This window comes from Calypte anna, chromosome 1 (genome assembly GCF_003957555.1).
Source record: "Calypte anna isolate BGI_N300 chromosome 1, bCalAnn1_v1.p, whole genome shotgun sequence".
NCBI classification, from domain to species: Eukaryota; Metazoa; Chordata; class Aves; order Apodiformes; family Trochilidae; genus Calypte; species Calypte anna.
This window is the reverse complement of record NC_044244.1, coordinates 93,951,431-94,095,609: the sequence shown is the minus strand read 5'-3', so window position 1 is coordinate 94,095,609 and position 144,179 is coordinate 93,951,431. Positions and strand designations below refer to the sequence as shown.

General features: G+C 45.2%; 3 protein-coding genes across 16 annotated transcripts; 2 read left to right on the top strand and 1 right to left on the bottom strand.

The window, feature by feature from the left end:
* The first annotated feature begins 24,711 nt into the window (after positions 1-24,711).
* On the top strand, positions 24,712-44,101 carry GJA5 (gap junction protein alpha 5). Of its 2 annotated transcripts, none has more exons than XM_030469293.1 (2): positions 24,712-24,975; positions 41,303-44,101. In XM_030469293.1, the coding sequence occupies exon 2, from the start codon at positions 41,356-41,358 to the stop codon at positions 42,463-42,465; it is 1,110 nt and encodes a 369-aa protein (XP_030325153.1). In that variant the 5' UTR covers positions 24,712-24,975; positions 41,303-41,355; the 3' UTR covers positions 42,466-44,101. The 2 variants fall into 2 exon arrangements, with proteins under 2 accessions (XP_030325153.1, XP_030325155.1); XM_030469295.1 differs by having other exon boundaries at positions 24,712-24,981.
* Positions 44,102-61,949: 17,848 nt separating this feature from the next.
* On the top strand, positions 61,950-69,730 carry ACP6 (acid phosphatase 6, lysophosphatidic). 5 transcript variants are annotated; one of them, XM_030451655.1, is made up of 10 exons: positions 61,951-62,178; positions 62,954-63,082; positions 63,167-63,297; positions 63,967-64,046; positions 64,847-64,934; positions 66,506-66,638; positions 67,359-67,459; positions 68,761-68,856; positions 69,075-69,240; positions 69,559-69,730. In XM_030451655.1, exons 1-10 carry the CDS (start codon positions 61,981-61,983, stop codon positions 69,667-69,669), a joined length of 1,233 nt encoding a protein of 410 aa, XP_030307515.1. In that variant the 5' UTR covers positions 61,951-61,980; the 3' UTR covers positions 69,670-69,730. The 5 variants fall into 5 exon arrangements, with proteins under 5 accessions (XP_030307524.1, XP_030307515.1, XP_030307539.1 ...); XM_030451679.1 differs by lacking the exon at positions 63,167-63,297 and having other exon boundaries at positions 62,092-62,178; XM_030451673.1 differs by lacking the exon at positions 61,951-62,178 and having other exon boundaries at positions 63,013-63,082; positions 63,183-63,297.
* Positions 69,731-75,299: 5,569 nt separating this feature from the next.
* BCL9 (BCL9 transcription coactivator) lies at positions 75,300-136,483 on the bottom strand. Of its 9 annotated transcripts, none has more exons than XM_030460375.1 (11): positions 136,196-136,359; positions 103,938-104,019; positions 90,619-90,714; positions 90,439-90,522; positions 87,166-87,472; positions 85,268-85,584; positions 84,168-84,357; positions 83,347-83,446; positions 80,707-82,936; positions 78,878-79,138; positions 75,300-77,517 (listed from the first exon to the last, which is right to left on the bottom strand). In XM_030460375.1, exons 5-11 carry the CDS (start codon positions 87,216-87,218, stop codon positions 76,400-76,402), a joined length of 4,269 nt encoding a protein of 1,422 aa, XP_030316235.1. In that variant the 5' UTR covers positions 87,219-87,472; positions 90,439-90,522; positions 90,619-90,714; positions 103,938-104,019; positions 136,196-136,359; the 3' UTR covers positions 75,300-76,399. The 9 variants fall into 9 exon arrangements, with proteins under 9 accessions (XP_030316235.1, XP_030316242.1, XP_030316219.1 ...); XM_030460382.1 differs by lacking the exon at positions 136,196-136,359 and adding an exon at positions 104,928-105,025; XM_030460359.1 differs by lacking the exon at positions 103,938-104,019.
* Positions 136,484-144,179: the final 7,696 nt, after the last annotated feature.

Here is a 144,179-nt window from a genome sequence, read left to right as displayed (position 1 = left end):
AGCTAAGAACAAAATGAGTCTCAATCATGTTATCGATCTGTTATCAGATGGAAATGTTAGACTATTCAATAATAATGCAGACAAGAAAACTTAAATCAATAAATACTTCTATCCTGCTGCTGGGAAAAAGCAAGCAGATGATGAAGACATTGCTGATGACATGTCTGTTCTTGTAGTATTCTCAGAGGAATTTAATACCACCTACTAAAATCAGGCATTTTAAATCAGCAAGACAGGATACTTTGGACTGAAACTTTTTTTTTTAAAAAAAGCTGCACAGAATGTCTCTGCACTATTTAGGTTGATTTTCTGTGGTTCTGGGTGCAATGAGTAAGTCCTGGAGCAGAAGAAGAAAACCCAGCCTGGTGTTTTATAAAGGCTATGTAAAAGAGCATAATTATTTTATCATTATCATATAATTTTAATAATTCACATGTAACAACAGAGCTGTGATCTGAGACCTGAACTAAATAATGAAGTGGCTAACACGTAAAGAATAAAAGAAGAGAAATACAGATAGGGGTAATCAACATGGTTTTATAGAAAATGCACCTAATTGAACTGTGCTAATACTTTTTTCTGAGGAAATCGCAGGTACAGTTGTTAAATATAACAAAGCTGGTACAATATACTTAAGATCCTGGAAGGCTTATATCACATGGCATTTTGATTAAAGAACTTACTTGACATAAAAATAAGATAGCAGTCATTAAACAGACTATAAATGACCTATCAGACTGGTCCCAAAATACAACTGAGAACTGGAAGTGACTGCTTTGTTTATAACCTATTTGTACCAAAATGGGTGGAGGAGGGTGTTTGGCATTACCATGCTTTTAGTCAATAACCTGGAAGAAAACATCAAACATTTTGCAAAATGTTACTTAGTCCAAGAGAGAGATGAATCATGAAAAAGGGAACTGCTGATCTAGAGAAGCCTTCATGGCATGGTGAGTTGTGCAAACACAGAAAGCGTTTGCTTTAGCACAAGGAAGGTCATGGCTTGCACATCCACAAGGAGACCAGCGGTAGCTCTGCTACAGGGAACTTTGCCCAGGGAAGCAGTGACTTTGTGGAGAGCTCTGAGATCAGGGCAGCTGAGGACCTGCATACAAGCTCACAGTGAAACACTGTGCTTCGTAGGGCTAACGTGATCCTTGGATGTACACACAGGGTCAAGGTACGTACCAGTATCATCTCAGTTCTGCTTGCTATATTCTCCATTTTCATCACAGTCCTCTGTCAAAATCTCCCCATTACATCTTCTACATGATTCCTAACTCAGCAAATTAATAAAATAGTGCTTATTTTCTGGTTCAGAAGTCAGTTTGTTTTAATGACTATCTGTCAGATTGAGGAAGGTACCTGCCAAAACTGTCTTCTTGTCTTGTACTCATCATATGGGATCTTAGATCTACATGTGGGCTGCTAGTATGTAATTTTAAAGTCTTAAATCTGCTCCCCTCTAGTCCAGCTCCAAAAAATAATTTATGATTTGTGAGGTAGCTGAGAAAGCAGTGTCATGGGTGGTAATGTACAGAATCATCCTGGGGATTCTTGCTCATGCATTTCAGAAGCTGGTCCCATCCATGAGCAATGTCTCCTCTCTTAGTCATAGAAAGGTAGCACCTATTTTTGCTATCCATAAAGGAAACAGTTTGAAGGACACAAGCAAGACTGTCTGAGGCACAAATGGGAAGTGAGAAGACCAGAATTAGCAAAGCAGCATGAGAATAACAAAAAACACTCATCAAAAAACAAAGCAATAAATACATTTCCAGACCATAATCCATGTGTGACAAAGAACAGCTCAGAGATGACTTGACTCCTTCAAGCTTAAAACAGATGATGCCCCACAAAGTACATAAATGTGTTTGTATCAAAGGGTGTCACACATCAGCAATTGAGCTGCATGTAGGAGACTTGTAGCTGTCCAGAATGAATCTACCAGCATCCTCCTGCTTGTTACTGTGCTGTTCCTACTCTATTTATCAGACTACAAACACCAATCCTTGCAGGTGGTCAGTATACCTACAAAGACTTATAAACAACAATTCATCAATCATGTACCCAGATAGATCCCCCCAAAATACAAATTCTCTCAAATGTTTATTTGCCACATACTTTATTATGCCTGTTAAAAGCCAAGTGACTGTCCTACAAGTGGCTTTTAATTTAGCTGGAAATTGACACTCACATTAATAGGTCTCCCTGATGCCAGACTTAAGTCACTGATGAGTCTCAGGTGTCAAATGCTGGAGCCACTTCATTTCCTGCAAACAAGTCCAGTGCTGTTACCCTATTTGAATGTATTGCCTACCCTGCCAAAGCACAGAAACCTGGAATTGTCCTAGAAAACATCTGTTCTGGGAAAGCAAAAGCTGCCAAGGAATTAAGGAAAAGATATTCATGTCTTCTTTTCAAGAAAGGATGCCTGGGCTTGACTGAATGAAATGGCAAGCAAGGGGAAATAGAAGTCTTATTTGTGGAACAAATAAATAATGAAGGCTTCTAATGCAGAGAAGAGGACAGGCTGAGACTGGGCCTTCTAGAGGCAGTATTTAATCTAGTTCGGGTCTCTAAGAGAGAAGATAAAACTTCCACTGACTGTCATGGAAGGAGACCTGTGAAAATGCTAAGTGCTTCTGATGATCCAGGTCTGACTCTCCCTCTTAGGCAAGATATTTAACAGTGACAAAAGTAAAGATGGTTATATGCAGACCATACATCCTTGACCCATCAAAACCACTGCCACAGACTGGGTCTGAGCCCCAGAAGGACTACTTTCAACAGCGGTGTGTCTATTACAGAAAGGGGAACAGGCTTCTTGGGAAGGATTTCTTTCCAAGAAGCAAAGTCTTCATGTAGCAGGGACCAAGTGTTCTTTTTAAATCATTAACTCAGCTGTTTTGCACAGCAATAAACCCTAGATAAGGAAAGAGCCAAGAACAGCACAGATTGCCAGAGAGGGGTGGGACAGAGCAGAGATCCCAAGTTCAGTTCCTGATGAAACCCTTCACTTTTACTCCCCATAACTAGATATCCACCTTGCTAGCACAGGTCATCTGTGAGCAGAAGCAGTCTGGGTACCACTGGAAACAAAGCCAAGGAATAGCTTTGGTCATGGCCATCAAAGACAAAAACTGTAAGGAGTGGAAAAAGTCTCCTGGGTTCTGACTGTGTGAGCCCAGCCATTCTGACCTGTGCTGGCTTGCAGTGATAACATTGTGCACTGAGGCTGGCATGCAATCCAGGTGAAGTCACAAGTGGAAAAGCTTCCCACCCTACGCAGCCTCAGTGGTCACATCCACAGCTCCTCACCCGCTTACCACCCCTTGCCATGCTCCACCCAGATATCCCTCCTGCCTGGCTTTCTTCCACTGTGTTAGGGTAGGCCTGGCTCACAAGTGGCCATTGTGTTTCCTAGGAATTATTTCTACGGGAAGTACCTGCTCATAGTGGCTGTGCTTGAAGGCTCAGAGCCTCTGCTGGAATGTATCAAGATTGTCCCAACCCCCATCTGCATCTGCTCATCTTTACTGCACTATCCTCAGAAGTTTCTGATGGTCCATTGTGCCACCAACTCTTCCACATGCACACTCTTGGCCTCTGCCAAAGTTTAAGCCTGGGGGCAACAACATAAGGAATTAAGCAAACTCCTGGCATCATGGGAATATGTTTTTTCCACACACACAAAAAAAAAGGAAAAAAAAAAAAAATTGTCCACAGGGGATGGAAAGACCTAATTCTTATTCAGCTGAGAAATACAGCATAACTGTTTGAGGTTTAAAGTCTGAAATATATGACAAAGCCATAGATGAAAGTATGCAAAGAAATGCCTTGTCTTAACCAGAGGAGAATTAAAGCAACACTAATAAATGACAATTAATGCCTCGTCACTGAGCACCTCGGTGGACTCTAGCAAAATCTCCTTTGATTTGGGATGTCACTGCAGCATAATCCAATAAAAAAGTGAACCAAACACTCTGAGTCTAGGTGAAAAGCCTGAATCTAGCCCAGCAAAGATGATGCCTGGTTGCTCCCACTGTGGACTCTGACTTCTCCCACCCTGTACAACCAGAGAACAAGATGTATGGGTGCCATACCAAGAGCAGAACAGTGCTCTGGGATGAAGGTTCTGGTGGCAGGGTAAAGGTGGTGGCAGCTCCTCTTTGAAATATTTGTGCTCACCATCATCCTCAGTGGTGGAGGAGCTGCTGTTGCCATGGAGTAGGAACAGGGTAGATGTTTACATGGGAAACAGGAATGAATGGAAAGCAATGCAACTTACTGGAGCAATAGCATTTGAAGTTCACAGAGTGATGTGGTTTGGCTGTTTGCACAGGGCAGGGTGAAAAGGAATAATAATGCCTTGGCTTAAGCAGGGATGCCTTTTGCTCTTGCCCTGAGGTCCCAGCTCTCAACCCCATAGCTCCCAACCTCCGACTGTAATGCCAGAAAGAACTGATTTGATCACATAGACGCACACATTCAAAAACTTGGGTCAGACTTGACAGAAACCCTCCCCCTCTCTGTAAGGATCTACTTCTTGACAAGAATGCAGCAACAACTTAAAAGCCTCCTGTCAAGGATCCACTAAAACATCAGTGAGTTCCTCTAGGAATTAAATACAATGTTAAAAAAATAGTGCTTTTTATCATATGACTTCCCCCCCCCCAAGTTTCAAATTACAGGTTTTGGATTTTATTACCCTTCAATCTGCTAGACCGTAGAAAGTTTCTTCCCCTTGCAACTATATATACAGACACTGAAAAAAAGTTAGCTCTCAGCTTTCCCTTTTCCCTTCAACTCTTCGACCTCTTGCACTGGAAGGCACACTTTCAATTATTTAACACCCTCCGGCATTGTCCCTGAAACCTCTTCCATCCAGAAACCACCGACAAAAGCACTAAATAAAGTACATGGGAAGTGACTGTGTCAGTACTAAATGACACACGTGCTCAGCCTCTCCTAGAGCTATTCATCTTGAAGTCATTTACCGAAAGCTGCACGAGTTCCCCCAGCTACAGCATCATCCTGGAATTTTGTTGTCAGCCAATGTGCTGCACCAGCCCCCACTTCTTCCCTGTCACTGCTCCCCACAGCAAACTTGCCAGCTGATAAGCATAGCCTGTATTCCTTATTCTTTGACATGTGACTTAGAGCAGCTAATGTTATGCTTGGCCCCAACTTTGAGTGATTCAGACTATTGCAGTAATGCTAGTTTACTGATTCTTTGGTCATTCTGACTGATCAAGGACTGTTCTGCTGTCCTTCCGATCATTGATAGTGGAGTTCAATAGCATATAGCCACAAATGACCAACTTTATTTAATTATATGGAGGAATAAGCACTGTAAAGACTTTAAAGTTCTAATGTCTGCATTGGAAGAAACAGCAACAACAAAAATCTCTAAAAGCACTATATAAGCACTATCTATTCCCTGCTCAGTCAGCCTTGTACAATTTGATTGTATGTGCTTTAAGGTAAAAGTTATCATTTGATACGTGTTTCTGTAGGGCCTATCACAAGTGGGCCCGTAATTAAGAAGCAGAAGTCTTACTCTCTGGCTGAGACTTATGCACATCCTTAACTTCATCCTGTGTCAGTGGACCTAGTCTCAATGCACACTAAAACACAGGCTTTCTGGTTTTGCAGACTTGGGACTAGGAAGATGCACAGCATACAACAAGGAAGGTGAAAAAAAGAGGTTAGGCAGTAAAAGCTTTTCTTTATACCACTGTAGATACAAACCTCACATCTTCTTTTCATTTGCTACTGAATACACAAACACAGGATTGCATTCCTGTGCCTGCTTGCCTCAGGGGCAATAAGCAAATTACACAAACTGCAAATAAGCAAATATGTGGATTCCCTGACTTCGAAGGGGTTTTTGAAGATTAACTACTTAACCCCTAATTATACCCACACTAGTTGGCTAATGAATGAGGTGAGGCAACACCCTTGACTGGGAGGATTTGTGATGAAAAAAAGGTGGGTTATTCCATTCCAGGGAGGAGAAAAACTCATGGGTCTGGCATCTTGCTGTGAAGATTTCCCACCTCAGACAGAGTCTCAGGGGTCTGTATCTCCAAGAATATCTGATCTTTCTCATTTTATTGTAGGATCACTGCACAAGAAGGTATGAAATCCCATGGCTGTGCTCAGTGCACAGAGTCCTAGTGCAAAGAGTGCAGAGTCCAAGTGACACAGAGCCTTTCTGGAAAGGGACTCTCCCCTACTGCCATAGCTTGCTAATGTGAGAACAACCTACCTTCTAGAAGAAGATCTCACTTCAGCCATGAGGGACGCTTCAGTTTCCTGTATCATACAAGCAGCTTGCTCATCTGCAGCAGACCACACATGGAAGAGGAAACTAACACACTCCAGGTTGCTCAGGTTTGGTGTTTCTGATTCTATGACTGGGAGCAGAGGTATGGTTGTAGGGTGAAACCATAGTCATCACAGTCATGAAACACAATGTGCTACCTGGTATTTAAATTTTCTCTATCCTTCACTTACTCTCATGACTAGGACCAGGCAATTCAGAGCAAGCATTTTACAATCACTTCCACGCATCAACACCCTGAATGCTCTGCATCCCAAGGTGTAGTTGTGGCTGTGGAAAGAGACTCCTGAAGACTTTTAACATAAAGACCCTATACAGCAAGAACAGCTTTAGAGACTGCTGCACATTGTATTCAAGCTAGTAAGAGAGGTGGGGATAAACAGAGCATCCACAACTAATGCATGCAACACTTCCCCAATGATCCACAAAGTAAAATGGCATACCCTTTCCTTTGGTTTTATCTTTCTTCATATTCTTTTTAGGAATACAGACTTACTCAGAGATCTAATTTAGAGGATCCAGACTATGCTAGAACCACAGCTCCCTGAGATAAATTCAGAATAGTTATATAGGGGACAGATCCTGTTCCTACAAAATTCAGAGAGAGCAGCAGGACTTGGAAACCCATCATTTGTGTTCTTGCCTCCACAGAAGCCCTTAGCCTAGCTAGCTGAAAAAATGCAGTATTTATGGAGTGTTTAAATGACTGGGACAATTCTATAATGTACAAAACTCTGTCAAGACTTCTGCCTTTCCCTAGTTATTTTCTTCCTGTTTCCATCTTTCTTTTTTACTCCTTCCCCTTTCTGCATCTCTCTGCTTTAGCTTGACTGGGCTTTCATTTTTTTCTTCTTTACTCCATGACTCTCCCTTCAATAGCATCTTCTTGGTTGATCCACACCCGTGGCACTGGGCACTCCTATTTGTTGGATCCTTACAGATTTATGCAGGAAGAGCCTGTTTATAGCCTGGAGCCTGCAAAGACTTCTGGAATTTGAAATGCTTTCTCCTTCCATTTTGAGGGCAAGCAGCTGAAGAGACCAAGAATCCTGCCTCTCTTCACAAATATCTTGGCCTTGCAGATATCAACCTTACCTTTAGGTCCTGCAGCTCAGCAAATGTGCTATCATATATCCCAGTGTTTACTCAGCCTATGCAATCTGATAGGCAACCTATATTAAAGGGGGTGATTAATGTCTATGAACGGATGATATATTTTTGGAAGGGCAAGGCAAATTCAGAAGGGCTTACCAAACTCTTTGATCATTTAAGCTTCTAGTTACCAAATAACCACCAGCATCCTTTCCCTAAATCCATTTATTCTTAGCTACATGAATCCCCCTCCCCACTAGCCCCCGAATTCCTAAACTACATCTTTCCTCCCAGCTACACCATCATCTCAGTAGTTCCAGTAAACCATCCCCCAAGTGCTCTCCTTCTCCTGACAGAAGACACATCATGCATTTTGCTTGCTGCACCCTTCTCTCACCTTCCACAGTATCCCAATTGCTTGATATTATCAACTAATAGGCCATGGTTTGAAAGCTGCTACTTCTAAGCCCTCACAAAAAAATGTAAGAAAATCTATTTAATTCATGGATTTCTCATAGCTTCACATACTTCCCTATCAGTTGTCAAATTAACATCTGCTACTGCTAACTATCCTAATTTTTTAGCAAAGGATAGCAGAAGCTATAAAACCAAGTCCAGTAAAGTTATAGTATCAGAAGTACTCACCCACTTTCATTATTGCCATGTCCAGCTTTTTATTTACTCTATTCCCTTTTTCTTCTCCTCCTGGATTTTTTTTTTGTTGTTGACATGGTGAACTGTTACACTACATCTGCAGCAAACATGAGCTGGTCAGTGCTGAGCATAGGGGCAGCTCAGCTATTAATTCACATCCCCTCATTGCTGCATTCAGGATAAAGAGTGGAGGCAGCTGGCACTGGGAGCCTCAGGAGAGCACCTGTAGATATCAGCATACCTGAGGGATGCCACACAAGATGTCCATGGGAAAACACTAACCAAAAGCATGACTTCAGAAGGACGTGGATAACAAACTCCTATCTGTAGCAGGTGCATATATTTCAAAATGGGACCCAACATCTTGCTGTCTTTCCTGGTCTAAGTACATAATGTAGGAGGTTTTTTTATTAAAAAGCACCCCAGGAAAAAAAAGGCTAGTAAGACAGGTGGGTGGTGGCATGACCCGTAGGCCACTAACATGGACATCTTACTAAAATGTGGAGGGGGGAAAAAAAAAATTAAAAAATCAAGCTTAACACTTTCTCCTTTTGACCTCAAATGTCTTGGGCAAATGGCTCTGTTCTTAAGCCTGGAGCACATTCTAGGATGAAATTCACTCAGATCTGACAAGGAAGCTCCTTAAAATTTCTAAGAAAATAACCAGACAACTAGATAAAGAACAAATGTAAGTCTTGGTCTTACATGGGCAGATTAGTAGAGGGATATAGAGGAAGCACAGTCACACTTTGTAGCACCATGACAGCTCAGCTTACCATTACACGCACTTACCATACATACATTTCATTTCATATGCTCTGCTGATCCACGAAGCAAACTTCAACTTCACAGCTGCCTCCATCTCTGGTAACAGTGGATTTCAGAGTTAGGGGGACTGGGTGCTGTTTCCCATCCTCCAAGGAAGTTAAATCTGATCATTTACCTCCTGGTCTCAGACACTGGCCACAAGACTTACCTTCTCCTCCAGCCCTGCATTGTGCATCAAGTCATCTGGTATCCCTTCTCTGAAAGCACACATGAGATCAGGCCCTGACAGAGAGGTAGGCAGAGTTTGCTCATGGATCCCAGTGAACTAAAGTAAGAACTAGATATAAAGTTCCTCAGGCTGTTACCAAATGCAGACTTGGAGGACATCACTGATGGATACATCAGACTTGGCATTAGCAGTGTCAGAAATCTAAGTACCAGTCTCCAGAGATAACAGTGAGTGCCAGGTGGCACACTGAACACAAATACCTTAACAATATTCAGCTGCCTGACTCCTAGTTGGGTGGAGAATCAGTATTCATTTCAAGGCAAATTAGGTGTTTACCACCTTCAAGGTGTTGTGCTCCTGATCCTGCCTAGTATGAACAGGGCCAAGAAAGAAAACTTTGAAGTGCAGAAAAAGATATTTTGAAGGCTATGAAAAGAGGCATAAAGGTGAGCAAGCAGATGCAGAGTCAGTAAGTGGCCAAACACCACGCAGAAAAATGGCAAGTGTGAGGGGATAGCAGGCAGCTGTGGAATGGGAACATACACAGTACACATAGAGAGGCTGAAACCTGATTGAGAAGCCACAAAAAGGAACTTGGAGATGAAGAATGACAGAGGTAAGGCAATAGGACCTGAGAGGCAGGAGGCACTGCAGGAACTAAGGACAACTGAGCTTTTCACTTAGATGGTATAGGCAAAAAGGCAGGTTTTAGAGGAAAAAATAGTGAGATTTGATGGGTCCACATGCAAGACAGAGCTTGGATACAATAAAATGTGTGGCAATTTAGATCTCACTGTCAAGGAGAAAGTGAAAAGCTGGGGATGATGAGGAGATGTGGCCTTGGTAAAAGGCCTGGGTTGCCCACACATCGAGTTCCAAATGTTGGTAGGGGATGATGGAAGATGAAATGGGGATGCACTGGAACAAAGAGGTGGTAGTGCAAGATGCTGGATAGAAATGGGAGAAAGAGAACAGAAATGGAGAACAGTTCAAAAGCACAGGAAAGATCAAAGCTAGTGGGGGAAAATGAGAACTAAAGGTGGCTGAGGCAACACTAGATATTCCTGTGATGATAACTTTGGGATTATGATATTGAAAGTAAATGGCAAGGTATCCAACCAAGTAATGGAGAGTAAGAAGTAGGCAAAAATAATGTGAATACAGGGAATGCAGAAGGAGTTTGTTCCATTTTTCAAGTTTGAAGCATGTGGAAGTGATTACAGGGATGATTACAAGACAGATATGGGATAGGAACATCCAATATGTAACAGCACAGAGTAGAGCTGTAGCCCAAGAAGAAAATAATATGCTGAGAGCTGCATAAGCCTATTTTCTGAACAGGATGGAAAAGTGAAACAAGTCTAAATTTGACTCTTATTTGATTTCATTGGAAGTTTCTATTGTTAATGACAATTTCTTCCTCTAAAGAAGTCCCTTGTTTCCGCTTTCATCATTTAAAATAGTTAGACCAGTGAAGCTGAAATCAAATCATCAGCCATGAAAAAAAGGAAGGACTTTGGCTCCAAGTTCTTTGATAAAAATTTCAGAAGTTTTTCTCCAGCAAGCAATTTTAGAATCATCTCCAATTCAGGAAGAAGGAGGCTAAGTTTAGGACCCCTTTAACTAAAATAAAAGAACAAAAGAATGCAAGAAAGAAAAAACCCACAATGTCCTTAAACATCCAGATTTCTCACTCAAAAGGAAAGTTCTTCTTTCTAGTCAGTTCTATGACAGGTTTTGTTGTTCTCTGCTGTCAAGATACTCTATACCAGTTTGACACCAGTTACAGGTTCCATAAATGACATACCTGCTCAGTAGCTGCTTATCATTTAATATTCAGGGGTCCTTAGTTCAAACTCATAAAGAGGACTCTCCCAAGTGTATCAAGTGGCTTGCCTGTAAAAAACAAACAAACAAAAAAATTAAATACCTTTAAAAATTGCAGTGGGCCTACATGTTGCAGTTACATGTAAAAAAAAAAAATACCCTTTTTTCGTGACAATTAAGAGTCGTATAAGAACTACCTAGGTGCTTAATACCCCTAAAGAGAGAAATACGTTATTTCTGGAAAAAGACAACGAAACTCTATTGTTTATAACTCTGGGCACTAGCATACTGCAATCGCTTCAGATGGTTTACATTTCAAACGCCACGATGCACTGAAAGGTGACAGCTACCCCAGCATCTGCAAACCCTTATTCTAACACAGAATTCATGTGCTGCCATGCCAGTCATGCCACACCTGGTGTTCCAGAGACCCAGGAGGTGATTCTACCCTCACCTTGCCTCAGGTTAGGGCCATTTCTTTGTTACCTTGCTCTGGACTGGAGTCCAACCCTGGCTGCAGGCGATTCAGTCTCTCATGCTCTGCAACTTTTTCTTCAGAGCTGCTGTGAGGGGAGATTACTGCTGGCAATGGCATTTTATCAGTGCTGCTGCGAAGTGAGGGCAGACATGATAAGGAAGTGCTAAAAGTCAACGAGGTGCCATTGACAAGGATTGGAGCTGGGCTCACGCTTCCCCACCCATCATGTGTGCCCTGATGCTGCGCAGCACGGTTTCCTTCTCACCAGCTGCTGCTTTGGCAGGCAGCACCTCTCACCCTCTCTTTTGGGTACACAGCCTCCTGTCCAGCTGGCCAGCTCATCTCCTGAGGAAGCTGTCACCAGCATCAGGCCTGTAGGGAACAAATCTTTTCTCGTGAACCCTCTCTGCGTTCCACCCTGAGCATTAAAGGGAACTTCTGGTTCTTCTAACATCAGATGGAGGAACAGCCAGGTTGCTTCAGTTCCTTCCAGTGAGGAAAGTTCTGTTCCCTGAAGTGACTGCTTTCCCAGGAAAGTGTTGGCACATGCTGCCCAGAGCAGTGCAGGTGTATGCAGACGTACAGGCCTGGCATACACCCCTGCACAGGCAAGCCTCAAGGATTGAGAAACCTGATTGTAATTAACAGATTGATTCGTACCTGTCTCTTTCCATCAAGTTTGCAGGGGCAGGTGAAGGAGCTCATAAGAAATTTATTTCTTTTGTGCAACCACAGTCCTTGAGCTGGAACCACACAAGCAGCCATCAAACTGTAGGCTTAACCACATCACATGTTGATAGAGCCAAAATGTCTTGGCTCCATCCCTGTCATGATGAACATCAACTCCACATAGAAGCAGCAGCAGAGATAGCTTAGGTGGCAACAGACTGATCTGAGTATTTCAAAACAACATGAAACTCAGGGATCTCTTCCACAACCTATGTAACAAGAATCAACACGTGTACCAAGGACACCAAGGATGGTCCCACTGCTTGAGATATCACAGAGGAGGCCCAGTGGCTCAGGGAACACTGCTCTGAAGAGCAACAAATTCACCAGAGCACCATGAACAGGCTCCAACACTCAACACACCACACAACTGTTGCAAGGAACTAAAGGAGTCCATTAGATTTCCATGGGGCAGGTGTGGTTTTCACAACTGCCCCCTTTTCCAGCTGGTGTCAATGAAGTCTTTACTAGCAGCCTCAGCACAGAAGTCTGAAAGAAATTCTCAGTTCACCACCAGAGAGGCCATACCAGTGTGAGGTCGAGATGCACTGAGAATTTATCCAGGCAAGATGCATCTTGCCAGTCCTCTGGCACCCTGGATTTACATTTAGAAAGAGAGAAAAGAGAGTTGCTACTTCTTGGGTTGTGCTTACTGCAAAACACCTTCTGAGATACCCATGCTTGCTGTTTCCGAGTCTTCATAAAGATGCCAGGAACAAAAAAATGAATGTATCTCTGCTCCTTGAGATTCAACACAAAAACATTCCTGAGATGCACCTTGCAAGCAGCAGGCAGAGCCCACTGTTCACTCCCAGGAGAGCAGGCAGGTTGGGTTTAGTACTGAGAGCGTGGCATTGGGGCCAGGCCAGCTCTCACCACAGCAAACCATGCCTGCACTGGCAGGCACTGCTTCCCGTGCTGTACAAAACAGATCTGAAGTTCCCAGGAGATCTAAAGACCCAGTAATACCATTAAAGGGAGATGTTTCTTTCCCAGAAGAAACAGATACCCAGAACAGGAACTCCATCTAAGGCCACTTAGCTGTGGATGTTGACCTGTTTGTATTTACAAAGGCTGTGAGAGTACTGTATTGTGTATCACTGTAAGGACATCTGAAATCAACAGTCACAGTCTATGTGCAGTAAAGCCCTCACTCAAATACGTAGTAGGTGCTATTTCAGCTTAGTCTGAAATGATTTCTCCAGTCTCTGTAATTTCTATTTCTCCCTCCACCCCTGTCCCTGAGGACAAAGGCTTCATCTGAAGACAGGATTGTGCTTCTGCCAAGTACCATGCTGGGAACCTCAGGAGCTTGTTCTGCTTCTGATTCTTCTTTTTTACATTATTTATTAAACACACCCCCAGTCCCAGACAGGTAAAAATGTAATCCCTGAACCAAAAGGTGCCAGAGAATGATGGGCAGGAGGCACCCACAGCGGTGAGCAGGTATATTAGTATACATGGGGAGGGACAGATGGATATCATGGGGACCTTTGTGCCAGCACCTGCAAGGCCCTCCTTGGCAGCTTGTAGGCTTGCCTACAGGCAAGGGCAGCATGGGCAGCTGCCAGGTTTCCTGGTGCCCTCTCCACAGGGGACACAAATACGGGGCCCTTCATCCTCTCTGTCTCCAGACAGAGCAGGCCTGAGGGACCGAGCAGAGCATCCCTCCCCACACTGTCCTGCCACCAGCTGGGGTCCCTCCTTTGCTTGATGGTGGCAGGACAGTGTACTAGAAATACAGAATTCTTCCAGAACTTCAGCACTGTTGGAAATGAGAAGAGAGAAAAGAAAAAAATATATATGGGGGAAAAAAAGAAAAATAAATTTAGAGAATTTCCTATACCCGGCATTCTCCGGCACAGTGGGCCCTGTGGGTGAGCTGGGTGTCTCCCCACTGGGGTTATAGGTCTTGTATGGTGTGTCCCCAGGGAGCCATGTTTGGCAGCCCCCAGCACCCACTGCCCTGGGGCTTGTCCTGGCTCCTGATTGCTCTGTGCCACCTATCCTCAAGCAGGATCTTTCAGTGCAGGACCTAGCAAGCTCCTCTGCAAGTACCTCACTGATGGATGGATGTTCAGTGCCTGCTTCCAGCCCCAGGCAAGAGCAGCCAGTTTGCCAGCCTGGCAGGCGTCCCCCAAGCCTTTTTCAGAAGCAGTCACCTTACCTTGTTTGAGCTTCAGGGAGTTTAGTTTGGGGTGAAGGGTAGGTCAGCTCTTATCTTGGTCTACATGCTCAAATGTAACCCTTAGCAGTTCCCTTTCCAGCTCAGAGAGTTCCTGCCTGGCAGCACAGTGAGGACCACGCTTTCCCCTCTGCTGAGGCCTTTTAGCAGGAGGCAAGCAGTGCCAAAGAGCCACAGAGATTTCCTAAGGAACCCCAGCATTGAGGAAAATACTGGGGGTGTCTCTGACCTTTTTGCTCTGCAGCCTTTGACATGGGGCTCATGGCTAGGAGAAGGAGCAGAGCCACAGCCCTCAAAACCCAGGATGATGTTCAAGGACAACAGGAGCAGAATGAAACCCAAACACAGGACCCTGCGGGCCCTGCAAGATTCAGAGGGTACAGAAAGCCACCCTGGCCCCCTTATCATTCTAGAAAACATTTTCAGTGCAGCTGAGGTGAATTCAAGATCTTGAGCTACAGGATCTTGAGATTTGTTTAAGCAAATACCACTTTTGTCAGTTTTCCAAATGTCTGTTCACAGACAGATTGTTCAAGCATCCTGCCAGGGCTCCAAACATTCATTTATGGAGAAATTTTCTGGGAAACTATGTCTGCATCCTTGTCTTGCTTTCTGAACGTTTTACCAATCACATAAGTATGAGCACACACGGAAATATAGATGTAGTAGATTGTGTTCTCCAGTCTTACAGATGTATATGAATTGGGGAGCCCCACTCAGACCACTGACGTCTTGTCCTAACCACAGCACATCACACTCAGCTCAGTGTTCAAACTAGCAAATCATATATGTATCCCTTACTGCTGTAAGCTCCCACAGAACAAAGACCCCAAAATTGAGTGGGGGTGGGTGGGAAGGGAGCTGTGGAGCTAACAGAGACAGTTGTCCCTGTGTGTTTTCTTTCCTTAAAGATAAAATTTACCCCAGTCGAATGAAAAATCAGGAACAATGCAGGAATTTTAAAGAGGCACAAGCTGCCACCTGACTCAGCGTCTGGGCAGGATATCGATTAGCAAGGCTATTCTTTATTCCTCTGCTATTGTTCAAGACTGGCCTCCCTCATGGCAGCAACAGGCGTGGGAACACAAGCAGCCTTGGTGTTAAAAAGTGCTTTTATCACTGCACTGAGTAGAGGGGTCTCTGGGAACCAGAGATGGTGTGTCTGATAGTTAAGAAAAGGCATTCAAACCAAAAGCCTTAATCTGAGATCTCTGGTCCCTGCTAACAACTCTGAAGCACACCAATGTGCCAGTCTGGCATTTCTTCTGAGCTGTATTTAGCCTCCAGTGAATTCAGAAAGGTGCAGAGAGAAAATACCTCTGCCTGCTCAAAAATCTTTGACTTTTCCTTGAGCCCCAGTAGCTGCTGTGATAGCTGCTTCTATAGACATGCCCACCCATTTAACAGGACACAGGGGGTTCTGTAAGCAGTGTGGCACAGCACAAAGAGTAGGCTCACCACCCATGTCTTTATCCTTATCCTTCCTCTTCAGCAGGTTTTGCTGGCCAGGTTGGGTTCTAGCCTGCAATAGCTACCACAATAATTTCAGTAGGTGAGGGCATCTCCTACTTATTCAGCAGAACCAAACAGCTGTAGTGTGGCATGCACCATTGCCACTTAACCTCACCAGGTGCCTGCAGCCTACCAACAAGCCAACAGAAGTCCCTACCAAATGAACATTATACAGCTTCCTGTTAGCTCCAGGCACGAATAAAGAAAAAAATCTTTGGTTTCCTGGCAATTCTTGATGCATTAAAAAGCAACACACTTCATTACTCTAACACCTCCAACTTGACTGAGTAGGGAGCAGTGACCACCAACCAGGTTTCCAGACAGCCAAAATAATTCTGGCTCCCCTCAGGGCTGTACAACTGGTTCCTGATTTTGTATTCTCTGTAGGTTCATTCTTCATTTGTAACAGAATCTGATATATAACCACCTTATATATACATATGGAGGTCTTTGCTTTCACCTACCCTTAAGATAAAATTTTAAAATGAAACTCCTTCAGGCACTGACTTGACAAACATCAACATATGGATTCACTTCAAAGACACCCAAAATTAAAGTATACAGTGTACTGGACAGTGGATCTCCAGATATATGTCATGCTCTAGGTATTTATTTCAGCATCTAGAAACACTCCACAACACTGCTTCATGTGCCTGTGTAAGAACATGCAGTTTGGTAATAGTGTGACTGCACCAACTTTTTCTGCAGGCTTTCATGTGTTTTTCACCTTCCTCAATTTTAAAAGCAATCAGGTCACGTCCAAGGTTCTCCTCCTCAAGTCTGTCACAAATGGACAATGAAGCTAAACTTAGACATTTTTCAGTAGCTCTCCTTCTGCAAGAACCTTATTAGCACACAAATATTTTTTTTTTCAAAGAAGATGGACATGTTGTCTCAGCATTGGTTCTTTATGCTGCCTCCATGCCAGCTTGTTCTCAGTGCTTAGCACAGAGCAAGACAGGCACCAGGCTGGGAAGCTGAAGCCCAGAGCCTGGCTCACTCTGCCCATGCAGGCACCGCAGACAAAAGAGGCTGGAGCCACTTGACTCTGCTAAAAGACTCTCCAGCACTAACCTGTGAATCAATCAGAGATAAACAAAGTAGCTACTGCATTAGATCACGATCTTAGCAAAGATGTCGATTATGTCCTTATTCACATCTTTGGGCAGTCAGGAATTGATGACTCCATCATCTTACTAATTACTGCTCAGTCCGAAAAGCAATCTAATAAATGCAGCAGGCTGCAATTTAAGGGACAACTCCTCTCTCCTTGAGCTCAGTGCAATGGACATATTTCCACTGCTTACCTTCTGACCTTCTTCCACACCTTGTGAAGGTCCATCTGTAACTCACAAACAAAAAGAACCAAGGCACAGGTTCCAATTAGATCCCACTGTCATCAGTACTGCTGAATGATCAGCATGCTCCCTGGCAATTTCCCTCTATGCCAAGGATGCTTTCCCTGGGTGGTTTGGGAGCTGGCCTAAGGAGTAACATCTCCCACAAGGCAGCAGGAACAAAAGCACCCTGTCTGGGATTTGAGGGAGGGAAAGAAAAGCCACATGGACATATACTGTGTCAGGTCATTTGCTCTCAAGACCATTAACTTTTTTCCCCATTTTGATCAAAATCCAGAACCTATACCTGCAGCTAAACCCCCATGTTTGGGTGATCATTCCTCAGTTGTCAGGGAGCTGGTCACAAGAATGGTTACTACAATTTTTTCTATGAGGTGTTAAGTTTATTGAGGAGCCTGGAGTATTTAATGATCAATATACTTCCTCTGCCATACCAGTGGCTCTCACTCCTCTCGTTAATTTCACCACACTGCTTTGTCTCCTGGCCATTTTAGATTACTCCATCACATGAGTCACACCTACAACTACCCCTGCACCCCAGGTCTCAGGGCATGGTGTCTCACAGAGCAACAGAGATGGCCTTTCAGGACTGCCTCAGAAATCCCCTGGCACACAAAAAGAAAGATGTCAATCTATGAGGCACTTCAACAGTTGTTCCCTAACTGGAATGGGAACTTAGAGGCAAAGATAGTCCGTGTGAAATCTGGGGACAAAGTATCCTCTGCCAAAGACATCACAATTACAGTACAAACTTCCAAATGGAAGCAAACAAATCCAGAATGCAGGGACACAATTTTAGGAGTCTTCCTTGTTGAGAGAAGATGACCAGGAAACCAAGCGTTGATACATTTTTCCAACCAGAAAAACCCAAGCAACCAAATAAAACTGACAAATCTGCATCTAGAAAACCAAATAACATAGATTTTTAAACACAGAAGACTTCATCAGTGAGCAATCAGAACCTCCAGGTTAGGAATATTGTTGATGCCACGTGACATATGTACCTGAGTATATTACTCACCAGGTACATACATGGGGAGACAGATACATTTGTGCTAGTTGTGAATTTGGTCATGTCTTGTCCCTATCCAGATCTCTACCACATATTTTAAACAGCATCTGTGTTACAATGTGTTTCGGGACATGCTCATTTATGGTTTTTTTTTCTGTGTTAGACTGGCAAACTACATCAGTAATCTTCTTTTTACTTATTCTATAGATCATACTTGTGATCGGTTACAAAACTTCCTCCTCAAACCAATGCTACTTGGCCTTCTAAATGGCTTAATCTAAGGAATTTTTTAAAAATAAGCTGAATCATTTTTTCTGTTACTACTTTTCTTAATATGATGAAGAAATTCTGTAGATTTACCTGTTGCACTGATCTTGAACTGCTACAGACTATCTGTTCGCAGCAACTTACAGCATAATTCAGCTGGGAAGAGACCTCAGGTTTGAATTTCCTGTTCTTCATTATCCAAAACCAGCTTGACACCGAGACCTTTTGACACCAGTTTCCCCAGCAGTTCACATTTCTTCTAGTACTAGGCAGAGTAGGAGGATGGCCTTGCTGTGGCAAAACTGAGTAGTGGTATATCTGAATCTGGAGGCCGCTCTATTTAATGCAAGAATCCCCAAAACAGTCCCAGAGCTCAGTGGGCTCTATGATGGCTTATGGGTATGCAAGTGGCGGGTTTTCTCTGCTTTGTCCCCATTCTCCCAAGTCCAGAATGAATTTTTCCATATCAGCCACATTTACTTTGTCACCACCTGTTCCAATAACTGGAAATGCTGCAGGGCATTTTTAACCATCACCAGGTAGTTTCAGCAACTTGGACAGGAGATAACACCAGAAGACTAAAAGAAAGGGAAGCCTGGAAATCTCCAGCTTTGGCCATTGCCAAGTGCACATAATATTTAATGTTGGCATCGCATTTAGTTTCTTCAGCTCCATCTTTTTTCATAGCTGAACCATCTCATGGCTTTGTTGCACTTGGAACCAAATATGAATTCCCACCAAGTTTAGCCCCAAGCAGACTGTCTGCACAAAGCAGACCAGACACCACTCCACAGATCACCAGTGACCTCTGCGTGGATTCCTGTAGTGCTGGTCTATTTGCTTACACAGCTGCAGGCTACTATTTCAAATTTCTTTGGTAGCCAAAAGATTGTGTTATTCCTATGCTGAAGTTTCCATATAGGTCAGAGTGGAACATAATTCTTTTTAACTATATGAAGCAATTCCTTAACATATCTTTTTTTATCTTTTTTTTTTTTTTTTTTTTTTTCCTTTTTTTCTATTTTTTTTTCATGCAAGGATAATTGCACAGTTCTGAGCAGAGGAGGAAAAATTGAAAAGATTACTCAAGAGGAAGGAAAGTTGTGTGAGCTGGATTGGAAAGAGCTTGACTGGGAGGCTGGTTTGAATTTTCCCAGACCTATCAGACAGGAATGGGACCTTCTCTCAAATGTTTTTAGGATAGGGCTGTAGAGAGTCCAAGAGAAAGCACCGCATGTTATCACTGTGGGCAGCCAGAGGAGTTCCAGTAGAAACATTTAAATCAGATTTAGATTTACCCTCTATTGTGGCACCTGGAGAGTTCTCCAACTCTTAGGAATCCAATGGCATTAAAGCACCAGCAATTACTCTCAAGGCAGCATTCCTCATGTTTTCCAAACAATGTGGAAACTGCAAATCAGTGCAGATTTCTCAGTTCAGTAATTGTGATGTTGCCATCGTATCTTTCTATCAACATACTTCAAAGCCCTTTAGGTTTTCTCCCCAAATGTGCCTATCCATCCTCCTCCAACAAATCTCAGCTCTCACTGATTATTACCTATAAAATTATTGATGTTAGAAATGCTGATGCAGGAGGATGAGGCTATTTAGAATGTTTCACCAGATGTTAGTTGAGTGATAATGCATCATTTAATGCAGCACGTTGCAAAACCTCTTTCTTCCCTGCTGTAACAAATTGTTACTTTCCCCTAGAGAGAAAAGCAGTTCTTCATAAAATGAGCCTGAGAAGAAAGTGGGGAAAGAGTGTGGGAACAGGAGAAAATATCAAGGCTTCCCATTTCCTTATTTTTTTCTTCTTGTGGGCACTTGTGAGTGGCTTTTAACCACTTCCATTCATATTCTGAAGTGCCCATTCAGTGGTGCCCCTGGTTTGGTGACAACACTCTTAAATACTGAGTGCATTGTCACAAAATCAGTCCTAGGCTCCTCTTGGTCTGAAAGAACCAATTTATTTTTCTCCTTTAACGGGCATAAGGATAATTATAGGAAGTTCCCACACCATATCATGTGGGTATCACATGCAAAAACCATCTATCCTACTAGCATGCATTGCACTTGGATATCTCCGGTTTCTCTCACACACAGCCAAAACCCATCATCCCCAAACAGGGAAAAAAAGTTTATTATTTTAATGGCTATTTTTGTCATATCTCAGTTGGGCAAGGGGGGTAGTTTTTAAGGAAGATAAATTTCAGTTTTCTCACCAAGAATCCAAACTCTGGATTTGAGTACTGAACTGCAAAATTCAGCTCAAAACAAATTAATGTATAGCAACTTCAACTTTTTTGTATAAAGTTTAAATATCTCTTCCTTTCCTATCATTTTAAGGAAAACAATTAACATCATCAAATAAAATCCTGTCTGATGTCATTTGTGTTCAGACACACTTGTTCAAATTTTATCACCAGGTTTCTTCATGAAACCTGCTCATGCAGAGGTGTTAGCACAGTTCAAGCCTGCTTTGAAATAATCCCTCAATCACCAGATCAGAGGGATGAAAAAACCAGCAACCCACAAATGAACCATCTTGGTACTGTCTAGCAATTTCTGTTAGCTTTGTTACATGTCCCATGATCACACCTCACCTTTGCCTCTGCTAGCATGAAAACCAAGAAGCTACAGGGTGCAAAGGACCCAGTGAGAATACAGTGCCTGAATATATACAGAGCCATTGGCTGCTGGGATCAGAGCAGAGTGCATTGAGCTATGTATGAGGAGTGAGGAGAGAATTCAAATGAAATTAAATGGGAAGCTAAGCGGGGAAAGCCATTAGGCCATCAGCAGGGCTTCAGAGCTCAGAGATTTTCCTAAGCCCCTCCCCACATCTAAACATGAGCATGGCTCTCTGCATGGCCTGGGCTAGATGCTGTGCAGAAGCCAGGGTCCTCACCTCCTTGCCTTGGTGGCTACAGGTGACTGACACCCACCTGCTTCCTCTGCCCTCCTCTGGGAGCTGATAGAAAAAGTCAAGCAGACAGCATTCTACTAGGAAACCCAGGTGTCCAGAAACACAGTTAATACTATTTGAGTTCACCAAATCCTTCATTCTTCCAGAAAATAAAACCGGATACAAAACTCCCAAGCTTTTCTCTAATAGTCAGGACACCAGGCTGACAAGTATAGACGCCTAATGCAGCCCTGTCAGCCTATTTGCCTTTATGCAGCCACACAGAACTTGCAGCATGAAGGAGCAAGGCTACCTGATTCCCTCACACTTCTCAAGTCACCTCATGGCACACTTTGTAAAGGAAAGGTCCTTGTAAGGCACCTTCCCTGCATGTTGTGCACCACAACCGTTCTGAGAGCTAGTTTAGCTTGTGAGCTCTTGCCAACAAAAGAAATAGAATTTTATTCTATGTATGTGTATGCAAACACATACCTAGCATGTCAGTATCTGAACTTCTAATATGAAATGTGCCCTTTTAATCTGCTTGGGACAGCAGTGTTCTCCTACCCCTTCCATTTGCTGTAATTTGCATTGCTAACAGAAGGCTTCAGAATCTAGCCAACACACATCACAAAATTGGTGGAAAGAAGTATAACTCATACATTTGTGTAATTAAGTTCTTAATTTTACCCAGGAGGTCATGTATTGAAATGCTAAAGCCATGAAAAAGAACAAGTTGTCTGGGAGCAATAAGCACCATCTCAGAATCCTCCCATAACTCAGGCTGTTTACTTTTCAGTTTCAGTCACCATCGTCCAAGCACATGCCTCTTTTTCTACAAATTCTTTTACTATTTCTTCCTTTGAGGCTGACTTCCAGGGAAAGCTCTAGAGAGCTTGTCCTTAAGAACAGATTTAAACCCTGATTTCTCTTTCCCCTGCAGAGAATGTACAGAGTAGGCTGAGGTCCTTCTACCCCACAGCAAAGCTAGCTTGCTTTATGATAAGACATATGCCTATCAGTCTTTCCACATTGGCAACTTTGCTTAAGCAGCCTTTTTCTAAAGCCTCAAGCTTTAGAGTGGTGAGATCTTGCAGCAGCACAGCTATCTAGACCCACCACAAGACAGCACACGCCAGGAACTGGGTGCTGACACTGGCACCACATGGCAGCACATCGCAGCCTTCTGGGTGACAGGTCCCCCCAGCACCCATGTGTCCAACTGGCCTGTAACCTCTGCCAACCCACAAGTTTCAGAGCAAACCTGTTGGCTCCCAGTAGCACAAACTCGAGCTTAAACAACCTACAACATTGCAATCTATGAGATCTGTACACAGAAGGCTCTTTACCCACAGGAATGGCCCCAAGCTGTAACTACATCATGTCAGTCAGGTGACCAAGCCTGTGCAGGATCCCAGCCCCAGGGATTAGAGACATCCAAACAATCCTTAGGGACTGACAGAAAGACTCCCACAGCATACCTTTGGGGTCAAAACACTACTTACTAGAACAAAGTGCAAATTAAGTGGTACCAGTCCAGATGACGCAGATTCCAAATAAGTGCAAATAAAGGATTTTCCATCACCAAAATGCTGTCATGTGATTTGCATGTGCCATCTCTTACAGTGGAGGCTATTGAGAAGTGTATTGACTAGCTGCTGTCTGCTCAGGATTACCCCAGCAAAGCCGGCCTGGCTGGCAACATAGGGTGCTTAACTTGCAGGCTATTAAAGCTCATTGAAATCAATGCAACTCAAGAATGTACTTAAAATTAAGTAAACGCCTACAGACTGTACTGAATTAGGATGCTACACTTCTCTGCATGCTGTTTTGGTTGATTTGTTTACCAAGGAAGTATTTCAGGGGGACAGAAATTAGGGAAACCTTGTAATACCTCTAAGTGGCAACTGAAATAAATGCAAGTTTCAGTTACATTAAAACTACCAAGTTTAACACTCAGTTTCTTAGGCCTTTCCAGAGATCATGCACTCACTTTGACCTTATTATAAGTATCTAACCTGGATAAATTAAAAGGAACATATAAACTGAGATATTCTTACCACTTGCCAATACAAGATGCATTATTGCCTTAGGCCTCAGAGAAAACCATAGCTTTGCATTCCCGCTTTTAGTTAAGCTAATGAGGAGAAGGAAGAGAATTTTTAAGGTGGGCTCTTCTTCCTTTCATCTGAAAAGTGGTTACAGAGTTGTTCAAAGCTTGTGTGCATAGCTCTGCAGACTCAGTATCTCTCAGCGTCTGACTTCCTAGAGACTACTACTGCACCATTGAAAGGAGAGGTGAGTTCTTCCTATATGCTCCCTGGAAGCAGGTTTAACACTCAGCTAGGCCTCTGAAAAAGGGATAAGGCTTTGCATTAAGCAAAACTTGTAAATGCTTCTCAGTTACTTGTTTTATTCTCTTCTCGTTTCCTTGCAAACAATGAAACCACTCAGAAAAGCTCAGGCAGCACAGACACTTTCTGCTGGTGAGTCTAATAGTTTGGCTGTCCATTCTTCTCACCAGCCACATGCCAATGAGTTTCCAATGACTTAATGGCACTGCTACTTTGGGGTAGCTGAATGGGGAAGCAGACTGCAGCTGCTTCTGAGGGATATAAATATTTTAACAGTCAGGGGCCAGCAGTCCAGAAGGATCAGGGACACCTGGGCTCTATTCCTGGCTCTTCTGCAGACCTGTTTTATTGTTTTGCTTCTTTCAGTAGATCTAAACTAAGACCTTTCCCTGCCAAATTTATAATTGTACGTGTGAGGCTTCCATTTGAAAATTTGTTCCACAATAAGGAATTTGGGGTGATGGGGCTGGCCTATGAATGCAAGCCTGGGTATTGATTTGATAACAAAATCCCATGAAAGCCATTGCACTGGTGGACACCATGAATGGCTCACAGAACAACCCTGCTTGCACCATTTAGCCACTAGCCATCTGCTCCCATCAGATATTATTTTATGGCTTTCCTTTGTTTTCACTGAGGCCTAAACAGGAATGAAATTGTGAGTCTTGTCAGTAGCCCTTTTAAATAAATAGCTCTGCCATTGCTCTAATAAGTTTGACAAGTTGGTCCCAGGCCTTGGGCAGGAAGCTAATAAACTTCAAGTTGCTTTTCTATTGTTTTCCTAAAACAATTTGACTTCCTTTCTGATAGTCTCAAATTCCTTCAATAAAAATAGAGTAGCTGGGAGCCAGAGGAAGACCTGAACTTGTGCCAAGTTGTGCTTACAATGCCGCCTGCGTAAGATCACATTTTTATCCTGATCCATGAAGACTCTTTAAAAGAATAGCAGGCAGACAGCTGCCAGTGCATGTCAGGAAGAGCTTGGGAGCTAGTCTCCCCCAGCATTGGTCCTCCAGGCTTGAAGGAATCTCCAGCCAGTGAGCCAGTGTCAGACCATCACAGGAGGCTGAGTTCCTGGGAGCTGACTGGGGTTTGCTTACCCTGTCCAGAGTGTCCTTCCCTTAGACAAAGATATCTTCTGGGAGCCGAACACTGACACAGAGGTGGGGTCCAGCAAGACCAAGGGACCGTGATAAAGGGTGATCAGCTTCACCTGTTCCTCCTTCTACCTGGGCAGGCTCAGCAAAAAAGAGGTAAAGGTCTGTTCTTTCTTTTCTTCTCACTTTGGGAAATATATGTATGTATAATTGTATGCACACATATATTCTTGTAAAGAGGCGATTCATCTCAGGATAAGATGAATGTCTGGTGGCTAGGAAGATTAGGACTCCTTGCTTGAAAATTACTTGCTGGTCCTTTACAATCTCCATGGTTTGGTTCCTCCACCTGTAGAGCAAAGAGAGTGTTTATAGAAGCTGTAATTACATTATCATTTGTCAAGCACTTCTCAACTACTCAGAGATGCTGCAGAGTTGAGAAGTGGAAGCCGTAGCTGTGAGAATGCCATGCTTTATTTCCCATAACATAAAGGTGGCAACTAAGCATTTATTTTGATGTAGATGGTCATTTCTCTGCAGTCAGTTCTCTTCCAGTTTTTCTTGCTGAAAACATTATCGGCAAATGAGACTGACAAACAGTGACATTTCAGGCCTTGCTTTTTCTTGTTCCCTATTTTGTCACTCTGTGTTGGTTTGGTACTCTGGGCTGGGAAGTGAAAAATGTCTGTCTATAATGGAATAACTTAGGATATTTTAATTAATAAGGAACTGTGATTACAATACTATTCCCCCTTCTTTAGGGGCCCACTATCAATGCTACTCTTGTTCCCTTGGGCCCAGCTCATTCTCAGGAATGTGTCTCTTGCTTGAGGATGTCTTCAAGCTGTATCCAGAGGTCTAATACACAGCAGAACCTCCTTCTCCCTCCTTCTCTTTTAATCATATCCACACGTGGGGATTTTATATTAAATGCTTCACCAGGAAGCATCCACTGCTGCTTCAGAGAAGGTACTAGACATGCCTGTCCAGCATGAGACAATATGAAAAATCAGTGTAAGTGCAGTGCTGTGGCGAGGCATCAGAAATTAAATATTTGCAAGAAGTATCTATCTCAACTGCTCTTAGATGGTGGGTTTTTTCTGACATTTCCCAATGCAGTAAATCTGATATTCACCCCAAGCACAAAGCCCTTGGTAATCGCAGGAAAGCACAAGACATTTTCCCTTCAGACACTCTCTTGAAGTTCTCAAATCTCAGGAGAGCATTTACGGGCATTTGAAACAGCCTTCCAGCAAAGCCAGATGCTCCAAGAACTTCTGTTTTATGTGAAGTTTTTCATATGTGAGCTCATCTATACTACTGCATATTTGCACACCTTCTGTATGCATTGTGTTGGCATGCTCTTTTTGTTTGTTTAAATCCCTGATATAGAATGAATCCTTCATTAAATATCCAGGGGATCTACGCTGAAGCCCTCATCACACAAACTCTATTCAGGATTTACCTGGCTTTTGTGTAAAAGGGAGCAGCTCTGATAAGGCAATAAGGCAAGTATAGGAAATAGAATGAAAAAAGGGACCTCTTGGCTTATCAGGTTCAATCCCTTTGAATAACAGGCAAGTACAAAATAAATGGCCTTTTCTAAACTTACTAAGCTCTCTCCTAAATCTCATTAGGTTTCCACCCTCACTTATGCTTCTAGAATGCTGCTCCAGCACCTCCTTCCTTGCTCTGTTGCTTAGAAACCTTCTGATTTCCAACTGAAATTCATTCATGGCCAATTTATATCTATTTATTCTTGTGCCACATTGTCCTTTAGCTTACGTAGCTCTCCTCTCTCCCTAGTGCTTACTTGCCCAACCCCCAATTCCTAAAAGTATTTATAGGCAGTAAATCTCTCCTCTCTTAACCTTTGTTCTGCCAGAGTAGGTAACTAAGCTCCCTTACAGTATTCACCCCGCAGGCACATCACACCGTGTTTTAATTACTTTGGGTAGCTGCACTAGCTTGAAGTTCAGTGCAAAATAATTAATGCCAAAAAGCTCAAACTGGCACCATATCTATTTTCAAATCAGCTCAACTATCTCTCTGCAGTCACTTTTGTGACTGATAAGTAAACAGTACTCTTGGCCAAGAGACACCCTCCATCCCTCTGATCACCCTGTTGCCTTTTTTTGCACCTGTTCCAGGCTGAATATCTTTCTTTCTTGAGTGGGAGAGCAGCAATGCACACACTGTTCTGGTGGGGTCTCACATCCTCTTGGATGACATTAATCTGACCCACTGCAACTGGAAATATTGCTACATCCTGAAAGTTCACTTGATTTTTTTCACCCTCACATAGCATCACTGGTTTCTCCTCCTGTGGTGACATTCACCCAGGACTTTCCCCATCTCAGTCCTGCCAACTAGGAACTCTCAATTGAATCTCCCAAGTGAGATTCCTGTAACCCCCTGAGCGACAAGTTCCTAATGTTGTCTTTGCACTCTTCCTTTTAACCTCACTTTGACCATTCCAGTCACAAAAAGCCTTCAGTTCTCCTAGTGCTGGAATCCACCTCTGTCCTAATGACACTTCCCATCTTTGTTTCATCAGTACATTTCATTAGCATTTCTACTTCCAGTGCCAAGGTAATTAACACAAATATTAAAAAAAGATCAGTCCTAAGTGAAATCTTTGAGCAGCCTCACAGATAATTTCCTTACAATCTACTGGGAAACCAGCATCAATCCTGTCAGTCTCTTACCTGCTTAAGGATTTCTCTAATAATCCCCGTCTTCTTCAGATGAATTTTTTCTCCACACATTTGCTTCTTCTGGGACACCATATCATTTGCCTTACTGAAGTCTAGGTAGATAAGGTCTCCTATGTTTCTTTTACCTAAAGGGTCAGGCATTTTATCCCAAGAAGGATATTTATCTTTGCTCAAAAGATGGTACACGTTGTCCTGTTTTCCCCTCACCTCCTAGCTTTATTTCTCCTTTCCTTCAAAATCCATTTCACAGCTCCATAAACTGCTGAGATCTGCAAGCTGCACATGGCAAACCATCAGCTGTTCTCCTCATTCCCACTGTCTGAGGGAGCATTCTCTTCCACTTGCTCTCCTCACTCAAGTCATGCAAGTTTTGCATAGCTGTCTCCTGGGGAGGGGAGAAAAAATCCTTCTTCCCAGCTTATTCCCAAAACAGCTATTTCTCTAGTTGTAGAACTCGAGAAGCTGCCATGACACCTCTGTTTTCCCTTGAGGAGGGTGCAGTAGAGAAGAGAAGGGGGCTTGAAGAAGATTATGGGGCTTGCTGAGGTATTTGTAAAACACCTCTGCTCACGTCTCTGTCTTTTGCCTCCTGTCTGCCTTCACCCATTTCTCTTCTGTGCATCAAAATTCAAACAGTTACGACCACCACCAAACCCAGAAGATCTCATAACAGTTACCTCCCATGCATGATGCCTGTATTGGACAGAAACCTCCTCCTCTTCCTCACTCATTCAACAGCACTGGACTGTATCTGCAGAGCTCAAAGAGTAACTCTGTAGGAGAAACTTCTAACTCTGTAGGAGAATGAACTTGCTATTCAGGAGCAGTGCTGGGATAGGAAACACAAAGGAGTGAGCAGGGAGAATTAGACCTCATCACTCTGAGTGTACAGCAAAGTGTCAGCCACACAAAAAGAGGATTATATTTCAGACTGCTCACTCACAGGATCTGCCTCCCTGTAGCACGTGAGAAACACTTGACAAGACTTAGCTAGCCTATCCCAAAGTCATCTGTGAGCTAGATCCATGTTATTAACACCTTCTTTTTGAAACTTCTATGATGATGTCCTTGACAATTTCATTGGCATAAAATCAACAGGACTTTACATAATAATGCTTCATGGAAATTCCTCCAGAAAGATAAAAGAACACAGTGATATTTTTCTTCCCATGAAATTCCATCACAGGTATAAAACCACCAGGCAGGAGAGGGAGAAACAACTCCAGAAACAACTTCCCCTTTTCTTTGAAGTCACAGAAGGCCTCTCAACAATATTAAAAACAAAGCTGCAAACGACTATGGGTTTCTCCATACCAGGAGTTAACAGAGCTGCTATCAGAATTCACTGTGCACTGTATGTCCTGCACTAACCATCAGTGAGGTTTCAGTCCCCTTGAAAAGGAGTTGCACTCTTAACTTCAGAGTTTCTACATAGGACATGCCTCCAAAAGTAGCCTCTGCACAGCACTGTCCCTGCGTAGGCTGGATTTCAGTCCTGGGACTAAAGAGGATATTAAATTAGTGGGAGAATAATAATTAGCTCAGAAGAGTTGCCAGCCCTGTGTTTTAATCTCTGGACTGCTTTTGCTTCATGAGCTAACACTAGCCAGTGGGCAATTATGTTCTGGACTGGAGATATCTAGCCCAGGAAGGATTGCTGGAGGGACACCCGCCAAAGCTTGTGCACAGCAAGCTAGTTCTCAGGGCAGTAGAGTCCTCTGTGCAAATCTCACTCTCCTGACACTGGTTCTTTGAGACCAGTCTTCATCAAAGCCAGAAGGCATTTCTGATTCATCCTGCTCTCTGAGGCCTGATGTGCAGGAATCAGAGGCTTGACTTGACACTTCCATGTAATACAAGTCCTTCAGACATTTGATGTGTCAAAAGCATTTTTTAAAAGGGACAAAATGCTCATGCATCAGACTGGTGTGTGTGCAGGGAGGTGGTGGGGTGGGGTGTCAAAAAGCACCTCTCCTGACAGGCAGGTTATTTGCTATTTATCACTAAGAGGGCCTGTAAAACCTTCCTGGGAAGCATAAGGTGCCCTTTGGGACAAGGTTTCAGCTGTTCTGGGCCACTGGTCCAAGTCAGTAGATTAAGTCCTGTGTTTGAAGAGGTGGAAGACCACACTTCACGCGAACTCTGCTTTGCCAGATTAAGCTTGAATGAGTCAGAAAAATGTCCTTCATTGATGTCTTGCATGAAAAAAGCTTCCCAGGGTTTGGCTGGTGTAACTGTGGGACATTGCTGCCTCTCTTTGTTTAAGGAAGGTTTAGACCCTGGCATGCTATCTGGGGGAGGAGGTGCATAGAACGGTGGTAGCAGCAATTGGAAGGGACAGTGAGAAGCCGGCAGTGAGTGCATCCTGTCGGCATGGGGAGGGTGGCATGGGGAGAGGCTGAGCATGGAGAGAGAGGAGTGAGATCCATGGTCTTTAAAGGAAAAACTCAGGAAACTAAGTTTGAAAATAGAAAGATTAAGCTGGAGGGGGTGGGAGAGAAAAGAAAAGGCAAAGAAAGAGAGGGAGAAAGGCAGAGAGGCAGTGGGGAAGACAGAAAGTGACACAGAAAGGGGGTGGAGAAAAGGAGAGGAAGAGAGAGAGAACCATATTAAAGGAATAAAACCAAGCGACTGAGAAGAACAGGGAGTTCAACTCAACTGCAGAAAGAAAAAGTGCTAAAACAAGGAAAGGAGACAGAGGACAAGATACTGGAAATCAGGTGAGTAGCCATGAGGGAAAAATACAAGAACAGCATAAGCATTGATAGCATATCAAGCTGTTAACTCAAGGGGAAAACAGCATGAGGGGGAGAAGGACTTGATGAAAGGAAAAGAAGGATGGCCAAAAATAACTTCATTTACTTTTTCTTTCAATTTTTCTCCAAAACATTCCCACTAGTAGCAAGACAGGATTGGGACATTTCAAAAATTAAACTCCTTTTGCCACAAGCAGCTACAAAAATGTCAAGGATGCGTCCCTGCAAGAACATAGATATCAATAGATTTCAATGTAGAAGAAAGTGGGATGAGAGCCCTAAGTAGCCTCAGACAGGGTAATGTGCTAATTGCAGTTTCTGTCAGACCCCATTCCAGCATGCTGTCAGACTGCTCAGGGAAGGGTGGTGAAGGGAACTCTTACCTATGAGAGGTTCTCACTTTATTAAGTGTCTGCATGAACCACCTATATTCCGAAATGCGCAGGATGGTTTTGAAGTATCGCAGTTTCTTTTCCTTGAGTGTCTGGCGTCCTGGCTGGTCCATGACACGGAGCTTGGGATCATAATTCAAATGTAGAGAAGTGCCTTGCTCATATCTCCCAGTCACCCGTACTGCGAGCCACGCGGGGAATGCCTTTCTTCTTCATCCGACACTGCCCAAGGCAGCCTCAGCAAAGAGGCACACGGACCTAAAGGGATGAACACCCTCTCTCAGCTGCTGCTTCTTTTTATTTGCCTTCCTAACTTTCCTCCCATTTTTGCCCTTGGAATACTTATTCAGTTACATATCCAAAACTTAATACTTCTAGCATTGCCAAAGCATGGTTCAAAGAATAGCCCAGACTGAAAACACAGTACCCCCTATACATCCACCTGGAAAGAAGCAATCACAGTGAGTGTAAAGGTTGCCTGGTAATTGTCATCTATGATCTGTGGTGACTCTTGATTTCCCAAAGGGTCATTTTACTGGCTGTTTGTCATGTCTAATGGGCTTTGTTGCTCTCTGGTTTTAACAGCTCAGGTAAACTGAGGCAGCGCCTCTGTTCCTGACGCACTGTAAAAACCACCAGAGGATCATGTCAGTGACATATCTGGACAAACCACAGCTAAAAAAGTTATGGGGTGGATGAGCCTTACTCACTGAACTCTATCTCCACGATATTAAACCTGTCAAAATACCGTGGTGAAGCAGCATGTGTGAGAGGTTTTCCTTACTGCTGCCTATGCAATCATCTCTAAGGCTAAAAAGCTTAATGCATGCAATGTGTATGTGCACACACATAAGCAGCTAGGAGCAGCTTAAACTGTTATTCAGAAGCCTCACAGTATTTGCACCAGATTCTGCAAAATTCTGCATTTGCTGGACTTTTTTCTAAATCTACTCTGAGAAGAGCACGGATTTCTAACTTTTTTCCCCCTTTCCTTGGAAGCAGAACAGTAGTTCAGGAGAATTCCTGAGGCTTCAGGGTTTAAAATACTCATCAGGCTCCGGTCGCTTGGGAACTATGTTAAGTATTCCTGGTACTAAAACTATTTGGGGTTGTTGGTTTTTTTCCCACTCAACAGCACATATATATTATCACAATATTTTAGTATTGTGGGTTTTCACATGAAAAAATTAAACCTTGCCAGAAAATTCAGGACTACATGCCCTAGCCTTTGTCTTTTTGACCTTCAGACAGATTTCACACATTCTGCACATTTGCCCTTGTTTTCTGACTTATCTCTCAGCATTGAAAATAGATGAGAAGGAATGAGTAATTCAGCTCTATACCATGTCATTAGGCAGCACATTTCAGAGACTGCTCCACACCTCGGGTGCTGTATGAGGCACGAGGACAGAGGCTTAAAATTAGAAATATTTCCCGGGAGGCACCAGAGAAACTTCAGTCTCTGGGCTAAGAATTCAAAAAGGGGAGGGGTGAGGAATCAATGATATGGCTATTGAGAGGCAACAGAGATGTCTATGAGCAATATTCTAGCATTACAGCTCTTTCCTGAAACAAATAAATATTCAAGCCACAAAGTAAGTAATGAGCATGGGGGAGCATGCTTCTACATCTGTCTAGTGTATCTTTAAGGAGGGGTCAGTGGTTTTAAATATAAGAATTAAGCAGCTTACACATACATTTCCATCTTTCTTCATTATCTTTGTCATTATGGGCATGCCTTAAGAATGGCTGAGAATTTCCATATGAAACTCCTCTCTCTTAGAAGCAGAAAAGCTGACAGATGCCTTGATTAGGGCACCGGGTCACCCAAGAAGTGAAGCAGTCCAGTGAGGGTGACTCCTGCAGAGCTCCAGGGTCTTCACCTGCATTCAGACATCTGGTGAAGAAGGGAGGGAACAGTGGGATGGGAGAAAAATAGTCTCAATTTTAAAATCACATAAAGCTATCTAAGAGGACTGGAGTTAGTTCTTGTTTGTCACATTTCTTCACAAATGCTCCCTCAGTGGTGTCTCTTGTCTTCTGGATATCTGGCTTCCAGTTGTGGCCCAGCTGGTGAAAGTGATAAACCCTCCCTCTCCAGCATTAACCTGACAGAGCTCTGCTTTGAACAAATTTATACAGTGCTAAGTACACTGAAAAAATTTCAGACTAGCAGCATTGCCAAACAGTTTTCAAAATTAATGAAGATTTTTTATCTTAATCTCTCACTGCCTTAGCTCCTCAGCTGTCAGGTTGATCTGATACCATCTCCTCACCTCCAGAAATAATGAAAATAAGTAAATTAATAATTGTGAAGGAATCAGATACTGTTGTGATGAAAGCCATAGGAAAACCCATGAGGAAACAAATAATTCTCTCTTTAGAATTGGACTTGAATAATGTACAGTAAATGAGGCACAGGCCACCCACTAAACAATGAGGAGAAAACAAAACATTGAATAGCTGCTGTTCAAGAAAGCTCCAGCCAGGCTGGCACAGAACAAGGCAAGCATCCTGTGCAAAGAATAAGGTGACAATGTGAGGATATGGTTAAAGACTCACAGCCTATGAGGCCCAGGCACAAAGAGATTGAATTAAGATTACTCAAACCAGTAACTCTAGTATTTCTTAACTCTCTATTTCTGGGTTTTGCAAATTTAATATTTGTTGTTTTTAAAGGGAGGGGTGTGTGTGTAAGGAGTGGGGTATTACTTCTACATATATGTACACATACCGAATATATAAAATAATCCACTCACAAACTATAGCCAGACTTCACCCTGAATGTGAAATTAAATGCTTGAGGCAAGAATACAGCAATGAGGCTGAATTGTAAAGAGATTTCTACAGATTTTTTGAAAGAAAGAAAGAAAGAAGAAATTATATTTGACAAGGTAGTACTAAGCGGGAAGTAGATAGTCACTTTCCCTTTCTAAAGTTGAAAGCATTAGCAGTCTGTGGTGTAGAAAGTAATATGGTCAAAACTGCCAAAAAAGCTGAGGCAAGGCTCTCCAGGGGGAGCTTGACTGCAGGAGAGCAATGGGGAAGTGATAGGCAGGGAGACACTGGGGGGAGAGGAGGCAAGAAAAGATGAGAAAAGTCTGAATGAGAACACTCTCCATTTCCCACTACCTCCCCAGTCTGTTTTATTTCAACACTATAACAAGTTGCATCTCACACAGTCTATGAACCAGCCTAAAATCACATGAGCAGGTTTTTTGCTGCTATATTGGGTGATGCCTGCCATCAACACTACATCTCCTTACAGCAGCCTTCCTCACTGACTAAGCAGTGCTTAAGATGAGCTTCTCTCAGCAAAGCCCAGGAACAGATTTACTACAGCAGCACCCAAATTTCTCAGCAGGTTTCTGCTTTTCCTTTTGCCCTGTTTGGCTGTTCCCTCTCCTGTAAATAGCGATTTTAGCATCATCTCAAATTCATATAGGTTAGCTTTTCTGTGCAAAGATAACGAAACTGGAAATATCACCAAGCTCTGTTATCCTGAATGGGGTACTCTTCATCCTTTTAGTTAAGGAGTAAGGTGAATAATCTCTGTTAGCCTCTTTGCAGTATTTGCAGAGAGAGGACCAATGTGTTTTTTTCTAGCAAAAAGCACATGTGAGCCGTCATTCAGCTTATTCCAAGTCCAGTTCTGACACATTAGTTGGGCTCTTTAAGAACCCAGGTTTATCTAAGTCAAAGAGAGAGAATCCCAAGAGAATTAGAAGGTTCTCCCCGCATGCTAAGTGTAAATCTGAATACCTCTGTCATGTAACTACTTGATGTGGGCTTTCCAAGCACAGTGGGACAAACTAATTCCTCAGCTTGACTCATCTGAGTACAAGGTCTTTATTTTTCTTGATCTCCTCTATCTACACAAGGCAGAGCTTTGCCTGAATGTTTGTATATATGAAAGTACAATTTGACCCTGGCAAAAAATAGCATTAGATGTACAGGATAGACAAATAATTAATATTTAGCTAACTAGGAGCCTGCAGCTTCCACTATCACTTCAGATGAAAATATTCTACAGAACACTGTCATCTGTGTGTGTAACACAGCCCTGATGTACACACTTGGAAGTGTTGAGTGATTTCCCTCTGTCTGTGTCTCTTGTGTGCTTCAGGGTTGTGTGTGTGCTCAGGAGGTGACAGGTCATTCAGCTCCCTTATCTTCAGTCACATTTTTTCATGAACTCTGAGATCTTCCACATTTGGAGATGAGGGGGAAAGCACATCTCATCAAGGAATAACAAGCTGTCTGCAACTGTAAAGCAGGGCCAGTGCTCTGCATGGCCCTTCTAGAAATTGCAGTGAACTTAGGAGGAACAGAGTGATGACAGACACTGGATGTCTGTCTGCTAGGACAGAAGATGTTAACACAGAGCTCTGTTTCTCCCATGAGATTTGAGTGCTGGAGTCAAAGTCACTCTCCCTGATACAGGTTCAGCACAAGACTTTGAACAAAAAAAAAAAAACACCAACAAATAACCACCCACGCAATCATGTCAGATTTTTCCTTTTTTTTTTTTTTTTTTTTTTTTAAGAAGTACAAACCTATTTAGTCTAGATCTGTGCACAGACTGAGTTACAAATTTGGCTACAGAACTGGCCCATTTCAGGCAGAAACTTAGGATAAGCATATGCTGTGTATATGAAGCCATAGGAATGGCACTTCAACAAAAATGCCTAACAGGTCATTGCTTGTCTACTGCATTCACAAATGAAGGATCCAATGTCAGTAAACAGTGAACAAAAAGATACCTGCCGGGGTTGGGCTTTAGCATCCATCTATGTCACAAAGCTATGAAAAGCCTCTAGAATTCAAAGCATTGCACCCACGGTGAGTAGTGCATTTCCAGCTTTATTTGTCTTTTAATGTTGTAAGCCATGTGTTTCCAGAATGCTTCCTGACTAGGTCCTGGCAACAAAGACCAACTTTGACTTTCAGTGTATATGTACACTGAAAAAGGTGGTTCTTCCTTTTGGGCACTGACCATGGCTGCAGGCTCTGACAGCAATAACAAGATGCTCATCTCTTAGGAAAAGAGAACCTCTGGTTTTTCCTGGTCTACCTGCTAAGGAAAGGTAACACATGAGAGGGATTTTTTTCAGGTCAACAAGACATTATTGTCCTGAGGCACAGGAGGGAAGGGCTACAGTCTTTAGAAGCAGATGTTCTTGTGCTGTAGAAGCAATGTTGTGTCACTATCACCAAGTCTAAGAGGCAGCGCTATATAACAAAAAGGGCACAAGTTTGCAAGTCTGTCCCCAGACTGCCACTAACACAGTGATCAAAACCAAGAAATTTGCCCTTTCTGTACCCCAGTGATCCCCATCTGCAAGATAAAGATGACAGCATCTGTACTGTGTGGGACTGCTAACAGGGGGCTGGAAATCCTTAAGTCAAACATAAAGCTATATAGCAAAGCAGCACTAACTAACCTGCAGTGTAGAGCTGAAAGTGTCCTTCCTGAGTGTCTATAGATGTGAGCATCAAGATCTCTGCCCTTATAGCTCCACATTATCCCTCTCTTGTGCCATACAGAATCACAGAACCATGGAGGCTGTAAATGATGTCTGAGATCAAGTCCAGCCTCTGACCTAACACTACCGCATCAGCTAGACCGTGGCACTAAGTGCCACATCCAGTCTCTTCTTGAACACCTCCAGGGATGATGACTGCATCGTTTCCCTGGGCAGTCCATTCCAATGCCTGATCACCCTTTCCATGAGGAAGTGCGTCCTAATATCCCACCTAAACCTCCCCTGGTGCAGCTTCAGGCCATGCCCTCTCATCCTGTCAGTAGTTGCCTGGGAGAAGAGCCCAACACCCACCTGACTACAATCTCCCCTCAGGTAGTTGTAGAGAGTGATAAGGTTTCCCCTGAGTATCCTCTTCTCCAGGCTAAACAACATCAGCTCCCTCAGCCTCTCCTTATAAGACTTTCCCCCTAGTTCCTTCACCAGCCTCCTCGTTCTTCTCTGGACCCACTCCAGTACCCCAATATCTTTCTTGAATTGAGGGACCTAGAACTGGACACAGTACTTAAGGTGAGGCCTCTCTTATACTTGCCTGGACCTGCTATGGGGTGACATTGCTGGAGGAAGGAAGGCCACAAGCAATTCCTAGACACTGACCATGCCACAGCTGGCCTGGATGCCCCATTGCATGGGGATATCACTTCTGATGTGCCCAGTACCCAAAGGAGATGGCCACCTCCCTGTTTGGGAGCTCAAAGGGGATAGACTTGCCACATGGCCTCCACACAGAACTCCTGTGGGTTGTGAGCCTCTTCACAACACCTTGGGCTCCAGTCTTCTAATTCATTGGGACATCTCATTAAGTGTCAGATGCACACATTTTTATTCAGTTAAGCAAATCACACAGGCAGATTGGGCAAAAATTTAATGGCTTTGACTTCATTACTTTCACCCTCCCTGGGAACCTCACTGCCCCCCCCCCCACCCTCCACAAGCTTTCCTTGAAGTGTCTCTGTGCACCTGGGACCTGCCAAGGGGAAGAGGTGAACCCAGCGAGGGAGAGCAGAAACAGTGTCATGATCAGGCTCTTCACTTTATTTTAGAAACATCCTGCAGAGATGGCAACCTCCTGTCACCTTCCTTGTGGGAAAAGTTAGCGTGAAGTGTCAAGCTCAGCTATTTATATCCCTGCTGATAGTCTCGCCTGTCTTCTAAAAAGGGGGGAAATTTCTTCCTATAAACTCCAGAGGAAATAAACTCATAAAAAAAAAAAAAAAAAAGAGAAACAGCCCTCATGCCTCTTTGGTGTGAATTTCCTAGATGTTCCCAAAGCCCTGGGTGGTCCATCCAGAACAAGCATGCCAGCCAGAGCAAGCAGCAGAGGTGCAAAATCCTTGCCTGTCATTCAGAGCACAAAACATCATGAAGAGGATGGGCAAAACTGCTCAGGGAGTGTAGGACACTCCCACAGAAAAACATAGTACAAATCAAAAGTATTAGGGAGAGTAGCCTGTGGCTGTGAACTGGCAGATGCCATCCCCATCGGGATATTTTTATCATGGAATTTGGCAGTCACATGGCAGCCCGGAGCTGGACAGACTCCACGCCTGGTCTGCATTGTGATATTCACTTTTCTCCAGCTTTAATAGAGTTCCAGGTGATGATTAATCTGGGACGGCCATGTCGCTGGGTTTGTGCCAGGCTGTGCTGGTCTTTGTCACATTCGCATTTCCCCGAGGTCCCATGCTGAGGTCCCATGCCAGCACACAGCTCCTCTGTTGATGCAGCAGAAAGCTGACAGCCAAAAGCATGGCTGGGCAGTGGCACAGCCCATGACCCTGCATGAATATACATGACTCCACTGTCAAGACAGCCTACTATCAGGTGCTGAGACCCCACAAAGATAGCCAGAGGTGTTTTTCGCCAAGTCACAGCAGAGTGAGACAAGATTTGTCTGACTGAGTCTAAACTAGGAATATAAAAGGCTGCAGATGCTCACACACTGTGAGGTCAAAGTACACAGGGACAACAGAAGTTTGGGACTGAGGAAATGGAACTATACGGAAAATTCCCAAGAATAGTAAAGACCTGAGGAAGAAAGGCCGAGGCAGTCCTGCATAGCCAGGAAAAGCTGTCAGGAGTTGACAACCATCCTTCTTTGCTTGCTGGCAGCAGATTGCTTGGTACTTTCTTCTGTTCTAGGAGGCCACTGGACTGGCACTACAAGAATAGCTCACTAATAACTAAAAAATATCTAAGCCAAAAACACTGCAGAAGGAGAGAAACCCCTTTTCTGAGAATCCAACACCCATTTTCCTGTGGCCATCTACCCTTTTGCAGCAGCCATCTGGCTCTCTGTGGGGCTGTCAGATGATCAGGAGGCATCCCACTCTTTGGAAAGCCCCTCCTTTAAACAGCCTGTGCTGGGGAGCAGCCAGCAGGAAGGGCAGAGGAAACAGACCTAATATCTAGCATAAACCTGATGGCTTTCAGCCTTGAGTCTTTCTGATTTACCACCTTTTGGAAGATATTGTGCATGTGTGGGACAAGTAATTTACTGTTATTCTTGCATCCATTCATGTTTTTTATTTCTGAACTCCTCTCACACTTATGTTTGCCAACTCATGTTGTGTACACATTGATTTTTACAACTTGCAAGCATCCAGGTGTCCCTTCCTTGGGGAAAACAAACCACAGGAAAAACCTAAACTACCTGCCCATGCTAGAAATTATGGGAAGAGGTGCTCAGCCTGTGCACATGCCCATGGGAGTAAGGAAAACTCATCTTTGGCACAACCAGGGAGAGCTGTGTTCACTTTTACCCCAATAAGTAAGGTGAATCAAGAAAAAGCAGCTGTCAGCTACCAACAGCAGGACCAAGGCACCTGCAAACAACACAAACTCACCTGGAAAAATGAGGACACACACCAATGTTCATGGTGTTTTGGAAGGAATATTCCACACGTACCATTGTGCTATACAGTATTGTCATGGATGGACCTGTACAGTGCACTGTAGGTAGCTGGCTACCTTGTTTACAGTATGGAAAAAAAAAACTTTAAAATCAGCTGTAAGTGTTTCCTGTCACTGATTTATATGCCTTTATGTAATCCCCTGGCTCCCGCAGAATGAAGCCATATGCTCATCTCTTCACAATGTGGTAACTGAACCAAAGACATTTCATAAAATGACAGACTCACAGGTTTGTAAGTTTCTTCCAATGCTTACAAAAAGGATAAGAAAAGCTAGCTGATTTTCTGTTGCTGGTCATCCACTTCTGGGCTGGCAGCAGATACAGGCTCCAGGGTACTCCAAGCAGCCACCAAGATCTACATCAGCTGTATTGCAGCATGACTGCCAAAGCAGGAAGAGCCAAAGCCCAGCCTTTGCCCTTCCTCACACAGCTTCCAACTGGAGGTGGAGCAGCAAGTGGTCACCTCCCACCTCCCTATCTGGGCAATCCTTACTTTTCCTCTGGGCAGCCCTCAGCAGCACAAGGAGTTTAAGGCCTCAACTTTTGATCTTTGTCCCATTCATCCTTGCAGGTGGACAACACACACAAACAAACAATGCCATAAATCAGACAATGAGCTGCTACGATAAATTGTACCACACACATAACCAGAGGAGTGGATATTGTTCCCTCAACAAGTGTCTCTCTCTGTCCTCTAGCTTTTGCTCACAGGAAATCTACACAATATTGCTGCAGTAAATTCTCAGCATTTAACAGTGTTTACACTCCACAGATGTTCTTTGTACAGTAAAAATAATTGGCTCTTAAAGGCTAGAAAAGGGACAATAAAAAAGAAGAGGCAACAATTTTGGTCCCCATGGCTTTGGGATTTACCAAGTATAGTACTTTTAATATTCCATTATGATGCCTATTAAGTTTTTTGTTTATTTATTAAAAGGATATTTTCAAAAATAGTGACTGTGGGAGAGCCTTATCTCCAAGGTAACACTGCAGACTATAGAGCATCTAGCCCTCAGCTCATGCACAAGGGCCAGCTTTGCAATGCCCTGGGAAGGTAAGTGCAGTGAGTATAACTGGATCAAATTATTACTCAAGCACTCCCACAGAGCCCCACAAAAGATGGATTAAACCAATCATTCTTTTTTTTTTTTTTATGCAGGAGGTTAACTAACTTGGCCAGAATTAGTCTGTCAGCATCTGAAACAATACTGAAGCAGTCTCTTCTACATCCCTGTGTTGCAATCTTACTACCAGTCCACCAAACCTTCCCTCTCATCAGACCACCTACCAAACAGCAGTTCCCAGAGGCTGGCAGTCCTTGGGAGGCATTTCAAAGGAGCCTTTTTACTTCGTCTGCATCATTTGAACCGTGAATTTTGTTGCAGAGCCTAAGAAAAGGGGAGGGAGAAAGATCCACCACTTAGATTTTGCAGCAGTTCCTTCTCAGAGAGGTGCAATGGGTGGCAGCAGGTTAGGTTTACAGGACTACTCTATGACTAGCACAGCTCAGAAAAGTCTTTATGCTCCCCAAAACATTTGCAGTTTGTTAATTAAACATTTGCAACTGGTAACACTACAAAGCCAAAGCATAATCTATGAGTAAGGGATAGGTGGGCACCAGGAAGGTTTTTCTCTGCGTTTTCAGCATTTCACATTCCAAGAGCCAGTGCACATATTACACAAAAGTGACATCTAAAAGAGCCAAAACCAAGCAGTAGACTCCAGTCTTATCTCCCAGTGGATCAGCCCATTAAGGGTTCCCCAGAGCACAGTCTGCAGACATGAATGCTGCTTTAACTACACAGTCCACAGAGGATGCAATGTGCAGACTGCAGTGAAAAGATTTTCTGAACCAAGAATAAACCTGGCTCACCCTCAAAGTTTTGGGTCTCTGTTTAACAGGTTGTAATTGAGTTATGCAAAAAAAGTCTTCTTTTTTTTTTTTTTTTTTTTTTGGTAAATAATAAAATAAATAAACTAATAAACCCTAACATGTTTTCAGTAGCTGCGACACAAATTTTTCAGCAAACCAGACCTCATTCATTTCAGGTCAGATGCAAACATTTCCTTTGGCACAAAACAAATAATTTTACTCCATGCATTGCTATTTGGACATTTCCTAAACCTCCCTAAAAACACTCTCTTCTATTTTCTCCCACAGACTCTGCATCCAGTTCTCTCTTCAAGATTTCTCACCCCTTCTGGTGAGCAGAAATGGGGGACTGGAGTTTCCTGGGAGAGTTCCTTGAGGAAGTCCACAAACACTCAACAGTGGTGGGGAAAGTCTGGCTGACAGTACTCTTCATCTTCCGGATGCTGGTCCTGGGTACAGCAGCTGAGTCCTCCTGGGGGGATGAGCAGTCTGACTTCATGTGTGACACCCAGCAGCCTGGCTGCGAGAATGTCTGCTATGACAAGGCTTTCCCCATCTCCCACGTCCGGTTTTGGGTCCTCCAGATCATCTTTGTCTCCACCCCATCTCTGGTGTACATGGGCCACGCGATGCACACCGTGCGTATGGAGGAGAAGCGGAAGATGAAGGAGGCAGAAAGGGAGGCCCAGGAGATGAAAAACAATGGTGACAATTACTATCAGCAGAAGTGCTCCGTGGCAGAGAAGGCTGAGCTGTCTTGCTGGGATGAATCGGGAGGCAAAATCATACTCAGGGGCAGTCTGCTGAACACCTACGTCTACAGCATTTTGATCCGCACTGCCATGGAAGTGGCATTCATCGTGGGGCAGTACGTCTTGTATGGGATCTTCCTGGAGACCTTGTATATTTGCCAGCGGGCACCTTGCCCCCACCCTGTCAACTGCTACGTCTCCCGTCCCACAGAGAAGAACGTGTTCATTGTTTTCATGCTGGCTGTGGCAGTGCTCTCCCTCTTCCTCAGTCTGGCTGAGTTATACCACTTGGGCTGGAAGAAAGCCAAAGAGAGGTGCTCCCGGTCTTACAAACCCAGCCCCAGCACAGCCTCCGGCAGGTTGGAGTCTGCCCCACAAGTAGAAAGGGCCCAGATGTACACTCCTCCACCAGATTTTAACCACTGCTTGTCAAGTCCCAACGGGAAGTTCATCAGTCCCTTCAGCAACAAGATGGCATCTCAGCAGAACACCGCCAACTTCGCCACCGAGAGGGTCCACGGCCAGGAGGATGCTGCTGGTGAAGGGTCCTTCATTAAGTCCAGCTATGCGGAGAGTCCAGAGGCATCCAATGAATGTGCAGCACCCACCTTCCCTGAGCACTACTTCAGTGAGAAACGCCGGCTCAGCAAGGCCAGTCGTGCCAGCAGCAAGGCCAGGTCGGATGATTTATCTGTGTGACCTGTCTCCGGGGGGCATGAGGAGAAGGAGCGGTCTCAGCACTTCACAAAACTTCTGCAAAGCGGACTCCAGGCTCTTGCCACTAACCTCTCTCTTATTTAACACCTTCTTCCTCCTTTTCAGTGAACACTGTCATGTTGCAGACAGCACCTCTCACATCTTCACGCGGGGGCAGCCACCAGGAGACATGCGCTGAAGATGGTCTTCATCATGGGACCCACAGGAACTGAAGGCTTGGTAGAGCACAGGCCAGCAGGTTCCTGACACTGCCCAGCAGGTCTCCACTGCAACACTGTACTCAGCAGACTGACTGGAGCTCAACCCTCCTGCATCTTCATTGGTGTCTGCTCAATATTTGCTACGTCAGCTAGGCAATCATACTGAGCTGAAGCATCACTCTCCTGCAAGGAGCAGGAACACACTGGTAGGCTTTTTGTAAGACTTTCTCATCTGCTTTGTTCTCACTCTTTCTGTTCCTCCCTTTCTCTACCCAAGTCCAGATATTTTTACTCGTTTACCTATACCATAAAACCTACTTGAATTTTTTGACACTGTGTATAGAACTCTTCCCCATAGGCAAGGACATTTGTGGCCCCTCACACACAGCTGCCTCATTTCTAATGTTGGAATCCCTTCCCCATTCCTCAGTCAGCATAGCCCACTGGCCCAAGGGCCCGAGGATATAACTTAGTTGACCAGTTGATGAAGCCTAGGGATTCTTCCCAAGACATTTATGTCATCAATTCTAATACATCCATTAACAGAAATAGAAACTCTCTTGTGAGAATAAATATCCTGAAAGTTAAAAAAAAAGGAGGTATTACCATGTGGAATCGAAGTATTTCTCCACTTTTTATCCTCATATTTCAAACGACATGAATGCTGCTGAAAGGGTGCTGCCAGCTGCCAAAAAAAGATCCTCTGTATATCCACAGAAGAGGTATGGCTTGTCTCTTCTCTCACTAACCAACCATTCAGCATTTTTTTCAAGGAACAAGTCCTCTCCAGGTCCTGCAGAGCAGTCAGCTCTTGGGTGCTCAAGCCTGCCAGACAGTGCAAGCCAAAATATTTGTCCCCACAGCATGTCCCTCTTCTGCCATCAAGTCATCTTCATCTCCACTCCATCGCTAGCACATATGGCATAAGAAACCACCCACAGACCAGCTCTTTCCACTACTGTAGCCTCTCAGAGGAGCCACTGGGAACCAGCACTGCACAGTGAGTCTGATGGGTGAGGTCTACAGGCAGCTTCCATTCCAGATACTTCTCACTGCAGTGTCATCCACGCTCTAATGGGAATTGTAAAACAGAGCTAAGCTGCTCCCTGTTGTTTACCCTGCAGTGCCCTTTCAGGCATGGGCCACAGCTTTCCAACACTGGACTACATGAGTGAATGGCCTGGGACCAGCTTATGAGGGGACTGAGTCATTCCCTCTCTTAGGGGCCACAGAAAGGGATAATGAATCCTTGCTCCTGACACATAGGTAGTATTGGTACAGTTCCCTGTACACAGACATACATACTCACACACAGGCTGGCAACCATTTTTTTGTTTGTAAGGTGTTTTATATATGTGTATTTTTTAAACCTGAAAAGACTTGTGTACTCTCCTTAACATGAGATTGTAGTCAATCATGCCTAGGTTTCTCCTAATAAAGTTCTAACTCCACCTCTCCTTGTTGATGTTTCTCTTCTCACATGGCTGAGAATAAGCTGCTAGCATCAATCAGGCTGCCTTCCAGCCTCTGCTGCTCAGAGATCACAAAAATTCCCATTGCCCAGAGTGGCAAGGATGTGGGGAGGGATCGGCCAGGGGGATAAATATAAACATCAGAAAATGATTGATTGACTGGCTAACAGAAACCCCCTCCAGCTCCCTGCCTGCCTCTGTATTACTAAGAAAGACTGGAAAGAGCTGGCCAGAGCAGGGTTTCCATCCTCTTGCAATGGAAACACTCCCTCCTTGCATCCCAAGCACACCTCTGCATTCAGAGAGGCCACCTGCACCACAAAGCCAACTGAGCAGGAAAAGGGCAGCAAACCATGTCCCCTGAGCACCTGACTGCTTGTCTTTACAGTAACAGGGCTCTGAATTTTTTTATTTTTTTTTTTTTAAGAGGCAAGGTCTGGAGAGAAATTGAGTCCACTGCTAACTATCTCTGCAGAGTTCTTGTGGGTATTCAGCTCCTTAAGACATAGTTGCCCAGCCCAAAGAAAACTTTTCCTTCCCCCAGCTGATACCTCTCCTCTGAAATTCAACCCTTGCTCCCATTATCTGACTTTCACAGGCTGCCTCCTGACCTTGGTTGCCCCCTCATCCACCCAAAGGAAGTGCCCTTCCTTCCTTTCTCCACATAATCTCCAATCCCATGGGACTCTGCAGACTGGGAAAATGGAGAACAGTGAAATACTGGGTCCAAGCAAGAAGCCTGAGAGAACACAGAAAGAATTAAATCAGAATTTTATGAGGACAACAGGACAAGGACCTTTCATAGAACGAATCATAGAATGGTTTGGATTAGAAGGGGCCTTAAAGATCATCTAGTCCCAACCCCCCTCTCATGGACAGGGACACCTCCCACCAGACCAGGTTGCTCAAGGCCCCATCCAACCTGGCATTGAACACTTCCAGAGAGAGGGCATCCACAACTTCCCTGGGCAACCTGTTCCAGCATCTCACCACCCTCAAAGGACAGAATCTTCTCCTAATGTCTAACCTAAATCTCCCATCTTCAACTTTTAAACCATTTCCCCTTATCCTCTCACTACACACCCATGTAAAAAGCCCTACCCCAGCTTTCTTGTCGTCCCCCTTCTTGTATTTGAAATCACAATAAGGTCACCTCAGAGCCTCCTCTTCTCCAGGCTGAACAACCCCAACTTCCTCAGCCTGGCATCATAGGGGTGGTGCTCCAGCCCCCTGATCATTTTAGTGGCTCTCCTCTGGACATGTTCCAGGACCTCTATGTCCTTCTTATGTTGGGGACTCCAGAGCTGGACACAGTACTCCAGGTGGGGTCCTCACAAAAGCAGAGAAGAGGGGGAGAATCCCCTCCTGTGACCAACTCCCTGTTTCTTTTGATGCAGCCCAGGACACGTTTGGCTTTCTGGACTGCGAGTGCACATTGATCCTTAACTGTTAGAAACTGAAGGGGCACCTTGATTTTAGAGGAGCCTTGGTTTGGGGGTTTCCAGCCCAGAAAGATGTCACCTGAGCAGCCACATAATGCAGCAAGGATGCAGGCTTAGTCCTACAGGCATCGGGTTTTTAACTGGCACCCGCACAGCCCCAAGCATGCCTGTCCCTCAAAGTGCACCTTGCTGGGAGAGGTACACACTGAGTACCTCACCTTGGAAAACTTGGCTATTGAGTGGTATTACTGTTCCATAGGACACTCAAGGACTAATCCAGGCTCTGTTTTATAAACTGGTTTTAGGCTTTTTTATAAACCTTTTGGTTTTTTTGGTTTTATAAACTTGCCAACTTCTTTGGCAAGAACCAAAACTTTAAAAACTCTGAGATACAGTCTGCTGGAGAGCAAGATATAGCAAAAAAAGAATAATGGGAATAAGGGTCTCCTCTATGCCATTGCAGACCTCTACATTCCAAGCCTGTTCAAAGGGGATGTTTGGGTGATCTTTGAGATCATAGGAGTACAACCATCCCAGCTCTCTGTCTCCCAGCTTAGAGAATACATGTATCAAAGGAGATAATCTCCCTCTCCTACTCATTTCTTATTGCCTCCCTGGTTCTATCTTCTAGGTATAACAAGCAGGGAATATTTGATGGATGGATATTTGCAGTGGCTGACAGACCATAAATTTGTGATTCTTGGAATCCACTGTCAAGGCTGGCCAGGCTATCATGCCATGGTAGGAGCACATTTACTTCAGCCAGTGAGCAGAGAATCTGGCCAGTCATTTCAGACAGATTTTGTATTATTGCTTTGTACCAGATGGATGGATGAACAATCTTATAGCTGGGACCTAAATCAACATTATATATTAAATTCAGCCCTTGGATAGCCACCCAACCTTTAAATGGCAGCATTACCAAGACATTGCTTGGGGGGAGCTGGAAGGGGGAGGAGGGAAATCCCAAAACACGAGAGCTTTTCATTCTGCTGTTGTACCTCTTTTCTCCAGAGTCTTATCCACTGAGGTCCACGCAAAACTGTGAGTTCTACAGCAACAGCTGGAACTGACATTTAAGAGAAATGTGGTCCCAGTCATATTAATAGTCAACACACCTCAAACCATTTCACCACTGCCCCCTCCAACTGGTGCCCGAAGGAGCCAGTTCTGATCTACAGCCTTGTGCTGATCAGCTGCTGAGCTGAGCCTAAGATAGGAGAACAGGGAAATGTGTGTTTATTTCAGTAAGCTCTTAAAACAAAAATACTTCACTCTATAAAAGGAAAAGCTATATTTAAAAATATATAGAATGCCAAAGCTAACAAAGTAATGAATTAAGACAAGGTCATGACTCTAAGTCCCTCTCCTCTCTCTAGAAAGCATAGTGGGACTGCTGGGTGGGCCAAGAGACAAATGAAATACTTAAAAGAAATGTCTGATCTAGAGCACATGGGTTGAGTGAATTGTTTCCTTTCAGAACACGTGAGCAAGGCAACACTCAAGCTAATTCAAAGCTGCTAACTTAAAAGGCAACAGGTAAAAATGTGCCAGACTACACAGTCTCCCATCAATCACTTTTCCACAAAATATCACTGTGATCAAGGAATTAAGAAGACCCAAAAACCAAAGAATAAAAGCACTGTGTGTTCATAGGAATGAAAGCAGGCTTGACTGGATTGCAAATGGCCACAGCATGAAGTAATTCACAATGCAAAAACTCAGTGTAGTGTAGCAGGGAGCCCAACCCGCATCCATGGGGAGCACTGCTGACCACCAGCATCAACAGGAGCTGTGGAGGAGCAGCTCTCCTGACAACGCTGCTGCTGCTTCCTGGGAAGCCTGGGACTAACACAGGCACAAGGGGAACTGCTGTCCCTTGGGGAGTCCCCTCTGTTGCTGCTGCTCCCTGGGGAGGCTCTCAGCAATGGTGTAGTCTTGCCAAAAGGATGATTGGGCTTTTTATGAGCTTCATCTCAGAGGGATCCAACCATCCCAGGGCCTTTTGTCACCTTCTCCCAGCAGAGGTTACAGAAGGGAAACCTGTACAGGGCTGATTCCAGTTTTTGCACCTGTCTGTGAATAAAGCAGAACGTTTTGATGACACAGTTACCAGCTGCAGCAGAGGTGTGGGTGGGCTAAGAATGAGGATGGAGAGTCACAGCTTCTTAAGATACACTGTTTAGGGGAAAACCTAAACTTTAGATGTGACTATGAAATGCAAAATTAATAGTTTTGCTTTTGTCTTAAGCGTTTGTTGCTTATATGGTCTAGATGATAAAAAATCTTTCTGGGGGCCACAAGAATTGTAATATCATATATATTTATAAATATATAAAACATATATATATATATATATATACATACATACTTATATATATGTGCATATATATAAAAAACATTATAATGAAAATGTGAGGACAGAAAAAGAAAAAGGATCAAATGAGCTTATAAAATGCACTCTAGCCAAATAATGCAGAAATGCTTCATTATTCTTTCAGTGAACATTGGTCTACATTTTTTTAAATCAATTTGCAAGACCACATTCACATACCACCACTGGTTTCCCACAGACATTTGAGCAATTGAGTTTGACGGGCAGCAGAGTTCTCAGAAAGTGAATGTCAGTCATGAAAACTAAATTTTAAATTCATGTGGGCCAATATCCACCCCAGAGGCATCTGTGTGCTCCTTTAGCCATCAGAAAGCACAAACAATGTTGTGTAACCAATCCTGCCAATCACAAACCAAACAACGCACCTCCACTGGAGAGTACGTGAAATAAATACATATCAAAAGATGTTTTAAAGACAGTTATGCATTAGATCAGTAATAGAAAACATCTGGGAGAACAATGATATACTGGCCACTGGAAATGGTGGTTACTTCAAACAAATTTTTAGATGCCTTCCACTGGTCCCTAGACATCACCCGAGGCATGGGAATCCTTGATGCCCACATAAGAATCCTGCAGAAGGATGGATGTGGGTAAGGGATGCCAAAGACCCTTGTTTCTCAGCTGCTCACGAAGTTCCCATGGGAAGGTTTGAGCCCTTCAGCAGTTTCTCCCTGTGAATGCTTTCCACCATTTTGTGCTATTGCACACAGGGTTTCGTCACCCTATCATAAAGCTCTACAATTCCCAAGCAGAAAAGTAGAAAAAGCACCATGAAGGCACTGCAGTGCCAGGATTAAGCACACTCACCCATCCACTCATGCAGTTCACTGCACCAGGCAGCACAGTCTACCTATTAACACAAAACCATCAGTCTCTGGATGAAAAAAAGCAACCATACTATGTTGGCTGGCAAAATTTATTCCTCCAGAGAAACCCAGGCAGCAAAACACAAAAAACTGCAATATTTATGTATTACTTTAAAATTATTTCTGGACCAAGGCCTGTAGGACTGCTACACTAAGCCAGTTTCCTCCCCTGAGGTGGCTACATCTTATTAGCAGATTAGGCACTTTTTTCTTTTTTGAGTTCTGTATGTGTCATTCTGCTCCACGACAAGATCCTGTGAGGCAACAACCCTGCTGCAGCATTTGCAGGAGCAAGACCCAGCTCTCTGCAGACCACTGTTATTTTTTGAGAAGATATCTCCATCTCTCAGGGTCAGACCACACCAGCAAGATGCTCAGGGATTACCCCAGATGGGTTTTGTGTCTCAGGAGCTCCTCTTTATTGTAAGGTTAATTTAGATAGGAAGGGCCAGGACAGATGGAGCCACATTAGAGATCAAAATGAACTATTAGGGAACCATGAGAGAGTTCTTGTTAGAGAACCATGACAGAGTTCTTGTTAGACATGAACCTAACCTTAAAAAGGCATGTTGGTGATGCCCAGCTATATGACAATATAAAGAAAGCAAAAGAAACATCAAGAGATTTTTCTAGGAACTGGATAGGGGCAACTAGGACATGTCAGGTTTAATGGCAGCCCCAGCAAAACCCAACATGCTCATATTCAGCTACACACAGGGTTTCACTAGAAATCATGTTAGCCACCAGCTCCTACCCTTAAAAGGAATCAGATTAGCAGGGAGAGGCAACCCTGAGGTCAGAATCTTGCTGCTATTTGTTTGGGTTTGTTTTTTAAGTAAATGCTGTGCCAGCTCTTCAGCCTGGGAACAAAGTTTGAGGTTGAAAAGTGTTCCTGACAGAACCAGTTTGATGGGTGCCAGGCTACGGGCAAGACATTTCAGAAACAAGTGGCTAAAATTAGCCATTGCTAAATCACGTAGCCCAGTGAGGCCATGTTCAGCTCCCACCTGGCTTTTCTTCCACTTGAGCTCAGATTCAAGAAAGCACTTGTATGTACAGTAGAAATTGCAATCACCTTCACTGCATAAACCCAAAAGCACATGTGATTTGAACCTGGTATTCCAATGAAAAAACGGAAATTTTTTTTTACAATTTATTTTTCCCTTACAGATCACGAGAACTCTTTTCCCACCTTTTTTCTTTAGGTTTGGATTATTGCTCCCTCCCTCCCCCACCCCATATTTTCTTAGGATACAATTATACTTTCCATATTTCTAGTTTATCCAGATTCCTTTTGTCTCTGGCATTTCCAGATAAATGCCAAATTTGGACTCTCTGTGGAAGTTCACTAGGCTGCCCATCAGTAATAAAGAATGAAACAGAATTCAGAACAATATTCACTGATTGCTGATGCATACCCTGGCCATACAAGCACATCACAGCTGCCAGCACAGTGAGGTGCCCAAGGCCTTGAGGAGTCCCTCAGAAGCACACATGCTGAGTTACTTTAGCCCTTTTCCTTTTCCAGCGCATACCTGGGGGTAAGGTGAACAGCATGCTTCATATGGCACAAGTAAGGTGTAGCTTTCCGAAGCATTCTTCCCCACAACTCAAATCAGGGCAGGCACCACCCTGTGTGTATTTCTAAGCAAGCAGCAAGGCTGCAGTGCACATTCCTGCATGCAACACATCACAGCATCATACATCCACAGTGTCTCAGACCCAGGGACTCACATATGGCTGGGCCTGGCTTCACTGTACTTGCACAAAATGCCACCTCCAGCATTACTTCCAGCACCTCTCCACCACAGACTGGACTGCAATAGGAGTCTACAGCTTGCTGTGTTTCACTGACCCAGACAAAATTTAGAAGTAATTTAATCCTTGCTACACAAGTACTTAAAATGGGGACAATATTTCCAACAACTCATTGTTCTTCTAAGAGAAGCACCCTTATTATGACAACTATTCTTTTAATTAATGATTGGAAAGCACAGTCTAGGGATGAGGTAATTTCTAATTATTGCAATGGGGTTTTAAAAAGGTATGCACTGGTACCAACACAAGTTACTGACCCCACTGGAAATTACTGTTTGAGGTCCTCTCCCCTACACTAAGTAGACAGTCAGATTGGTCACTCCAGTCTACAAATCTGTGAAAAAATTGCTGCTGTTGATACACTGCAGTTCATAATTATTATATTTTTGTCCACGGTGCTGGTGTTTTTTTCAATCCATTTAGCAATACTCATTAGCTCTCCACTTAAAATTAGAGTAACTGAGAGTAAGAAAACATGTAATAAAGTTTTTCACTAAGGGAGACACTCCCGATTTGTTGACTCTGTTGACTTGCAGTCATGTTTTACCAAGAATCATTTCTTCAGAAACACTAAATGCATCGTGAAAAACATTGTGATGTCCCTTTCTTACAATCTTGCTGTCACTGATGATTTTAAATCACATATTTCTCTTCCCATTTATTCTATTATCTTACAAGGAAAGGATATTAAACTGTAGTGCCAAGACTGTTTTGCCTCTGACTGTTTTTCGTTGCTGAAACAACAGATACTAAAGCCCTAGAAAAACTCATGTATGTCAACAATCTTTAAAATAAATATTAAAAAACGGTCGTACAACAAAACCAATGTTAATCATGCCATTGTCTGGGATACTTCAAATTCCTCCTCTCAAGGAATCTCAGTCACCCGCATTAAATGACTCCCAATTGAGACATGAGAACTGGCAGCACTGTGAATACCCATGGAGCACCGGCTGGCACAGCTGACAGCCAGATGGGATCAGAAGAGCAACAAAAGAAAACACTGAGTCTGGGTAAGTTGCTCAGGCACTAAGCTGAAACTTTGGAGAGTGACCTCAGGTCCCTATTACAGCATGTTTTGTATGTCTGACAACAGGCAAGTCACTGGAGTCTTTCTTTGTTTGAAATTCCCATCTGAAAAATGATTACCATAGAATCACAGAACGGTTTGTGTTGGAAGGGACCTTAAAGATCATCTAGTCCCAACACCCCTGTCATGGACAGGGACACTTCCCAGGTTGCTCAAAGCCTCATCCAACCTGGCCTTGAACTCTTCCAGGGAGAGGGCATCCACAACTTCCCTGAGAAACCTGTTCCAGTGTCTCACCATCCTCACAGTAAAGAATTTCTAATATCTAAGCTAAATCTACCCCTCCATTTTAAAGCCATTTCCCTTTGTCCTATCACTACATTCCCTTTTACTAAGCCCCTCCCCAGCTTTCCTGTAGGCCCCTTCAGGTACTGGAAAGCTGCTATAAGGTCTCCCTGGGACCTCCTCTTCTCCAGGCTCAACAACCCTAGTTCTCTCAGCCTGTCTTCATAGGAGAGGTGCTCCAGCCCTCTGATCATCTTTGTGACCCTCCTCTGGATTCACTCCAACAGCTCCAAGTTCTTCTTATGCTGGGGGCTCCAGAACTGGGCACAGTACTCCAGATGGAATCTCATGAGAGTGGAGTGGAAGGAAAGAATCACCTCCCTTGACCAGCTGGCCACGCTTCTTTTGATGCAGCCCGGGACAGGATTGGCTTTCTGGGCTGAAAGCACACATTGTTGGCTCATCTTGAGCTTCTCATTAACCAATAGTTGTTGAGCACTCCTGCTAAGGAGATGCTGAGATCCTACAGGAATGCAATATCCTGAGATAGACAAGAGGTGGACAAGGGAACCAGAAAAAAAGAAAAAGAAAAAAAAACATCAAAAAAAAAGATATAAAACACAAAAAAAAAACCCCCAAACATGATATGAAAAGGAAAATCAGCTGCAGAGGAAGAAAAAGGAGGATAAAGAAATTTAATCTCTGTGTCCGGAGTTACAGTAAATCACAGATAAGGCACCACGGTGTACCCACACAACATGCACAAAAGCAACACAGGACTATTCCCATTTTGCAGTAGCAGTGGTTTTGTAATCATGAGGTCATGCAAGACCTGATGGAAAGGTCATATCCTTCTTATTCAAAGAACTACTAATATAGCTTGAAGAACAGCTGAGCTTAGCATATACAAATCTTTCTGCATGTACTTTTCTACCACACAGCCTTCCTGGTGAGGCAGAGACTAAGTGTTATTCCCATCTGCCAACAGATAATCTGAGTCTGAATGGCCTGCTGAACGCTGCATGTGAAATTACACTGACATTGATTCAGCTCAAGTTCCCAGTGCTCTCTCTGCAATTCCCACTGTGTGTCAGGACCCAGTTATAAGTTCATTACCTTCATGTTTTGAATTAGCACCTGCCATCTGCATGCAAATGTACTACTTGCAGCTAACATTTCAGCAGCTTTCAGAACCTGTGAAAACTCTCAGAAGAGATACAGCTCAGTCCTGTCAGAACAGATGTACGACTCAGGTTCCTGTGTGCTGCTCTCTGTTTTGCCATGAATTCGTGGCATCACCAGGGCCCACCATTAAATCTCCTCACAACACTGTCTCTCCTGGGTAAACTCTAGACACTGTAATGATGTGTGTACGACTTCACTGAGGAATGGTATAGATTAAAGACTCTGAGCTGCTTTGAATGCATGGAATGAAGACTCAATGGACATACGAACCATAAGCAAGCAACAGATAACTGTATATTTCTTCAATAAAATCATCAGCTGCTGATTCATACTGGATTTCTCTTGCTGATTGCATGTAATAGCATCATTTATGTCATTTGTTTATGAATATAAAAAAAACCATAGCATGTCTTATCTCTCTGCTAGTTCTTGATATGAGGAGCAGTCACCCTATAATTCTACAACTGGTATCACACCAAACTGGGAGACTGCCCAGCCTCTTCCATAATTCAGCTGGTTTTGTGTTTCCTTATAGCTGATGGTGAGGGGCCAACTGCAGTTGGCTTCCTACTGATTTATATTTTCCAGTGTCTGTGTCAGATATGCAAAATAGTTTCTCCATCTGACCATGTGAAACATATTACAGAGACCTGCCACACATTTGCAATTAGGCACTGAAAAATAAAGTGGCACTACTCAACGTCTACTTTGAAAAAAACTCTGGTTTAGGCCAACAAAACTGATTTTCACAAACCTGTGGGGAAAATGCAGTTTTTAAAAAAGAATTTTTTTCCAAGATATGAGAACTGCAGGACCAAGAATAGAAGGATGCACTATAAGCCTTTGAAACCATGGATTTATTGTGGATATTCTGACAACTGTCAATGTGAGCAATGCCGCCAGGCACCACTCACAATCCACAGCATCTTCAAACCTGTCAGGGTTCCCAGAAAGAGCTAAAAATAAGTGCAGAAATACAGCAATATATGTACAGACACATATATATATTGTTCAAAAAAGAATAGGTGGTCCTGACAGCAGTGTAAACACAGATGATTTTTGAAAACAGCTAAAAAACGCCCAGCTAAGCAGTCTTTCCTAGCCATACAAGCAGTACATTCAGAGCCCTCCTTAAGTTCTCCCAGTCTACAAGCCATAATCATCTGGGATCCTGACTCCCTGTCATGATGAGGCCTGAGGACTTCCAAGTGTTTTGATCTCCTTCACCGGACATATTCACACAATTCCACCCTCCTGACCTCCTATGGATTATTGCCCTTCTGAAAATAATACACATGGAACAGCTGGTGGGGCCAGAAATGTCTTGAATGTAAATAGCATAGTCCCCTGTGACAAAGATTATGTCCTCTCTTTTAGCTCCCCACCATTTCATCTTACCCCCATCCTCAGATAACAACAAGGAGTATATACTGAAGGGAAAAATTATCAGAGTGCTATGGGCAGCCCACATGGACTCAAACAGACACTATGGATGACAGTGAGTTGAAAACCATTGGGTCCACCACCTACAAGGAAGGCAAAGAAGAAAACGGGAAGCAGCCCAGGAGTGTCAAAGCTTAATATAAGTATGCAGTAAAATAAAAGGATAATATTTTACCCCAGGTTCCAGTCATGTCTCCTCAGCCCACCACAGGAAGAAGACAGAGGCCACAGGTTGCATCACACACAAAAAATCCTACTGTTTGGTTACTTCTGTGTGAGTATGAAAACATAATAAAACAACTCACTTTTCTAGGAACTCACTGTAAGGCTCAGAATTATTTCTTTGTAGCCTTTCTCCCCTGAGTGCTTAGAAAAAAGCAATTGTAATCATGTACACCACCTCTTTCTAATTTCATATCATCCCTAACCACTTGGTACAATGTATATCCACAAGAAGCAAAAGAAAGCGGTCAAGATTAAAAGTGCCAAATGGTCAAATGCTGCTAGAGAGGAGCACATCTGCCATCATGCCAGAGCACCAAGCCCCAGGATGCAGGATCTCAGCCACAGTGAAAGACTGGCAGCTGTCCCACCACATCCAGCCAGCTCCACCACACAGACAGGGAGAGTCCACCTGACATGGCTGGGAACAGCTTATCCAGCTTGCTTCTGGAGACTCCTACTTGTCTCAGCCTTCATTTGCATGGGAAAAACACTCTTTCAATGTTGAAGGGAAAACTGGCTTGCTGTTATCCCAGAGAGGCGCATAATTGAGTCGGCATGATGCCGCTGACTACCAAGTGCAGCAGATGGCTGTAGGCATCATCCAGTTTAGGATGACAAAGTTTGAACAAAAGAAAAACAGAAGGCAGGGAACACATCTTCTGCATGAGGTTACAGGGCAGGAGATGAACCTTCAGTCAATCAGTATGTCACCCAGCACACAGCCAGCTTCCAGCTCTCCACTGCCACAGCAACACTGGCCAAATGCCCAAATCTTAATTTAAAAGGAAGAGGGAAAATCGTGTGGTCTCAGGCAAAATCGTGTGGTCTCAGGCAAAAGGGACATGAAACAACTAACTGATACCTTTTTCCTAAAATCTACAGTATAAAATCTCAAAAAATGCCCTCATGATACCAATCCTAAACACCACGATGCTGACTTCCAGGAATGTTCCACATAACCTGCAGGAATTCAGAAATAAAATTACAACCTGCAAGTGTTGACACACACCATTTCACTGCTGGAAGGTAAACTGCTGATGTGAAAGCATGCAGAAAAGGAGACAAGATACGTACATCTGTACCATGAACAGTGCCTAGCAGGGAGGGCTTGGTCTGTGGTGGTATTTAGGAGTTTATTTTTGCTGATTCCACCCCAAAGGATCACAAAAATTAGGAGTGGAAACATTCCTTCCATTTCCCCAGGCGCCTTGCTCACAAGGCAGCTGGCTACAAGGTTCACAATGACAGACAGACTGGAGTAGACAAGAGTGATACAGCTCCACAGGAACCAATACAGCGCACTCAAACAATTTATAAATAAATTTCTGCTCTTTGTGAACACAACACAGCTTACGTGCCCAGACTGAGTAGTTTATAATAGCCACTGTGGTCACCAATCCTTTCAGGTCACAGAGACATGGTCATTACCTCTACAGATGGGAATGACGAAAGCCTTTCAAGTCCACAGTGTAAAGCAACCTGTGATTTTGAACGTGAGCATTGCACGTGTTCTTGCCTATTTTGCAGGAGTGGACAGTTACAACACCCATCATTTCTGTAGCCATAGTCACTAAAAGAGACCAAAGCAAAAAGCAGCACTTTAATTGTACTCAGCTAGACAGTGGGTCATGGAAACGTTTTGAGAGAATGGGATAGGAAGGGACTGGGAGGATAGAAAAACACTTAGTGCTAGAGCACAGCAGCAGGCACCCCACCCAGAAGCAGCTCCAGCAAGCAAAGTACCTGGCCACAGGGACATAATCAATGCCTTCCACATAGTACACAACACTGCCCCAAAAGAGGCACGTGCCCCACAAGGCTGGGGCTGGAAGACGTCATGCTTGGCACGGGCTGTGTGTGTCCCACTGTGGGCAGGCACACCAGCCTGGTAATGCCACTGGCAGCCAGCATCACTGCCAGGACTCCCAGCACAGCTGCAGCCTGTGCTGCACTCAGCTGCAGGAGAACCTTTCCAGCCCATTCCCCTTGCTGAGTAAAAATCACTTGGGAAGGAAACAAAGAAGCCAAGGCAATATATGTCTATTTTCTGACCCCTACCATTCAGGGAAAAAAAGAACCCTCCCTACCTAAGTGGTGTCCAAATGCTATCTGTGTCTCTACCACACAGATATTTTATAGTAAAACTCTGATTTAAACAACAGTTCTAGCCCTTTGTTTAAGAAGGAGGCATTTGCCTGATCCATGAAACAATAGAACAGTAGGCCACAGCAGGCTAAATTGTTTCTTTTTGGTGGGTATTTTCTTACACATTATTTAATTTCAACCATATCACAGATCAAAACTCTAATTGTGATTGCTGATCACATACCTTATCTATGTATGAGTCGCACGATGACTACATGGTTTGGTTGAATTATGAAACTCACTCTGACTCAGTTTCCTCCTCAAGAAAATGAAGATGTGCATGCAAAATTATCATATGTAATTATGTATTTGTGAAACACTATAAAAAGGTAAATCATGGCAACTGCGATACTTTGCAAAGATAACAATTGTTATAATTGGTTAAATTCCAGTTAGGAGGAAATTTGCACTCTGCTTTCAGATACAAAGATTTCCTGAAACCTTTTTTTGCTTGTTCATTAGAGTTCATTAACTTTCCCCAGTGAAACAAAGCTCACCCATAATGGCCATTGGAATAGCCTTCTGCTCCTTGTCTGGCCACAAAAAGCAACAGAAGGGTAAAAATAACAAGTCCTTTGAAAATTCTTCTGATGCATCTTAGAATAAATTTCTACACAGTTGGGCAAAGGAAAAAAAAGGGCAACACCATTTGCTAAAAAATTGACAGCCTCCTGCTATTTTGGAGAGCTATGCTCTAATTGCATGCACCTGCTGTGGCATGGTATATATTCTAAACTGTATCTCAACAGTAACACTGTTTGGCAGCAGCCAAGTACCCCCAGGAGGGGTCCTGCAGTCCCAGTCTTCACAACTTCACAGGAACTGAGAACATTTGAATGGAAATTCAAATAAATTTAGTGTAAGCCTCTTTCCTTGTTCCACCTCTGCTCATTTCTGTCACTTCACCTCTTGATCTCTTTCTCCTTCCATCCATCCCCTAAACTACATTTTCCTGTTCCCTCTTCTCCTCAGCATCCTTGCACCCCTGACTCTGCAACAACCCAAGGTTTAGGCTTAATTCCTCCATTTGTTATTTTCTTGGCTTCCAAAATATTTTTTTCCTTCTCTTTCTGCTCTGGTCGTGTCTCTGTGTATAACATGCTGTAAGCTTAAAAAACTGAGGTAACAGAACAACACTGCTGTGAGAGACACAAGGAGATCACCAAATCCCTCCACCTGCACATCCTGGTGGCTGTGCCAAAATCTTACCACCTGCTGCAGCTCCTGCCTCTGGCCTTTTTTCAAGTCATCATCCTCTCCCTCCTACTGCCTCTTCATCCTTTCCCGGTTTCTTGCATGCAGCAGCTGCCTGTGACTCCTCTGGTGCCTCCTGCCACCACTCCTCATGCCAGAGGTCCTGTGAGCTTTGCTTGAAGCAGTGCTGGGTACCACTCCTAGAGACAGATAAAAGCACCCTCAGAACTGACATTCAAAGGATTTGGTTTCCAAGCCAGCTATCAGCTTGGCACCCATGCCACGTATATTCACACAGAGCTCCTCTTACTTTCAGGGTGACCTCATGGGAAATTATCTTCTTTCTTTACAGAATTTTCTTAATTGCCTGCAGCAGAAAAAATGGAAAGTGGGACAGCTGGGAACCAGGAAGAGGTAGATGAGAAAGGAAGGTATGCTGGGGATCGAGACATGGTGTCCTCTCATCCTCACTGCCCCAACTGGCCCCAGACAGCACAGGCAGCCTACAGGCTGTCAGCATTTCCTTGGGTGCTGGGCTTTTGAATTCAGTGGGGCCAGGCAAAGGGTCTCTGAAGGTGCAGGGGACTACCAGTGCCAGGCCAGCAATTTTGGTGTCATCCCTAGTGTTACACGTCTGTAACACTGACATGGCTGTATGGCTTTCTAACAAGCTTTGGCCCCTGTGTCACCCAGGGTGTGCCTTTGGCAAGGGACCAAAGGAAAAGCAGCAGGAAACTGTAAAGAGAAATGAAGGTGAGACATAGAGGACAAGTGTAACCAGGAGAGACCCAAACCTACAAGAAAATGAGTACTGGTGCATAAAATATATATTAGGAAGAAGGAAGCCAGGCAAGAGGGAACACAGCAATCCCTAATAAATGTAAATCAAGCTATGTGGTCAAAGGAATTAGTAAACTGCTTATTCCCTGATAAAAGAACTTGTCCTGGTTTGGGCCAGGATAAAGGTGGTTTTCTGTTTCTGTACTTTTGCTTTTAGCTAAGTCCCTTGTAAGTAGTTGCATTTGCTGAAATTAACAGCAAGTTTCTCATACAGTGTGTGTGCTTTTAGGACTGATAACACTTGATGTTTATAGTTACTGCTAGAGACTGGTATGCAGAGCCAAGGACTCTTATCAGCTCTAAGGAAAACATTTTACCCTCCAGAAGGAGTAAAGAGGTCCCACCTGAACCCTCCTTTAGGGAGGAACGGACAAGATAGATGCCAGAATTGACCAAACAGAGTATTCCATCCCATATACGTCACACTCAGTATAAATTTGAGGCATCACGTGGGCCGAGCCAGATCTTTTCCTGCTTCCCTTCCTTCACCCGGCATCCTGGAAGGATCCTGTCTGTTCATCTGCCTGTGGTCCTGATCCGTGCCAGCCCATATCTGTGTGTTCCTGCCTCCGGTTCCCGACTGCTGCCGACTCCAGGAGTCCAGCCTGGACTTTCCCAGGGCTGCCCTACAGCCTCGGTGGTGACGTGAGAGTTATTGGGGGAGAGGGGGGAGGAATGTGGTTTCCATTTTCCTGTATATTTGTATATATTTAGTAATTTTACCTATTTATCACTACTGTTTTATTAAAGTTGTGTAGTTTAGTTTCCAACCCATAAGTCTCTCTCCCTTATTCTCTCTCCTTTCTCTATCAAGGAGAGAGAGAGAGAGTAATAGAGAGCGTCTGTTACTCGGTTTAATTGCCGGGCCAGTGTTAAACCGTGACAGAACTGTTTATGCAAGAGTGACATCACCACCAAACCTTGAAGAAGGTTCATAAGAACCAAGGAGACAAGAACCAGTCAATTGCTTTATAATGTCCAAGATAGGCTTAAGAACACACAGCTCTCTAGCTTTCACATACATCAAACTTAATGGCTACTATGCAGAAAAATGCTAAATACCACTGGTAAAGAGATAATTTTTATATACTCACTGGTCCTGTACATCGCCCCCAGGAAAAGATCATGGAATCATAGATTGGTTTGGGTTGCAAGGGATCTTAAAGATCATCTAGTTCCAATCCCCTTTGCATAGGCAGAGACACTTCCCACTAGACCATGTTGCTCAAGGCCCCATCCAGCCTGGTATGGAACTCTTCTAGGTAGGGGGCATCCACAACTTCCCTGAGAAACCTGTTCCAGTGTCTCACCATCCTCACAGTAAAGCATTTTTTCCTAATGTCTAATCTGAATCTACCCCTTCCAGTTTAAAGTTATTACCCTTTGTCCTATCACTACATCTCCTTTTAATAAGCCCTTCCCCAGCTCTCCGCTTTCCTGTAGGCCCCTTCAGGTACTGGAAGGCTGCTACAAGGTCTCCCCAGCATCTCCTCTTCTCCAGGCTCAACAGCCCCAACTCTCTCAGCCTGCCTTCATAGGAAAGGTGCTCCAGCCCTCTGATCATCTCTGTAGCCCTCCTCTGGACTCACTCCAACAGCTCCAAGTTCTTCTTATGTTGGCTCCAGGTCTGGACACAGTACTCCAGGTGGAATCTCACAAGGACAGCAGAGAAGCAAGGTCTGGAGAAGTGAGGAGTGGAGCGTACACCTCCAGGGACTGGGTTCACATTCCCCCAGGACAGCTTCACACAGTGCTGCTGGGGGATGCCAAGAGGCAGCTTCAGTGTCACAAACAAGGATGAACCTCCCCCAGCCTGGGCCGTGCCTTCACCCACCTCAGTGCTGCAGCTCATCTCCAGCCCTGGTCATGGCAGCGTTTTGGCAGCTCCCAAAGCTGTGGTGGGAAGGAGAGGCCGGGCAAGCCAAGGCCCACTGCTCCCCTCACAGCGTTGTGCATCCGGCCATGCAAACTGAATCAGATCTTGTTTAATAAACTCACAACGGAAAAAGTCCTCATTTAAAATAGAATGTAAAAAAAAAATAAAAATGCTGTCGCTACATTTATCAACACATTGCAAACCTGCGTTAGTGAGGTTGAGGGGTGAGCCAGTACTGGCAGGGAAAGGAACAAACTATAGGGGTAAAGTGCTCTTCCCTTCCTCAGCTATATGGAAGTGGAGAGAACCGGGAAGTTTCTCCCACTGCTCGTGATACCACCCCACGGGCCGATTAGAGACCAAAGTGCTGCGTACAGGTGACAGGACCTCTATGAGATTTGGGCTGAATACACCATCCTCCCTCCTCTCCCCAAAACTTTCCCTCCACACCCGGTGCCGTGCTGAGAGGCTGTGAACCGGAGGGACGATAAAGAACCAAGAGGGGAGGGACTCTGGGGCTCTCTCCCTCCTCACAAGCTCTTCCCTCGGTACCAAATTCAACGTCTCGGTAACCGCCGGCTCTCCCACCTAAACGCCCCGCTCCGGGAGCCAAGTGTGCGTCGGTGGGAAAACCCGTGAGGGAAACACAGAAGCCCATAAGGACTCCTCCCTCTCGGGAATCCGTGCACGCAGTCGTCGAGCCGCTTCCCCACAGAAAATAAATTTAAAAGATACAACAGGCGGCATCCAGGCCGCAGGGCGGCAGCGCAGCTCCGCGCTCTCACCCACCTCCCGGGGGAGCTGCCGGTGGCGGCCGCTGCGGGGCAGCCCTGGGGCAGAGGCACCGCGGGCTCCACCTGTCCCGGGGCCTCCCGTCGGGGCGCACCCAGCCCCTCAAGCCGGCTTCCCCGGCAAGCCCGCCCCACGGCGCGGCGCGGCGCCCGCTGGGAGCTGTAGTCCGCCTTCCCGCCAGCGCTGCTCCTGGGAAGCGGCGAGGGGACTTCGTTTCCCGTGGGCCCCTGCACCTCGGACTGGCACGGCGGTGCCGCCGTGTGCCGGCAGTGACAGTGGCGCCGCGATGGGCTGGGGCACCCGTCTGGGCCTCCTGGGCGGACTGGCCCTGTGGGCGCAGTGGCGGAGGGGAGCGTCGGCCGCCGCCCAATACGACGGCGTCCGGGGCAGCGGGGAGCGGCGGGACCTGGAGCTGAAGCTGGTGCAGGTTGTCTACCGGCACGGGGCACGCACCCCGCTGCGGCCCCTCCCGGTGGCAGAGCCGGTGAGGACCGTGCGGGACGGGACGAGGCGGGGCGGAGTGCCGAGGCTGCGGCAGGGTTGGTTGCTGCCTCGCTTCCGTCAGCTCGTAAATGTGTTTGGTTTTTGTTTTCCCTTCCCAAGGCACTACCGAGAATAAGTTTGGGGTAAACACGGGAACTTGGAAGTTCAAGTAGAGTAGCAATAGCGTGGTCCCACCGCACGGTAGCGGGACGGGTGATGGCAGCGGGGAAACATGAACTCTGCTGCCGCTGCTTCTGCTGGGAGCCCTCGGAGGAGAGACGCAGGGATGGGCATCCCAGGGTGCTGCAGCACCGGTCATTGCTGCTCCCGGGGGCTTCGCTGCTTGTGGCCCAGCGCTGAGCTCTTTCCACAGCGCTGCACCTTACAGCAGACACTCGCCGAATATGCCCTAACTTGCCTCCGTGTCATTGCGGTTGATCCATCGCCCCCACCGTGGCAGCCCCTGGGGCCGGCAGCTATTAGCTCTGGTAGTTTGCTAATGAGGCTTTGCAGTGCGTAACAAACAGCAGCAACAGCGACTTCCTACAGGTTCTCCGGGGGGGAAAGGAATGCATCTGTCTGTGCATGATACACAGCAGATCAGCAAGTCCAGGATGCAGCACTGCTGTCACTGCTGCATGTGCTGCATGAAGAGATCAGTTGGATCTGTGTTGTCTTATTGGCATGTCAGCACACAGTAACAGCCCCAGCACTTGCTTAATGCTCCTGAAAGTCCTCCTTTCCCATTGAAGCACCATTTGTTTGTTTTGAAACAGGTGGAATGGCATCCCACTCTTTTAGATGTCCCTGCTTGGACTAAGTTTGATTACATGGTGACTGACCTAAATGGAGGGCCTCAACCCCCTTCACCTGATGACAAGGAATACAAAAAGACTACATTCAGGGTGAGGCTGTCTCTCAGTGTGTCTTGCTGTAGGCTTGCTTACTTCTATCGTACAGTAGAGACCCTTCCTTCTCTTTGCACTTAGGGTGGTGTAATTGCAGGACAGCTGACAACAGTAGGGATGCGACAGATGTTTGCCCTGGGGGAAAGGCTGAGGAGACGCTATGTGGAAGAAATCAACTTTCTCTCCCCAGTATTTAAGCCTGCTGAGGTCTTGTGAGTCTCTCATTTCCCTTCAGAATCTTCTCTTGCTTCCTCCCCCCTAACAAGTAGCCCTGGGGAACTTTAGGATCTAGGGGAACTTTCAGTCCAGCATACCTGCTCCATCATATAGCAGACTAGCTGGCCACTGGTCTTAATTTTTGCTCAGGCTGCAGAGCTCAGTACAAGAACTCATTTATGACACAAAGCATGCTAGTTCTTGGCAGTCCCAAAAGGGATGCTAAGGACAGCATAATCTCACCCTGCCTTTAGCCATTGACAGTGGTAGTATGTGCTTTATGGTGAGTGAAGAGATACAGGTCTTTCTGGACCACAGTTTAACTCCCTGTAAATTACATAGCTAAAGTTCAGCAAGACAAAGTGCACTCCCGCTGCTCACATCAGTAATGCTGGGAGTGTCTAATTTAGTATGAGATAAAAATCACAGCAGAGAAGCACCAATTTTTCACCTACCTCTGCTGTCTTTCAGGGGAAGTTAAATGGCAGTTCACATATAGGTGTTTGTTTTTTAAGATAGGTATAGTAAGGCAAGATGAATCCCATCTCAGGATTCCAAAGCTACAATTAAAACAGAACCCTCACTTCTAGCAAGTCCTCCCCAGCTGCAACAGCATCAGCGTGAAGGAAAAAGTACTACCTCACAATCTCTTTTCTCTCTTTCAGCATCCGTTCCACTAATATTTTCCGGAATCTGGAGTCAACACGGTGCCTTCTAGCTGGGCTGTTCCAACAGCAGAAAGAAGGTTGGTGACACTTCTGACCAGTGGCTTTCCTTTCCCAGTCTCCCCTAGATGCACACTCCTTTGCTTACCCCTCAGTGCTCCCTGGCTCATGGTTGTCACTGCTTCCCTGGTTCTTCATGCCTGGCCTTCTCACCCATACTCTCCTGGTTCTGTATGTTCTTTATCAATTTGTCACTTGCTCCATCTCTTTGTGTAGTTTTCTACTAATTCTCAGCTTGGATCTGTTGCCATGAATGCTCAAGTTTCAGAGCTACTGAGGAGGTTAGCATTAACCTGCTTGAGAATCAAGGGCAAAAAGTTCCAGACCCAACGTTCACAAGGTGCACGTTTGGAAGAAGTTTCTCAGAGAAACCCAAGTGTCTGTCAGATGCATACCAAGATCCTTCACAAGTTCAGTATCTGGAGCAACTTTCAGCTGTATCCTGCAGTTGACAACTACTTCTGTATCCTAGAAATATTCTTGGCTTTGAAAATCTTGCCTGTGCTCCCTCTTTATTCAGTTCCAGGATCTAATAGCAAAAGTGACTTGCTCCTTACACCTCATGACCATGAACTAGTTTTTGTCATATACAAACACTAGAAAAAATTAACACACAACTGAAAGCTTTACAAGGTGAACAGCAGATATCCTTGTGGAATTAAGTGCTGGGTGCACAGAAACAAGGACAGTGGCTGGTGTTGTCAGGGGAAATTGCCACTTGACAGCGATGGACTTGAGTACAAAGACTGGGAGTGGTTAAAGCAATCTAAAGACACACAGATGCACTAGTGATCACAGAAGCTTCCTTTTCGTTCCATAGGGCCTGTTGTCATTGTCACTGATGAAGCAAGCTCTGAAATCCTCTACCCCAATTACGTCAGCTGTCAGCGCCTGAAATACTTGACCAGGTAATTACCAGGCAAACCTCCCCATATGATTTCACTGCTATTTCAACAGTAGTAATTTAAAACAGCATGTTTTCTTCCCATTTCCCAATTTCTTCCCCTGCCACTTACTGGTCTTAGGGAATGGTTAGCTAGTTGTATAAAATACTGGGTGAGCAGAGTCAAATATACCAAACAGTGGCACCAGGAATAAAAAAAGAGACTTTTTCTTGAAAGACCGATTTAATTTAGTCTGTGACTAGCATACACTCATTACTAGCTACTCTACAGCTATTCCATGGCATTGCTGTAGGGCAATCTACATCCCTTAACACACTATTCAAGTGCGAACATACTGGGCCTCCTTTTTATATTGAATTTCTGGTCGGGGGGTTATTATAACATTCCTGTCACGTTTACACCTTAAAGAAATTAAAATACATTCAGCCTTGACATTTAACAAATACTAATGAAGTAAAATAAGGAACATCCCACATAGAATGAACACGTTTGCAGAGTCAACTACTCAAAATACTTGGGCCAGGCTGGGCATGGGTTGGAAACAGAACAGGAGAAGGAAATGTATTACAGTGTATATAATGCTTGACTCTGCAGGCAAAGGGTTGTTCTTGACAGTGGTGAAGTGATGGCCCACATTCAGCCTCCTCTTGTAACAGCAACTGTTCAAAAGGGGAGTAAACTGCCAAGTTCTTCTGCTCCCCTTAGTTCAACAACTGCTCACATTTTGTCACTGCATCAAGGTGGATTTTTTTAAGATGTAGTACCAAGTGCTGCCTCAGTTTACAGGCTACCTATATGCCTACACCTCTAGGCCAGAACTTCTAGCACATTTTATTTCAAATAGAAACTAGAGCTGTTCCTAAAAAACATAAAAGGCAAACTTTCCCATCTCCTCCCCAACAGATCAAACCTATCTAACATATTTTGCTTGAAGTACGTGGCCAGCATGGATATTCTCAGCTAAACTTTTCAAAAATCTTTACAGTGTAAAGAGGAAAAGGGCTTCTAACAAAGCAGGAGCTGAATTTATGCTAGAAGTATCTTAAGTATCTCCATTTTCCCACACCATACAGCAATCAGTTCTGGCAGGGGGGGTTGGACTAGATGATCTTTCGAGGTCCCTTCCAACCCCTAGGATTCTGTGATTCTGTGTGATTCTGTGAAAGCTTCTACCCCTTCTCCTTTGATGAGGCAGCTAAAGGCTGCTCCCTGAAGACATAGACTTGTGTTCCAGTATGACCAGATCTGTTAACTACTACACAGCCCTTGCTTATGAGAACCACTTCTGAGATGTTCACATCTCACCTTAGTAATTTTTTCCCCTACCTCTGTGAGAGCAAATAGCCAACTCTGGTCCTTCACATCTGGACACAGTGTCCACACTGTGACTGAGACTCACACCATCAAGAATCCCTCAGTATTTTACAAGGGGTATCTCTATCCTATCTCTTCTACCTTTCAGTGACATGAGAAAGATCTGCTGGGCTGGGGTGACAGAAAGAAAAGAAAAGAAAAGAAAAAAGTAGGAAAATCTGAAAAACTGAGAAGTTTTTGTTTTCTTAATTCCTGGACAGGCTGAAAATGAAGAATGCTCTGCAACAGCAAGATGCCTCTGATGACTTGAAATTAATTAAGGAGAAGATGGGTATTGATGGTGATCAGTCCGTGGATTTTTTTCTCTTTCTTGATAACATTCTTGCTGAGCAGGTGAGCCGAGGTGCATCTGTTGCACTGTCACGGAAAGAAACATTACTTTATCACATACATGGAAGAAACCAGAGTGCCAGCACCCACCAATACCAGTGCTACTACAGTACCTTTCTGTGCAATCCAGAATGTTTATAGAATTAGCATGGCCTATTTAAAAAGTGAGATGTGGAGTCAGCCTTGCTGTAGGATGGATGAAGACCCACCTCCAGTATTTATTTCTTATCTTGAAATCCAGTGTCTCTTTCAAGTGTAGTGAAATAGAGCCAAGAGAGCAGTTGATCCTTACCCCATTACAAAGTGTTTTTCCTTTTCTGGCATTTAGCACCTAACAGTCATCTTAATCCTGCTTCCAGCATACTCTGCATGAGACAGGTTGCTTCTGCTACTGGAAGGGAGCTGAGCATACTTGTACCCCCTTTAATATCACCTCTGTTTTGCTGGAGCTAATGGTAATTGGTCTAGCTGTCACTTGAATAGCTCAAGTTGGTATACGTTCTTGACACAGAAATGTATCCTCAAAAATAAGAGTCCACCATTTTGCTACACAGAGAAAGCAAGTATTTGTGTTTAAAACTATCCTAGAACTCCTCAGATGAATATTGTGGTACTGATGCTGTGACATGAACAGCTGTTTTCTGTGGGCAGTCATCTATGTAGCTCCAGGCTGGGTTCAAAAAGGGGCAAGCCCTGTTGTTAGGTTATGTTTTCTCCTTCCAGGCACACAGTTTGCCAAGCTGCCCTGTGCTGAAGAGCTTTCAGGAGACGGTTGAGCGTCGATGTGTTGACATGCTGCTTGGCCTTCTGGAAGATGGTACAAGGTGATTGCCTGCATCCTTGCCTCCAGTCTTGGGGGTTGTCTTAGGGCAGATGAGCTATGCCAGCTTACAGAGACAGGTAGAAGTCCTTTCTGATCTGCTGCATTCCTCCCCCCAGAGGCTACTGCCCTCTCATAACGTTTGTGTCTCAGCTGCCTAAATACAAACTTTGGTGCCTTGAGTCAGGAACATCAGATAGGACTAAGGAGTCCAGAATGAGGAGGCCAAGATGTGGAGATGTGAAATTACATCTGGTTTGCTAAAAATCTTGGAGAGAGTAGTTTCTGAGGAACAGTAGTAAGCCATGAAGGTAGGCAGTGAGTGTCTCAAATGCCATGGTTAAGTGAACCCGTGCAAATGCAGAAGGTAGGAGATACTTCCAGCCTGTGCACTGAGGCTGCCCTTGCAGGCACACAACTCCAGTCTGAATGCCAAATCAGGGAAGTTTATCCCAGGGATGGCACCTGCATAGCTGGGCTGAGAAGTGTTGATGCTAGCGGAAAAGGTGATGCCAGGCCCTGCACACATGTATCTACTTGCAAAAGAATCTGCTGCTACATGCTGTTAATTACCTCCTCCACACTGTAAAGGTGGCCTGAGTTGCAAGCCTAGCAGGTAGTTTTCCTTTCAGATTCATTTGTGGCTGCCATATTCACCACATCTTCTCAGGTGGTGGTACAGGACTGGGTTTTCTATACGAGCAGTTGCCCTCGGCCTTTTCTGAGATCTCGGATACTGGAAGACTGATTTCTCCCACAACACCCAGGAGAACTAACAAACCCATCTCCTCCACTTCCACTGATGTATTCATGAGGTAGAGGGAACTTCTTCACACCACAAGCTGTCTAAAGATTTCTTTGTTCAATACAGGAAAAGATACAAATTTTTAAATATTGCCACTACCTTCTTGAATCCTGACTCACTTTCTGCCAAAGACCCCGACCACTTCAGCTGCTGTTTAGCAGTTAACTACAGTCATCTTCCCTCATTGAAAACCATGCATCTAAAAATCACAACGAGGGAAACCATCAAGCAGTTTCTAGGTTTCCCTTTATGTGGACCACACCTCAGGAGACTGCTTGTTAACAGCTCTCCCCTCCCAGTCTGCAATCCCATTGGAATCTCTGTGGTGACTATGCAACTACTGAAATAAAAAAATAATCATGGGGACTGCATTTGATAGGTCCTGGGTACACTCAATACCTGTTACCAATTTGTAAGAGGAAAGCAAGTTCCCGGGTGTTTGTCTGAAATTACTTAATTTGAAGGTTAAAAAAATAGATTTATTTATGTTTCTTTTGTAGAGAAACTCTTCAAATGAGTGTTGGTCTCCTGTTCCATACCTTACAGAAGAACATTACAGAAGCAGTAGATCCCTTATCTCCAGCTAAAAAGGCCAGGTACAGGACAGCTCTCTTCCTCTAGTAATTATAAATTGTGACTTGCTGTCAATGTGAAAAGCTGGTTCAGGAAGATGTTGAATGTACAGGGTAAAGAGAATGAGTGCTCATCTTCTAGAAAAAACATGAGTGCTACTGGCTACCCATGAAGGAACAACAGGTAACATTTTAAGTCTGGTTTTGTGTTTGTTCTTTTTTTTTACCTTCCTTTTTATCAGAAAGCTCATTCTCTATGCTTCGCATGATGCTACCCTTCTGCCTCTCCTGGTGGCACTGGGCACCTTTAATCGGAAGTGGCCCCCGTATTCTGCAGATCTGACCCTGGAACTGTATCGGCACCGGCGGTCCCGAGAGTGGTTTGTCCGCTTGACTTACTGTGGACAGGTAAGATCTTGAGGGCAGTCCTTGGTATGCATCTTGGGCTTTTGGTTTTGCCACACGTGTAAAGCTGTGGAACAAGACTTGTTCCAGGCTTCCTGTCAAGCCAGATAATACAGTAAGACACCTACAGCACATCCATGGTATCTTTCCCGTTGAGTTGGATATTGATCTAGCGTGAGTTTAGGCATAGATTTTGAACCTCTGACTCCTGGAGTCTTTGCCTCCACTAGCATATTTCCCTGCCACAGAATGCATCAGTATCAGCAAAAAAGAGCTTTGGTAATACGTGGGATCTGTGATTGTGTCTCTTTGCCTTTGCAGGAACAAGTGGTGAAAGGATGTAGAGCAGGTCTTTGTCCACTTGAAGAATTTCTAGAAGTTCTTTCACAGTATTCAGTCAGTCCAGAGGAGTACAATAGTCTGTGCTCCTAAATGGAGGAGAATCAGCAATATGACTCATAAGTTATCTTAAATTAAAATTTTATTGTCACAATCTTTGTTTTTCTTTATACTCCTGCCAACCTTGCCTATTCTAAAGATATTTTAGATGAGAAGAAGACTTTTTCCTACCAGACACAGGATGGCACAGTGTCACTTGTCAGCAGCAAGATAAAAGCAGAAGTGTAACAGAATGGCTTGAGTTGACTTTGGAGGTCACCTCAAAGCAGAGAGAGGCTGAAAAAAACGAGAGCAGAATTTTTTAACTGTCCTTCTTCTTCAGGAACACAAGAGAAAACAGCTGTTCCTCATATGCTGGGGCCATGGGATGAAGCCCAGCTTGCTTGCTCTGTGCTATCAGCATTGACATACTGATTGTTTGCATGTATGGTGAACTGTAGAAGCTGGTGTGCTTTTCCCCTTTTTTTGACATATTGGAGGGTTGCTCTGCAGACAGATGAACCTCCCAAATTGCATAGCATTTATCTACCCCATCTTCTTGAGGGCATTTCGTGCACACACAGTCTTTCCAAAGGAACAGAAAGCCTTACAACCTCTTCCCTTCTCTCCTGTAATTATGGAAATTCTGCTATGAACATGCAAAACAACCACACTGGGACAAGTACAAGAACATGCACTCTTGATGAACTCTACTTAATGTGCTTTAAACAAGGAATTCCGGGGAGCTGCTATTGACTGCAGTTTTGAGCAGCATTGCATTTCTTTTGCATTTGCTGAAACAGGAATATACCAGCATAGCCAACAAAAGTATTTCCATCTGAGATGATGATTTTTCCTGTAAGTCAGTATTAAGGATAATCATGTTGCCAAAATCTCCATTTTTAATCAGTAAAGAAAACTTACTGACTCACCTACTTCAGGATATGTGAAGGCAAAACAGGGGGACTGCTTATTAACATGACACTGCATCATTTTAAGGGGTTCTGCATTACCCCTTCTCACTCAGCCAAAACAGACTGCAGTGATGTTAATGCAAGTCATTGACAGATATCTGACTGGAGGCAGCAGAGTACCTTCTCAGCGAGGAGCGTGGGCTGGATTTACCTCTAACTCTTTCATTAGCCTGCCCCCACCACAATTACATGTTGACACCATGTGCAGTGAACAGAATAATTTGAATACTAACTACATTGCTGGAGGTCTCACTGAACTGCAATTACAATCAGTCAAAAAAGCAAACAAAACATTGTTATTTTCCATCAAGTTTTTATACAGCCTCAAACCATAATGCCATTATATAAAAATCAATGACCTACCCTTGCTTAAGAACACTGTGTTCTGCTCTAATCAAGCTCCCTCTTATGCACGGTATAAAGTACTTGGAGAACAGTGATGGAAACACTAGGTAAATGACTGCAAGTTATTTGTGAGGCAGGGACTGCTTGGGATAGGTATCATGCTTTGGCTATACCAGTAGACAAAACAGAAATGCATATACCTTCTCCTGAACAAGATCTAGGAACATCTCCCAGCAAAACTGACCAGCAACCAGGTTATAAATTGTAACACAGTCAAGACCCATAAAATACTGCATTAGCTGTCCTAGTGCACATAAGAGTGTTAAAGGGCACTGCATTCAAACTGTTAAAATAATTAAAATAATAATAATTCTAGGGTAATGTATGTTTCAGCAACAGTGGAAGACACCAACCAGCTTCCTGACAGCAGATGGGAAGAAACCTCTGCTGGGAAATTAGTATTTTATCATTTTCCCTTATGGGCTTCCTGCAGTGCAGAACTGCAGGGCCACAATGGGTGTGATTGTTTCAGAAGGGGATTGGTGGGACAGTGGAAGAGTTTTAAGACCAAGGGACACAGGTAAGTGGGAAGTACTGAACAGCAAAAGCTGAGGCATTTCTGAGAACACAGAATAAAAACTCGTAGAAATAAACAATTTCCCAAAGAAACTGCATTTACACGAATAAGTCAACTCTGCGAGAACTAGGAAAGACAAATCCCAGGGGACAGAAAAAGAAATCCAAAATTTTCTTATCCTCTGCTGTCAATACAAGAGAACTGCTGACATGAGCAGCTAACATGTTCAGTCTGAGGTTCCCTCAAACTTGAACTGGAGCTGCTAAGCCAGGCTGGCCTGCCTGCCTACCTCCCTATTTTAGTCTCGTGTGGTTAACTGAGACTGCTTTAATGCAGGATGGTCAACTTAAACCTAAGAAGACTTTTCTTTCCTGTTGCATTGCAAATGTATCCTGATGCAGTGTTTTACTTAAGGCAATGTTAATATAGCAGGTAATTGACAGCAAAAAATTTTTTGGGGTTTCTTCTCATGTAAAACACACACTTTTAAAGTTTTCAGTATCCCAGACAAAATAGCATCACTCTTCTTCCCTGTCTCATGCTCTGACTCAAAAACAATCATAAGGGTAAGACCCAAGTGTGTACATCATAAGGACGTATATCTTGTCACAAAAGGTTTGCTGGTTGAGCATCAAAGGAGATCAAGATGATAGTGAGCTTAGTATTGTTTGTCAATAAGCCTATACCAGTTTGGGTTTGGGGGCTTTTCAAGACTTGAAGAGCACTCCTGATCAGGAATTTTAATCTTAAACAGAAGGAACATTATAAAACTAGGTGTTACATATCTATCATAACAAACAGCGCTAACAGAAATAACTGGAAACTGTGGACTAGCTAAAAATGGAAAAACCTTTCAATTAGAGGTCACCTTGCTAGAAAGATGACATAGGTAAGTTGTCTTGCATATGCGCTATTTTAGGTTAAGAATTATTACCAATCGATAGTGACGTGTACTCCACTACAAATGTGAATCATTTCTTCTCAAGAAGTATCAGAATACTTCAGGTTTCAGCCAACAGCTTGCCAAGGCTGCATGAGAAAAGCATTCACCATCACGAGTGCAGAATTTTAGCCTTTTCTGCCACCAGAATGAAAAACAGCACAGGAGACAGCCAGCATACTAAGCACCACTAAGTTAAACCCCATGTATACCGTATTTGTAATAGTACCAACATTCTGGTATAAAAACTGCTGCATTCCAAAAGCCTAAGTGTGTTTAGGTTTCGCACCCTTCAAGAAGAGCCACGAGTTCACATCTAATTTAAGTCAGTATACACATATTGTACCAGAAGTACCACCAGCATTCAAATCCCAACCAAGGCTGATGCAGATTAGATCTCCATATACTGGTCTCTCTTCTGAAACGTTACCAGGAGAAGGTCAGGACTAAACTTGTGCAAAGCTGGCTACTTGCTTGTCATGTTCTTTGGTAGATTAGCTAGCCCATGATACAAGTACAAAGCTCAAGTTTATTTGGACAGTGCTTAAAAACCACCAGTGTACTTCACAGATGACCCATTTGCAAAAGTCGACTACTTTAAAACAAACAATTTCAAATATTTTAAACTTTTGATTTAGCAGGCACATTACTTTGTGTTGCAGAAGTTCACCATCTGCTGGGTTTACCTTTTAAGTCTCTCCACACTCCGGCTGCGCAGCCATCTGGGATGAGATAATTTGAACAGCAGACTGTTTCCTCCCATGTTACTAGAGAGGAAGAGCAGCCAAGCATGTATGAATAAAGTCTATTTCATTCTTTCAAACAAAGGTGGAGGAGGATGATTTGAAAGTTAAAAAAAAAAAAAAAAAAGTAGGGTGACGGAAAGAAAACTAAAAATGGCAACCCCATTATCTGTCTTCAACTGCACCATGACTACCAGAGCTGAGTCACAGTTACTATTGATTATAAATAAAGCAGGAGAGAACAGAGCCTGACTTAGAGATCCCAAGGTGAATTTGCAAACTGGCGGCTAGAAAGCTTTTCCATTTGCAAAGCAAAAAGGGGAGAAGTAGAATAAGAGCAAAGCAAAGAATCTCAGTTTAAATCTACCGAGTCATTTTTCTGACCAGAGCCAGCTAAGGTAATTAACACCTCTCATCAAGCAGCCAGTGCAAACCAGGCAATGCCATCGAGGTTAACTGCACCTATGTGGATTCAGGAAAATCAACGTCTTTTTTTTTTTTCCCTAGGAAAGATGCTTAACACCAGCAGCTTAAGTTAGATGGACACAGAATGAACTGTAATTATCCAGCATCTTTAAAATGTAACCTTTCATCATTAAGTGAATTTGAAACAGTGAGTTCCCCTGTTTTCTAGAATCAGATGCGGTCAGGTCATCCTTTGTTTCAACAAGCATATAAGACACTAAGACACACACACAAAAAAAATCCAAACAAACCCTTCAGGTTACTTCTATGTTGATCAAGAAGTTTGCTTTGTTCAACATGGTAAAAACAGTCAGGTGTCTCTGCAAAGTGGCAACACTTTAAAAAGGCTGCATTGTGACAATTCCCATGCAAGGTCCCCAAAAGGGAGCAGCACAACCATTTAAAGAGGTAATGCCACTCTACAGAAGTAACACTGACTGTGTCATTGTCAGCTCTTTCTAAAATCGTGACAAATGAATGCTCCAGGCGTGCTGCTTGTCTTCTTAGAGGGAAGCACCACAACATGCATCCCACACTTTGTCAAAAAAGTAATTCTCACCCAAAATCATTGTAAATTTGCATGACAGCACAAAGGTGAATTTAGAAGCACACAACAGAAGGCTCTCAGGCTTCTTGCATGCCTCCAACAGTGCAAGGATTCACTCTTCTTTAACATTAGCAACAAAACTTCGGTAAGCTGGCCACAGACAGCAATTCTTTTTCTACTTGTTAAGGATCAGTTACCTAAAAAACTCCCATGCACACACACAATAAAGATACTCATTCTCCACATGAATTTTCACACTAATAGCCAGACCTTAGAGGAAACTACTCATTGAAATAATTTCTAGTAACTGTAGGCAGAAGGAAGAACAGATTACACCAGTGCTGGAGGACCAGAGAGCAGCCACAGAGCCCACTTCCTCCCTCTACAGATCTAGGTCTGGTTCCTCCTGGTCTTCTCCAGGAGTGGGGCTCAATTCCCAACCCATGTTTTGGTGTCCAGTCTTTCACTTGTCATGGGCAAAACCATAAAACCTTCTTGCTGAAACTCTCAAAAGGCACATGTAAAAAGACTGGGGATTAGGAAGCAATCAATGAGAACTGTTGTAAAGCAACAATTTGCCCAGCAGGGTTGTCTTGAGAAAAATGTGCTCGCTGACGATTTCTCTCTCACCTTTGTCATTTAAGTTCATCTGCTCCTGCTATCTCAGCCTCTGAGAGACCCTACCCAATCCAAAGTCCCAGGGGTACACACAACCCCAGTGCCCCAACACAGCATATGCTCCAGCACTCAGCAGGTAGACACTACTGCTTAGGGAAAGCCCTAAATCACATACCTTGTAATGCGGCAAACACTCACCTGGAAGAAATGAAAGAAACAATGTTTCATCTATTACTTTAGAGTAAGACCCTATTCTGAGGAAAATCAAATTCACTTCATGATTAAGTGAACAACAGTGCCTTGCAAGGAGCATGCAGCTGCCTACATGCAGCTGACCAGACTTTCAGGAGATGCCCAAGCTTACCCTACCTTGCCCTGCACTGGCTGTGATCATAAGGAAAAGTAGTCATCTGGCCAGCCATCTGATGTACATGGGAACAACTGGACTGGATAAAGAAGACAGTTCATTTTTGTAAGAAACAATATATTTTATTTTTCTGACACCACAGCCCTGGCGAGTGGTTTTGTACCAAATTTAATGGAGGTTACACAGAACGTTTTACGCTGGGGAGGAAAAAAAATAACCACAAAAAAAAAATCCTGGATAACTTTTAGTGTCTGTTCCACTCCCACATTAATAAAATCACTTGGGGTTTCTAAGAAAAGGAGAACAGGAAACAGTGAGAGAGACTACTGTAGGATGTAACAGTGTCCAAGTCCAGCCCCTTCCTAAAAGTGGGAAGAGTCCCCACGTGAGGAGAGGCTCTCCTAGATTTACTCCTCAAAATAACACAATGTATTGCAGCTGCCATAGGAGGAGACAGAAGGGAGACGGAGCGAGAGAGAGAGAGAGAGAGAAATAGAAAGAGAGAGAGAAGCCTATTTAATAAAGAGTGGGAGGGAGAGACAGAAGGTGCTGGACAGCACGCCATAATTTGAAAAATATGTCCTTAACTTATTATTTATTTCTTTTAAAAGATTCCCCTCACTGAACTTAAGTTCCTTTTTTTGTGCTTTTCATTAATACTCTGCTCTGAGGTCGTAGTTTGGTTTTTCTATACATTGGAGTTGAAGGAAAATAGTCCGAAGTTCTGAAGATGGATTCTCCACCTAAAGTAAACAGCCTAGAATCCCATTCTCCTCTCACCCCAAAGACTAAAGTCTCTGCTAAAATCCCTTTTACAATATAGTACAGTACACAAAAAACCCCAAAAATAACCGAGAGTCCTGGGAGAAGCCAGTCCGAAGGACGTAAACATACAGAGAATGGTGCAACTTGTGACAAATGGCAATTCTCAAAATACAGCTACAGATTCTCAAAGCAGGTGCCGTCACGGGATACCCAAGTCCACAAAAATAATTTTTAAAAAATAAATCTTAAAAAAAAACAACCTGTTAAAATGAATAATTTTTTTTTTCAGGTAATTCCATACATTCGAGATTTCCCAAAGCATCCTCTGGTCTCTTTTCACCTATTGCATGGCCAAACCGTACTCCTGAAGCTCCCAAAAAAGCCCTCAGGACTTGGAATCTCATCTTGACAAGGATCAGAACATCCAGTCTTATGGTAGCAGCTTAAAACATCATGTTCCCTGGGTTTCCAGGGCCTTGGCTAAATCCTCCCATGCCAACATCAGCAGCCATACCTCGGGGCCTCATCTGGGGGGGAATCATGATGTTTTGTTGGGGTCCCATCATGCCCTGCATTGACATCATCATACCAGGTGACCCTACAGGGCCCGGGTGGCTGTACAGCCCCGCGGGGGCCCGGTCCTTGCCTGGGATCATGCCCACAGCAGCCACGGGGTTGCTCATCAGAGCAGGCTGGCCAGGCATGGCCGTTTGTGCTGGTGACATCATGCGGTGGTGTGGCCCCATCATGCCTTGCTGCAGGAAGGCGGGAGGTCTCATCGGGTTATGACCCGGCATGGATGGTGCTGTCCCAAGAGGGATATCCGGAGTTCCCACCGGCCCGGGGCCCCCCATGCCAGGTAACGTTAGTCCCATCCTTGGGGGCTGCTCTCCTATCATCCCCTGCATGTGGGAGAACCCGGGACCGGGACCCTGGGGCTGCTTGCGGCCTGGCACCTCCCCACGAGGGAAATACTGTAGTGTCTGGCTGGGCTTCTCCGACGGGATAATCCTGGACAGGTCAAACTCGGGTATTCCCGTGGCTCCGGGACGGATCACCTCTTGCAGCTCTGGATCAGTGAAAACTGAAGGCATATTGTTTCCAAGAACAGTGAAGGAGTCTGGACCGCCAGGGCCTCCAGTCTTGCAAAGTGCTGGATCTGTCGAACTTTGGGGCAGGTTGGTAGGACGCCCCAGAGGTCCTTCTCCGTGGAAGCCCATTCCCGCTGGGAAGTTGCCTTGTCCACCGCTGGGCCCATTATGTGGAAATGGCACCTGCTGTGGAGGGGATTGTACAGGAGGGAACCCCTGTGGGAAGCCCAGGCGTCCTTGAGGTACCATTGGAGACTCCTGGGAACCGTGCCCCATCATCGGATTGTGTGACATCAGGCCAGGTCCCACAGGGACCCCGTGAGGAGGTATATTGGGTCCCATGGCATTTGGAGAGGGCATCTGATTGTTGTGGGAAAGAGGCTGGGTCATTCCCATTGGGCTAAGGGTTGGCATTGGACCCACTGGGTTTGGACCTGAAATTCGAGGATTCTGAGAATTAATGCCCATTCCTAGGAAAGAAATAAGGAATCACATTTAGATAACAGACAATGTTAATCAACAAAATTATCAGAGAGCTTCCTGCGAAGTTACCACACACACACAAAAAAAACCCCTGTGCTACTAAAAAGCATCAGTGGTGGCTCTTAACCAGAAAACTGATGCCACCTGCACAGTTGACTCCCTAAGCTTGTCACTGACCTTTCGAAAAGTGTCTAGACAAGCCTGCTCTGTTAGGAGGATCTCAATTCAGCTCATACCTTTACTACTTCCCTGGAAATCTAAATGACACAGGGAGTAATAAATACATCTGTGGCAGATTATCAGCATATGGACACTTGTCCACTGGGAGGTGACTGAATCTCCTTTCAAAGCTCAAGAACTGATGAATCAGGTAATCCTCATAAGACTAGGAGGTGACAATCAGTGAGGTTAATGAGCTATCATCATGAACTTATTCAATTAGCCTGCTTCCCCAGGTTCATTCAGCCACTCTGATCATTACTGCATGAATCAGACAGCAAAGCTGCAGGTAAACTCATCAAGAATTCATTAAGAGTTGCTGTTCTCATGAAACATCCACTCATCCTCTCTTTCATCCTTATTAATTCAACTGGATGGAAGGGCTACAGCTTACTTTTGTATTAAATATGTACCCATGAACATTAAGTTACCATCAGGGATTGGATTTCTCATATAAAAATGCTGACCCACATGACAGCCCAAAAGGACATTTTATTTTATTTTTTCTTTAAATCTATTGGGTAGATTAAATCTCTTAGCCCAATCCTGCTCTAACTAAGGTCACCTGCCATTATATATGCTCTATATGAAAAGATGTATGCTTTTAGAAAACATTCTTCTCTGACACAGGCAATCCACAAAAAAAAAACCAGGGAAATAACAGATGATTCAGTGCCAAAAAAAACCCAAAAACCCATACAAACCACCAACAACACACAACAAAAACCACCAAACCTGTGAAGCTTCTATGACAATGCCTTAAGACAGGGGAAGAATGGTTTCCTTTAGGTAACATGTTGTAAGTCTGACCCTTATTCCCATGAGCAGCCTTCACTCAGACAAGTAATTCCAGTTTGCCTGAATGGAAATCTCTCCTGCACATTAGGGTTTTCCAGATTAGACACTTTCTGAAGAACAGACACTTTCTGAACAGAAAAAGCACTGGTTGCAAGGAGAATTTCCACCTCCCCATTTCAGAGAACTGCAACTGCCTTCCTCAAAAACAACCCATGGCTGTATTTCATAAGGGTTTTCCCTCTCATCATCTTAATTTGATGAAGCTTACATAAAAATCACCCTCAGTGTACTGCCTGATAGCTTGAGCTTATGTTCCTTTGAGTTTCTTACCTGGTACACTGTTCATAGGTGGCAAGTTTGGGGAGCGTGCTGGAGGGGAGTCATCATCCGAGCTGGCCACAGTTTTGATGGCATCATGATAGAGTGGTGTAGAGCTGGGCATGGCAAATTTGGACATCCTGGACATCATAATGGAGAGGGGATTCTGGGAGAGGGTCGGCTCTGGAGGCATGGTGTAAGGACTGCTAGAGGGAAGATTCCCAGGGAGAGTCACAGGAGCAGACTGGCTGACTGTGGAAGGAGGTGGACCACCTTGGGAAAAACGGAGGCAGCAAAGAAAAATACTTTTATTTTTTTCCTTATCACATGTTTTCCCTAAGTCACACTCTTTTCTCCTAGAAATCTCAAAAAACAGCACCCCCTTTTATTGCAAGAGGCCACATGACTAATGCAGTCAATGCCTGTGAAAGGTATCCAGAAAACTAAGCCTACTGGTCAAAATCATTAACATCTGTTATTCTGGATCCTGCACTTGTACTGGAACTATCTTGAGCCTCTCCAAATCCACATATAGAATTATCAAGTATGTCTTAAGATCCTACTATTCAATTTCTATACATTGAAGACCCAGGTGCCAGGTCTAGTACCTTTGAAAATCAAAATCTATAGTCAACTAATTGTTCCTACGCCCACTGACCATCAACTGTAACTCCTTTCCCTTTTTCGTCAGAAGGCATCAAACAAGCACAAGACATAGGCAGCACAACATAAGCTTTAGCAGGTATTATACTAAGACATGCAAGCAGACTTCTGACAAGCTGCACCAGCAGCTGCAAGTAAAACTCCCTTGCTTATGCTTCACTTCATGTTTTACATACACATATTTACTGCTCATTCCAGTTACAGAAGTGTTTTCTGCACCTATTAACATCATCCTTTGCTCTTTCAAAAGTAGAAATAGCTGCACTTCCCATCTCCTTTGTTCTTCACCAATTAATTTCATGCCACCCAGACCACATTTAAGGAAAGATGCTAAACAGAAGCTGTACTATCAGTGAACATTCACTGCACATTCCTTAGCCCCATCCCTAGAGAATACAAAAAAAGCCATTTACACTTTGGAAGAGCTACATGTAAAAGCGTTCATTAAGCGCAACATTAGGCACGGACTAAAGCATTCACATTTCCGACTTGTAGCCACTTAGGCTCACACTGGGCATGGCCTCCTCAGCCATGTGGGATACCACTATCCTGGCTCCCCTCCTGAACACAGACACCTGGCCAGAAACCCTTCCCAGCAGGTGTGAGGAGTTACCCTCCTTGCCACTGCCACTCCCCCAGCAGGCACTCCCTCACCCCCCAGCCCCAGCTGGCACCCCTGGCATTTCCCACAGCAGTGCTCAAGGACAAGGTGGTCACCCTGCTGCCACCTGGCCCCACCCTACTGCCACCTCCCAGGAGGCTGCAGGGGCTGTAGTGCTAGCAGCATGGAGAGAGCCAAGTGGAGTGTGCTCTGGGGCAAGCCCCAAGAAGGTTTGAGAGAGGGAAGGGGGAGGCACAGGCATGCTGCTGACACCCCACAGAGTTTTGAGAAGCAGATGGGGCAGTGCCAGCACCTGCAGCCCGAGGGCCCAGCATCTGAATGACCAACGTCTCACTTCACACAGAAGGCATGGTGCAAACCCACTAATACAACAGGAGGAAAAGCACTTGTGCTCTTCTCAGTGTAGCCACCCAGCAGACTCTCATCACAGTCTCCTGCCAAACATCATTCAGCTTCCACCACCCTGCAAGAAACCTCCTCCCCCCCTTGCTGGACACCTTGGCATAACCCAACACAAACTGAAGGGCCAAACGTGGCTGGGAGAGGCAGCACTCACCTGACTCCACATTCCCCAGCATGGCTGGAGAAGACATTGTGAGAGATGCCTTGTGGTTTGGGGGAATCCCAGGGCTCTGCAAAGGAGGCTTTGGAGACGAAGTCCATCCGGGAGAAGGTGCGGGAAGAGACGGAGACTTGAGGTGGACAGGAGAAGCAGCAGCAGATCCCAAGACAGGGGGAGATTTAATGGAGGCAGCAGCAGCCGCGGCAGTGGGGCCCGCAAGCATTCCTGCCAGCTGGGAGGGTGTCTGAGGGGATTTGAGGTTCCCCGAGGGAGACCCCATCATGGGAGACTGGACCTGGCGCATCGTAGGGGACTTCAGAGGGTTGATTCCTGGCGAATGCACCTGACCAGCTGCAGAGATATCCAAGGGCTTGCGGCCAAGGCTGCGCTGTGCAGGGGGAGCAGTGTTGAGGCTATTGGGGTTACTGGTGGGATTGAGAGGTAGTGGCGGCATGTGGCTGAGCCGGTTGTTAGTCCTTTGGTCAGGCCCCATCTGTTCTCTGAGATTTCGGAGACCAACTCCTGGGCCCTGAGACATGGGAAGGAAAGGCCTGGGACCCATGCCATACTCCTGCTGTGGGTGCTCCCCAAATGGCAGTGGCACCATTTTCTGCTGGGAGGAGAGCATCTCTGAGACACCAGGGCGAAGTTTCATCATCTCTTCTGGCCCAACTCCTGCCTCCCTCAGCTTCTGAGGGACCAGGGGTGGGTTGGAGCCCATGCTGACATTCATGCCCATGTCCCCCTTCATGCTGCCAGGACCCATTCCAAACTCCAGCTCCCTACTAGAGCCCATTTGTGGGGGAATGCCTTTCGGGAAGTCCCCCCTGGAGGGGCTCATCGGACCTTCCACTGGCATGCGAGGGAAGATAGGGTTGTTCCCAGGCTCCATGTGTCTCTGAGAGGGCATCATTCTGTTTATCTCCATGCCGGGCCTAATGCCTTCCATGTTGAGGCCAGGAGGGAGACCCATCTGTTTCTCAGCCAGCTGCTGCTGATAGAGCTCCTCAGGCAGACCTTGTGGATTGGGGAACCGCTCCCCTCGGCCAGGGCCACTGAAGACACCCTGGCCAGGGGGAAAATTTCGGCCATCTGGGATTTTTGGCACATCATCTGGCCAACTAACTCCCGAAAGCCCAGGCCGAGAGGCGGGATTTGGAACACCAGGACCCTCCATGTCAGGGTTCATCATTCCTGCAAAACCAGGCAGACGCATCTGGCTCCCAGGCATGTTGGGATGAGGGGCCATGCCTCTCGGAGGCAGAGAGTGAGACATGTTCATGCCTTCAGGGAAGGGCTCTGGACCTCCAGGTCCCCAGCCCTCCCCAGGGGTCATCTGGTAGGGAGGGGGAGGACCTCGGACCACTCCACGAGGCCCATGCTGATGGACCATCATGTCCTGCAGTGAACACTGCTGCACAACCACCTGCTCTTGCTTTCTTCTCTTCTCCTCATAAAACTCCTGCTGCAGCTTGAGCCAGGCCACCTGCTCCGGAGTCATGTGGTCCAGGTGGTCTGGGCCTATGGGTCCTGACTGGGAGTTCATTGGTGGTGGCCCCATTTCATCTGGGGAAAAGGGCATGTCCCTGTGCCCTTGAGGGCCAAACGGAGCCGCTCCATCTGTCCGAGACCCTGACCCTTTGCCTAAACTTTGGGATTGAGCCATCATGGCCTGTATTGGCCCTTCAGGTTTCTTTTGGGGACCATCCAGCACCCCAGCATTTGGAGGTGGCCCCCCACTTTGCCCTCCCGCAAACTCCTTCTCATCAGGGAAGAGCATGCGCTGTATGTCTCGCAGGGTCTGCAAAGAGCGTTCTCGATGCTCCAGCTGCTCCTGTGACAATCCATCGGGATTCTCGCCCAAACTGGATGGGTCCCCGCCAGACACCTGCTGGGGAGGACCTTTGGGTTCTGCAGCAGAGCTATTGCTACCCTGGGAAACGGGGCTAACGGCTCGATTATTGGGGGTTGAACTCTGCCCAAATCCTTCCGTCTGCAACGTGGTGGAGTTGGCAGGGCTGCCCACAGACATCACTTTGCTTTCCACATTGGGACTGTCCTGATCTATGGGACATGGAGGGGCGGTGGATTTGGATACCGGCGCTGACACAGGTGGAGTCGGCTGCATTTTGGCGTTTTGGGGAGGGTTCTGGTCCTGGGCAGCAGGGGGCTGGGGCTGCGGCACGGGCTTGGGTTCAGTCCGAAGTGTAGTGATCTGGGGATTCTGCAAGAGAAAACCACATGCTGTGTCTCACTCCTTTTTTACAGCCATGTCACATAAGCAGCAGTGCAAACAAAACATCCTGTCTCCTCACTAGCCTGCACTTGGCAAGGAACGGCAGCCTTAATGCAGCTATGACATAGCAGCATCTTGACCATGAAGAAACTTATTTTGCTCAAGCATTACAGCAGGTACCCCTTGCCTCTTGCTAGCTTCGCATGAGCAATGACTCAGAAACATACTACCCAAATATTCCAAGACTCAGGCTTTTCTCTGGATGATCCAAAATAATTCTTTCCAGAAGGCCAGAGCCACTATTTCTCTCTTTAAAGTGTAAATAATCAGCCGCCTCTCTGAATCCCCCCCACACAAGCACATTTGATGTTTCCCACCCACATGCAGGTATTCCTTACCAAGGGTAGAGTGTTTCGTTCCGCCTTGCTGTTTGAGATGTTCTGTATATGAAAGGACACTATCGTTTCCACCTGTCCCTTCAGCACAGCTTCTGCAGCCCTGAAAAACAGACAGGCAGATGCACAAATCCAGTCAAAGCTAGGAATCAATTTTTCTTCTATTCTTCAGATGGCAGATGGGAGAAAGACTGAACTACACATTTCACTCTAGGTGAGTAGCAAAAGAAAAATGCTTACATCTACAAACTCAACAGGTTTCATGTCTCAGTTTGGGCCATCTTGGCTGCTGCTCACTGCATGGATTGCAAAACAGTATCTACAAGCATTTGCCAAAAAAACCCACAAAAAAACAAAAAACAAAAACCAAACCAAACAAAAACCAAACCAAACAAAACCAAACCAAACAAAAACCAAAACAAACAAAAACCAAAACAAACAAAAACCAAAACAAACAAAAAAAACCAAAAAAACCAAAAAAACAAAAAACAAAGCAACAAAACCAAAAAACCACCAAAAAAAAAAAAAAAAAAAAAAAACCAAACAAACAAAAAAACAAAACACAAAACACAAACAACCCAAACAAGCCCAGAACCAAACAAACAATAAACCAAACTAAAACAACAAAACCCCAGAATACCTTGGAGGAATAAATGATCCCTCCTCAGAGGGCAAGACATTTTCCCTTCCAGCATCACCAAAACAAGCAATGACTTTTTGCTTTAAGAACACACTTGATGGAGAGAGTGCACTTGAGAATCCTAAAAAGGGAGCACAAATGTAAGCCCTGCTCCCTGAAAACATTCAAGCATCTACCTACGTACTTGTTGGCCATCTCAGTAGAGAAGACGTAAACCACTTTGGATGGAGTCTTCTGCCCACTTGCCGGCTCCAAACCAGCGGTCAGGACATGGGAAGGTGTGGAAGACCTTGGGGCTGAAGCATTTGAAGGTGTCATGGAGTGTGGTGTGTGCTGAGAATCCTGGGACTTCACATGATCAGCAGAATTGCAGTCTGGAAGGGGAGAAAGAAGAAGAGAGGAATCACTGTCTCAAGAGCATTTTGGAAATAATTTGTAGAAACTGATCAGAGCTATTGCTCCTGAAACTTCCTGCATCTCCCTCAAGTAGTACTAAAGGCAATTCTTCTATTACACCATGTATCTTTCCCCAAATGCCACCTGCCCTTCAAGCACCACTGGAAGAAAGCTCATCTTGTCCCTTTCCAAGGCAAGTGGCAGTTCCCAGACCTGATCTCTTTGAATTCTCTAATTGCAACAGAGAAGAGCAGGAAAATTACACTCCAAATAAACAAATACAAATGTGTCCACATCCAAGGAAAACAGTTGTTGCAAAAAACTTTACTTTTTTTTCCTTCAGCCACCTTAGCCAGGTGGCTTAGCAAATGGACAACAAAGTAAAGATGGAGAACTGCACATCTAGTCTCTTTTTGCACTGCCTAACAGGGGCAATGTTGGAGCCAGGAACAGAACACAGAAACCCCAGCTCTCTAGCTTATGTTACCAGTCAGGGTGCTACAGGTTACATATCTGTGTTGACAAAACAGGCTTGCATATTGTTCAAACCCCCAGTAACAACAGAGCAGTTCCTGAAAGGCCAAAGGCCAGAAGGAAACCGACAGGTTGCATTTGTACTTTCAAATCCTCTAGGGAAGTTTAAGAGTTATAAAGCAACTTTCCCACCAGAGTAAGGTCTGCACTTTAACTGAGACTGAACAGGACATGTACTGATGCCAGCTATGACAACCTCTCCTCTTTGCTTGCTCTCAAGACCTTTAGACTTCATGGGATGCAACTTTCAGAACCTCAGACAAATGTTTTGCTAACACTTGCACATCGATTCACCATCTCACAGAGGGTTCAGACTAATTGTCTGTACCTGCACATAAATCCTAGCAAACATACCTTTGATTTCAGGGTCATCATTAGGAGTCCCAGCTTCCCTCTGTTCAAAGGAGTCTGCTGAAATGCTCCTCTCTCTCTTGCCCTTCCCCTTGGCACCATTTCCAGCCCCATTCTTCAGCCCCATGCTCCCACCTGGGCCAGGGAGCACTTTGGGAGGGTGACCTCCACTTTTGGGGTCACAGGGAGAGGGCTGAGATTGGCTGGTGGAGCCCCCTTGTTTGCCCTGATTGGAAAATTTGGAATCCAGCTGGGGGTTGCCAGACGGGGACATCACTGTAGGGGGACGGACCATCACCTCCTGCTTTGATTTAGGGCTACTAGGAATAGAGAACAAAAAAAAGGAGAAAAAAAAAATTGACAAATCACACCATTGATTCGTTCATTAATTCAACAGATTAGAGAAGAGAGAAGAAGAAACAACCACTTAGCTTTGCAAGCTAAGACAATTGCTGACAAATTAAAAAATGCCTGCAAGCTTAGAATCATGCAAGGTGGCTTTTTTCAACATGCCCTGAAAAGGTTATTATCCAAGATGGGATCTCATTGCTCAAGAAGCCACCAGGGCAAGCTACAGACCTGCCAGATCCCAGATACTATTGTCACATGAGGACCTACCTCTGGGGCTTCTGTCAATAAAGACAACGGTTTCTATGTGCACAGAGAAGCACCTCACACCAAGACCAGCTAAGAGTAAACAAACAAAGCACAATAAAGTTCACCTCACCAACTCTCCTGAACCCCAACTATACACGGCAGCTCTGATCAGAGTAGACCACCCCACACCCCCTTCCCTTGCACCTCCCTATCCAGTTCTACAGGGAGCACAAGGAAAACCCAGCATTACTGCAGCATTCATCATACATTGGGGCGAGCTGCCAGGAAAACACAAACCTCTGACCGTGAAAACAATTAAACCAGCTACAACCTGCCTCTGAATAAGGTAAGAGAAGGATACCATCTCCCTGCACACTCCTACAAAATGGGGCAGACGAAGCTTAATATGCCAAAGGAGATTCAGAGTCTTTCCTTCCCACTTCCATTCAGAAAAAATTGCATCCTAAAACTATTTTGCTCCTCTGGGTTTCACAGACATGTTATCCACCCCCTTCCTCCTCACTCTTCAGTTATTCCATCACTTTCAGATCTTTTGCACTGTGTTTTGCCATAACCACTACCACTTCCACCAGGCAGCACTTGCTAGCATCCTCACTGTAGGACTTCCACAAGCTGCTTCCTCTTCTGTACAGGTATCTGACTCTGACATTCCCTCTGAGTTACTCTCAAGCTTCAGATGACCTCTAGAAGTAAATAATCAAACTTGACAATGCTGTATAACAGACCATTCTATGTCCCTGAACACTGCTTCGCTTCCATATTTTTCCCATTCCAAATTAGCAGAGAAGAGATGCTAACTTGCTTCACTGGCAGGTGAGTGATGCAGAGGATATCAGTTCACAGCTGATCAGTTCTACAGGCCGTTCAGGTCCATAATATGGAGGAAGTGTTTTGTGCCAAAGTACAGACAGAAAGACCTCCTGCTGCTCAGCTACCCTTGTGGAAACATAATTAGAAGTGGGGAAGAAAAAAGAACAACAGCTAGCAACAGCATGTTTACTCTCCTACAGTCTATTCAGACATCTGATAGGAGGGAAGAGGATGTGAAGAATAGAGAATTTGCACCTCACAGGTTTAGAGCTTTCAGCTCATCCTGAGACTAAGAAATGTAGAAGCTCATCAGCACTGTGCAGCCAGCACACAAGTACACAGCAGGTCTGACGGGAGCACAAAGAAGGACCACTAAGTCACACACACACCAGCCCTTGGCGAATCTTGCAGCAGAGCAAGGAACAGCATCATGCACAAATTCAAAGCAGCTGACCACAGCCTCTTTTCCTTACCTCTGTGTGTTGCCTGACGGGGAATTCCTCACTTTGGGGTTACTGGAATGCATTGACAGAAATCCTGAGCTCACAGTCTCACACACAGGCAGATGGGCTCTCCTCAAGTTCCTCTGGGGAGCGTGCCGCCAGAGGCAGCGTCGAAGCACTTCCTGCCACCCGCTTCTCTCAATGTTGGCTGTCTGCTTGCCTTTTTTCTCTTTGCTCCTCTCTGGTTTTGCACTGGGTGCTTCCCTCCTGCAGCTCCAGCATTCTCTAGACTTGTGCCTCCTGCTGCCCAAGGGAAGTCTCGCATCTCCAGAGCACACTGTTAAAACCACCCCACAAGAAGAGAACAGAAAACTAGTGAGGAATTTCCTAAGCAGATGTGTCTGGTGTAAAGCAGTAAGTGGCAATTCTTCACCCATTACTGAGAAGACACAGGAGAGCAGCTTTTAGATGGCTCAGTAGAGCTGTGTATTTCAATCTGGAGACAGTCCTGGCTGGTGGTTCAGTTTACAGGCAATGAGGCCATCTTCCCTTGATCCAAACCAATTTACTCCAGAATCAACAGAACAGGGAGGAGCCTTGTGTCTGGACACTTTGGTTCTGCATCTGTGCGCAGCTTGAAGACACCTCACAGCAAGTCAGAAGGAAGCCTAAATTACAAACCCCCAACATGCCTTAGCTATCCAGATTTCCCCTGTGAATGGCTGTAATCTGATATTTCTTAAGAACATAAACTCTACTCAGATCTTTTTCTGTCTCCTTGGTCCAATATAACTAGACATATGTTCGATGTTGTGAGCTAAGGGTTGCAAAAAGGGAGGAAAATAAAATAAAATGTCTTCCTGACCACCTGTACGCAGCCAGCTATGCTGTGATTACTCTGAAAATACTAGAGGCTAGTCACTCAATATATATCTATTAGAAAGGCCAAAAGATCACTCTCTAAATTTGCTCAGCAACACTACTGAGACTATTGAGACTGTATTAAAAAAAAAAAAAGCAAGCAGCTTTTTTTTCAGGTTCTTTCCAAGAAACAGTATGTGTGATGCTCACAATAAGGCACATAAAACTGTTTCTGGAGGAGGTATCTATTGAACATTAGTGTTTACATCCTTTGGGCTAAATTATTTTGGAACAAATTTCTGTCTTGTTTATGTTTCAACAACATCTCTCCTGTTCATCTCACCTACTCAGATGCAAATCCACTTAATTTAGAACCTAACAGAGATTTATTGTTAATGTATTAAGCGTTGCTAGTTAATTATTATTCAAATGTAAATATTCCCAGTATTCCTTCTCAGCACCAAAGTACCAGTTTTTTCCTCTGTGTTATCAAAAGAAACTAAATAAATCTCACCAGACTGGGAGTGTCTTGAATTTTAAGAAGAAACTACTGTGGATTTAGAAAACAAAAATCGGTTTACTTACTTGCTAACATCTGAGGATTAAGAAGCACAGGCATTATATGACCACCTTTGGCCAAGGACAGTTATCAGTAAACTGTAGTATTAAGCACCATGGTTTTCCTGTTCCCCAAACTGATCTTGTGAGGTTGTACCATTACACTTTTTAACAATTTTGCACTGCTGTACTTTAACACAGTGGTTCACACTGCAGTTGTTCCATGAAGCTCCGCATCATCTCAAAAATCCTCCTACCACACACCTTCTTCATGCACCAGAGAAACCATCCTTCTCCCTGTTCTCACCTCTTCTGTGTCACACAAACCCATGAATATGTGGAATGTTTGTGCAATAAAGGTACCATTTTTAATGCCTCATATAAGGCAAGGTCAGGTGAACTCCAGTCTGAGCCTCACACCCCACAGGATCCCAGTTAACCCAGTGATTTTGAGAACAATGTTGGAGTTGCTCTGTTACTATTATTACTACTACCATGCTGTAGCTGAAGCTGGTACTATACAATTACAATAAAGACGAGAAATCACCTTCACAAGTACCCAACTTTGTACCATCTTTGCATGCAAATTTGGCTCCTATGTCTGTTTTGACAACAAAACTGTAACATTATCTACAACACTCAACTCCACTTTTCAAGAGTCTTACACAGCTGTAAAAGTCACCAGAAATCAGTGACACTTCAAGATCTTCACTTAAGGTGCAGATATGACTCCAAGTATGGGGAATTTCAGGTAAAAAAAAAGGAACAACAGCATTAAAGTGTGTAGAACCTAATGCTAAAAGCAGCATGTAAATGCCTGTGTGATTAACTTAAGTATTCTTGTAGTTTCATCCTCTGCTTTTCCACTTTTGTTATTTATGCATTATTATGTTTCCTGTTATTATAAGATGAGAACTTTGTCAGCTCCAGGTGAGCACAGTGCAATGAGAAAATGTGCTGAACAGAATCAGGATCACACTGGACACAAAATATTTCTGACACCACCAAACTGTCAAGTACTTAATGGCAGGGTGGGGAGGGGGGGAGGCAGGGTGAGAAATAACCTCCATTTTTTAGCCCTCCTTTTTGTTATGCTATACACATGGATCTTACATCTATTAGAACTGATGTGTTTTGCAAAGGAAACGTTTTTCCGATCTCAGTTTAAATTTCTTCTTACCAGAGAGAGCAATAAAGGACACATCAATATGGACACTGGTGGAACAGCTGCAACTCAGCTACCTTCACTTCTCATTTCTGCACACTGGGAATGTACCATTTTTAATAATGTGAAATGGAATGCCTCATGATTTTTCTAAATGCACTTCTAACATATGTATGTCTGGGAAACTAGGGTTCTATAATGGAAAAGCTCAAGAGAAATGTATTTTTTCAGCTGGAGTCTGCCTGCCACAGCAAAGCCTTTATCATTGCTCTGAAAATAAAAGTGGGGTCACTGACAGTGTATGGTCAAGCTACTTCAAGACATTCTAGCAAACTACATCTAAGGCTGTGGTTTCAGGATTGCTTTATAACATGCCAGGTAATGGCTGCAGGGAAAAGGGGTGGTTCAACTAGCTACTCTGACCACCTCTCTGGACCAGATCAGGGGAAGACATGAATGGGAGCTAATCAAGAGACACAGCAGAAGTTTCTATTCAGCCGGATTAGTCCCCTGATCTGGTTGATGACAGCCACATCAGTGCCACTAAAAGCTCAAAGAAGAAGGTGAACACAGGTGAAAATGAGCCTCATCCAATGGGCTGTAGTCCACAATTTGGATGGCCTAAAATTACTTCAAATCCCCAATTGCGGAAACAAGGGATGAACCTGCATTTGTGGAGATATGATTGATAGATGTTGCCTTTCTAACAAACAGCTTACCGAGACCCCTGGTGTCACGACACAGCACTACTCCATTGTGGAGGCCATGAGCTGCAAACCACTTGTCTCACAAGAAAGGATCACCTGGAAAAAGGAGAGAAAGAAGATTTCACCAACAAGGAATTCAAGCTGTGCATCCCTCCCATGCATCCAGCCAAAGCAGCAGGGAATCAAACTCACTCTGATCCACTGACAAGGGAAGTCTCTGCTCAGACTGGCAAGATTTGTCAGCACCGAAAAAGCCACCATCAGACTGGATGAGTCTGGAGATGTGTGCTGCACAAGGAGGGGAAATAGGTCAGACCTGCTTCAGGCACTCCCACATTTGAGCTAGCTGGATTCCCATGAGCTCATCTGTGCTTAGAGAAGCTGGCACAAAGCTTGACATGTAACCTCCCATTCTCTGCACCATCTCTCTTCAAGGGCTCACTTTCACTCACTATGAGGCCAGCAACTTCTGCCAAACCCCTGTGCTTCATATATTAAACCTCCTCCACATCCAGACAACATATAAATAAAAACATCAAGTATCAGGTAAAGCCATGCAATTTTAAGTTATATGTAGAGGAAAACCAAGCAGGTTTTAGAAGGAAGAAGCACTATCTCTGCTCTAGCAGATCTGAGCTTACATCATAGTGCTATACTACAAGGAGAAAGGAATCCAACAGCAGACCTTCCAAAGTAAGACATACTGCAAGTTTTGGTCAGGATTGGTCAGGTTGCACTACGGTTACTTTCTGTAAAGCTAAAAGATTTCGTGGCCCAGGACCATTAATGGAGACAATTCTGCATCAATTAATGTTCACCCACATGTTAAAGCAAGTTTAAATGTCTGGAAGTTCTGTAATACACAGAAACACGGACTTTGAGCAATGGCTCAGTGGTTAAATTTGAGGTTAGTAAAGACAGACTTGCCAGGCTTTCCCTCACCCACTCTGAAAACTGGAGAGGCTGCAAGAACAGTGTGAATCGAGACAACATTCACACTGTTGGGGCCAGCAGGGTCTCTCGGAGCACTTTCAGCTATTTACACAGCACAGACAGACAGCCTTGCAGTTAAAGTATGACTACAACCTGAAATCACTACCAGAAGTTTTCTGTGTAATCCCAGTGCATTCTGCTGACCAGATCTCCCAACCGGAACACAGGAGCTGTTACTAGGCTCAATTAATTACAACATTGTGAAACTCTGCATATTCTCTTCCCTCCAACATTCTCCAAACTATTATCTACTGCAGCTTCACCTTAATAATGTAGCAATGCACTGCCATGTAATCCATTTCAACAAAACCAAACTACAAAGCTAGCCCCAACAATGCTGCTACATTCTCCACCCAGTCCAGCCAAATCAAACAATGAAATCATCAACCTGATAGACCATCCTTATCTAGCCATGTCACACCTGCAGACAGAAGCTGAAGCAAACACCTATCCGCAAGGAGCTGCTTTATCCAGTAAAACTAGCACAGCAACACAATGCATCCCTGAATCCAATTACCCAGTTATACCTCCTCTCCCCTTTCCCCGCCCCACCCAACAAAACAATACAGGCAAAGCCATGCAGTGCCAGTACTGACACACCTCTATCAAGACGAGACAGAAATCACCTTTTCCCTTGAAAGGGAAAACCAGCACACATCAGGACTGAGACATCATCATAGTGATCAGGGATCTATTGCTTGGAACTTTCAAATCAAACTTGGAAAAGCACAGGAGCAGGGCAGACCTTAACATACCAGGCTCAGGCCTGCAAGAGGCACACAAACAATCAGAAGTGGGGTCCATCTTTAAGGCTTGCAAGACTGCAATTCCATCCTCTGCTCACCTGCACAGGGTCTTAGCTCACAGTCAGCTCAAGACAGCTTCCTTCAAGTGAATTTAGGAGCAAACAAGTGAGAGCATGTACAGAAGCAGCTACGACAGAGTAACTAACAAGACACAAATGCACAAATTATGTTAGCCTTTGGTAATGTATTCATGAACCATCCCTGCACTTCTACAAACTAGCCATCATTTTATTGTACTGCAAATGGAAGAAGAACATCCAGAGTAAGCCCTTAAACTGAAAAGGCTTGATAGTGACAAGTGGTGAGGCACTCAGAGGTGTACAGCATTCTGGCTGCTTCAACTGCAGTTAGCACTAAATCACTTCAGTCTTTTCTCCCTCTTTGAGAAGGAGAATGTGGAGAGATGAAATAAAGGCATACAAGGAGATAAAAGTTATCAAACTGTGGCCTGGCTGTGACACAAAGCTTTAAAGGCAAGAAACCTCTCTCTCTATCTACAAGAAAGTGCACACTTCTTTTTTTATCCCGCAGCCTTTCTGACACCGTCAGTCTGTGCTGGACTGAGGGTGGCAAGAGCCCAAGCTCAGCACAGAAAAAGAAAAAAGGCTTGAGACCTGCTGCTACAGAAAACAAACGACAACTTTGAATGCAAGCTGTGCCAGCACCCTGAACTGTAGCTGTGGTAGTGGAGTAGGAGAGAAAGAACAGAGTGAAGTAAAAGACTGCTTTGGGAAGAGCAGTGGCTTCAGGAGCAACCAAGAACAGACGCATGAGTAGCAGAAGCTGAGCAACTGTTCATCTTGACAGCCACCAGGAAGCAAAGTGCTGTGTGTGCCTCCACCAGTGGATTCCCCATGCAGCCAGAGGTGGTGTAAGGCAATGAATCAACTGATGCTCTGCTCTCCTGTAGAACAGTTTTACTGGGAAGGGCACATCCTATTTCTCAGACCCTTGTTCAGCCATATAAAAAGGAAAACACCTGAACTGGCAAAAGGTAACTCCACTACTCCCAAGACACACCAAGAGCTACCAGTGGTTTTCACCATATGCTACACACCAGTTTTAAGTGTTTGCTTATTTTGCTCGCTTGCACTTTAACTGCACATGTTGCTTTTTAGTTAGCTGCCTAAAGTACTAAAGTACTTGATTACACACTTCATTGATAGAGTGCAACTGGGAAACAAGGAGGACACAAAGTTATTCTATGTTTTTACTAAACTGTCAAGACTACCAAAAGAACATGTAAAAGCAAGGACATAAATCCACATGAGTATTCTACACTACACACATCTCCCTGTGACATCTGAGGATACAAGGACACAGGACACTTCAATCCTTGACACAGTCCCAATTTCTAGATATGGTCCCTATTAAGGGCTTTTCGCTATGCCTTTAAATCTGCTCCTACCTCTGAGCAAAAGCTGCCCTCCTCACCCTTTTCCACTAATGCATAAAGCATGTTTTTGTAATACAACTAGTGCTGGACTCACCACCATTCAAATAGGTTTGTCAAAATCACTGCCTTACCTTTTGTACACCAAATGTGTGCTGGACCCAGGAAGGCAACTTCAACCAGACGAACTCCATCCAATTTTATCCCTTACAGCCATCGCTAGCACTTCTGACCCAGCTGAAAATTAACTCTAGATAAGATGTGATTAATTTTCAGGAGACAAACTTCCTGTTTCAGCTAACCTGGTGGCCGCAAGCTCACTGGTGTTGGCACAAAGGAGGCAGCAGTGACTGATGGCACACACATGGAGAGGTTTAATCTGGCTGTTCAAATATGCTTGAATCCTTCTCCTGCCAGGACCCTCTGTCCCTTTTTCTTAAAAAAGGGCAGAAAGTACACTGGGTGACTAAAGAACTGCTCGGGCTAAAGACACAGTATCAACACACATCACCTGAACACCTGCTTATTCAAGCAAGTCATCAGCAGATGGTCTGACTACCTACTATCCTGTCATTTCCACAGCAGAGTTTGCAAACCTCATCCTCTAATCAACTACATCATTATGAAGACTTTATAGTGACCTTCCAGTACCTGAAGGAGCTACAGGAAAGCGGGGAGGAAATTTTTATAAGACATGTAGCAATCGCACAAGGAGTAATGGCTTTAAACGGAAAGAGGGTGGATTTAGGTTACATATTAGGATGGTATCTCACTATGAAGATAGTGAGACACTGGAATGATTGCCCAGGGAAGTTGTGGATGCTTCATCCCTGAAGTGTTCAAGGGCCAGGTCAGATGGGGCTTTGAGCAACCCAGTCTAGTGGGAGGTGTCCCTGCCCATTGCAGAAGAGTTGACTTGCTTAAGGTCCTTAAGGTCCCTTCCAACCATACCATTCTTTGATTCCATGATCATCCCACAGTAGACTTTCAACTGCTTTGCTCATGTGTTCATCTGCCAGAAGGGTAGCAGCCATTTGCACCAGGTGCACCTCATATGCTCTGCCCAAAGCAGCTGCTGATGTGGGGAAAATACCATGTTCTGGCATTTCCCATCAAGTCATAAATTCCATTTTCTTATAAATCATTTTCACAACATCAAGAGCGAACTTATTAATACTAAGCTCATTATATAGCAATTGCAGCCAGTCACCTATTTCTAGATGGTCCTAACTTACCTTGAAATCGCATGGATTTTTCTACTTTTACGTCTCGACAATAAAAAGAGCAAAGCCCCCCCCCCATTTCCCAAAGCCAAGAATTCCTCTTTATGCACATCAGAGAAATGTCTGCTAATCCTTAGTCTGCACGGCATTACCTCTTTGTTCATGGCCTTGTACCAAGAAACAACTCTTGAGCAAAAGAAGAATCAAGAACTTGTCACCTGAAGTCACTTTGCTACATGAATGTGAGAACTACACAATCTTCATCAGGCACAGTTACAAACTCCATCAAGACACTAAGCTCTCTTGGACACATGGTGTGCATGCACCTCTGTTAACTCCTAAAACATGGTAAGGTTATTGCCCACAGCTATCTCCATAGCTTGTAACAAGGGGAAAGACAGGGTCACTTCAAACGTTAACACTTTGTGATCCTACAGCCACACTGACAGGGAAAGAGCATGCCAAGATATAACATTAACAGAAGAGAAGTCCTTTGGGTAGCTCAATGTACCCTATCTATCACACACACAGGGACAATTTCATAAAAAATCAGCTGCTCCTGATCATCAAAACATAGATGGCCAACAGCAGAAAAGTCACAAACTTTGCTCTCCCATCCTTAAAAGTACAGCTAAGACAACCACTGACAAAGCACAACACAACCCCAAAAGCTGAGATGAAGCATTTTATGACATTTCTCATGTTACCATCCCCTGCTCTCAAGGCACAGTCCACTGGCTATTCTTTCCTACTGCTGGCTCACAAAGCACACAGCTAATAACAAAGGCATGATGTGAAGTGGTTTAAGTAGTTATTTATTTTAAAAGGATTTTTGTAAATACCTGAAAAGGATCATTTTGCACAGAAACATTTTCCACTTCTCTCATAATCAACGGTAGGTATTAAAAGTTGTGAGTAACACTAACGCTTTTTTCAAAGAGGCAACATGTCGATTAAACTCTATTTTCAGTGCATCTATCAACACTTCAGTGTGTTATTAATACAATGGGGATGTATGGCTGTCCTAGAGTGTCTGTCTGATTTTGTACAGACACTTATAGACACCAGTGAGCAGATTCAAGGGGTACACAGGCAAACATCTGAAGTCCCTTTCAAATTCCCAGCTACTATTATTTAAAAAAAAGAAAACCACCTTAGCTACCTGGGACTAGAGCACCCTCTTGGCAGGACTATGACAGAGTTCTAGAAATCAGTTTGGGGGAAAAAGCCAAAGAAAAAGCCCAAAACCTAAGCTACAACTATCTGCTTCTGTAGAGGAGTACTACCAAACGCTTCCCCTTGCTGTTCACACCATTTCAGCTTCAACCAGCATTAATGGCATATGCAGGTCATCCACACTGCTGCCGAGGCATTAAGCATGCTGTCATGTAACCCACAGCATGCTGTGACATCATGGTGACTCAAGCTCAAGTCTCAGCATACAACTGCCAACATCAGTTTCAGCTCCACCTATGTTAGCAATGCTGGGAGCAGTCTCTGTACATTACAACTGGAGTTTTAAGCACTTTACATGGAGCATCACTTAACCTTAGCAGCAGCCTGTCGGCTCTAGAGCTCCTACTATTGTTAACACTGCTAAGATCAAAAGCTCTGGCAATAAGGGATTTTTCAAATGTGTTTTACCAGTATTTCCTTAATATATGACAGGCTTTGTGCATCTTACTACATCATGTTAGCAGTTAACAGCCCCAGCATCAGTCCCACCATTACATGCACGAGTCTGGTGGACAGCACTAGAGTCTTCCAGAGGCTGCTTTCATAAGCCTACATTCATCAAAACTGCATCTACTTTTTGGGAAATACGTAACATGCTCAGAGTGAAGGCAATCTCTTTTCCCTTACTTCTCTGGGTATTTTTTCTAAAATATAAAGCATCAGCATGAAAAATCATAGGTAAAATACACCTTTACCAAGCTTGCTAGCAGCACAATTTTTCAGAAACTAATCTGTGGAAGGTGGAGAAAAAAAAAAAAAATTTAAAGATGTGACAACAATGGATGGAGAACAGGAATGAAAGGAAACACCAGTTTGTTCTTCAGCATCTAGTAACACTACACAGTTAAGCAGAAGGCTTGTGAGAAAGAAGCCACAATCAGCTTCAGCGTAGACAAAAAAAAAAAAAAAAGTGCTTTTTCTTTCAGTTCAGCTTCATGAGGCTTCCGGAATAAAGATAAAGAAACGGTCCTCAGGCATACCTCCTCAGCGTGCAATCTTGTCCAGTTTTCATAAGCTAAGTGGGGCTGAGATGGTCAGTAAAGGACAGAACCTCCTCCAAGGAAACCTAGTGCTACGCAAGCAGTAATTCCCAGTATGCTGCTAGGGACATCACACAGGATGCCTGTCAGAATTGCTGGGGCAACCCATGCACCCTTTCTTCATGTTAATCTTCACTTTAACAGGTATTCTGGCCTATCTCATCCAAATGAGCAGTTTTCCAAGGCTTCCCTAAGCATGGCTATCTATCTGTGCTTCCTGCGAGACCAGTTTTCCTTAAGACTGCCACCACCAGCTATCCCCCTCTCCTCCCTTACACAAACCCTTCTGATGTTTGATAGCACCACACACCTGCCACCTTGCACAGCTCAGCACTGCAAAGCAGGCACTCCCACGGGAGCAGAGCTGAAGAATCACTATATCCCATGCAGCTGACTGCTGGTAAGATGTACCCTTGATACACATGTTCCGTTGCACTGAACCTCTAATTCTTGCTTTTAGACCCACATTAGGCATGTCAGATGAAGCACAACCTTTAATGATACAGGGCAGTACTTCTGTATACTGGTTTCCTAGTCATTAAGTGCAGGATCTTCAAAGACAGGATGACTCTTCTAAGGAGTACAGCACTTCAAAGAACTCCAGCAAGCAAAGACTGCATGTAAACAGTACTCCACAATGCTAACATGTTAATATCAAAGCTGCTGGGATTAAAAACTGACGTCTGATAAGTAACATGAGGTCAACTAAAAGATCTCAAAACACTGCATGTTAAAAATGTTATTTTGACAAGAAATTAAGCAATTGTATAATCAGGTCTATTATCAAATCTACTGCTTTGACATGATTCTTATAAAAGTATGAGAAGTATGCCATTCCAATGCTGCAGGATCCTTTCTCCAACACAAGATGTACGTGTTTAATATTCTTCTAGTTAGCCACGCATGTACACGTGAGCTACGTCTTCAAAGTATTACTAACTGTATAAACAGAGCACTATGTTCAAAGACTCTAACTGTCAATCAAAGCCCAGCTTTCACAAGAACATTCAGAAGTATTTCTGCTGGATGGGTGGCTATTGACAGTTTACTTCTATCCCCAACCAACAGAAGTTAAATTTTTAAAAATTTTTTTACAGATTTATTTTTTAAGAGATAGAAGAAAGATTTCTTACTAACAAGCTGTCAAGCCATTTTTCCTTCAGTTCTTTACTACCTTCTCATACATACATGCAAGATGTGGTGGAAAATTTCAATTCCACTAACAGAAGGTCTGAGAAGCGTTTCTCTGTACGCACACTGCCTAAACTCACCAGCATAACTGCTCTCACTGTAGAGGCTGTGGTTGGTCACCTCAACTGGCTACAGCTTTGTTTATATTACACTGCAAATTTATTTCTAATCAATCCTCAAACAAAACCAGATTGGTATTTAGATAAATACTGCCATTTCACAGGCAGTGAAACAAGGATATCAAGACACCTGAAGAAGCCAGTTCAGCAAATGCAGAAAGCAAGCATAGCTCTGAGCAACCTGAAAAAGGGTCTACTGCTTATCTTACCCAGTGTTGTGGGTTTTTTATCAGCAAACAATGAATTTTCAGCAACCAGAATTTCCTTCAGGTTTGCATAATTCTAAAGATGGCTTCACGCAACATACACAAGCAGACATACAGATTTAAAGCAATTTGTAAAGCATATAGATAACATGGTTGAGTAGATAATACAGGCATATTAAGAGCCAGGTTCTGTCTCAGTTTATCACCAAATCCAACCTAACTAGTTTTAGAAGAGCCTACGCCCCAGACACCCTACTGATAAGGTAGAACAAGTATCTGCACCCTTTGTTTGGAAGGTAGAGGGACAACAGACACACAAGGAGGCCATCCATGACAAAAAGGTCCCTTTAAGCTCTGCTACTATGCAAACAGCCCACCAGAACTGAACAGCAAAAACAAAGTGGCACTACTTTCTTAAGAGAGGCCAAACAGCCATCAAAACAGGACAACCATCTCAAAGTAACTGCAAACACTCAGAGCTGAGCAGGGTAGCTGTATGGGTATCCGTACTGGAATCACAACTGAACTCAATACAAAAAGCAGCAAGCTCTCCCTCAGTTCATTATGCAGGTAAATTACTATGTGTATTATACACTCTTTCCACATAGATTGTACCACCAATGAGCACTTAAAATCAGCATTGTTTTCAAGAATACAGCACCCAATTTTCAGTGAACTCTCAGAGGACATGCTCCACCACTTCTCAGCTCCTGCTTTGTTTGAAAGAAATTATGTCTCTGCTAAGGAATATTTTTTCATTTTCCTTCCTTCAAAAGGATTTCATTGATTCCGTCTAGGCTTTAAAAAACACAACAAACAAGCCAAGCACCTCATAGATCCACTTTTCATCTCCCTTCCCTATTCCACAAGTTTCTTCTCAGAGACCCAACAAGGAAAAGCCACCTCTGCTTTTAAGCCTGTCTATTTAAAGGCATCTTGGAACATGTGTATCTACCCTAAAGAGATACATTCATTCTTCAGATATAGTAAACTGCAATTTCATAACAGTCTTTAAATAACTTCAGTAAGTGTTGTCAAGTAGCATCAGGAACAGCACTGAGATCTGACTCTGCTGAAGACCAGGCAGGAATATCCCACAGAAGTGTTGGTAAAATAATGTATATGAGGTAGCAGCAGTCACTTTTCATGACAGGCCACAATTCGGTAGTTCAAACAGATTTTGGGATGGTCACCAGGATCAGCCTATGCAGTTCATGGCACATCTCATACACTAGTCTCAGTCAAGTTTCTAGACAAGTGCAGGAGAATGCTACAGCCTGCTACTCTGGCTCTCCTTCTCTTTCCCAGTATAGGAAGAATGTCTGTTGGAGCAGCATAAAATCAAGGTTTAGACCACAGGCTCAACACCTCTTCCAGTTTCTACTGTCACTGATTATGATAACTGAATATTCCTCATCTTCCTACAGACATCAGATCATTTTTAACTCCTGCTGAATTCTTGCTCCTGATGATTCTCACAGCATGAGTTTCACTTCTTAATTGCAACCATACTAAATAGTCTATCATCAATTTATACTACTTTCTGTATCATCAGTCTTCGAACCTAGCAGAAACTTTTGATGTAGCTAAAAGTCACCATACTCTCAGGAATGTTTGCCGATGATACCAAGCTGAGCTAGTGCTGTTGATAAGCCAGGAGAGAACAGGACTGTCATCCAGAAGGACCTGAAGAAACTGGAGAACGGTGCGGCCAGGTGATCCTAATGAAGGTCTCAACCGGACCAGCAGCCAGGGTCTGCCTTTGGTCAGGAACACATCTGCACCTACTCAGCACCAGGCTTAAGAATGAGGTTTTTAAAAAAACAAAAAACAAAAAAAACAAAAAAAAAAAAAAAAACAAAAAAAAAAAAAAAAAACAAAAAAAAAAAAAAAAAAAAAAAAAAAAAAAAAAACAAAAACAAACAAAACTTGGGGTGTGGTGGACAAAAAGCTGGACATGCACCAACAGTACATCCTTCCAGCCCATAAGGCAAATGCACCAACAGTACATCCTCTCAGCCTCATAAGGCAAAATTGCATCCTGGGCTGCACAAACGAAGCATCCACACCTAGAGAGGGATTCTGCACTTTGCTCTGCTCTGGTAGGACCTCACCTGGAGTACTGCATCTATCTCCAGAGCCCTTAATACAAGAAGGACATGGACAGAGCAGGTCCAGAGACGGCCACAAAAATGAGCAGGGGGCTGAAGCACCTCTCCTACAAAAAACAGGCTGAGAGCTGAGGTTATTCAGCCTGGAGAAGAGAAGGCTCAGGGAGACCTAATAGTGACCTTCCAGTACCTGAAGGGGTCTACGTAATGAGGGCAATGGTTTTAAATTAAGAGTAGGTTTGGATTGGATATAAAAAATTCTTTACCATAGGGTAGTGGAAAATGGAACAGGCTTCCCAGGGAGGCATGAGACTCTTCCCTGGAATAATTCAAGGTGAAGCTTGACAAGGCTCTGAGCAACCTATCTAGTTGAGGATGTCCTGCTTACTGCAGGGGGGTTGGACTATATGACCTTTAGAGGTCCCCTCCAACCCAACTTATTCTATGACAAGGATTCTTTGACTTTTGCCCTGTTTAAAGCTTCTTAAGGAAAGTTCCTCTTCTTATACATTGTATTTTTGTTCAGAGGCGAAAAACATTTTGGACAAAAAGAGCAAGGTAAGCTGAAGGAACTGTTACCAGGCAAGGGAAGCTGTAACAAATAGGTGTAACATTGAGCAAGTTTAGCAGACTCTTAAGGATACAGTTAGATGAACATTGCTTCTGGCAGCAACAGGGGCTTAAAAACCTACTACCATCAGTCTGATATGCCATGCAACCATTTCATGGTCAAACAGTTAACTCTGGCAAACTGATACAGTGTGGTTGTTTTTTTTTTTTTTTTTTTTTTACCAGGATACTTGTAATTCACATCATCTCCTTGATCCATTTCAGCACATAGCAGCTCTAGCAGCAGTACCAGTACACACAGTGGTGCAGTCAGAACTGGCAATCACCAAGGGACTCCTCAAAGCTAAGTCTATCACAGAAATATTCAGAGATGTATCAACAGGGCAGCTAGGCCTATAGATAAGTATACTGTCACAAAGTACAACCCCACTTCCTCAAAAGTAGAAATTAAAAGTCAACATAGGAATAGTTTGGATTCATCACACGTTAAAATGTCACCTAATGTTTTGCTATTGTTGTTAAGCTAACTAGCATTTTGTCTTAAAGGCAACTTTTAAAAATTTCCCAGCAGATGGGGTTTTCTATGCTCAAGATCATCAAGATTATCTGGAATTCTTAATTCTGAATAAGGTTGCTGTTCTTCTGCACCTACATAGTCCCCACAACAAAGGAAGTCCAGCTCCAAAGTTATTAAACTTTTTAAAAAGAAAAAAAAAAACAAAAATCAAAACAAAACAGGCAAGTCAAGGTACAGGGTAAAGCTATTTCAAATACAACAGGCAGAGCAATGCTGAGACAAAACTTCTGCAATTAAATTTCCTTCCATTCACAAACTGCTCTAGAAACCAAGTTAACACCTTCGTTTTGCCAGCAGGAAGACTTGAGAAACTCCAGTAGAGGTTTTAAGCAGGAAATTCAAGCCCAGAGCAAATCTTGCTAGGTTAAAGGACTTCATATCTATGTAAACAGGCCACAGACCTTACTGAGGCACAGACATTTCTGTGAAGTCCAAGGCCACACAAACTAGATAGAGGGATTTTATGAAAGCTGCCCACATCTCTCCAAAGACATTCTGGTAAAATTCTAGAAAGCAGAAGCAATGCAACCCTGCTAGGTAGCACAGCCGACATTTAAGATGTGAATTAGTTTGAATACTCACTTGAGTGTAAATTACTCCACAGGACAGTTGCTGTCAGTTGTTTTTTTGTTTTTTTTCCTAATGAATGTATAACAGACCAACCAAATTCCTAAACCACAGGGACAGTTTTATGGCAACAGAATTGACACAGCACATTAGAAACTCAAAAGGAAAAAAAATCTAGAAAGAAATGTGCAGAAATAGGTATAGAAAGTAAATACATCACAGAGTAGCATGCCTTTGAATAGCTAGGAAACACAGATCAAAGGTACTCCATTCTTACCCACCATCAAACATATAAAACTTAAGAAAAGCTGTTATGTATTAATATTTTAGCCTTGTGGCTTATAGTTGCCTTAGTTTCTATATTTGGATATTTAGTGACAACTGTAGTTTCTCTGGCTGTGGACTAACCCTCACTGAAAACAATCCAAGTACATGAACTGTGAAGATGAAATGCAAGATGGGGGGGAGGGAGAGAGAGGGAAGCAGAGGGAAGAGTCCACACCCTTTGTGTTCATAATATACAGAAGATATCTACTAAGTTTCTGATTGTATGAACAGAAACCTACTTATTTTCTTTCACATTAAAATTCAGGTCCTGCGAAGCTGAGAAGACTGTGTTAACTGATAAACAAATCAACTGATTACAAAGAAAGGAAAGCAAGACAACTCCCCAAAACCACAAAAACCTACAAGGACATCCCAGCCCACAACAAAGATGGTTACAACAGTCCTGTCATAGCCTAGCTCACACCAAAGCGGATTGCAGTTTCTCCAAAAACATCTTTACAGCATAAATGAGCTAAATAATCTGTATTGGGAAAACTATACGGTACATCAGCAACAGAATTTTTACCACGCATTGAAAAAAAAACAAGTTTATATACACACAGACAAAATACATCTCCAAAAGAATTTCTAATGTAAACGTGACCAAAGATGAGCAGCTGAATGGGAGGGGGACTTAGACAAAAACTTGTTTGGGGTGGAGTTTTTTTTGTTTGGTTTTGTTCACACTTATTTAACGTCAATGATTGATTAACATTTTGGATAAAGGAGGTCTTTGTAAGTGATTCAGCATCCCCACCCCTTCAATTAAGGTGTTAAGAGTTCACAACAGTGCAGTGAGACCCAATATCCCCAGACCCCTCTCCACAAAAAAAAAACAACCCAGAAAACATATAAACAAAAAAACCCACCCACCCCACTGGGAAAATTCCAAAATCCCCAAACTGACATTGCTGCTAGCTCCAATTTAAAAAAAAAGAAAGCTGCGTTTCTTTTGTTGTTTGAGGAGGGGCCAGCAAGGGAGACAGGGAAAGAATATGAGCCCTCGAGCCATTTTTATGCTCTGAGTATGAAGAAAAGGACACATTCATTAAAATAATCTCTTTGGAAATCACTGTTAAAAAAAAAAAGCCAGAAACAAAACACACAACGAGCTATCATGCCGACTTGTCCAAAACAGATATAATACCTCACCAAAGCAACTCCTGTGATTCCCAGGAGAAAAGAGATCAGTCTGCTATGGGATATGGGCATGTGCACTTCTAGCACAGCTCTGCTGCAAGCACAGGATGAACACAAAACAACTGCATTAGCCTCTATTTAACTGCACCAGTTCAACAACTACAACATCCCACCACAGACAGCAATGGGGCATTGCAGCCCATAAATAAAGCAGAAGAGAAGAAACAAAATGAAAAGAATAAAGCTGTTCAGGTATGTTAATTCTTTCATTCCATCCCCTGTGATTATTTTTTTTTAAATTTCATGCTATGCCTTGCCTAGCTTTCTAACATTTGTTTTTGTAATATTTTGAGCAATTGCTGTCTTAATATTATCCTCCAACAGAACAGAAGAAAAAAATCTACATCTTTTTTTCCTCCTGCTTTTAAAGCCTGATACATTTAAGGATGCTTCAGAACACCCTATATCTTCTGTGTGGGCTTTTCACTGAGAAACTGAGGACAAAATACTTCCAAGGAATATAAAAATGTTACTGGAACTCCTCAAAACTGGAAGAACTGTCTCCCCCACTTTCTTCAACTGTATTTTGACGGTAGAGCAACTAGCTATCAACAGGGAGGCTTAATCAGACAAACCTGACTTGGCACAACATTTTCTTCTCTGCCCCAAAGTCAGTAAGGCTAATGCCCAAATCAAGGTCAGTTTACAAAGTAAGACCTACAAGACTTTGATGTTCCTCTCCCAGAAACTGAGATTCACGATTGTTTGCAAACCAGTTTCAGAGTCCAAGTTAAGTTTGGTATCTGGAGAATAAAAGCATCTTCCCTCTCACACTGTTGGGCTTTGAACTGTTCCACAACAAGCTCCCAACTGCCATTTCTTTTTACATACTTTCTTTCTTGTTGCATGACAATTTCCTCTCTTTTTGTTTACTATTAAACCACTAACCATATAATCATCCCACCTTAATATTTTGTACCCAAATAACAATCCTCAACTGACCGTCACATTGGCTTCTTCCCATCTGTGTCCTCACGCTTCATCTGCCCTCCTAGATAAACATCCACCTTCCACATTGCAAACATTGCAATCAGAAGCCTTTTTATTCCCATCATCCGGTGGCCTTAAGGACAGAAAATTGGACAGCACAGAAATACAGGGTGCTCTACCTCATCCTAGAAATAAAGCATCACTGTTTGCATGCATCCACCTGCCCCATCATTTCCCTAAGCACTTGACATCTCCGTGTGTTGTACGCTCATGTGTGTTCCGTGCCTCAACGCAACCCTTAACCACATGACAGTATCCCTACAAGTTTAGCCACTCACACTCCAATGATAGCCTCCCATGCAGCCTTTGCAGTAGGTCAGGGCACAGACCCCCGCTCATGCACATGAGCCATGCCTCTTCTCTACCAAAGAGAAACACTTCTACATAAACACAGATCCCCTGCCTTGCCAGATGCTGCTCTTCCCTACTGTCCCTATATACAAGATCTGCTCCCACACTCATTGTAAACTACAAACTCCTCTTGCACAACTATTGTCTGTACCAGTCTGACCCTACATGCTTTGGCTTTCCTGTATTCCTGCTCCCCTGAACTCTTCCCAACTGCTTCCCAACACTGGACCCCTACAATTCCCTTAAATTATGTACACCACCTCCCTCATAATTAAAGCACTTCCAATCCTGTATTCTGGCTCCTAATGCTTCCCCACACCACAATCCCACTCCATATACCTTTCTCACATTCACCCAAGTCTCAGCTCCTCAACATCCTCCCCATCACTATATCGATCCGCCTAGTTTATCAACTCATTTCTCCACTGCATACATAACACATTTCTTCAACCACCGCTCCACATCCTTCCTCTAGACACTCGTACTTCACTTTTTCCTGCAACACAGCCCTTCATCCCTTTCTCACAGAACATCCCAGGTGATGGAAGGTGCCATATACCATCTCCCACCCCCTCACTGCATGGGGTCATCACATACCCCATTTTCCTACTGTAGAACTTGGTGCCCAGCCTCTGCCTATAGCTCCACTGCAGAGCCTACACCCCCAGGTGCCACCCCACTTGCACCAGCTTCTTTGTCCTGGAACAGCCCACACCCATAATTCCCAATAGACTAGCCCTAGCATTGCAATCTGTCACATCCTATGTCCCAATCTCTCACTGGGACTAAACGCTCAGAACTACCTCTACTGCAGCCAACCACCATCCTCTGCATACAGCACAGCCCCTAGGCCACCCCAAGCACATCAGTGAACCTCAGTGAAGCACTCCCCACACCTACTCAAACAGCACAGCCTACGGAGCACCCCCAACACTACAGCCCACAGCACAGGCACCCAACAGCCTCAGCACAACTTAGGACTACCCACACAGCACAGCCACGTGGCCATTCCATGCACCCCAGTGTGACCGCAGAACACCCCACACATCCCTCCACACAGCAGAAGCCCTCTAAGGCATCCCTTGCACCACAGAGCATCCCACACACCACTCCACCGTAGCAAATCTCTTCGAGGGCATTTGATACACCACTGTGCAGCCCAGAACAACCACACACATCCCTCCACACAGCACAACCTCTTACGACATCCTCTGCAAGCCAGAGCCACCCCATACACCCCTCCATTTATAGCACAGCTCCCGGGGCACCCCCTACACCACAATGCAAAGGAAAGCACTCCATACGCCTCCCTCCATACAGCACAGCATTTAGGGCTGGCTTCCCATGCACCTCAAAAAAACCCTACACATCCCTCGATACCGCATAATCCCCTTGAGCACCTCCCACCCCTTGATTTGGGGCACCCTCCCGCATACCGGGGGCCCCACATACCCCTTCAGAGCGCGTACAGCCCCGGGCACCCCACGCACCTCAGAGGCATCCTCCAACCCACGCCCACACCGCACACCCCTAGGAGTACCCAACACCCCACCACGCAAGCGCAGGGGAGCCCTCGGGGCACGCCGCGGAACCGAACAGAGCCCCGGGGCCGCCAGAGCGCCGCCGTCCCGGGGGCAGCGTTCCTTCAGCCTTCGGCCGCGGCGGCCCCTTCCCTCAGCGACCCCGCCGTCCCTGTCCCCGTTCCCCCCCCCGGCCTCCCCAACTCTTAAAGTTTGGCGGGCGGCGACGGCTGGTGCCGTGGTCGCCCGGTTCTCGCCGCGCCGCCTCCCCCTCACTCACCCGCCGGGCCGTGGGGGGAGGGGCGGGGCCGAGGCTCCTCTCAGCCCCGGGCGGAGGGGGCGGCGCAGCGTCTCCCCCCGGCGACGGCGGTCCTCCCCCTCCCGCAAACACACACAGGCTCCATTGTCCGCCAGCGCCTCCCTCCCCTCCTTCCCGCACACATGGTACCGGCCCATCGCAGCCCCTCTGGCCCTCGAACCCCCCCCAGCCCCCCCCCTCCCGCTCTTCTCTCCCCCCCTCCCGCTTTTCCCCACATCGCTTCCCCCCACCCCCCACCTTCGCCTCCCCACCCCCCTCCCGCCGCGTCCCGCAACCCGGAGAGAGGAATGGTACCGCCCGTGGCGCGCGCGCGCCCCGCCCGGGAATGGTACTGTCCCCTACTCACTCCGCCGGCGGGACCGCCTCTCGCTTCCCCTTTCCGGGCAGTGGTCTCGCCCGGCCCCCCGCCCCGCCCCTCCCCAGCGAGAGGGCGGAGAACGTATCCCTCCTCCTCCCCCCCCCCCCCCCCCCCCTCTCCTTCATCACCTCCGCCCCCCTCCCCATCAAGCTTCCCTCCCACACCCCCGCTGCCCACGCTCTCCTCCCGCCTTCGCCTACACAGTGGGAGCCACCGCCGCGCTCTTAAAGGACAGGTCCGCCGCGGCGAGCGCCCGCGGGAAGCACCGCCCCTCCTCCTTTCCCTCCCTCCCTCCGTCTCCTCTCGCCACGGCACCGCCCCCGCCATTAACATAGCCTGTCCCCGCCTCGGGGCGGCCCCACCCCTCCTCCCCTTTTAAAGGGACCGCGCACCCAGGGGCGCTTGTTAAAGGGGCCGCGCCTCCCGCGCACCCACTCCTCCCCGTAACTCCCCTCCGCCGCTTACGGGAGTCTGGGCAGTCTCCTCCCACGGCGGGGCGGGGGGGGGGGGGTCTCCGCCTGCCCCCGGTGCCCGCAGCCGCCGCAGGGGAGGGGCCGCGCGGGCCCCTGTCAGCGCGGGCCGCGGGAGCCGGTGCCCCCCGCCTCGCCCCGCCCCGCCCCGGCACCTCACCTCCCCCGAGGCGGCGCGCGGGGCCCGCCCCCTAACGGCACCCTAACGGAAACGGCGCGGGGCCCGAGGGGAGGGGGGCTGAGAATGAGGGGGCGCCCGTCCGCCCCCCTCCCGCCACCGAGCCCTGAGTCCTCCGCACATCCCGGGGGAGGCTCACGCCCGGGCCGGGGGACGCTGCGGGGAAGGCGCCCCGCCAGCCCTCCTCGGCACCGTCCTGCCCGCAGCCACCGCGGCTGCCCGTCGGAGGGGCTTCTGCAGCGCTGGGAAGCCGAGGTGGGGCACGGGGCGTTGCAACCAGCCCCGGAGCCCTGCCGTCATCTCGACGGGGGGGCACGGCCCAGAGGTGCCGGGTGGCGGGCAGGCAGGAACATTATGGAGCAGCAGGCACACCAAACGTGGAATTTCCCTTGCACACATTTCTGAAGATGGGAGGGGGACGGCTGCCCATCGGTAAGGCAGAAAGATCGCTGGAGGGAACTTCTGGAGGAGAAGCACGTTTCTCCTACCTGGTGGCTGAGCAACTTGGCTCTGTCCATCAGCGGGCTGATGGAGCCCCTCAGAGATCTGACAGCCTTTTCCGATAGGAGAAAGCACTGGATTAGGCAGCAGTTTACAACTAAACAGGGAGGAACCAGGCAGTAATGACAAACAGACACAACCTATCAAGTCCTAAATATGCTCAAGGGCCTTATCCTGAACAAATGCTCCATGTTTGGAGGATTAACCATCAATGTAGTTTGAAACCGGCTGGCAGCTAGAGTTTTGAAGATTTGTAGCAACCCCCCTCCCTTTTCAGTCTGCAACTTACTCTGTCAGAAAAGCGCTTTCAACATCCACTAATCCTTCTCCTTCACCTCCACAAAATGTTCCTAAAATGGGCGATCTTGTGGGTTGCAAGGAAGAGCCTTCCAAACCACCGGTGGCACACAGATGCACAGAACCGCTGCAGTCTAACGAGAGCAAGCAGGCTGATCATTTTTGCATATCCACGATGCCTGAATAACCTGTTTTGCCAATACAACAGAAGGATAGAAATGCAGTGTGTTCTCCCTCTCCCTTTATCCTCAAACGACCCAGTGTTAACCCTGACCAACTCCCACTTTTAGATAACCCAACTCTTTCGAAGAAGACCCTTTCAAGCACTGAGCATTCAGACTGCATCACTCGGACAGATAAAATCAACTCCTCCCTCTGCTCAGCCCCTTAAGGCGGTTTTCCTTTTTCTGTCCCTCTCTTCTTCCCTCTTCCATGCCTACTTGGTGACATCGTTAAAGAACTCTTTACACCTTCCTGAGCGCTGGAACAGTAGCCAATTCACACCTCTTCCCTAGCCACATACTCCTCGAGGGGGGATACTTCTGAACAGTTTTCAGTCCCTTCTGGTTTGCAGACCACACCCTAAACACTTCCCACTGGACAGAATTTCAGCCAGCTGATGACTCTTCCTTGCTTCTCTCCATTTACCTTATCCAGACAAGTCCCAGGATACGAGTTCCCAGTATCCACAGCTAGGAGGGGGGAACTGTTGCGTGTCTGTCCAGTCCTCCCAGCTCACCCACCAACTCTAGCCCTACTCGTACCTTTCCTCTGATCACAGCAGCAACTTCTAAAGCTGAAGCGTTCGTGAAACCTGACTGATCAGCTACACTTGAACCACCACCTTTGTTGCCATTGGTTCAGCCTGCTCTTTCACCTGACATATAAACCTACCCTATTTTTACACTGAGATGCTTTTTGGGGGTTTTGGTTTTTGTTTGTTTTGGTTTTGTTTTTTTAACATAACACCTACAATTCCACCTCTTCTTTACACATCCCATAGTGGAGGCTGCAACAGCAGTACTGTATGGAGTAGACCAGCCAGGCAGCAAAACACACTGTAAGGAACAGATAAGCCTTGCAGTGCTTTAGATGGAACACCGGCTCTCACCGACACCAGGAGACCACAACAGTTTTCTTAAAAGGAAGACCACTTCCCCTAGACACTAGCACTAGAGGCTGGGATTTTCCTCAGGAGCCTAAGGAAGCCAGGCACCTATCTTCCATTTCCTGAAGTTACCTTTGAAAATGTTAGCCTGTGCTTTAATCCCAACACACAAAACAGCCGCAGGAAAATTTTTGTTCTCCTTCCTCCTCAGACCAGGTACTTTGCTGTCGTCTCCCTTGCAGAGTTAGACTGCTGAAAAGGAGCATAAAATGCTACTAGTTCGCAGATGCTGTGGTTCCTCCAACTCTCCTCCCATCCCCCCGACCCCATCCCCCACATTTCAAACAGTTATAAATGACTGTGCAACTCCGCAGGCAGCGGTCTCAAATAACCACACCAAGCCTCTCCCTTCCAACGGCTTCATGTCTCTTCCTTCCTCTCTTTGGGGCTCTGGATAGCAACTATCAAGGTGTTTTGCTTCACTCTCAAGAGTTAAGCTTCTACTTAACCCACCACATTTGAGAATCTGTCACAGCAAACTGCTATGAGCACTGAATACCCAAGGGAGGGATTCTCAGATGAGAAATCCCTCATGCTGCCCTTGAAGGGTTTTACCATAGAAACTGACAACAACAGGCTCCCAAATGATCGTAACTGTGATCATAAGGTTGTAAAGCAGGCAGTATTTCAGGTAGCAGAGCCCCAGACTACAGGACCACCACAGCCAACCTCAAGAGCATCACCCTGTATTGGGGCCTTGCCCTCCCTGGACCGAGACTGTAAAAGCTGCTCCAGAGAAGCCAGCTGTCCGGGCTCTTTACAGCACTCCAACAAATCCAAGAACATCTTGGAAACATTACAGCTCTCACCACCACATTCTCCTTGCAACTCCCTGGCTGCAGCAGGGACAGAAGATCAGCCTTTCTATTCAAAAGCAGGGTCCTCTTCCATTAGAGCAAAACAATCCTAAGGAAGTTGCTACCGAGCAGACAGATCAGACGAGATAGGCCAGCCAGCAACATACATTTGCATTACACTTTCTATATATGGTTCAGAGCATGGCACACCCCAATCATGGCTTTTATTCTCTTTTAGGGCCTGGCCCTGCAAACATTTAATTTTACATGTATAAGTAGAGTCCCACTGAAACACAATGGAGCTACTCATGCAAATAACGTTAAGAGAGTGTGGGACATGGCTCAGTTTCACCATTCCATCTGCAGCAGACCCAGTTTAAGAGGATCTTGCCGTGGTCTCTCACAGTTACTGCTGCTCACTTGTGCCAGTTAAACTATTTATGTAGCCACACTCATAAGTGAATTGTTTAAATGATATGACTTTCTTTTTTTTTTAAAGCTCTACTAACAAGAATAAATCCTTAATGCCAGACCAGCTTCAATGTAGCTCTTCATCCCCACAAGTGGCTGAACTGGCACAACTGGAGGAGGTGGAAACATCTGAGTAACAGGAACTTTTGAAGATGGGATTGAGGGCAGCCAAAATGGCAACACAGAGCCTTAGCGTATGAAGGCTGGAGGCACTACTCTCTTCTGAAGTTACACCCTGCTCCTGACCATGCACTCTCTGCAGCAGAGCTTCTTCCCCAACCACACAGTCCATCCCACATGAAACGAGTTTCACCTCAAACACAACAGCAAATTGAGCCTTTTCAGTCATTAATGCTTAAAAACCTTCCCTCAAGAAAATCTGTCACCATTAAGAAAAATCTGCCAACATTCACAACACCCAGGATCAGGGATGTGTGCTCCTTGCAGGTAAAGGGTGTATTCACCATGTGTGTAGCCAGTACACAGCTTCCTCTGCAGTATAAAGATCTCTCCCTATTAGCTTTGCCGTGGCACATTTGGGCCATGCAAAGGGTTTCCTACAATTTTTTCCCAGTTTGTGGGGTATTTTATCTGTAGTAACCCTGTGCTAAAATTGCATCACATATTTTCTGTCTGCTGAGGCAAGATTTCCCTCTTTGACTGTGATTATAACGTTCCAGCAGGGAAGCTCCACTAACTCCTTAAGAGCTTTGCTCTCTGTACTGCCTCCCGACTTCTGTATTCATGTACACCTGCTCAAAGTGGGTGTAAAAAGCTATCACTGTTGGAAGTGAAGAACACACATCATTAGAAGGATGTTTTGCTTTGTTTGTTTGCTTTAGGTTTTTTTGGGGGGTTGCCCTCTTTTTTGCTCTGGTGTAAATGATCAGAGCCACTGCAGGACAAGAGCAAGATCAGGCTCTACAAAATCTTTTTCTTACAAGCTTTGAGTTTTACATGGCTTCCTGCTCTAATGAGCCTTCTCAAAAGGAAACAACCCTTCTCTGTAAGGAATCCAGGTGATTACAGTTCGCATACCACCGTGATCTCTCTGCATGGGCACAGGGGAGCTGCCTTCATGAATCTTGCTGCAGGATGAAGTGAAAAGCTGGACAGTGTGAAAGAGATGAGAAAGGACCACAGGGTAGTTTAACATCCACAGTTAACTTGGAAAAAATCCTCCTTTCATAAAGCCTTTTATTTATTGTAAATCATTCCTAAAAGATTAGGAAATCAGCCCTGAGGGAGGCAGAGAGATTGTTGTGGCTTGCTTTCTAGTTCAGTGTCTTTTGGTAGCAGACATTACCTTGAGTCTCCCCCGTTTTGCTGAACCTCAGTCCTGCAAAGGTCAGAGGACATTCTTAACTTGGTTCAGGTGAACAATCCCTCTGCTCCCTGACTTGTGTGGGACTTACAGACTCAGAGGAAGGAAATGCAAATATATCCATACCAATGTCTGTATCCATATAAATATATGTACACACCCTAAAGTACACATACACACTTCACTACCTCTGTCCCCACCACTGGCACAAGACCACCTGTAGCTCCCCTATACCAATTACTACTGCCTCACTGGCTGCACAGTGAACAGAGCTCTCTGTTGGGAAGGAGACTGACTGATGGATCTGACCAGGACTGGCTGCACAACCTCACCCTACAGCAACAGCACACAGACTATGGCAAATTCAGCTGGGCAAGAAGGCCTTGCTCTCACTTTTCTTGTGCAACAAGAAGCAGTTTATCTTGTATTCTCCTATTCACACATGAACATCCAAACAATCTGAGCCTTAATCAAGTTTCAGCTCGAGCATGGAATTTGGCCTATGGTTAAAATATTCTTCTGGGTCTCCAGAGAGACTACTAGTTGATCTGCCTCCTCTTCAAGACATTATCCCACATCAAAACTCTGACGCAATGAACAAATCCCATCTATTATAACATTCCAATTGCAGGAAGCTCTTGCCCTATTTATAAAGTCATCTTTCAAGTCAATAGCCAGGTATGAGGCAAATACCATGCAGCCACAGAGATAAATGCTCAGTTTTATATCTTCTATGATTTAAAAAAAAAAGAAAAAAAAGAAAAAAAAAAAGGAAGAAGGAGGAGGAGAGATGAAATACTGAATCAGAAGGGAAATCAGGTAAACAGAGTCTGGGGAAACATATGTTCCTGCAACACATGAAAAATATTAATTCATACTAAACAAAGGTAGGACATTTTGGCATACAGAAGACTCCAAATTCAGCATTTGCCCAGAACCATTGCTCCCATTACACTGTCCCCATGTTCTGCAGGGAACCACAAACAGACACTGCATGCTGTGGTGCCACCAGGAGAATTTGGCTGTAGAACTGCCATACCCTCGAGCCTTTTAAGATTCTCAGCCATGACTTTACACTCCCTATTTATGTGTATGACCATCTTTGACTTCAGTGAGAAAAGACATGGCAGCAGCTCAGAAAATTGCCAGACTCACCTCCCGCTTCCACTCAGCCTCATGCTGAGCCTAGTCCAAGACAGCAAGCCCCCTTGCACATTTTCTATAATGCCTACCCCACAGCACCAAGGTACACACATGCACTTCCATGGTGTAAAACCAACTGAATGGAATTTTATTTCCAAAGGAATATTTCTCAGAAAGCCATGACCAGCTAAGGAAGCACCTTTCATTAGGAGCATCTCTCTAACAGGATAAATAGAAGCGAGCTAAGTCTGCCCTCAGACAGAGAGGAGTCATCTGTCACCAACACATACAACAGCCTCTTGGCATAACAGGCTTTTTGTGCCTTCTAGTGCTGCTCCTCCAGCACCCAGCTGCTCAGGTGCCCACTTGCTGCACAACAGGGCAGCAATGCAGATGGGTTACACACAAGGGCTACTGCTGCCCGTAAGGTCAGTGTGCAGGTGTTTCAGGGTACACTGTTGCTCATGTCTCTCCTGCAAGGCTACAATAAACAAAAAATAACTTCAGCATCATTTCCGCTCTGGATTTCACATGAAGAAGAAACCAGGCCCCCACTGTGTTGCAGACTGGCCCATTAAAGCAAATGGTTAAAATTCTTGCTATGAAAAAGTAGGCGTTGTTGTCTGTTTTGTGAGGCAGAAATCAATATTCCCGCCTCCTCTCCTTCTGTTATTTCACCTTGAGATACTCATGCTCAGATAGATGAGATGTGAATCTTACTCACTGTTACTGCAACTTTTTTCTCTCCAGCATTTCACAGGGTCACAGATGTTCTTGGAGTCCTAACCCACCTGTAATTTACCACTCAGCTCTCTAAACTGAACACCACTGGTGACTGAAGTAGTGACTGCTTTTCCTTCCAAATCACACCACTGGGACTATTTCTAACTATCTATCTATAGCTTCTATCTCAGTCATTTTGCTCCTTGTGTGCTCCAATAACAACCCTCTCTCTGCCACAGCCTCTTTCTTCTCTGGACCCCTACAATTCGCTCCCTGGTGCTACCTTTTTCTATATCGTGTCCACCTCATATAAATGTTGTTTTACTGTGAAACGCCCCTTCTGCTCCCTGTCTCCCTTTAATCTAACTGGGGGGGGTAGTTTGATTAAGCCTAAGAATTTGGAGAGGGAGGGAGGCAAGGGGGGAAGGACCTGGGAGAATGCTGCTCAGTCCAGGCAAGTCTGAAGCAATGTTGGCTGGGGAGAGACAAGCAGGGTAAAATAAGCTTGCACCATACCTCAACAGCTGCTCCTTTGACAAGGTTTCCCTTCGGGCAGTTCAGACTCAGGGGCCTGGACCAATTCCCACAGATCAGGTAGCAATAATGCCAGGCTGACTGGGCTTTTCTGATGAGTCCTCTTGGATGCAGCTCTGCCTACTAACATGCCTGCCTCTGTCACCTAAGGATTAGACAACTGCAATATGTTCTGTTTGGCACCATGCTTTAAATCCATTCATAAACTGAAGGCAGAGCAGAATTCAGCACTCTGTGAGATAAGCAGTGTCTCTCACCCACAATCACTCTCACATTTGTGCTCCATTTTTATGCCATCTGACCACTGGTTTTCAGACAGATTTTAACATCTCCCTGTTGACCTCCAGTGTCTTGCATACCAGAATACCTCCAACCTGAAAAATCACCTCTTGTATTCCCTAGAAGCTGTAGAAAAGGGAACTGGTATTCTCACACAGGTACTTAGGAGGGTAGAGTTGAGGGCTGTTCAGTCTTTAATTTGCCATTGTTTGCTGGTGACAGTCTGATGAAATTGCTTGAGTTATAATGAAGACAGTTTTCATTATCTGTCATTTAAAAATGTCAGGGGAGCTCAGACTGAATGGAAAGGTGCTACCTGTTGTTTCAAATAGCTTTTGATGAAGGAAATACATTTCAAAAGTACCCGTCACTGATTCACAGGTGCTGTACAAAGATTACATAAAACAGTAAGATCCCTCCAAAGAAAACAAGCACATTTTCCCCTTGTTCTTTAGTTTAGGCATTGGCTTATCATCAGTGTGGTGCTGATTTTCTTCTGCACTGTCAGCTTTCAGATAAGAAAGGACCTAGATGACAGAGGGCTATACCAACAAAAACATGAGCCTTCACTATTACAGGCCGCTCTAGAGTTTTAGCTTAGCTCCATAAAATCTTCACTTGTACTTTTATGTGCACACTTTTATGGTGCAAACTCTGGACTACAACAGATGTCATGGCTGGACATACTTCTGCCCAAACACTTAGCTAGTCCCTTTCGGCTGAAGGTGTTGGCTTCTCACAGCTGAACTGCAATAACAGACTGTGTGAATGTTCCTCGTCCATCTGAGCACAAAATCTGCCAGCTTACTTTAAATCATATCTGTTTATTGTGTAGCATGAATACATCTGCTTATGATACCTGCCTTGCAGATCCTAAGAGACACATAGGGCAGCATGTTTCTTTTCTGCCTATATCCGTATATTTATTAAAGCATCCATTTAAAATGTGAGGTGGTGCTGCATAAGGGACCAGCCTTGGTCACAGAACTCTAATGGGATACACTCCCTATGCCTTGTCTTGTTTACAAGATGAGCTGTTCCTACACACAGCCTGTACCTTTTGCCTGTCCTTTCTGTGAAACCAAGAGAAAATGAATGCCAGCAGTCCAGCCAGCATGCAAGGAATGTGGGTAATATTCTGGCTACAGAGACTTTAAGAACATTTTTTATAACTGCTTTTATATCAGTATCCAGCATCAAAGATGGTAGCATGAATCCCCTTCATCATCCCCAAAGGTATTCAAAAGATGTGCAGCTGTGGTGCTTAGGGACATAGTTCAGTGATGGAAAGGGCAGTGCCAGGTTAATGGCTGGACTCAGTTTTAAAGTCTTTTCCAACTAAAACAATCCTATGAATCCCTTGTAAACTTTTAAATGCTTTAGCACAGGTACTTTCCCTAAGAATCGGATAACGAAGATTGCTGCTCCTTTGCCCAGTTAACACAGCTTCAGCCTGCCTGGATCCCATACAAGTTAGCTGGCTTCTTCATCCAGGTCCAGCATCCAGTATGCACTGTTCCCCATGGTGTCCCAGCTCTTTGTGGTATATATGAGGTTCAAAACTAAGATTTGACAGTAATCAAAGGAGAATGACTGAGCCTTAGTATGGTAGACTCTGAAGTCACACATATGGGGAAGAAATAACAGTTGCTCTGAGACCCTATCATTTCCACATCTTGTTTCCATTAGGACAATGCTTCCCAGGCACTTGCTTGAGCCATCCTTACAAAGCGAATTCCAAAGAAAAGGGTTTATGTTTTTGGCAATACGTTTCAAAAAAACATGTCCCCATCTCCCTGCTGCCATAAGCAAGCACAACTCCAATGATTTCAATAAAGCTGCACTTTCTGTGGCCCTAAGGCTATAACAGTACAATAAACAAAGCCAAATACTGTGAGCCAGATGCTTTAAGTTCTGAATCCAAGTCTTCGATGTCTTACACTTATAATCCACCAAAAGATGACTGAACCCACACCTTCAGCTGGCTGTCACAGAAATCTTTCATCCACCAGCACAACATGGGTCCCAGGGCCATTCCAAGGCAGAGCAATAGCTGGTGGACCTCAGCTTGCTCATCATGGGCTCTTCCCCTTGAAAGGGCAGCGATACCCCATCCTCTAAGCTATGCACTCAGTCAGTGCTCCCACCCTCCTTGCACTCTCCAGAAAGAAACCCTGCACACCACTCTACTGGCCACACAAATCAGTCCAAGCAATAAAATGCTGATTCAAAAAACAAATGACCTTAAAATTTCAGCTTATCACTCCAGTTTCTTCACCTCCTCATCATAGAGTTTGTTTTCCTTCTGTATCTAAAACTTCCAAACAAACGCTACTCATTCCAAGCAAGGGATAGCTCAAGGCTGTTGCCAGACTAGGTTTGGGATCCACTGGTACATGCCAAAAGCAGACCCATGGCTCAGCTACACAACAGCATGCATCCTGGAGTAAGAAGGATGGAATTTTGGATAGTTGCTCAGGACTGAGTGAACTCAGCAAATAAATGGTCTTTTCAGCTTCAAAAGTGGTCCCTGAAGGCCAGCTGTAAGGGTCTTTGGCTTGATAGTATAGTTTGGGGAATGTACTGCCCACAGATCTAGTAAGTAAGCTGAAAATCCACAGGCAAAGGAAATGTTTTAAAACAGATGAGGAAAATCTACTTGAAATCAATACCATGAAGATCTCTAAAAGGAAACACACTGCAAAAAAGGACACTTTGGCCACATATAAATATTTAGTGATATCCTATAGTTCTAACAAAGCCTTTTTATTTAAAAAAAAAAATACTGTAATACACCTGATAGAGCAATCATCCTCACATAGCAAAATATGATTTTCTCACTTGGTAAATGAAAAATTACTCTGCTGCATCTCGAGCCTGGGGTTAGGGGCTAAGGTGAGCTGCTAATGGAAGGTTAGAGACCGCGTAACAACTCTTCAAGGAGCACCTTTCAGATGCACTTTTCATGTACAGTAACACACAGTGATCAGAAAGCACTGGCAGCACATACTAAAGTCACTGTCGCTGACAGTAGTTCTAACTGTGCAGTCACCAGTTGATAACTCGGGTTAAGACAGCCAGCTTGCATGCCAGCATTCCTTAGACCCCAGGTAAAAGCAATGCTGTATTCTTTCCCTCCTGGCATACCTACTGCAGCACATCTGGGTTAACCACTCACTCTCTCCTTGAAGATGAAGAGTCAAGCTGTAGAGCTGAGACAACAAACTTTTTGGCCACATCCAGTCAGAGACGGGCCCATTCAAAGAAAAAGATGCTGTGAAAATCAAGGAAAATACTGATCAGAAGCCATGCTGCTAGGAGCCCAATGCCATTCAGCATCTGCCAGGTATCAGCACGGGAGACTGCTAGATCCAGGCAGGATGGCTACACAATGTGCCAGTCACTGAGGAACTGGAGAGAAGCCAGACCTTCAGGGAGCCAGCAGGCCCTGGAGGTACGGATATTTACAACAAAAAAATCTGAGTGGAATCAGCAAGAGGAAGAGTCAAGGAGAAATACACTACATGCTCTAGCACCAAACAAGACATGTGGCTTAACAAGATGTTTCAGAATATCTGGCTCCATAAATTAGGTTGTGATTCCCACCCAGTTCTTTCACTCCCAGCTCCTGCTGATTTCTGAGGATAAAGGGGATGTTTGGCACTCCCAAGATCAGACACCAGATCAAATTCTTTTCAAGAAGTACACAGATGAGTATGTTCCTCGGGAAGAATGAGCGAGAGCTAAGCCTTCAAATGAGCACAAGGAGAACCTCCTGCCCACAGACAGGAAAGTGGTAACCTCCTTCACTTCCTTTGTGGCTTTAACCTAAACCACAACTCCTCCCTTTGGGTTAGGAGTCTCTTCCACTCATTCAGATGTTTGTCAGCTTGTCTCTCTCTCATACCCAGCATCCATCGCTGCCACAAAGGAAAAATAAGCTCTCCTTTTTTCCCCTCTCCCCCACTCCTTTTGCAACTCCATTCCTAACCAATAAAGGCTCCAATGCACAGCAAAGCAAGTCTAAACTACAGCTCTTCAGGCACAGGCACAGAAATTAGCAATTGCAACATGAGGGAGCAGGGAGAAAGGAGATGTTGGCATACAGGCTCCACCAACATTTTGGAAAGCTGGCTGGGAGGACATGTTGCTGCCAGCAGGAAGAGTGACGCCAAACCAACTCACAGGGCTTTTCAGTGAGTGTGAGCATTCCTTCCCAGTCCTGGGTGCAACATCCTCCCTCTCCCTCAAAGAGCTTCAGAGTACCAAAGAGGTGCTGCAAACAGGGTCCTTTGCCATGCACACAGAGGTGAAAAGGACAGGTCCCGTCATCCCTAGTGCAGGATGTCAATTAGGGAGAGATGAGGGCTTCCCCCTCACTGAGATCCCATCCTCAGGTGAAAGGAGGTTTAAAGAAGTGAGACAGTGGCTCCCACCTAAAGCCCTCATTGGCTGAGGGCTTAACCTTGTAATATCCAGGTAATACTGGGGTTTTTTTAGCAAGAGTTGGGGTTTGTGAAAGATTTGAGTAGTACCACACAAGCACTTTTTTCTGCCTGACAATTGCCTGTACCAAGTAGGCAGAGAGGTACTAAGGGGTAACCTCTCCCACTGTAGGGACCCAGGCAACCCCACATGGGGTGCCACTCCCTTGTCACCCTCCGCTCCCACAACACTATGGGACTACACAGGGTAGAAAGGTAACTCTTTTTATTCCTCCAAGATTTTGAGAGATTTCCAGATCTGATTGGGGGCGGGGAGGGGGAAAGTAGTTTTTAAAATGTACACCCAGAAATTATAACCAAATTAATTGAATGTAAGATTTCATTTTACCTTCTTGAAATACTCCATTCTGACAGCTTCAAAACTTTTCTACATTTTTTTCAAGATGGGACATGGAGCCAGAATTAACTTTTCACAAAAATAGCAACAGATCTGGCAAATCAGCAATTTTCTAAGAAAAATGTATCACTGGAGAAAAATCCTAGCAAAACCTAGTTCTATTATTTCCTCCCAGCACCACACACAAATATGCCTCCATGGTATAATTCAGCCTTAAGTTTCATAGCAACTCTGATTCAGACATCTTGCACACACAGATATTAGAATATGCCTTTGACATCATGAGAGCAATGCAAAACAGTGTATATACAATATGGCCAAGCAATGCTGCTATGGAAACCCTTGCTTTGAATTCCCGTATATGGGGTGTTTAAAATTCTTATCCCTAATACTGCTTTAACAGAACTGTGTGTATTTTGTTTCCCTGCTCAAGTCATCTCCCTCTTTCTGGACTCTTCTCCCTTGAAAAAGAAAGATGTTGTGGGTGAAGAAGGTGATGAGATCTGCACTGAATTCCTGCTGCTGCCACACACACCAGCTCTGTGAGCTACAGCAAGAAAAGTAACTGATTTGTGCCTCAGTTTCTGCAGCTGTAAAGTAGAAATAAGCTGACATCTTACTTCGGATATGACTTGAATGTGCTTTGAAATCCTTTGTGACAGCCAGAAGATACATGAATGCTTATTCCTATTTGTTACTTTCTGTAGGCGAGGAGTTAGTGTCCTCTACAGACCTATGCTGATGATCTCTCTATACTGAAGAACCAAATCAGGAAGTACAGTCACCCACTCATGTAGCGAACAGATAAGTAATAAAGCAGCACACTTGCCAACTTCTAAGGAGGTGGTTTCTTAAAAAGACATAGGAAGCTTTCATGTTCTGAAGCTGACTAATTTCAGAAAGTTCCCGTTTTGCTCTCCTTTTCTTAAACTTCTCCGAAATACATCTGTTCGCCTGCTCTTCTGAAGTGTCTTCTGCTAGGGAGAGTCAGACTGGATAGATCTAAGGTAACAATGCTGGAAGGAAAGAGAACATTGTATCTGTCCATCTCCTCCATTTTCCAAGTGCCCTTGGTGACCCTAGTGGTACCTTTAGGGTCTCACTGACAAGGAGAGGACACTGCAGCCAGCAGCAGCCATCTGAAACTCTGCTGACTGCTTTGGGGTCCAGCACATCCCAGGACACATGGCATCACTTCCTGCAAAATCTGAGCAGAATCTGCAGTCTAACAACCATCACTCAGCATCCACACAAAGTCACCAGTGCAATCCAGTGATTGCAAATGCAGATTAAGTTACTTGTATTTGTCTGATGGTGTAATTGCCAGACTGCACATTCAAATGAGTATTTGTTTAACTGTGTGATATACAGATAGAGCTTGTGCACTTGAGGCCAAATTCACCCCTGTTGTAATTTCCCTAACTCCTGTAGCAATTACTCAAAGGATTAATTTGGCCCACAGTGTTTCCTAGTGTATGTGATTCATCATTTCTTTTCTATAACAAAGAATAATACACTGTTTCAATCAGTGGTGATGTCCTGGCCTCCTTGAGGTTGCCGGACTCCCTGTTTAATCAGACATAAAACAAATCACTTGCAGAGGCAGAGGCGTATAAGCATGCTTTAATTACAATATTGTAACAACAATTAGAGATCTATCTAATCGAGGACTCGGTACTTCCTACTCGTGTATTACTCCCATGTTGGGATAATTACTGCTAATTAAGCTTGGAACTAATTAGGCCAAATGATCTCATTTATACCAACATAGATGACTTCTAGGAGTTCACACACAAAAAAAAATTTAAAAATATAAAAAATAAAAATCCAAGACTGATTTTATCATATCTTGACTCATCAGCACATTGCTTTTGAAATGGACTGTTCCTCCCCAATGCATAAACCCTGGTAAAACTCAAGTACCAGGTCTCAGATCATAACAGATTCTTTCAAAACAGAGAAACACACTTTAAACGCATTCCTGTTGGTTGGCCCAAGTCCCTTTTTGGCTTTAAGAGACACAGTGGATTAACAGAACAGTGTCCCACCATGGTCTGGTTCATTCAAATCCTACAGGCCACTCCCACACAGTTATAGTTACAATTTCTCAATTCACTTAGCACCATCTATACCACCAAAACTGCTGCACAGAGTAAGGAGGTTTCCTGTAGGGTGCTGTGCACTGTTAAAGTAACTTCAAAAAGATGTAAGTTCTTAAACACATTGATAGCCATATGTACTTGTTGCATGATCTGCATCAATGCTGCATATGATTACAGATTACCTTCCAACACCTTTTAAGTAACGGTGGCTCAGCTGTGATCTGTATGATGGAAAGGCTGACTCTAGCTAATGGAGCTCCTTGCAAAGCCTGTCTGTGCTGCAAGATTCCCCATGTTCACAGCCTGACTGTACCTAACAAAGCTGGCTTTAAATTGCAGGCAGAAAAATAAAGGACAGCCCATGAAGCTGTGTTTATGTTGCAGCTTCTTCCCCGCCCCTCCAATCCTGAAATTTAGGCACCCACTTAGCACTGAGATTTGCACATAGAAGAGACATCCAGGCAGCTACCACTTAGACCTGCCCTTGGCTTGTGGACACAGCAGCAAGCAGTAATCAGGGTGTTCCCTGCCTAACATTGACACGTCTTAAAACAAAGCTTAAAAACAAAACCTCCAAGCACTGTATTTTTGTCTGGGTGTTTTGTGGACTATGAGACAGGATTTCAGCTGTTGCTTCTCACTCAAAGATGATCTGCACCAGCAGTGTGATTTCCTCTGGCAGTTTTTGCTAGGTGAAAGATTGCCACCCATCAAAATACCAGTCCCACCTCGCAAACTGGCTGGACACCTTTCAGATGCAAGGGAGGACCCGTACCTGAGAATTGTCTGGGAGCACCCATCCCGGCATCCATTCACCTGCACTAAGAACTTCACAACACTACACGGCCTCCAGCCCCAGTGGTCAGAGAACTCTGACACCTCTGCTCAGTCCATCGCGCCTGCTGAGGCTGCAAACTGTTTGTGCTATGGGGCAGTACGGAAAGCCAAGGCTGCTTTGGTCATGTTCACTGCACAGGCCATCTCTTTCTGTACATCCCTTCTTACAACTCCTGCCTCCAGGATCCACCTCAAGGTGCAGCACAAAGTAAAACCTGCTTTCTTTTTACTTCTGGCTTTCCTCACCGGCTGCCTTTGTTACTCTTAATGCTTCCTCCTAGACACTTCATTTTCTTATGCTTTCCCATACTCCAGGCTAGAATCCTGAAGCTGCTGAAACCAGGAATTCATGGTTGTCAGCGGGTCTCCTTCCAGCCTGCCCCTTTATCCTCACAGTGATCATTGTTCCCTGGTGAGTCACAGGCACACACCCCCTTCACCTCTCCAAATCCCTCCTGAACGATCTTCTCTTTTCCAAAGCCTGCCAAACTGAGCCCAGCAGGATTCCCTACACACCAACCTGACCTGGTTACAATACCTCCTGGAACCAATCCTCCAGCTGTCTGTGAAATTTCTGCAGAAATGCCACTTCTTTATGCAGTACCATTAGCATAGGATTAATAAATAATGCACAGGAATAACACAATCCCCAATAAATCCTGTTTCTTTAAGTGAGCAACATGGACCCTAAATCTGATCTTCCCCTCCAGTTGTTACCCAATCCTCATCTCAGCTACCAAACTCTCTCCTCCCTGCCCTGGCAAGCCTGCCATTCCTTTCTTCCCAGCTGCCAAGGCCTTCACTGCTATCTCCTCCAGCTCAAATACACTAGCAGACACCAATGCAAGCAGCCACATACGTATCAAGTTGCATGTTCAAAATGCATGTTTCCATATGCTGCAATACAGTACCCCACATCCCATTGAACCCTATTTATTTGGATATCTGCTGGAACCCCTGCAGGAAGAGATCAGCTGGAGATCTTCTAATGTAAAAAAATCACTGAAGCCACAGTCTGAGCAAGACAGTGGTAGATAAACCATCAAGGCAGTGTTAACCAGAAGCACACACTGGGCCCAAGGGGCCTCTCTGAATGGCATCCTCAGTGTTAAAAGGGAGGAATTCAGGAGCTTTAGATCAGAAGTGCATCTCAACTGGGTATTAGACTCTAATAAACAAGGTGCTTTACACTGATAGAGTGCCAGAAACCTCCCAACACCCTCCCCAAGGTCTGCATACAGGTATCACTTCAGTCAACAGTAGTTCAGATGGCAGAAACCAAGCAGACAAGCCCCCTACAGAGGAGTGAAGAGCAGCAAAATCCTGTCAGAGGAACATCAAGCCACAACCACTACAGTAGGCACCCTAAAATGCTCTAATTTGGGACTACAAGTCCTTCAGGACAAGGACAGTGTCTGGGGACAGCACACTGCACAACAGATCCCCAGTCCTGTATCCACACTTTAGTATTCACAGTGTACAGATCTTTACTGCCTGCAAAGAGAGGCCATCTCAGAAGGATCTCCCCAGGGGAGCCTGCAGGGGATGAAGGAGGTCTGAGTCAGTGACTTGAGACCCGGTCATGGGGAGCTTGCTGTGAGTCATAGTTCAACATGTCCCCTTTCCAGCCAGGCTTCCTCAGTTATTTTAAAACACAGTCGGGGGCTTTAACACAATTTTTCAGAGCAAATCCTATCCTCCCATTCAAGGTTTGCCTAAATGCAGAGGTCCAGCTGCTGGTCAGCCTTGTATGGCTCTTTATGGCCAACTCTGTATGTAAAAGAACAAGGCAGAAAGTGCAAGAAAACAGGTAGAGGCCATAAATAATCAAACTCTTGTTCTGCTGAAGCACTAGCCACAGGAAAACATCCAGAGCCCCAGCAGCAAGATGGCAAGAGAGTGGAGACACTGGCCCCGCCCCCGGCCCATCCCAAATATCTGGACTGGTACCAGCTGCATTTCCAAAAGGAAAGCAAAGGGGCTGCTGCCTACTGCAGGCAGCTGCCCGGTTCATATCCTCAAACCTCCAAGAAGCCCTGGCTCAGGCTCTTGTTGCATAAGGCAGGGACTCATCCCTAAGCCTGAGGTTTAAAAACAAGATGTATTTATTTGTTATTATTTTCAGTTATCTGAGTGCAGTAAAGGTCAGAACACTTATCTTCTGGGGTTGGTTCCTGCTCCCACTCATGTGATACAAAACCAACTGAATTATTTTTTTTCCATACTTCTCAGACAGAAAAATTCCAGTGGGAATGAAACCTGATACAGGGTATTTTCTAAAAAGTATCTGTGGGAAACAAGGATCTACAGGAGGAAGGAGAGGCTTGTGGGCATTCCTACGTACCTCCTCCCCAGTTCCCATTACATGCAATTAAATATGAATAAAGATGGGTGGGGATGCCACAGCTTTTTTCTTAAGTTTTAACCTAAGCTGATCTCAAGGACCTACATGATACTCCCAGAGCTGCATTTTGGCGAGAGGACATAGCCGTGTATCCTGTGCCCTGTACATGGTCTGCTCCATAACCTCCAGGATTAATTTATGCAAAACACAGAAAGATGTGCTTTTTTCTGTTGCAGTTGAACGACTTCATTAACCTTTCAGGAGCTTGCCAACAGTGAAGCAGAAGTAATGGGAAAATCACTCTTCTCAGGGAAGGGGACTTCTGCCATATTGCTAACAGCACATGCCAGCCAACAATGGACCCTGATCTAGTAATACACTGCTTTCCCCCTCTGCTCTCCCTGACATCCTTCAGTATCTGCTCTGCTTGCCCTCTCTCTGAGCTGCCAAGAGCTCACATCTTGACCAGAAAGACAAGCAAGCCAGCTGGGAAGGCAGATGAAGCAGAGGAACACTATTTGGGAAGGAGTCTGTCTGGAGAGAGACCTAGCCCAGAGGCAGAGCAGGAAAAACAGGTGAAGCAGGTATGGAGAGAGAGAGAGAGAGAGAGAGAGAAATGGCTGTGGGAAAAATGGGATAAGATGTATGGCACCTTGAATGGAGCACGAGGGATACCATCTCAGCATGCTAAGGAAGTGTTGGTCTGTCGTAGAGACAGATGGGAGAAATCAGGAACTGTCTTGTTAGGAGAGCTCGAGTTTTATGAGCCTGGGAAAGAGACATGCCTGGCAGGTGAAAATGTGGTGCTACACAGACATGGAGCTAAACTTCACTGGAGGCCAGAAAGGCACCATGCCTGTCCTGTAGGATGCTGGATGAACTTCAACACATTGCTATCTGTGTAACCTCTTCATGGCTCACTGTCAGGAATACCTGATGAGCCTTGATTTGGTTGCATCTCCCATCAGCCTAGCTGCAGCGACTTCTCCCTGCCCTAGGGAAAGGACTTCTTCACACCACATTTCCATTGTGGGAGGCCAAACAGAGTCCACAAAGGGATATCCAGAAAATAACCACTTTTTCACTACTCCTGCCGGCCAGGATTCTTGCAGCCAAAATCCTGTCCCTCTAAGGAGGTTAAATAGGATGTATCCACTCCAGCTGACTTGGAGGGAACTATGCTACATCAGACAGTAGGATAGCCTCTGCATGGGATCAGGTAGCAGTTTCAGGCAGATGGGAGAGAGTTCTCCACAGCACTGTGACTCTGCTGCCCCTATCTCATCAGAAGAGCAGCTCTCTTCCTCTGCTAAGCATGGGTCATTCCAGGAACAGAGCATAGCTGCTCTGGCTTGCTGCTCAATGCAACTCTCCAAAATGCAGAGGCTTCCCCAGACCTTTGGTCCAAGTCCTTTCCAGTTATCATCCTGGCTTTTCCTGGCAGAGCATGGGACCCTCAATTCAACTGGGAGGGACACTGGGGGACAGTCAACCTCTCCTTGACAACCACAGATGTCTCCAAGCAGCCAGGGAGAGCACAATCACTTTTTCAGGACAGAGTGTGTAGAACCAGGGAGAAGTTAGGGGAACAGGAGTAGAACACGTCAGGACCACAACAAACAGCAAGGCCATGTCCAAGGAGGTAAGGTGACATCAGGAGACAAAATTTGAGACTACTGACTTCATCAAGCTTCCAGGGAGATGTAAAGCAAACAGACATTGAAGTAACAACCATGCTGCAGCTCAGAACAGGACCCCAGGCAGCCCCATCCTAAACTAGCAGCATACAAGCAGAGGGAGTCTCACCTTGCTCAGGCACAGGACAAGCTCCACTGTGTCTGGCCAGCAGCTGGGCCATGGCCACTGTGGGGGGCAGTCTGGCTGATCAAAATCCCTGTCCCTACTGGGGCTCTGACCAGCCAGCCAGCTCTGCCAGCAGTTCCAGTGCAGCCAGGTTGCAGGGAGACACGGCTGGAGACAACAAAGAAAGGGTCCACTGCAGAGAAAAAGAAGCAAGGGAGGAATCTGGAGACTAAACAAGAGATAGGCGATAGGAAGAGTGTACAGTGCATGAATGGTGGGGGAGGGTAGAAGATACCGGGTGAGAGAAGAAAATGACATGAACAGAAGGAAGGGAGCTGTAAATAGAAGGGGATGTGGAAACAGCAGAGAGAGACAGATTGCATGAGTGGTGGAAGTAGAGGAGACCTAGAGGGACAGAATATAATAAGAATGAGGAGAGGAGAGGAGAGGAGAGGAGAGGAGAGGAGAGGAGAGGAGAGGAAGGAGAGGAGAGGAAGAGGAGAGGAGAGGAGAGGAGAGGAGAGGAGAGGAGAGGAAGGAGAGGAAGGAGAGGAGAGGAGAGGAGAGGAGAGGAAAGAGAGGAAGAAGGAAGGAGAGGAGAGGAGAGGAGAGGAGAGGAAGAGGAGAGGAGAGGGAGAGGAGAGAGGGAGAAGGAGAGGAGAGGAAGAGGAGAGGAGAGGAGAGAGAGGAGAAGGAGAGGAGAGGAGGAGGAGAGGAGAGAGAGGAAGGAGAGGAGAGTGAGAGGGAAAGGAGGAGGAGAGGAGAAGGAGAGGAGAGGAAGAGGGAGAGGCAAGAGGAGAGGAGAGGAGAGGAGAGGAAGGAGAGGAGAGGAGAAGGAGAGGAGAGGAGAGGAGAAAGGGAGGAGAGGAGGAGGAGGAGAGGAGAGGAGAGGAAAGAGGGAGGCAGAGACGAGCGAGAGGAGAGGAGAGGAGAGGAGAGGAGAGGAGAGGAGAAGGAGGGAGGGAAGGAGAGGAGAGGAGGAGAGGAGAGGAGAGGAGAGAGAGAGGGATCCTCTCTGAGAATGAGGAAGAAACTTGAAATTTTTTCTCCTTAGCTTTCAAAGAGTTTTGCAAAAGCAGACAGCGTTGCCATCATCATTTTAAGAAGGAAGGAACTCAGGTGCAGAGACAGGTACAGTGAATGAATGAAATGGTAGAAGGAGCTTAGCTTCCTATTAAAGTCTTCTGTCAAAGATACAGGTGAAGGACAGTTTCACTGTCTTCTCCTGAGCATCACAGTGAGTCTGCTACCACAAGATAGGAAGGAAGAGGGTCTGCTAGAAGAACAAAGAGATTAAACCAAAGTAGTATAGCAAAATGAGCAGCACCTGCTGTTTTTCAACAACACCCAAACACCAACACCAGCTCGCCTCTGGAGATCTGGACTTAGACATATCAGAGAGAATTAAATTAGAACACACCAAACAAGCAAGGTCTGAGTGTTCATGTGAGGAATTACCCACGGTGAGAAGACGCTGTAGTGCAGGTTCAGTTACCTGCCAACTCTACCAGCTTGCAGCCTGCTGCAAGGAAAGCAGAAGAGGAGTGCATGGGAGGCTGTGCAACAGGAGCTCTGCTCCTGCAATAGTCACTAGCACCTTTGCAGTTTTTTCTTTTTAGGTGTCTTAATATGTTTTCGGTTTAATTTGTACCAACTTTATGTTTCAACCGCCACTATGGAAAAGAGAGGGGTTGTGTATACAAACACTGAGTTCCCAGCACTATGTAAGCCTGAGCCAAATATAGTTTTTAAGAGCACTGAATAAAGCAAATACATGGTGCCTGTTTGCAATCCTGTATACACACAGTCGAACAGAGCTTCCCAGTTACTCACTGTACATAGGAACCCAAAGGATCCTGTATTTTCCTAACCTCAGAAAAAACTTCTTTATGGCTTGCTAGCACAGGAATTGTCTAGGATCCCCTCATCAATGAGTGGACGAAGGTCACTCTGCTATTCACTGATGTTAATGACAGGTTGTGTACCTTGTTTGTTTATTGCTGAGGAGGAATGTTTGTCATGGCTGTCCAAGCTTATAAAAATATTTCCATGATTTCAGCAGACAGGCATTTTTACATGCAGCTGACAGAGTGGGTGAATGTACAGATGAAAATTGAAGAAACATTATTAAGGGAGGAAAGAGAACATCTCATAGACTAGCAAGACAGCTTAGAAAGGTCAGAGAGGGTCAGAGACATTTCTGAATAAAATGCTTTGTTTTTTTCTTCCTCTGGGGGTTTCTGAAGAGCTGGCAATAATTAAGCATTACAACATCTTTCTGGAGTAGATAAGTTAGCTGAGGCCATCTGAGGTTAAAGGACTTGCCCGTGAACACACACAGTGAATAAGTGGCAGAAAGGAGAACTAAACCTAATAAACTTAGCTTCCACTACCCAAGTCCTACACACCTAGCTGACACACAGATCAAAAGACAGGAGCCATGCTGATCGTGGACCTGGCTGTCAACCACAGGTCCTCCCAAGACAGAATAGCAATCGGGTGAAAGAAAAGCTGAGCGGCAGATATCCACCCTAACTTAAAGATGGTAATTGTGAAAACAAGTGACAGAAGGCTGGGAAGCAGTGCCTAGTTACAAACCATGGTGCCAAGTGGATTAAATATACATCGATAGATTCAATTACAAAGAACAGCATGCAAAATGGAACTGACTGCAGTCAAGGACCAGGGACAGCAAGAAATAATCCAAAAATACAGTCAGAGTTTTCAGTAGGAAGAAATCCGTGCCTCTGGACCTTACTGAGAAGGTGCAGGCTCCTGTCTCCAGGAGGACTGTCCCAGGTCACCCCTGGCAGAACACAGACAGTGACACCGAAGCCCCAAGGGCTAGTGAGAAGGCTGCAGGACTCAGGTTTAGTGGGCTGAGAGAGATCTATATCACCTAATGCTGAGCAGCCCTTTGTTATCGCTGTCACCAGAGAAGCCAGAGAATGAAGTGGTGGGGAAAGTGAGCTATTCCTTGTCCCCCACCCCTGCCCCATCCACCCCTGACTCGCCAGGGAAGGGCTGAGACACATCCCCAAGTGAGCAGCAGAAAACCTCTTCCACACTTTGGTCCAGTTTGCCCTGGGAACCCCCTCACTGTTATCAATATTCAGTCCTGCAACTGTGCTCAAATGCACATCTGTTTTAGGGGGGTCTCAAAGCACTAGACCTGGCAGGAGCTGAGGCCAGATCCTGACACCACTGACCACACCAATCATTCAAATCATTCAATACTCCTCGCCTGTAGCAAGAATAGAAGCTCACCTCCATGCTCTCCTTCCTCACCCATGCATTTCCCCAGGATTTCAAAGAGTTATGAAATAATTATCACTGTAACCCCCTCCCCCTCTGCAACTTCATCCTGAGCTTACCACGACTCAGGTACTACCCCAATCACTAGTAATGGTTTCATGTCCTCCCTTCTTGGAGCAAAAACGGCAATGATATTCAGCACTACATACAAACAGCTGCCACCTGAAAGCTGCAGATGAACACAGTTAAATGGAAAGGCAAACAATCTCAGACCATTTTTTGTACCTGGAGAACTAGACCAGCAGTATTTTGCATGCAAGATCACAGGTCTGTGGGTAGTTGCATTTTCACATTCCATTACTGCAATGCACACCAGGCCAGTTACGTGCCTTTAGAAGCAGCTTACAAAAGCAATTGCTGCTAAACATACAAAACCCAGCCCCCAGATGCAACGACGCGCAAGACTAAAAAACTGGTCCTTATTTTCCTGCTACAGAAAAAAACACGCATTTGCTAGCTGCCTGCCCCGCCTGTGCAAACACCAGACTAGCATATTTCCTTGCATTTATATTTGTACATTGCTCCACATATTCATCCGAGCCTTGCAACAACCTAAACTGTATACAGCATTTTGGTAATCAGAAGTGCCCCGAAAATGCAAAAAGGCCCCAGTTTTTGCATTTAAAAATTCTTCTCCCACCAAGCAACTGTAAGCACCTCTCCAGCTAGAATGTACTGTCTGTTTAAGGCTCCAGAGAAACACAGCACTAACCCTTTAAGACAGTAAGAGATGAATACTTTTTTTCATTTAAACTATAGGGGGATTTTACCTAGATAGACTGCCAATTTCCTGAGCCTGAGTCTGGCAAAGTGCCCAGGGCTAAGACCACCACCCGCCTCCCCCCCCCTCGCTTCTTTTGGCAAAATTACCACAGCGTCCTTCAGACTCAGAAGTACTTTTTAGGGTTTTGTTTTTACAAAGATGCCGAGACAAAACTCAGTTGTAAGCAAGCCCAGGTGCGGGTACTTTCCGTGAACTAAACTGATGTGCGATGTCCTAAGAGTACTATCTCTAAACACCCTATCGAGGGATGGTTCAGTACTGAGTCAGAGGGAAGCGGACTGAATCACAAGTAGCCATTCCTGCAAACTGCTTTACCCCCCTCCCCCCGCTCCCCCGGACGCCTTCCCCCTGTCCCAGGTTTACAATCCGAGCAGTGACCAGGTTGGGAAAGCTGATGAGATCACAGTCTGGGGAGATACAGCTTCAAGTTTTTTTGTTAATCGACTCCTTGTTTTGCGTGGAGACACTAGCAGCAGTTGTTATAAACCAGGTTTACCATATGTTATGATACTGTTGTTGCGGGAATACACGTACAGTCCGTGTCACTGGCAAGTTGGGTTGTTTTCTGCTGGAAGGACAAACAGAACTCACTGTCCAACAGAGCGCCGAGTGCGCGCATACTTCTAAGCAAAATTTATCATACCTATGAGTCACACTCAGTGCAAAACCACACGCTTTGTTCGTGCTATGGTATGCGAGCCCGACTTGGTGCCTGTACAGGAGCACACAGCACTTCACAACCGTGTGCAAGATGTTTGGTGTGCTGCTAACCTTCCTTGGGAGGTGGGCAAGTGTTACCCCCATTTTACAGATTCCAGCAGAAAGATCCATCTGAGCAATTAATTTAAAGCAATTTGCCTAAGGCTGCCCATCAAATCAGTATCAGGATCTCAAGTTCTGTAAGATCTTCGTGTGGGAGACGTCATGTTCAAGACATCCATGTTTCAAAACCACCATCACATGGGACAAGTTGAAGATAAAGCAGGGCAGCATTAACTCAATAGGTACACAACTCCGTATCACATAGCAAAATTAATCACTTTCCTGTGTGTCCCAAAATGGTATTCAGCGTAGTGATTTTGCTTACAGGGCACGGGAATGATGCCCAAGATGTTTGCACCCTAAGCTGTATGCAGGAAGGATCAGTGATGCTCCCATCCCCACTGGGTAGGAGAAATTATGGTGGCTTGAGTGGCTCTGCCATACAGAAGCAGCACTGAGTAACTGCTGAGGAGAAACCATCATCTGACAGACCCCAATGCCAAAATATCCAAGATGAATGAGTGAAATCCATCTTGTTTTTTTCCAGCCCCACCAACTCCTGAGCCACCGCTCAAGATCTCAGAGGTGAGAGCAGCTGACTGGAGCAACACACAACCAACCACTTCAAAGGAAAACTGATCTACCCTCTTAGTCTCCTTCGTAGAGCATCAGCAAACAGCATAAGAAATGGCCAACTACCCTCCCCACGTCCCCGCGCCCCCCATCCCTGACACGTTTGCCATTTTCTGTCCCAGTCTCCATGCAGCTAGTCACATCCCAGACTGTAGTCGAGGAGTGGCGTGCAGGGGTTTAATTGTGCACACGTTCTCTCGGGAAGGGCAGCATGGGATGCAAACCGGCTGCCCACAAAGGAGCAGAGGCAGGAGGCCAAGGCCGGTTATTGGCCTCCAGTCATACTTGCTGATCGGCGCGTCAAGGTTTTTAAAGCGCGTAGCTGATCAGATCAGCAGCTTGTCCTAGAAGGAGAAAAGTGACATAAAATATGCACAAGCCTTCCTTCTGTCCTGACAGCAGGTTGAGTTTTCAGATGATGTAGAAACAGCAGCCTGCTCTCCTCCCCCCAACATGGTCTCCTCTCCCGCCTCTGCTGCAGCATCGCCGTCTCACTCCCAGCTCAGGAGACTCCGCTCCCTCCACAGCCTTCATGTGGAGGCTCGGGCTCGGCCAGGAAGCTCCACAGCACTGCTTTAATGCCTGCTCAGCCCGTGGCCTTTCTTCTCAGCATGCCAAGCGGGGGCTCATTAGTGTTGCCTGTTGTTAAGCTTTTGTGTCTCAAGCCCATCCAGCACCAAGCTGGAACAGAAAGGGCATCAAATCCCCATCCAGGGGGGTGCACAACTTCCCCACACTGCCAGCCCAGCTGGAATTCAAACAGGTGATCCCGGAGAAGAAAGGTGGAGCACGCACGCGTGTGATCTGCATGTGCAGGAGCTGCATGCAAGCTCTGCTTGTGAAAAGCAGTCGCTGCTCCAGCTTCTTCCCAAAGAGAGCAACTTACAGCGTGTTTGACCCGAGACCAGTTCTCTGCATGTGTATGTGCATAACATTTTTATGGTGTCGCTCGTGCAAGCCATGTCTGTGGTACGTGGCTGCTCCATCATGGGAACGCTGCCGTGAATGGAAAAGCTAAAACATAGCACATAGTGGTTTTAAGCCTCAGCTACCCTGCACCTCGCATGATAATTTGTGCTCTTGCAAAGTTGGCTGTCAAATACCACCGCTACCAGGCTGATAGAAGAAGCTATTATGTAAACTGAGGAAAGCACAAGAATTGGGCTGTGTCTGTGCAGGAACCACACTTAAAACGTGTGCACATTGCCCCTCGGGAGGAAGAATGTGCTACACAAGGTGTGTTTGCACAAACTTGCTGGTTCCATGCATACAAAGGGGCAGGGTGTGCAGGAGCATTCATTCCCAAACATATTTTCACAAGGGACAAATTTTTTTTGTCCTTGCTGTTGCCAGATTCGAACATAATTAACAGACATTGAGAGACAATTTAACAAAGGTCCCCCCATCAGAGAAACCACCTATGGAAAAGGTGAGCCACGCACTTGAACCCCATACCCTCAGCTGCAGTCCTTGCTTCAGTCGCTGCCTACAAAAATCTCTTCCCTCTACCAACAGCCCCAAACTGTGTGGAGTCAGAAAACTCAGCCACTGCTTTCTGCCATGCCAAGAAGTCCTTGCTACATCACGTTCAGCTTACCTACACTACATCTTCGCTTGTGTCCTGATTCAGTTAAAAATTCCCCCTCTTTTTTAAGGCCCTCCAAGGAGCAGGTCCAAGGTCTTCCTTGTATGTTCTTCCTCTCTGCTCCCTCATCTGTCTACATTCTCCCTCCACAGGTTTTCCACCCAGCACTAGAACCGTTGGTACCAGAGCCACCTCCTCCCCCCCAGGTCCAGCTGCCTGGAACAAGAATTTTTTCTCCCTACCTCACTGCCTGACAAGACTCATTTCAAACATGATCTGATATCTCTCCCTCTTCTGTGAAGATGAAACCCAGAGTCTTTCTCCTCGCTTCTCAAATGCCTCCATCACTGGACTGACTGTAAAGCATGCGGGATAAAGGTATCACGGAAAATGTTACAGCAAATCATGGGGTTTGCTTTGATTCTTTTTCTGCTTATTTATTTATTTCTTGAAGGGAGGTAACAAGTCAGAGAGAAGCTAGCTGAGATTTCTGACGTACATTTTTTTTTGCAGCAGCAAGATCCTCCATCTTCCTTGCTGGATTGAATAGGGTCTCAGGACAATTTAGACTCCCTCCCCCATCTCCCACTCCTGGTCATATTCTTCAACACAAGATGCTCCCCTCCCAGCCTTGACTGGAAAAGCACATATCCTCACTTTTTCCCCCCCTTTCGGCTCCTGTCTTGTTTAGGTTGTGTCAGGGCATTAGGATGATGAAAATTTGTGCAGCTCAGATTCCTGTAGGTTATTTTTTTCAACAGAATAACTAGAATCAATGCAACCTGAATAATGGCAGATGATAAACTTAAAAGACCTCATAGACATGCACCTAGCACTGTGAGCATTCTGCATCTCATGCCACAAGGAAATAATAAACCTTCCAAATTTTAATCAAACTCAGTGCCGATGGTGTAAAAAGGCCGGGTGTGGGGCTCTGGGTTTATCTCCCCTGTGCTTGCTTTTTTTTTTTTTTTAAATCTCTTGCACATTACCACCTCACCCCAACAGTAGGTTAACAGCCACAAAACCTCCAGCAAGCAGGCTTCCCATCGCTGCTCTCACGCCGAGCGAGGTATTTACTTGCTGATAAACGGCAAGTGTAAATACATCTCATTTAATCTCTCAGCATCCAGGAGGGAAAAAACACCTCCCATCCCCGAGGCAGACTTTCCGGCTCTGCCCGGTCCGGGAGGCAGAGGGATGGAACACTGACAAAGACCTCGGCTTTCCCCCCTCCCCCGGGCCACCCGCCGCAGGGCAGCAGGGAGAGTGGGAGGGGGCCCTGGCTCTGCCCCCTGCCCCTATCCCCGGCCCGCCACCCCTTCCCCCCCAAAACCCTCCGGGACAGAAGCCAACAGGTGGAAGGAGCTTTTTGTCCCTTCCGCGCTCGTTGCCGGGATCCCCCTGTTCGCCGGGAGGGAAACTGAGGCACAGCCTCACGGGGAGGGCGGCCGACCGACAGACCGCTGCGAAACTTTCCTCCCCCCCGCCGAGCCGAGCAGAGCCAGGCAGAGCCGAGCCGGGCCGGGGGGAGCCGACTGCGGCACACCAGCCGCATACACTCATGCCGGAGCGGAGCGCACACGCCGCTCCACGCTGCTGGCAGTCGGGCCGGGCCGAACCGAGACGAGGGAGCCGGGCGGCGGGGAGGCGGCCCGGGGGCGGCGGCGCCAGCCATCGGCCCCCCGCCGGCAGCGCGGCGCGCAGGCTGCCCGGGGGCGGCGGGGCCGGGCCGGGCCGAGCCGAGCCGAGCCGGGCGGGTGGCGGGGCCGGCGCTTACCTGCCTCAGGCGGCGAAAGCGCGGAGCGGCATGTCGGGGGTCGGCGGCGGGGAGCGGGACCCTGCCAGCGGCGCGGCCTGCGCTGCCCGGGCGCTAGGACAGCATCAAAGCAACTTAGGGGGAACCCTTGCGGGGCCTATTGTCTGCGCGGGGCGAAGGGGCGGCGGGGCGGCCTCCCCCCGCAGGCGCCGCGGCGCTTGGTACGGCCCAGGCATTCATGCCAAGCGGCTTTCACACATGGAGGCTTGTCTCCAGCGGCTGCTGACAAGCCACAAACAAGACGTCCCCCTCCCTCTCCTCCTTCTCCTGCCTCCTCCCTCCTCCTCCGGCCTCCCCCGTGCGAACTCCCAACTCCAGTGACAGGCGGGCGGGCCGGGCCTCCCCGCCGCCTCTGCTCGCACCCCCACCCGCGCTGGGGCAGGGAGCAGGGGGCAGGGAGAAGGCCGCCCGCCGCCTCCCCGGGAAAATGGCAGGCGCCCGACCCGCTTTCCCCTCGGCCAGGGCCTCGCCGGGAGGGCGAGGGGTTTCCAGCCTCCCTCAGCCGGCATGCCGGGCTCCAGCAGGAAAGGGAACGGGAAACCTGCGGAGTGCATAATACCGGCACGCCGCATCCCTCCCTCGGAAGCAAACTATGTCTTCCAGCACTCTCCAGCTCCTCGAGGGTCGTTACCGACAGACGAGGGAGAATTTGTCCGATCGCCCCCTCCCCCAAGGTCGCACGGATAACCTCACACATCAAATGGTGGAAACCCAGTCCCGGGGGCTCGGGGTCAACTTCATTCCACATCTGCAAGCCCCTTCATGGCAACATGGTGGCAGGAGACAGGAGGGAAGGTCAAGGAGAGGAATCGCAAACTACAAGCCCTTGGGGGCTCCTGAGAATGTCTGTGGCCCCACACAATTGTCTTTGGGGTCTCCAGGCATGGCTGGCCCTGACAGCCTGAGACATCCACAAAAGGGTCTCACCCAACGGTAAGGCCACGTTGGATCCAGGCTCGCAGAGACATGGGCAAAGTTTTATTTTGGTGGTTTCAGCTAAGAGGGTTCCTCAGACATCCCAGTTTGTACGCCCTCCATCCAGCAAAAGCTAAACCAAAACATAGCCGGTGTGAATCATTAAACTCTGTGCTGCCTTACACATGGGTTCAAAAGGGTTCACTTGGCCCAGAAAGCAAACCACATGACTGACTGTCCTATGTTTCATAACGAAACCACAAAACTCAATCTCAAAAAACACACCCCTGTTCCAGGGACAACAAAGTGTTGGGCTCTTTTTTCACTGTGACTCTCAGCAGAAAAGGTCTACAGAGCCCAGAAGAGTGTTGCACAAGCATCAGCTGGTTTCATTTAATAAAAATAATTACAATAATCATAATAATCACCACTTGGATAGCTTTTTTTGTCCAATGATCTCAAAGGCATTTTTTAATCTAAATTTAACAAGCAGTAAAACACATTCAGGCTGATGAAGTGACCTACCCAATGACATCTTCTGAACCTTTACCAGAATGCACATTTTTGGACACAAGCACCCAACAGAAAAAGCCATTGCCAAAAATAGAGCTCCTATAATCCCCCTAAACTCAAAAGTTTTATAGGAGTTGGGTTTCATGGTGAGAAATTTTAACCAGGTCTAATTTGTAGCTTGAATACTAGGACAGATTGCAAATGAGGCGCTTCCCAGGAAAGAGAAATAGAGGTCAAGCAGGAAAAGAAGGCTGCAACCAAGAATGACTGGGGAGAAAGGAGAAGGGGAAGAGCAAAGTCAGGGAGAAGACTGGAAAATCAGAGACACAAGCAAATTTCCTAGCTGGAAGACCAGGGTAGTTCAAAGAGATCTGGGTGAAAGGACAGAAGGCAACATGGAGAACATAAAAAAAGGGAACAGGCTAGAATTGCACAGGCAAGAAAACCAATTAAAACCATTTGCAGTCAGGCACTTGGGAGCTGGTAGAGCACACTCTCACCACAGCCTTGGTGAAGGGTGTCAGTGCCCATCAACAGGCTGAGGGAAGCAGCAGTGGCAGGCAGACAGTCCTCAACAGGACTCTCTCACCTTGGCAAAATGCTGGGAGCATTAGCACTACAGTCTTCAGAAGAGAATGGCTGCCACTCTAATAATTTCAACTAATGTTGAAAGCAAAGACAGATTTTATGCATAGTGGTCATCACATCCATCTTCATCTCCTGCACTGTCAGCAATGGGACATACGGCAACAGGGGCTGCAGCCCTGCACGCTCTCTGCTGAGAGGCTCTGACACCTCTCCTACCTTCCAGTTCAGGGTTTCTTAGTCTTTTAAGGGAGAACAAAAGCCTCTCCAGGCTGTCACAGGTCGAAGCCTGATCACTTCAAGTACCCAGATTCTGCTAATGGGAAAAAATAACCCAGGGTTAAACTTACCTTCCCTGGAAATGGCTGTGCCCAAGAGATGGCCTTTTGCCACTGCTCCAAATATCAGTCTTTCAGCTTGTTTTTGAACCTTGACAAAGATGATTTCATCTTCTTAAGTCCCTGGGCTTCTTAATGCCTAATCAGGTCTGGGTGAAGCCATATCTTCCTGCAAATGATGAGAGCTCTTGGCAGGGTGGATTTTCCCTCTTCCTTCATTTACATAACGTTTCTCTTCTGCTTATTTTCCCATTGCTCCTCATGGCCCCAATTCAGGGCAGCATGTAAGCACATGCTTAATCTCATTGATCTCATGGCACTCCATGTACGAAGGAAAACATAGGTCCCTTTGCCCAGCACCAACTTGTGAATTTTACATTAAAGACATATGAGGTAAAAGTCAGAAGTAAGAAGTGGTTGCTCAAGAGTGGACTGGAGCATAGGCTGTCCCCTCCTATCTGCCAAAACCCCAAAAAGACGGGATGTTGATTCCTGCAGATACTTCCTCTCCAGTGTGTGTTTGTGCCCAGGAAAGCCACAACTCTTTTAAGAAAATCCTAATGCCTTTGGCAGAAGAGGTAAGCATGCCCTCTCTCTCCCAAAAAGCTGGAGCATGTCCATGAGAGATGCAGACAGGAAAGCCCTGGGGCAGAGGAGGCAGTGCAGGCTGGATCTTCCATAGCCTCCATGGATGCTTTAACACCTTTGGACACTGCACCTTAAAAAGAAGCATCAGCCTCTCTGGGGGCTTGCAGAGAGTCCATCCTGGAGGCTTGCTCCTTCAGGCTAAGAGGCTGCCTCCTCCTTCTTCTTCTGCTGTTGTGTTTAGCCTTGTCAAGCTGGAGGCTTTTCCAGATAGGTGTGGAGCAAAGCTGCTGTAGCTGTGGGTCCTCACTGTCAAATGTGGTGGGACTGAGGAGTCTGGGCAGCCCCATCACCAGGCATCAGGTGAACAAAGGTTTGCAGTCCTAATTTGGACTCAGATGCTTTAAATTCACCTGCGTCCTACTTTAGAAGACTTTCTTTCATTTGGCTCATTGTTTGCCAAGTGGGAATGACACTGCCCCTTTCTTGCACTGGTACTTATTTAGATTATATGGTGGGGATTTTGGCAGGGAACAGGGAGGAATAACACCCTTTCACCAAGTGCATTGTACAACATTTTGTACAATAAGACTCTGACTCAATCTATATTGTTTAAGTGGTTGCTGTAAAACAAGTAGCATGTAATAGGATAGTCTCATCTCCATACATATGAAAATACCTAAGGTTCCTTGTCTACTGCACTTAAGCATTCAGTTGTTCCCTTCTCTATGAATATATCAAGCATGTTAAAAAAAATCAAAACCCCAACATGTGATTTTCCTGTTTCCCAAGCAGAATATGTACACCTCTACCATATAGATGTTTCACACATTCAGGGTAGACCAGACACCTTTGGAGTGTGCTGGGCACACTGTATATAAGCAGATCATCTGCACAGCATAGGCACAGCAGGTCTGACAATTTTTTTATTCATTAGACATAATGAGAGCCAGCTATACAGTTCACCTACCCAGTGTGCAGTCGTCCTATCCTGAATTTCTGGACACTCAGCAACTTGGCTATCTGAAAGGCCTAATGGGCATGTGGAAACTCTGGATAAATGTATGCAGTATTGTGATTTCATCCCAACAAAATTCCCAGGTGGAAAAAGACAAGATGTCCAGGTAAATACACGCATGATGCAGAAATCGAAGGGGTGGATCATCTGTACCTGTGCAGCATACCTCTTCTAATCTAATCTGCTCTGCCATGCCTTAGTACTTAACTCTCCTCATTCAAGTGTGCAGGCTGTTCTGAAAAGATTTGAGTTTTGTTTCTAACACTGCTGCTCTGAACTTGCATGGCTCTCCGTGGCTTCCCATCTCATAATCCTGTTGTGATTGATGCCTCTCCCTCTTGGTCACATTTTGCAGCACTTTGGGGGGTCCTTTGCCTGGCCCTACTAGGTTTCCCAGTTGTCAATACAGACCATCTAATTCATTTGCCATAGATGCTTCAATCCTGCTCAGATCTCAGACAAAATATTCTTAAGAAAATCTCAGGAATCCCATTATTGCCAATTTTCAAGCCATCTGTTGCTTTGTGGGTTTTGGTTTGGGGGATTTTTTTTGTTGTTGTTGCTTTTGTTTTTGTTTTGTTTTGTTTGGTGTTTTTTTGTTTTTTTTTTTAAGGTCCCTGATCTTGGATTCATGGGATTATGCAAGAATCCCAGCCTTCACTGAAAAAGGAAAGTAACTTTTTCCTAGCTCATGAAAAAACTCCAACACAGGAATGGCAGGAAAGGACTCTGAAGTGATCATGTGTTTATTTCCAAGCCAGGTTTCGGAGCCCGTGCACTGCTCTGCAGTCCTGCCTCGCAGCGTTGCTTTTGGGGGGTGAGAGTGTGGTTGCTGTTCGGCTGGTTTCAGACCTTCCTGCGGAAAGCAGAGGATGTGCCGTTGAGTGTGGTGAGAGAAGGACGGCTCAGGAGCGGCGCGGCAGAGAGGTATCCTGAAGTCGTCCCAGCCGGAGGGGAAACTGTTCCTCTTGGAGTTGCATTGTTTTATGGTGGTGTCATGCACTGAGATGGTGCCGGTTGTGGTTGTAACCAGCAGGCGGAGCTGAGCTGAATAAACAAGAGTGAGCTATTCATAGCCACGAAGAGGGCAGAGCACTCCTCTCCTAGCAACACGACCAGAAGAAGAGCAGAAGAGCTCTGCCCAACTGGTGAAGGAATGTGTGCGCAAAATGTTGACGTTCCTTTCATGCCGAGCGGTTCCTGCCCCACCGCTGTGCCATGGCTAGAGAGCTCTCACCTGCCCTGCTCACTTGCTTCACAGCCTGTTTGACAGTAGCCATGCACTTCTGCAGGTGCTGGTAAGGTCTGTTTTCTGGGGACTGATAAGTGAAAGCGTCCTTTTCTGGCTTAAGAAGACAAACAGATTAGAGGTGAAATGTGGGGTGCAAACCTGCGCCATGGGCTGCAGCGGCCAAGAGCTTCTTTCTAGGGGTAGTAGGAGCAGGGATGCACACTGCCCTCCTGCAAGGAGGATCCAGACCATCCTTCATCCAGAATACCTACAACCACTCCCACAGCAGCTCCATCACATCATTTCTCCACCTACTTCTTATTTGGAGGCCAATTATAGCAACACCCATATGTAGGGCCTGGGTTTTTTGGGGTGTTGTAGGAAATCCTAGGGCATACCTCTATAAGCTTTGGGTGCTCGTATGTGACATAGTCCATGGCAGGGGAATAACACCAGGTAAAACACACAGGGATGTTTTGCAAAGGAAGCTAGCACACCCAGCCGTTGGAAAAATTAGGCATGTAGTAGCAAGGTACTGACAAGTGTTCCACACACCTGTAACACAGCCAGTAAATCAAGCAAAAGCATTTGTCAGCTCATCATTAGGAGAGTAATGAGCTAAGTACAACAGAATTTAAGGCAAGAAAAGAGGCCAGCATCTGTCTGCAGGAGATATCACCAGAGACAAAGAGGAGTCAAAGTTTAAAGGAAAACATAGAGACTCCAAACAGGGAACCCAATCCCTAATGAAGAGCATCCTGAACTCTGACCTCTGCATGATGCTGATGGATTGCCACACATCTGGGAAGAACCAGGTCTGCCTTTGTCCTGTGGCATCCTCGTAAAAGCTAGATGCAGAGTCCTCAGCCCTCAGGACCACACTTCCTGATTTCACCAGTCCATGCGCATAACACATGTCCCTAAATCAGCACACAGGTATTTTGATCTGTGGCACACCATAATGAGAAGACTGTTGACAGACTTCACAGAATCACAGAATTATCAGAGTTGGAAGGGACCTCTAGAGATCATCCAGTCCAACTCTTCCACTAAAGCAGGATTTCCTAGAGCAGATTACACAGGACTGCATCCAGGTGGGTTTTGAATATCTCCAGAGAAAGGGACTCCACAACCTCCCTGGGCAGCCTGTTCCACTGACAAGTCACCCTCATAGTAAAGAAGTTTTTTCTTATGCTTAAATGGAACTCCCTATGTTCCATCTTGTGCCCATTGCCCCTCATCCTGTCACTGGGAACTACTGAGAAGAATCTGGCTCCATCTTCCTTGCACTCACCCTTCTTAGTTTTTCAGCAAGTTTTCAATATAGGAATTTAATAAATCGCTGAGGAAAAAAATAAAAATGGAGGGGGGAATCATACAATTACAATGTCTATCGAAAGCTGCATACTAGGCTTACAGATCTGTTGCAGAACATGCACCACTTGGAACTTCAGGAGTAATTATCTTTTATGGAGTTTGGCGAGAAAAGAGGCCCTCGACTCATAGTTTGCCATTTAGTTACAAACTTTTTGCTAAGTAGCAGGAGAATGATCCAACAGGGGAATCTGCTCCTAGCTATAGGACCCAGAGGTTAAAATAGCAGAGGGGCCAACTGAGTCGCATGAAAGGCAGAATAGCTGAAGGGGTAAGAAAACTATTCCAGTCTCTCTTTGTTTAACTTATCATTGAAGGAGGGTTAGGCATGCAGGGGGTAACAGACCAAAGGCTTGGTCAGCAAATAAGTTAGGAAGTACCCTGAAATAGAAGTGAAATAGCAGTAGGGGAAAGCCAGTGATGTAATGTGTGCTTGCTCCCTCAGCACAGCCTCCTGAGTCTGCAGGAAATTCAGTTTGGAACTCTCACTCAGTGTACCTGATTCAGCTGAAAAAGCAAAAGCTTGGTACAGCTAAGAGTATGCGATAGAAACAATGATAAGACAAGAGGAAGCAAAGAAAAAGGAACAATTGATGTAGTGTTGTCTTAGTTTGCATTTAAATAAATAAAGATGCCAACAGAAGGCACTAGGCACCTTACCACGAAATTAACACAAACAGAGAGAAACTAAACTACACTACACTCCCAACCAGCATGAAATGATTATCCAGAATGTGCTCTACCACCTCTCAGAGGGATAAAAATACCCCCAGTCCTCCCAGCCTCACTGTCCAAAAGGTGCCATTTGCAGCCCTCTTGCCCTGCAGACTTCTGCTGTAAAAGAGGGACAGAACGTCCCTGAGAGCTGCTGCTGCCCTGGCAGGGACCCCCCCTCACCCTCTACCTGCCCACAGACTGAGCAGAGAGGAAATGTTCCTAGTGAATGGCATGTGGGAAGGGGATACAACATTCGGGTCTTATTTCTCTGGTAATGCTTAGCAGAGGAATGTTGGCTCACCCAAGACCCTGTTAGCACTGAAGAATATTGTTGGCCCTGGTATAACAAGCTGGAAAACTTCTGCGTCCTAATGAAAAAAAAGAAAAGGAAAAGAAAAATAAAATAAAGAAGAAAGAAGAAGAAGAAGAAGAAGAAGAAAGAAGAAGAAGAAGAAGAAGAAGAAGAAAGAAGAAGAAGAAGAAGAAGAAGAAGAAGAAGAAGAAGAAGGAAGAAGAAGAAGAAGAAGAAGAAAAGAAGAAGAAGAAGAAGAAGAAGAAGAAGCAAGAGAAGAAGAAGAAGAAGAAGAAGAAGAAGAAGAAGAAGAAGAAGAAGAAAAGAAGAAGAAGAGAAGAAGAAGAAGGGAAAGGAAGGAAAGGAAAGGAAAGGAA

What these genes read in the sequence shown, in the direction of transcription:
- GJA5 (XM_030469293.1), top strand. Translation starts at nt 41,356, where the DNA reads ATGGGGGACTGGAGTTTCCTGGGAGAGTTCCTTGAGGAAGTCCACAAA.
- ACP6 (XM_030451655.1), top strand. Translation starts at nt 61,981, where the DNA reads ATGGGCTGGGGCACCCGTCTGGGCCTCCTGGGCGGACTGGCCCTGTGG. An exon ending in ACAAAAAGACTACATTCAGG is followed by an intron (nt 63,083 to 63,166) that starts GTGAGGCTGTCT and finishes CTTTGCACTTAG; the next exon opens with GGTGGTGTAATTGCAGGACA. An exon ending in TTTAAGCCTGCTGAGGTCTT is followed by an intron (nt 63,298 to 63,966) that starts GTGAGTCTCTCA and finishes TCTCTCTTTCAG; the next exon opens with CATCCGTTCCACTAATATTT.
- BCL9 (XM_030460418.1), bottom strand. Translation starts at nt 87,218, where the DNA reads ATGCATTCCAGTAACCCCAAAGTGAGGAATTCCCCGTCAGGCAACACA. An exon ending in TGATGACCCTGAAATCAAAG is followed by an intron (nt 84,358 to 85,267) that starts GTATGTTTGCTA and finishes CTCCCCTTCCAG; the next exon opens with ACTGCAATTCTGCTGATCAT. An exon ending in TCTACTGAGATGGCCAACAA is followed by an intron (nt 83,447 to 84,167) that starts GTACGTAGGTAG and finishes TCTGTTTTTCAG; the next exon opens with GGCTGCAGAAGCTGTGCTGA.